At 35.2% G+C, this 141,883-nt stretch overlaps 15 protein-coding genes, 1 non-coding gene and 2 pseudogenes across 23 annotated transcripts; 7 read left to right on the forward strand and 11 right to left on the reverse strand.

The window, feature by feature from the left end:
- Window positions 4,002-6,641, reverse strand: LOC18609586 (alpha-L-fucosidase 3). Its single transcript, XM_018114560.1, has 5 exons — window positions 6,292-6,641; window positions 5,293-5,502; window positions 5,003-5,172; window positions 4,562-4,832; window positions 4,002-4,438 (listed from the first exon to the last, which is right to left on the reverse strand). Exons 1-5 carry the CDS (start codon window positions 6,542-6,544, stop codon window positions 4,173-4,175), a joined length of 1,170 nt encoding a protein of 389 aa, XP_017970049.1. The 5' UTR covers window positions 6,545-6,641; the 3' UTR covers window positions 4,002-4,172.
- TRNAR-ACG lies at window positions 7,640-7,712 on the forward strand. Its single transcript has one exon. It is a non-coding gene; the product is annotated as a tRNA-Arg (tRNA).
- LOC18609588 (GDSL esterase/lipase At5g14450) lies at window positions 15,333-19,045 on the reverse strand. Of its 2 annotated transcripts, none has more exons than XM_018115458.1 (6): window positions 18,986-19,045; window positions 17,870-18,378; window positions 17,362-17,571; window positions 17,096-17,268; window positions 16,017-16,287; window positions 15,333-15,871 (listed from the first exon to the last, which is right to left on the reverse strand). In XM_018115458.1, the coding sequence occupies exons 2-6, from the start codon at window positions 18,192-18,194 to the stop codon at window positions 15,624-15,626; spliced, it is 1,227 nt and encodes a 408-aa protein (XP_017970947.1). In that variant the 5' UTR covers window positions 18,195-18,378; window positions 18,986-19,045; the 3' UTR covers window positions 15,333-15,623. The 2 variants fall into 2 exon arrangements, with proteins under 2 accessions (XP_017970947.1, XP_017970946.1); XM_018115457.1 differs by having other exon boundaries at window positions 17,870-18,394; window positions 18,986-19,042.
- LOC108660933 (GDSL esterase/lipase At5g14450-like) lies at window positions 19,057-22,276 on the reverse strand. 2 transcript variants are annotated; one of them, XM_018115459.1, is made up of 6 exons: window positions 21,814-22,276; window positions 21,143-21,428; window positions 20,601-20,810; window positions 20,298-20,464; window positions 19,820-20,090; window positions 19,057-19,382 (listed from the first exon to the last, which is right to left on the reverse strand). In XM_018115459.1, exons 2-6 carry the CDS (start codon window positions 21,399-21,401, stop codon window positions 19,144-19,146), a joined length of 1,146 nt encoding a protein of 381 aa, XP_017970948.1. In that variant the 5' UTR covers window positions 21,402-21,428; window positions 21,814-22,276; the 3' UTR covers window positions 19,057-19,143. The 2 variants fall into 2 exon arrangements, 1 of the variants encoding a protein (XP_017970948.1); XR_001926665.1 differs by having other exon boundaries at window positions 19,223-19,382; window positions 19,620-20,090.
- On the reverse strand, window positions 22,579-27,237 carry LOC18609589 (eukaryotic translation initiation factor 4B2). Its single transcript, XM_007044772.2, has 3 exons — window positions 25,855-27,237; window positions 23,451-23,861; window positions 22,579-22,996 (listed from the first exon to the last, which is right to left on the reverse strand). The coding sequence occupies exons 1-3, from the start codon at window positions 26,991-26,993 to the stop codon at window positions 22,972-22,974; spliced, it is 1,575 nt and encodes a 524-aa protein (XP_007044834.2). The 5' UTR covers window positions 26,994-27,237; the 3' UTR covers window positions 22,579-22,971.
- Window positions 45,245-46,657, reverse strand: LOC18609590 (sufE-like protein 2, chloroplastic). The gene is made up of 2 exons (XM_007044773.2): window positions 46,374-46,657; window positions 45,245-46,053 (listed from the first exon to the last, which is right to left on the reverse strand). The coding sequence occupies exons 1-2, from the start codon at window positions 46,570-46,572 to the stop codon at window positions 45,545-45,547; spliced, it is 708 nt and encodes a 235-aa protein (XP_007044835.1). The 5' UTR covers window positions 46,573-46,657; the 3' UTR covers window positions 45,245-45,544.
- LOC18609593 (alpha-galactosidase) lies at window positions 54,001-59,859 on the reverse strand. Its single transcript, XM_007044776.2, has 14 exons — window positions 59,533-59,859; window positions 58,362-58,521; window positions 57,967-58,224; window positions 57,599-57,773; window positions 57,127-57,188; window positions 56,880-57,043; window positions 56,676-56,773; window positions 56,114-56,172; window positions 55,885-56,019; window positions 55,556-55,800; window positions 55,304-55,463; window positions 54,804-54,879; window positions 54,639-54,689; window positions 54,001-54,499 (listed from the first exon to the last, which is right to left on the reverse strand). The coding sequence occupies exons 1-14, from the start codon at window positions 59,595-59,597 to the stop codon at window positions 54,282-54,284; spliced, it is 1,926 nt and encodes a 641-aa protein (XP_007044838.2). The 5' UTR covers window positions 59,598-59,859; the 3' UTR covers window positions 54,001-54,281.
- LOC18609594 (uncharacterized protein At1g04910) lies at window positions 59,959-65,652 on the reverse strand. Of its 2 annotated transcripts, XM_007044778.2 has the most exons (12): window positions 65,221-65,652; window positions 64,872-64,922; window positions 64,680-64,770; window positions 64,261-64,337; window positions 63,570-63,658; window positions 62,743-62,862; window positions 61,958-62,074; window positions 61,681-61,824; window positions 61,469-61,592; window positions 61,180-61,371; window positions 60,393-60,758; window positions 59,959-60,295 (listed from the first exon to the last, which is right to left on the reverse strand). In XM_007044778.2, the coding sequence occupies exons 1-11, from the start codon at window positions 65,644-65,646 to the stop codon at window positions 60,399-60,401; spliced, it is 1,791 nt and encodes a 596-aa protein (XP_007044840.1). In that variant the 5' UTR covers window positions 65,647-65,652; the 3' UTR covers window positions 59,959-60,295; window positions 60,393-60,398. The 2 variants fall into 2 exon arrangements, with proteins under 2 accessions (XP_007044840.1, XP_007044839.1); XM_007044777.2 differs by having other exon boundaries at window positions 59,959-60,758.
- On the forward strand, window positions 65,751-67,305 carry LOC18609595. The gene is made up of 2 exons (XM_007044779.2): window positions 65,751-66,138; window positions 66,998-67,305. The coding sequence occupies exons 1-2, from the start codon at window positions 65,816-65,818 to the stop codon at window positions 67,005-67,007; spliced, it is 333 nt and encodes a 110-aa protein (XP_007044841.2). The 5' UTR covers window positions 65,751-65,815; the 3' UTR covers window positions 67,008-67,305.
- Window positions 68,038-73,079, forward strand: LOC18609596 (coilin). Its single transcript, XM_007044781.2, has 13 exons — window positions 68,038-68,351; window positions 68,439-68,503; window positions 68,597-68,878; window positions 69,002-69,223; window positions 69,451-69,520; window positions 69,894-69,971; window positions 70,434-70,602; window positions 70,732-70,772; window positions 71,258-71,455; window positions 71,639-71,710; window positions 71,799-71,951; window positions 72,476-72,653; window positions 72,726-73,079. Exons 1-13 carry the CDS (start codon window positions 68,163-68,165, stop codon window positions 72,929-72,931), a joined length of 1,923 nt encoding a protein of 640 aa, XP_007044843.2. The 5' UTR covers window positions 68,038-68,162; the 3' UTR covers window positions 72,932-73,079.
- Window positions 76,363-81,383, reverse strand: LOC18609597 (protein-tyrosine-phosphatase MKP1). Its single transcript, XM_007044784.2, has 2 exons — window positions 78,171-81,383; window positions 76,363-76,833 (listed from the first exon to the last, which is right to left on the reverse strand). The coding sequence occupies exons 1-2, from the start codon at window positions 80,685-80,687 to the stop codon at window positions 76,762-76,764; spliced, it is 2,589 nt and encodes an 862-aa protein (XP_007044846.2). The 5' UTR covers window positions 80,688-81,383; the 3' UTR covers window positions 76,363-76,761.
- Window positions 95,311-100,261, forward strand: LOC18609599 (pentatricopeptide repeat-containing protein At1g13040, mitochondrial). Of its 5 annotated transcripts, none has more exons than XM_018115634.1 (7): window positions 95,311-97,059; window positions 97,737-97,870; window positions 98,131-98,196; window positions 98,300-98,400; window positions 99,203-99,409; window positions 99,524-99,623; window positions 99,870-100,261. In XM_018115634.1, the coding sequence occupies exon 1, from the start codon at window positions 95,504-95,506 to the stop codon at window positions 97,052-97,054; it is 1,551 nt and encodes a 516-aa protein (XP_017971123.1). In that variant the 5' UTR covers window positions 95,311-95,503; the 3' UTR covers window positions 97,055-97,059; window positions 97,737-97,870; window positions 98,131-98,196; window positions 98,300-98,400; window positions 99,203-99,409; window positions 99,524-99,623; window positions 99,870-100,261. The 5 variants fall into 5 exon arrangements, with proteins under 5 accessions (XP_017971123.1, XP_017971122.1, XP_017971121.1 ...); XM_018115633.1 differs by having other exon boundaries at window positions 99,218-99,409; window positions 99,511-99,623; XM_018115632.1 differs by having other exon boundaries at window positions 99,218-99,409.
- LOC18609600 lies at window positions 100,347-102,621 on the forward strand. The gene has a single exon (XM_018115635.1). It carries the CDS (start codon window positions 101,010-101,012, stop codon window positions 102,102-102,104), a length of 1,095 nt encoding a protein of 364 aa, XP_017971124.1. The 5' UTR covers window positions 100,347-101,009; the 3' UTR covers window positions 102,105-102,621.
- On the reverse strand, window positions 102,264-106,690 carry LOC18609601 (annotated as a pseudogene).
- On the forward strand, window positions 114,772-116,936 carry LOC18609603 (annotated as a pseudogene).
- LOC18609605 (cytochrome P450 71B37) lies at window positions 124,819-127,084 on the forward strand. The gene is made up of 2 exons (XM_018114645.1): window positions 124,819-125,806; window positions 126,079-127,084. The coding sequence occupies exons 1-2, from the start codon at window positions 124,904-124,906 to the stop codon at window positions 126,709-126,711; spliced, it is 1,536 nt and encodes a 511-aa protein (XP_017970134.1). The 5' UTR covers window positions 124,819-124,903; the 3' UTR covers window positions 126,712-127,084.
- LOC108660709 lies at window positions 132,043-132,600 on the reverse strand. Its single transcript, XM_018114976.1, has one exon. The coding sequence runs from the start codon at window positions 132,598-132,600 to the stop codon at window positions 132,043-132,045; it is 558 nt and encodes a 185-aa protein (XP_017970465.1).
- Window positions 133,894-135,432, reverse strand: LOC108660710. The gene is made up of 3 exons (XM_018114977.1): window positions 135,211-135,432; window positions 134,558-134,967; window positions 133,894-134,320 (listed from the first exon to the last, which is right to left on the reverse strand). Exons 1-3 carry the CDS (start codon window positions 135,430-135,432, stop codon window positions 133,894-133,896), a joined length of 1,059 nt encoding a protein of 352 aa, XP_017970466.1.

Genomic DNA, 141,883 nt, shown 5'->3' on the forward strand with positions numbered 1-141,883 from the left:
CACATTATATTTAAAGATAAGAAATATTTTTCCTATTTGACAAAAAAAAGCCAATGTCAATTCAATATCTAGTAGTCTAAGATTAACTGAAAGCTCCAAAAGAGCTAATATTTTACTACCTTGAGGAATAAAGTAATAGAGGATGTATTATTTTCAATTAAGTCTCAAAGAAGTTTATTAAGTTTTAAAGATATTCGTTTGAATAGATATCATATTGAGACAACAAATGAAAGAGATACTTCATACCTCTATATTACATCTATTATCTCAAGTAAAAAATGTGTGTTGAAAAAAAATTACTCGCTCCGTTCTCAGAATTAAACTATACAAATATTAGAATAATTAAAACCTATAGTAAACCAGAAGTTTACTAATGATTTTAATATTTGACATGACCGATTGGACCATCCCGGATCAATAACGATGCAAAAAATGATTGAAAATTTATCATTTATTAAAAAACTAGAAGATTTTTCAATCTAATGAATTTTATGTGTTACTTGTTCTAAAGGTAAATAAATTATAAGGCTATCACCAGCTAAAGTAGGAATTGAATTCCCTACGTTTTTGAATAATATTCAAGATCATATGTGGATTCATAGATCTACCTAGTGAACCATTTAAATATTTTATGGTTTTAATCGACGCATGACTAGATGGTCACATGTGTGCTTATTATCAACTTGCAATTTGACATTTGCAACCATTCATTTGCAAACATATTTTCCTAATTATGTAATTAAGATTATTTGTCTTGATAATGCTAGTGGATTTACATCTCAAGCCTCTAATATTACATATTAGTTGGAATAACTATTGAACAGCCTGTTGCTTATGTTTATACACAAAATAGTCTAGCAGAATTATTTATTAAACACTTCCAACTGATTACAAGCTTATGAAATTCAAACCCCCAATGTCTACTTGGGGGAATGCCATTTTGGATGCAACAGCATTTGTATGCATCAAGTCAAATGAGTTATTATAAATTCTCCCTATACAATTGGTTTATGATCATGAATCAAATATTTCTCATCTAAGAATTTTTGGATGTGCGGTATATGTTTCAATTGCTCCACCACAACGCACAAAGATGGGTCCTCAAAAGAGGTTAGGAATATATGTTGGATACGAATCTCCATTTGTAATTCAATATTTAGAATTATCAATAGGAGATTTATTCATGACAAAGTTTGTCAATTGTCATATTGATGAAACAATTTTTCCAACAATAAGGGGAGAAAAAATAAGCAACTGAAAAAGAAAAATTCTTATAATGAATTATCATTATCTAGTTTTGATCATCGCACAAAGCAATATGAACTTGAAGTCCAAAAGATAATTATTTTATAAAATATAGTAAATCAGTTGCCAGATATATTTACTAACCTAAAGGGAATAACTAAATCTTATATACCAATTGCAAATGCTTCTATTAGCATTGATGTCCCTATATGACAAGGCATGCTAGAAGCATGAAAACCAATTGGTTCCAAGGATAAAATCCTCGAAAAAGAAAAAGAGCAAATATTTAAGATGGTCAGAAAGAGGAAGTAGAAACTTTAGAAAAGACCCTAGCATAATTGATAAACATTATAGAAGAAATTCAGGTACCTGAAATCAGTTAAAATAAAGAGATCTCAATCAATTATGTCATAATAAGAAAAGATGGAACCGGTAAATAAATGTCGATAATATTTTATATATAATATAGAGCTCAATATTATGAAAGAAAAGCGAGGATCTTGAATTTATATTTATTGAAGAATATAGACATAGAAATGGTTGGCCAATGTGGAAAGACGCAATTAAGGAGGAAATGTATTTAATTGCAAAATGTGAAGTTTTTAGACATATAGTCCGTACACTAAATGGTGTAAAACCAGTGAGATATATACATGAGTATTTGTGTGAATACGAAATAAGAAAAATGAGATTATGAGATATAAAGTACGGCTTGTCGCATAAGGTTTTCTCTAAAGATTTAGTATTGAAGATGAAGAGATATTCTTTATGGAGGATACAACTACAATTCTATATTAACTAGTTTTACAATAAATAAGAAAATTAAAATGCGTCTAATGAGTGTAGCTACAACCTATTTATATGGCTTATTTGATATCGATATCTATATGAAAATGCCTGAAGGATTTAAGTTGCTTGAAGCACAAAATTTGAATTTTTAAAAAATTTATTCGATCAAATTAAATAAATTTTTATATAGATTAAAGCAATCCAGACACATGTGGTATAATCACCTTAATGCATATTTGTAGAAAGAAAGCTATAGAAATAATCCTATATGCCCATGTATTTTATAAAAAGGTTTAGATATGAATTTATTATAATTGTTGTTTATGTTAATGACTTGAACATTATTAGAACTCCTGAAGAGTTATTAAAAGCCGTGGATTACTTAAAGAGAGAATTTGATACGAAAGACCTTGGAAAAAAATAAAGTTTTGTTTAGGTCTGTAGATTGAACACTTGGCAAATAAAATTTTTGTCCATCAATCAAATTATATAACAAAAATGATAAAACGATTTTATATGGAGAAATCATATCCATTGAGTTCACCAATGGTTGTAAGGTCATTAGATGTGGAAAAAGACCATTTCTGACCTCGTGAGGATAATAAAGAACTTCTTGGTCCTGAAGTACCGTATCTTATTGAAATTGGAGCACTAATGTATCTTGCTCGCAATACATGACTTGATCTATCAATTGCTGTGAAGATATAGTTTTTTTCCAACTTGAAGACATTTGAATGGAATTAAACATATACTTCGATATCTCTGAGGAACAATGGATATAGGCTTATATTATTCAAATGTATCAAAATAAAATTTAATTAATTGTGTAGATGCAGGATATTTATCTGATCCACACCAAGCTTGATCCTAGATAGGTTAGTTGTTCACATATGGAGGTATGGCTATTTCATGACATTTTATAAAGTAAACTATAATTGCTACTTCTTCTAGTCATGTAGACATTTTAGCAACTCATGAGCAAGTCGTGAATGTATCTGATTAAGATCTGTAACTTAACACTTTGAGAAACGTGTGGCATGTCAACCAAGAAAGAAATTTTAATAACGTTATATGAGGATAATATTGCTTGCATAGCACAACTAAAGGAAAGATATATTAAAGGCGATTGAATGAAACACATAATTCGTCAAAATTCTTCTTCACTCATGATCTCTAAGAAAAGGGTAAAATAAGTGTTCAACAAATTCAGCCAAGTGACAATCTAGTAAATTTATTCACTAAAGTCCTTCTTACTGTAACATTTGAAAAGTTGAAATGCATCATTTTAAAGATCTCTATAATGCAAGTTGGAATGCATCATTTTAAAGATCTCTATAATGCAATCATCAGGGGAGTAGAATATGCACTGTACTCTTTTCCTTCATCAAGAGTTTTCTTACTAGGTTTTTCTTGATAAGGTTTTTAATGAGACAGTATTTCAAAATCGTATTCTTGAAAAGATTATATACTCTTTTTTCTTCACTCAGATTTTTTTTTCATAAGTTTTAACGAGGTATATTCTTAAGGAGGAGTGTTATGAATATTTTTGTAAATATCCATTTATATTATTTATATCTAGATTTGATGTAAATTAGATTGGATTAAGATTTAATCTGTCTAATCCATAAGTATTATCTTTCTTGTAAATTCAATTTAAATAAGGGATTATTAGCTTATAAATAGATCATTCACTTCATTTGTAAATATATACTTGAATAAAATATTCTTACTCCCTCTAAATACTTTCTTTCTCTCCATATACTTTCTCTTATATTTCTCTTATAGTTGTTCTTTCTAATTTATTTCATAACAATAAAATGATTTTATCTTTTTGTCATAAAAAAATCCCAAAAGCACTACTTGTAAATTTTAAAGAGTCAATTTGATAGTAAAACGTTCAAAATAGAACAAAAGTATAGACTCCCACAACACTATTTTACTTAATATTATACACAAATTAAAATTTTAATCAAATAAGATCTTAAATTCTAATAGAACTAAGACCGAAGACATGGTATTAATAATACCATGTAGATCATTCTACAAGGCATTACAGAAATAATGTAAAAAATCCAACTTAAGGATAGCATTGAAGGTGCTGAATACAGAAAAAACAAAGTTAGAAATGCAAAAGGAGTTTAGTTCCCCTTCCTCTGACAGGCCATATTTAATGGAATTGGAGGGTCCGAGAATGAACCATTGAGAATATGTTCAAATATGTACTGATTAGCTGCTTGAGTAAAGTGTACTCCGTCCCAATTAACGTAAGTCGAAGGATCTTTGCAAGGTGCCCCAACTAACACTTCCTTCCCGTGTTTAGAAATCTTTCCTCCACAACCCAAGTTCTTGTTGTAATTGTACTTTCCACCATGACCGCAGCATGTTCTGAGAGGTTGCATGAACCCTGCATTTTCATATAATCCTTGTCAATATAAGCCTACTGATTACATTGAATGGGTTGCTTGAACCATGCATCAGTTATGGAGAATTGAAGTAAATTCTGCAGAGAAATTTAGAATGGACTCACCATGCTTTCTTCCTTGGCTAATTAGGGAGTATTTCACAGAGTAAACATCAACGTATGTGATTGCAGCAAGCGGCAAATCTTTGCGCAACTGTTCCACCGTCTTTTTCAATCCAAGATTGAAAAATTGGGCCACTTCATTGAATGGGGAGGCGCATCCGTTTTCATCAATCTGGCCTGCTAAGACTGGGATACGTTCCATGACGTACGGCAGACACCCTACAGGACCTGTATTGTGTATCCAAAAGTATCTACCTCCTTGGCCATATATATACTACACATTTGCAAATTAAAGTAATAAATAATCAATAGTTAATTATAGTTTTTAATTCAAAGATTGCTTGTTGTTTTACTAGCCTCAAGCATAGACTAAACTGATTAAGCAAATTGCAAATTAGGAAGTAGGCAGAGTCTAAATCAAATTGTGAGAGTTGGTTGACTAGCCTGAATTATAGTCTGGAACTGATTAAGCACATCGGGAACATAGGCTTTAACTTCTTCGGTTGACATGTTTGAGAAGTAACCAGCAGTGAGATCATTTTGGCCAATATCGAAGGTGTACAAGGCATTTGAGAAGTCTTCTTCCTTTGGCAATAACGTTTCATACACTCCACCTGCATAGCATACATAGATAAACATAAGTCACATGCTTAGCCAACAACAACAGGGGAATTTACAATTTATGTTTTAGGCATAAATTAAGAAAAAAAGGGTAAGTGTATGTAAACTATTACCTCTTTTACGCACAACTTGTGACCTTACAAGAAAATCATGGAACTCGTAATATTGAACGTTCAAGGAGATGGGGCTGAAACCGCTTTGCTGCAAGGTTGTGTTCTGAGGTCTAATGGTGGATCCGGCAGTGGCAAAGTTAGCTCCATGAGTAAAGTTGGTCCCCACGGAGTCAAGAAATGCACTTAGATATGGTAATCCAAGGCTCTGGGCTGAAAAAACGAATGTTAATATAATATAATTCAAGCAGAACATCAAACAAACCAGGTATGCAAATCTTTTCAGATCTTTGCGATGTTTTAAGATGTTTCTTGGTTGTTTTCCCCTTCTCTGTTATCAGTCATAATCAAAGATAAGGTACCAAATGACTTTAAAATTTCGCAAAAGTGCTTGATTTCCCCCCGCGCGTTTCAATAATTGAATTCGGAGCTAGAAGAGACAAGCAAGACCCCATTTTCTCCTTTTGAGCAGAAAACAAGACCCAATATTCACGCCTACGTCTCTTTTTCTGCTTGCAGTTTGCTAAAATCCAATTTGCACGTGCCATACTTTTTTTTAGTCTTTTATGTGGAATGGAGTCTGCAAAATGGGACCCGGACGGCAGACTGGGACATGAATGATATTTTATTATATATATATAGATGGTTTTATTTGTCATGTCCGAAACTAGTCCTACTTTCGCTAAGCGTCGGTGGATGTTGTTGTTCTTGTTGTTAAGCTACTGTGATCAGCAAAAAAGGACGATTACGCTTACTAATCACTGATTACTTAAGGCCGACTGCTTTGTTTGTCTTGTTAATGGCAGTTTACTGACCAATGAATGAGAAAGCAAATATATGTAAAAGAAAAATGAAAAGACGAATGCTCTAATTAATTAAGATCATTTTGGGATAACCGTTAATTAATATTATAATCCTCGCACTGCATTCAATCCCTTCTTGCTTGATCTTTGTTATAGGGAAAACGAGAAACTATTTAGGTGAGATATGTAAGAAGTGTACCTATGAAGTCGATGACAAGGCGGCCGTCGGAGTAGCGGCCAGCGGGGCCGCCAAAGAAAGACTCTCCATTCGGAGGACCCGCCTGGCCAAATGCTGCTGACAAGCCTCCAGTGTCAGAGTTTGAGTCACCAAAGTTGAATATTGCTGGGAAGTGGCATGGCTTACGAGCAAGCACCAAGGATGGAGTGAGGCTAAATAAGGAGATGGCAAAGATAGTGGTAACTAAAATGGGGAAGAGAGATGCCATTAGCATAGGGAGAGGAGAAGCTAAAGATTATTTGGAGAGGAAGAGTATGCAACTCATTGATGAGAAGTGCCCTTTTATAAATAGCCGAGGATAACGCATATCATTGGATTTTTTTTTTTTTTGAATTTATCCAAATCAAACAAGATTTTGTTCCTTTTTTGTTTTCTAAGTCTAAAAGGGCAATGCTTTTTAGTGAAAAACCAGGCACTTTTTAGTGATTTCACTATTTTAGGATTCTCAACTTGCGAAGTAATAGCCTCCTCTGGGTCATGCTCCTCATTCCTCAAGGATGAGCTTTTTGGGTGTAATTAAGATTTGTGTGTCCTTTGGTTTGGCCTATTTTGTTTGACGAATCACCACTCGTCAGTGATAATTTTCTTAACGCAGTGTTTTGATAAAGGCATGATAGCAAGGCGTTGGTTACCTTTCCTTGTAGCAATAGGGTGCTCAAAACTCGCAGATTAATGAAAGACGAAAGGGAGATTATGCCTGGCACGATAGTTGAGTTCAAGCATCGAAGTTTGAGATAATATTTATCTTAAGCTAAGGTTGCTGCTTTATCTGTTTGTCTTCGTCAGCAATTACTATCAGACAAATTGCACAACACCAACAAGCACTTTTATATTGGAATCAGAATGGGACAAGGGCATGAAACCAATAAACGATGCATATGGTCTTTATGTTAAGCCGCAAACTGGTTCATTCTGGCTAAGATACTGTAACAAATATTCTGCAACTGATATCAGGACCATGTTTATGCGTTTTTGCTATACCCAACCGCTGCTTGCTTCAATAGATGTTTTTCTGACAGAAATTGGACCTAGTATCTTATTTTGTTAACTAATTCTACTTCTTGGGTGGCTCTTAATTAGCAAATGGAAGTTCTTTTGGTTTCAACATTTTGCCTTTAAGGCTTTTCCGTTACTTTGCTCAAACAAAAGAAAACTAAGATGGACTATGATAAAGAGTTGTTAATTTTATCCATTATTTTCTATAGTCATGATTGCGAGGAACTGGTTTGGCTCAGTTCATAGCCAAATGTAGACAAAAGCATGATAGAAAATTGAATTCTATTAGATCTAAAAAAGCCCACTGTACCAGGACTCCATGGCCCAATGGATAAGGCGCTGGTCTACGGAACCAGAGATTCTGGGTTCGATCCCCAGTGGAGTCGTCATGTACAATGTTTCATATTTTTAGTATAGTCTGGGATATTCCTGTATGAGAATAGATATCCGATTCAGAGCGAAGGTTGTTAAGTGTAAAATGTATACACTGGGACAAATGCGCATTTGCTCAATTTCTACCTCAAATAAGCAAACATGAAGCCATACGAATGAGCTACTAATAGAGATTACTATAAAAAAAATCAGTATAAAATGAAATCCAAAATTTCGAATATTACAAAACAAATTTCAATGGTTGCATGACAGACAGGGATTTAAAGAGCATTATTTACCTAGATTACAAATTATTCTATACAACGATGTCTCCCTCTGCTTCCAGTTTATCCTAATCCTTAATGCTCACACTTTTAACTAAAAAGAGTTGATTTTAAGTGCATCGATGTTTTAGACTGTAACACAATTAAATCAGCCAGCCTTAATCATTTTACCTATAACATGGACATCCAAAATTGTTTAATAATCCTTCTAAATACAAGATGGAAAGCCTCATATCTCATTTTTGGAGGATCGTGATCGGCGCAAGAATCTACATAAATATATATAGCCTATTAAGCCCAAACAAACCTTTTCCATATATCTCATAATATCATCAATCTTCATGACAATACTCATCATGAAGTATATCAACAATTCCTCATTTAGTTTATATTACAATTTATACGCAATTCATGTAGATATATAGTTTGCACTCTCTCTAGTGCTCAAAATTTATCTATGGCCTTAGCCCATAGTTATCTCAAACATCATGCACTCATTCTCAATTATTTACATCATCATCTAACTCATAATAAGTATACTCAATTATTTACATCATCATCTCAACATTTATAGTACATAAGTTCAAGACTTGACTTGTGGAGTGTACGACGCAAGAAGGCTTCAAAGGAAGGCATTAGCACACCTACCAATCACAAGTTGAGTTACTCTCCACAAGGCGATAAGCCAAGCGAGCTACTAATCCAAAAAACAACAACAGATGAGGGGTGAACTATAAAACTCAATGGGCAAACACGGGAAGGGGACAAACCATAAGGGAGAGTGTTTGCATTAAACCGTATCTTTGTAAACCACATGCATCTCATGAATAAATCAACCCATTACGTTCAAATGTCTTAGATGTTGTTATTCACGTACCTTTCTCATGAATCTTACTAGTATTCATGTCATCTAGTCATTGAAACTAATTGGAAGCTTAAAACTAAGTAAGCAACCATTAAATAGCATATTTATACTGTTTTGTCTCCTAAGTCTTGATACTTTCTCCGAGGTATCAAGACTTTCCTCTGAGGTCTGGTTACATTCACCAAAAGTATCGAGACTTTCATCATAGAATACTCTTCTAGCATTCTATTTCCAATGTATCAGACTTATGTTCAAAGTCTCAATACTTCATTCATATAAATTCAGAATTTGAGCATTTTCCAGCATCCAACTTCCTCTATCTATATTTATCATTCCCCTATCAAGGTCAATCAATGTACAATCACATAAGGTCAAACATGCATATCTGTAATGCATTCCAACACATGACAATATCATTACAACATGTGTTTTTCATATGAACGCGCACATTTTGCATTCATGAGATAATCATGCCAATGAATACAATTATAAAGAGTGGTACATCCACCCTAACTCATGGCTATATACTTGTGTGATACAACACCTCACATTATGACCTCCAATATACATATGATATGACACCGCATATCATGGCCCTTACCCATGTGTGGTATAACGCTCCACATCATGACTTCCGTGTGTGTGGAATAATGCTCATTTACATATTCATATTTATATAAATCATAACGTAGACTCATAAGTTGTCTATAACCATCAATTGTTTTCATCATACTAAACATCACAAGTTCTCATATAATGTGGTATAACACCCCACATCAAGGCTAATACATTTACATAGAATTATTCATACCAATACATGCATTTTCATACTCTTAATCATAGTCCATTAGCATCACTTAACCATGTTCTTACTTCATGGTCCTCCCATGCTCGTGTGTGGGCATAACAATCCACACTTACATACTCATAAGTGTAGGCATCAACATATCCACGTCTACATACTCATTGTATGTTGTTAAAATAAAGGAATGTAAATAAGTAATGGTGGAAGAACAAGCAGAAATGAAGAACACTTCAATTCAAGGAAGAAAAACTACTGAAGACCATTGAACAGGGGATAAGAACACCATATGCGTCGTTTTTAAGCAAGGCAATAAGGGAAAGTTGAAGTGCACTGTTTCACTTATGACTTGGGTCCCAAAGTTATCGTTAAAAGTTTTTACCTTTCTACTTTACCCTTTTTAAATGTTGGTTAGTTAGTTATTAATATTTAGTTAATTAACATTCCCTCTTTCATCAGCTGGTTAGTCAGAAACCCTTGTATATATATATATATTTTGTAAGCTGACCATTCCCTGAATGAGAAAAACTTGACATTCTCACATCTTTTCTTTGACCCACTACGCCGCTTCTTCAGTAGTTTTGTCATGGTATCAGAGCGGGTTTAGGGTTTCAGCAAAGGTTAGTCATAACAGACTCTCAAAGCTGTTGCTACTTGGTCATAATTTTTTTTTTGGGTCATCTGTAAGTCACCTTCCTTTGAGATTTTACTCTTTACTCTCTCTGACATTGTCTCAAGTAGTTTTAGTGCTATTCATTAGTGTCTTTGCATCAATATGGCTAAGTCTATTGAATCAACTCAAACGAGGTAGCAAGCCTCCCCTGTTACTGAATCAAGGCAACAAATCTCACCAACTGCAGACCCCCAATCTGCATATTACCTACACCATACAGACCACCCAGGTTCAGTGACAATCAATCATAAGCTTACCACCACAAATTATGTGGCATGGAGTAGGTCTTTTCTGTTACCTTTGTCAATTAGAAGCAAACTGGATTTCATCAATGGTACCTTACCAAAACCAAGCATAACAGACCCTTTATACCTGCCTTGGACCAGATGCAACAATTTGATAGTAGCATGGCTACTAGATTCAATCACTTAACCTATAGTATCAACCATTTTTTATATGGAATCAGCTGCTGAGATATGGAACACCCTAAAGCAGAACTTTGCACAACTTGATGACACAAAAGTGTGCAATTTACAATACACTCTAGGAAATGTATCCCAAGGAACTAGGTCTGTTGATACTTATTTTATAGAGTTGAAAGGGATTTGGGAAGAGTTAAGAAGCTTTAGGCCTCTCCTACACTGTGAATGTGGGCACTACAATGCAAGCTGTTTTAAAAGGTACTCAGATTAATACCAAAAAGATATGGTATTCAGGTTTTTGAACAGATTAAATGAATATTTTTCAGCAATCAAATCACAGATAATACTCATGGACCCAATTCCAACACTAGATAAGGTCTACAGCTTGGTCTTTGGAGAGGAAACACAGAAAATTCTTCTTTTTCAATCACAACTAGTACTTGAGTCCACTGCTATGCTTAGTATAGCAGATAGAAAAAGGAAAACAAGAAAAGATCTAGTTTGTAGTCACTATGGAAAGAAGGGACATGTGAAAGAAAAATGCTACAGAATTGTTGGTTTCCCTGAGGACTTTAAATTTACAAGCGGGAAAAACAACTTCAGAAAAGGAAAGGCAGTAGCCAATAATGTAACAGTAGCAAGTGATCGGTACACTAGTGATCATCAACCTGATCAAGAAGAAGAATCAGTTGAGGGTAACTCAATGTCTCAATTGTCTATTATCAAGCAACAAGTCAACAGATTAATGGAGCTTTTGAATGAGAATGGGATCACAAATTCTGATGGTAAGAACTCTGGAACAAGTGTTCAACAGACAAAGCATTCACTTGTCAATTCAGCCTTTGCAAGTATTGTTTTAAACCATTCTTGTTTTAGCACCATAAGTAGCATACCACCTAGATATAAATGTGAATGTTCTCATGGTAAAACAGAATTCCTGGATTATAGACTCAGGTGCAACAGACTATATCTCTTACTCATTGAGCAATTTCATTTCAGTTAGACTAGTAGAAAATTGATTTGTTAAGTTACCAAACAATGGAAAAGCCATTGTTTCTCACATAGGAACAGTAAGATTAACTACCTTATTAGTATTGAAAAATGTCCTCTGTGTGTCTAGTTTTAAATTCAACCTAGTGTCAGTAGGTGAACTCATAAAATCTAAGGAAACATGTGTATTCTTCACTAACACGTATTGTATTATTTAGGACATAGCCTCACAGAGAGTGATTGGGGTTGCTAGGGAGTCTGCTGGACTATATCTGATGCAGGACAAAGATGAGCAAGATTTACAACATTTTAGCTTTGAAAAACTTGTTAAATTCCCTTTTGTTTCTTTTGTAAATTCCTTTAAGTCAGGTGCAAAGACTTTGATCTCTAGCATTTTAGGTTAAGGCATGCACCTTTAGAAAGGATTAATGTATTGAATCAAGATTTTCCAAATATTAAATGTTCAAAGGAATTATTGTGTGAAATCTGTCCTCTTGCAAAGCAAAAAAGGCTCTCTTTTCCAATTCATGTACAGAGTACAAAAATGCCTTTTGAACTAATCCATACTGATATTTAGGGACCTTATGAAACCCCAACTCTCTCAAGTCAACGATTCTTTCTCACAATTGTGGATGATTTCACAAGGTTCACCTGGATTTTCTTAATGAAAAGTAAATCTGATATTAGTTTAATCATTCCCTCTTTTAACTGTTTTGTTCAAAGGCAATTTAACTCTAAAATCAAAAGCTTGAGATCAAATAATGGTCGAGAGTTTAAACTTGCTGAATTTTATGCAAAAATAGGTATAACTCATCATTTGTCCTGTGTAGATACTCCAGAACAAAATGGAGTTGTCGAAAGGAAGCACTAGCATATCTTGGTAGTAGCAAGGTCTCTTATGATTCAGTTTAAACTTCCAATGTACTTTTGGGGTGATGCAATACTCACTGCCATCCATATTATAAATAGAGTACCAACTAGAATCCTCCAAAACAAATCTCCTTACCAATTGTTGTACCAAGAACCACCTACCTTTGATTATTTTAGAGTTTTTGGATGCCTTTGCTTCATTTCCACACTAGCACATAACAGAAAAAAATTTGATAGCAGGGCAAGTAAATGTGTATTTCTAGGATACCCAAATTATGTCAAAGGGTACAGAGTTTATGATTTGCATGCACAAAAGGTCATAATATCAAGGAATGTTGTCTTCCATGAGAATGTATTCCCATATAGAACCTTGTAGCATGACTCACAAGATTCTGCATTTCATCAAATACCTAATGTGCATGCTGCCGCCATGAATATTTTTGACTTTGACTCAACAAATTCTGCCTTTCATGATCATACATCGACTGAATTACCTACAAATGAACCTTCAACAAGTTCAAAACCTATCTCCACATCGATAAATGATATTCAAACTCATAGTTCATCACCAATGCATACTCTGCAAGTTTCAGAATCTGAAACAGAAGCCACCTAGGAAACTATTGAGCCTGTTCAACCACTTAGGAAGAGTTTTAGACATAGACAAGCTCCTAAATACCTAGATGCTTATTATACTGAACTGCCATCTCATACAAATTCAGTCACAATGCACCCTATAACCAGTTTCCTATCATATAAAAAACTCACACCAGCACATAAGGCCTTCACAATTTCTTTGTCAAATATTCATGAACCAAGTTCTTATCAAGATGCTGTGAACCACTCACATTGGAGAGATGCCATGAATGTTGAGCTTAAGGCTTTGGAAGATAACAAGACATGGAATGTAGTCCCATTGCCCTTGAATTCCCATGCAATTGGATGCAAATGGGTGTATAAACTCAAGTTGAAAGCTGATGGAAGTATAGAGAGATTCAAGGCTCGATTGGTAGCCAAGGGATATAATCAAGTTGAGGGTTTTGATTACCAAGAGACCTTTAGTCTTGTGGCAAAACAAACCACAGTCAGAACTTTCTTTGCATTAGCAGCAGCATACAAATGGACACTTTCACATCTTGATATAAATAATGCCTTCTTGAATGGAGACTTGGAGGAAGAAGTTTATATGCAGCTTTCAGAAGGATACTCATTCAAAGGAAAACATCCTATTGGTTCAAAAATGAAGAACACTTCAATTCAAGGAAGAAAAACTGCTGGAGACCATTGAACAGGGGATAGGAAAACCATATGCGTCATTTTTAAGCAAGGCAATAAGGGAAAGTTGAAGTGCATCGTTTCACTTATGACTTGGGTCCCAAAGTTATCGTTAGAAGTTTTTACTTTTCTACTTTACCCTTTTTAAATGTTGGTTAGTTAGTTGTTAATATTTAGTTAATTAGCATTTCCTCTTTCATCAGCTGGTTAGTCAGAAACCCTTGTATATATATATTTTGTAAGCTGACCATTCCCTGAATGAGAAAAACCTACATTCTCACATCATTTCCTTGACCCTCTGCGCCACTTCTTCAATAATTTTGTCATATGTGGGCATCAACACATCCACTAGTATTCATTTTGAGAGGTGGGCAATAATCCTCCACATTCATATCACAAGAAGTGACAATCATATATTCACATAAGCAATGAACTAGTTATGCATCATTCAACTCATCCATTCAATCAAAGATTCTTCAAGTAAAAACATTTTTAAAGGACTTGTTCCCCTTTATTCAAAACTACTATATATTAGTCATATTTACATCTCGTATATATACTTTTTGAAATCCATTTTCAAAGTCTTTCAATAAGACATCGATAATCATAGCATTATCATTTAATGCATTTCAACCAAGGATTTCATAAAACATGCTTCACTTTACATATCACAAAATACATTAAATAGGAGGTGTCTACCCACTTTGATCAAGTTGTTGACGAACACGCGCTCGAAGTGTAGCGTCCTTACTTCCGCTAACTGTTGAAGTTTCGAATGATCTTAAAGTAGTAATCACTAACACATTAACTTCCGTTTAATCCAACAATCCTATAGCTCAATGTTAGGTCAGCTTAAATCCTAACTTAACCTCTCTTAATCTATTTTCCAGTATGTAAATCTACTGTCACATGTTAAACTAACATCACAACTACTAAAATCTAGGTCTTCATTTACCTTAGTGAGCTTGTAATGAGAGGAACCCACTTAGGATTTCAACTCCTTTTCTGAAAACAAGAAATCTAATGAGAGAAATAATTCTCAATGCTGGAAAACAAAGATTCAAGAGCTTTTAAGATTGAAACTCACCTTTTTTAAAGTTTTCAAAACCCATAAATCTGAAAATACTCTTCAAAAATGAGACCTTGTAGCAAGAGGGTTGAGGAAAGGCTGAGACTTGAGAAGCGAGCTACAAAATGCTGCGGGGGGCTAAAGCTTTTGAAAAATGTGTTCTATTTATAGTGTTAAGTGTGAAAATCCGTTTTTGCCCCCACAACAAGTCTCCATACTTTTTCAAAAAGTATCAATACTTTTCCATTGGGTTTGAAGGTTTTGAGACTATGACTCCGTATCTCAATAGTTCATTCCTTTAGCCTTGCAAGAAAGTCTTCTGGATAGGAAGTATTAAGACTTATCTTTTCATGTATCGATGCTTCAGTTCCAGAATGTTAAAAATAACCTTAAAACTTGTCCACATGGACTCCAAAAATCCATATACTCATCAAATCATCTTGGTTTTCAATTTGTCCAAGATATAAACACTAAGAATGAGATCAAAACAAAAATTCTTACAAGCTCAACAAAGGATTTTTTACATTCTATCCTCTATAAAAGGTCGGGGTCTCACAGAAAGTGGGAAAAAAGAAAAGATAACGGCACATCTATGAACACTTATAAAGTAGGACCTAGTTACATTTTTGTTGCAGAATAGTGTCTGTGACCTAAAGCGGTGATTTGGGCCTAGAATTACAAACGAAGAGGCATGTGGCATGCTTCAGTAATGGGGGTTGAAGGGTCTGAAAACAATCCATCAAGAGCCTTATTAGCTACCCACAAATTTGCAGCATGGGAATAATGAATGCCATCCCAACTTATATAAGCTGAAGGGTTGCCGCATGAAGTCCCCAAAATTTCCGTCCCATTCACTATTTTCTTCCTCCAGCACAGTATATCCCGATAATGCCCACAGCAATATGTAAGTGGATTTGCAAATCCTGCTAGAAGGGTCGGTATTAAATATAGAACATAATGAAATGTGAAGCTCATAATTGAGAGTTTCCACATTGCAGTTTCTTATAGAAGTTCATCTTTTATTAATTTTGGCTGTGGAAACAAAGATAAGTAGACAACTGAGCTTACCATGCTTCTTTGCTTCAGAGATTAAAGAATATTTAGCTGAGTAAATGTCAACATAAGTCAGTACTGCATCTGGGAGTTGCATCCTGAGTTGGGAAACTCTCTCTTTAAGCTGCCTGTTAAATTCTTGAGCGACCTCATTATGAGACCTTATGCAACCATTTTGATCCATATTTTCAGTTTGTGGAGGATAATCTAGAACCTGGTAGGGCAAACAGCCTATTGGACTGGTGTTATGTATCCAGAATGTTCTTGCTCCTTGATGGTGTAGTCGCTGAAACAGAAGAAATGAGGTTAAATCTTTTTCTTTTTTTTTTTATATTATAGTTATTATGAGTGTATGCTGAATCTTCTGCAATACATCGAGGCCAATCTTATGTGCATGAGTAACTAGAAGCTGTAAATCTAGCAGACTAATATTAAGAGCATCGTCCAACAGATATATAAGGACAATCATCAAAGTTGGTTCTGTCTTTCTCTTTATGAAGTTTCAAATTAACAGAATTTATGAACTGCATGACTCTTTGGGCCAGCATGATGGAGATGTTTTCTTACTTATCTTTCAAGTTTCTATAATTTGTATGAGCTTTCTAAGAAATTATGATTGTTCTTACAAGGGAAGGACTACGCTTGTCCTTGGTTTTGGCTAATAAGATCTTCAAGTTGCAGTAATATCAATTCCCAAGCACTATTTTCCATGTTATTCTCTACCTAGGGCAATACAACATCAGCAAATGAACAAGGCCCTTTCCAGATCTGCCTAGAGCAATAATAAATGAAAAAGAACATCTGGTGCCATTATATTTGCTTGCCACTTAGAAGTTTATATCTCAGAGCATCAAAGTGTTAGCCACACTTGTACCAGTTATTCATTTGAGCTATTTACCGAAACCTAACAAAAGAAAATGCATATAGAAAGTTATAATTAGACTATTTACTGTGCTTTAGAGTAAGCTTCGTGCATGGTGTAAGCATGCAGAAGTATTGTAGATACAGAGTTTTCCGGAACCACATCAATCTCCTCATTTATTATAAGGAAATCAAGACTCTGATAAAATTGTGTAAGCATAACTTCTATTTACCTTTACAGCCTGCGCCAACTGGTTAATTATTCCCGGAACAGATTGCACAGCCTGTTTCTCTGTCATTGACTTAAATGCAGCACTAAGATCATTCTGTCCAATATCAAATGTGTATAATGCGCGTGAGAAGTCCTCTGGTCTTGCAAGCTTGCTTTTGATGTTTGAGTTCAAACCTGAAAAGAAAATTATCAGCAAATTTCATTCCATGAAAAATGAAAAGTCCAATTATGTCACTTTTTCCCTTACTTTCTGCAATTGTTTCTAACCTTCTTTGTATAGCTCATTTATTCTTTCTTTGAACTGTTCAAATTGCAAAAGTTGTACATCAAGAGAAATAGGGCTAAACCCTTGCTTAAACATTCTGGCATCCAGTGACTGAATTGTAGACCCTGCTGTAGCAAAATTAGCTCCATGCTGAAAGTTTGCAATTATTGAGTCCAGATACGCACCCAAATATGGCAGTCCCAGTTTCTCAGCTGCAAAGAGTGACCACAGATTTAATACTTGGATTCAAAGCTTGGAATTTTGTCAAGTGACCACCTAGCAGATACAGGCTTTGCACAGATTTTAAACTACTTGACAGATCATATACAAAAGAAATTACCACAATCAAAAACCCAAGGATGTGAAAAGTCCCAAGGTTGAGCTTTGAACTAGAAGGATTGAAAAACTATAATATGCGCAAATGGATAAGTCTTTCTTATGGGTGCATCTAAATGAACAGCCTTTTTCATTAATACTGAAGAAATGAAAAAGAAATGCGCACTCGCTGACCTATAAAATCAATGATCAGTTTCCCATCGCAATATCTCCCAGCTGGCTTATGGAAGAAGGTATTGCCATTAGGCAAAGGAATCCGGCCGAATGCAGCAGACTTTCCGCCGGTGTCTGAATTCGAATCTCCAAAGTTGAATATGGCCGGAAAATCACAACCATTGAATTGACCAACACTCCTTTGCTTTGCACTGAGCAAGAAAAGAGAGAAGGCAACAGCAAAGAAGGCTGCTATTGCAAACGTTTTTACATTCTTTCTTGAAGCCCAAGCAGAAGCAGTCTTCCATCTCCTACTGATACGAATACCGGGTCTTGCCCCGTCCATGCTGATGCTCTCAGACCGTTTAGCAAACAGCTGACAGTGCTAAAGTCTCGTACTACTAGTTGACACGTGATTCAATATTTGGAGGGAAAAAACACCGTCTGGACTAAAATCAGTGTCCTTCCAGGGAGCTGAAGGAGCCTCTTTCTTGCAAAGAATGCCAGCAAGTTTGAAGTAGAAGTGTGCTCTGTGAGGCAGCATAACTAAAAAAATCTTCGACTTGGGTAAATAAATTCGGATTCATAAACCATAAGTTTAAGGTCAGATCTAGATGAATAATATTATAATAATGGATTACCAAATCATAAACTATGCATTTGGCCTTAATTTTTTTATTGCTAATATAGCTTTAATGTTCATAAGATAAACTTATTTATTGTCAGGTGTCTTGTCGCAGTCTTCCCCAACCTACCTCGAAATGCTGCTTTTCCTTAAACTTATGTACTATTGTATTGTCAATTACTTGAAGATTACTCCTATGGTCCACCACTAGTACTACGCAATGCCACTGCTATTTAGCTCTACCCCACCAGCCACCACCCATTTTGCCTTCCTATCCTTTTTACTTTCTGATCACCAAACTACAGGAGAAGGCGATAATTTGGTAAAAGCAGTTCCTTGTTTCTCCTTTTTCTCTGATTTTTACCACATTTATTTACAGGAATTGGAACAAATGGGCGAAATGTCAAGTGGGCGTTTAACAAAGTTAATGCTGAGAGAGTGGTGGCGTTCAGAACAATAATATCGGATGTGCAGTTAAGGATGGATGTAACATGGAAGTGACTGATTCCTACCAGAATGAGTTTATTCTTTGGAAGCTGGCAACTTGGATCTGGTTGAGATTCTTTAGGCTGCAATGTTCATCTCTCTGAATCGAAATCTTTTCATTTACCAGGGATAAAGAAATAGTACATAACAGTATATTTGGGCTTATAAGTGAATAAGAAAGAGGCTAGAGACATGCTCTGGTTATGGGAACTGGGGGATCTGAGAGGGAGCCATCCAAAATCTTGTTGGCCACCCACTGGTTTGCAGCTTCAGTATAATGAATGCCATCCCAGCTGATGTGTTTGGAAGGATCACTGCAAGAAGCCCCAAAAATTTCAGTACCGTTCACCACAGATGCCTTCCCACATTCGACGTGATAATAACCGTACTGCCCGCAACAGTTCATAAAAGGACCAACAAAGCCTGCAATTACCAAATCAAAGATGGGCGTTAGAATGTTCCAATGAAATTTCTAATCTTCTATTGCATTTTGCGTGGACAAATAAAAACATAATCAACAATATGGCATCACAATAAGCATCATAGCAAGATAAAATCTTAATTATTGCTAAAGATACAGATATAATTTTTTTTTTTTTTTGAAAAGCTACAGACATAATTGTTGCGATACTGTGGAACTTATGACAAAGGGCAGCTCACTAGAAGAAGCTCCAACATTCTGGGTTCTAGGAGAGGTCAAATTACAGAGTCTTTCCCCTCCTTTGCAGATTCAACCTGGGACCACCAGGTCACAGTGGAACAACTTACAACAGCACCAAGGCTAACCCACTACGGAACTTCTGACAGCAAAAAGAAAGATGTCACATAACTGAAAAGGTCAATTATAGGGTAAAACCTACCATGTTTATTCGCTTCACTAATTAGAGAGTATTTAGCTGAGTAGATATCAACATATATAAGCCTTGCATCGAGGAGCTTGGCCCTAAGTTGAGAAACCCTGTCTTTAAGCTGCTTGTTGAATTCTTGAGCCACTTCATTGTAAGACTTAATGCAGCCCGCTTGGTCAGCATTTCCAGGCTTTGGAGGGGAATTTATAACAAAAATAGGCAAGCAGCCAATGGGACCGGTATTATGCATCCAGAATATTCTTGCACCATTTTGATAGAGCTTCTGAAAAGACAGAAAAAGAAATAGCAAAACAGAAGTCATTCAATTGTGATTTTTGAACATGAGATGTCTTAAAAGCTTGTCATCTAAATAAAGGCAAGGCATTCAATTATATATTCATGACACTAGTTACAATAATCTACAGCATCTAAGGGTGAAAAATCCAAGTGCAACTATGCTGGAAAACTGTTAAAGTAACATCAATATTACCTTTATTGCCACAGTAAGCTGACTGATTATGTTGGGAACGGATGCCTTCACCTGTTCCTCTGTAGTTGTTACAAGGCCATAATGGAGATCATTCTGTCCACAATCTAACATGTAAAGGGCCTTTGAGAACTCCTCTGGCCTGGAGAGCCTGTCCGTAATACTAATATCTGAATTCTTGTCCGAAAAACAAGCAAGCACAACATTAATCATCATGATAAATGAAAAAAATATAAACATTTTATCAAAAATTGCATAGCACTACTTGCAGAATATTTCTGAAGCCACAAAGTATGCATAACTAACCTTGGCCATAAAGCTCGTTGGTGCGTTCTTTAAGTTGCTCAAACTGCAAGAGCTGTATATCCAGGGATAAGGGATTAAAACCTGCCCCAACTAACTTGCTATCAGCTGGTTGAATTGTTGATCCGCTTGCTGCAAAATTTGCTCCATGGCTGTAAATTGACTCTATTGCATCAAGATATGCATTCAAGAAAGGCAATTTCAACTCATCAGCTGCACAGATTGTTAACAAACTTAATAAATCTCACAGGTTGTCTTGTTTAGAAAAGGTCAGTCGAAGAGATCATCTCATCTATGGAGGTACAAAAAGAACCAAAAGAGTTCCATGACATGGTGAGATGGCTTTAACCAAAAGTTGACATTGTAAATATCAAAGCAGGTTCCTTCCTGAATGAACATACAGTAGGAATGGTCATAATATGAGCTTAGTTCCCTACCATCTATCAACGTGTGGGCAGTTTTCCTCCTATTATAGCTGCAATCAAACTGTCACAAAACTTCAAACTTGAATCAGAGAAATGTCAACTGAATAAAGCCACGGTTACCTATAAAATCGATGATCAGACGCCCATCAGAATACCGACCAGAAGGCCTACCAAAAAAGGTCTCGCCATAAGGAGGAGGAACCCGACCAAATGTTGCTGAGACACTTCCTGTGTCAGAGTTTGAATCGCCCAAGGCGTAAATTGCTGAAAAATGACAACCACAAGTTGAACCGACTAACGAAGCCACAAGTGACAAGCCGATTGCCATAGCCATTACAGTCTCCCTTTTGCTAATACTGGTAAGGCTTCCACAGTCCATGTAAGGCTTTCCCAAAATCTATCAGATCTTTAACAAAAAAAGGAGCAATATCAGATAAACCAGGTATAGTAAACTTTTAACAGCTAATACGGAAAACTGTGGCACAGTGAGAAGGAGGCTCAACCTATAACTTAATAATCAGAAGTAATACCAGTTGGAAAAGATCATTGATTTGTGGATTTTTATATTCAGTTACAGAGAAGAATATGATTAGAAACAGTGAAAAGAGGAAAAGCCTATATTGATGCCGCCACATTGACAGCTTTAGTTCTTAGGATGAAGATGGTAGTCAGAGGCACAAAATGACTCGAGGTTCCTCGGAACAGAAGATGAGAAAGAATACACACCGCATTCACTGGCTCAGAGAGGAATCAAAGGATTAGAAGATTACAAGGGAAATTAGAAACTGTACCTTTGGTAAGGGCAAGATCCTTTGAGGGGAAACAACTCTGGTAGTTGCTCATTGAGATGCAGGGGGCCGCTCCATACTTAAAAGAAGTTGACCATCTTCATTTTTGGAACCGGGGACGGCAAATGCATCAGACAAATTCTGTGTTACGATTACATATTGTACCATACAATACCAAAGACAATAGACAAGATAAAGTAGTTTGTCAGGTAAAGAATACAAGTTGGCGTTAAAGCAAATGAAGGAGGCCTGATAAGGTCGCCAATTGGGCGTTGAGTTGTTGCTTCTTTTGAACGCAAAAACGACACGGGGTCTCAAAAGGAGCACACTCATTCAGATTCCGTTCTCAATCCATCGTTGGCCAGTATCAAACGTTGTAGCTCTACGCGAATTGAATTCCTAAAGCCTTTGTGTCCATGCTTTGCTTTGATTGTAAACCCAATGAATTATGCATTTCGTTATTTATAGGTGTATCTCCAGCATGAATTAACAATGCAAATAATTAAATAAATAATAAATAGTAAAACATAAAACAAACTGTAGTACAAATGAAAACAAATTCATTTCTAAGGGGCTCCTTTTCATCATTTCAAGAGCATATACTTTGTCCACCCCCGCAGCTTCATAAACAGAGTCCCAACGCCAACCTCTAATCGAACTGTAGTGTGAGCAAGTTGGGAATTTTGTTTTAAAACTAATTTCTTCTCTCTTTTCTTTTAAGGGAAACCATGGTCCGCAGTTTCCACCTCCATCATGTCACTCACACCAAAAACAAAACAGTCGGAATAACAATTCACTAACAACCTCAACCTCATGAACAATACACCAGATTATCTATCTAACATTCCAAAGGAACCTCAAAAATAAACTGGTGAATCCCACAATGTTTGTTAAATCAAATTTGAGTCCTAGGGGGAGAAAAAAAAACAAAACAAAAAAGCCAAAAAGAGGAAGAGTGGTGGAAAGGCCATTTTACATAGCTTCAAGATGTAACAATAGATTAACGCTGAGGTCCGTGTTCCAATACCCAAGAATCCTTGCCCCACTTTACCAGAGCAAAACGACGAGAACAATTAAAAAGAAGTGAGAAGACAAAATATTATTGGTCCAGGTGGTCAAAAGTAGACGATAGAATTTAACAAATCAATTGCCAATTACACTTCACCATCTCTCCCTTGACCTTGACCTGCCATTTAAAACAACATAATGTTATTAGCCATTTGACTAGTCTAATTTTTATGAGCACATATGCACACTCTTAACACGTCATAGTGGGCAAAACAGCATCACAAATGAAATGAAAGAGCAACACAAGCCAATATTTAGTTAAACATTTCAAAATATGACATACAGATAATGGAATTGGATAGAATGAAAACAATGGTAAATACTCCATTTCTTTTTTTCCTCAAAAAAAAAAAAAAAAAGAATCAATCTGCCAGAAAAGGCCACCTTAGTATACCATGCACTCTCGTAAAACTCACAAATTCTCCTATTCATTATATCTACAAAGTGAGAAAAAAGTAGGGCGCCAGAAAAACAAATTACTCAGCTAAGGACGCAAAGTTTTCCATGAAGACTGGAGAAAGGAGAAGCAGAAAGGCATGAGAGAATAAACTGGTAACATGCTATATCCTTACCTGTCCAAATCTCTGTTTCCCAGGAAACCTCTATCCTTGCCACCCTGAAATCCTCTTCGCTCATCACCAGGCCTTGTCCATGCATCAGCAGTACCACGAGATCTAGGCCTATTATTCATGAAGTCCACACCTCTAGACCCATCAATTGACCCAGACTGAGAAGATGGTCTATCAGGTAAGCTGCCAATCCTGCCAGCTCCAGAACCAGGCCTTTCAACAGCTTTCTGCCCAAATCTAACTTTGTTATCCAAATCTCGGATAAGTATTTCTAATTCCCTTTCTTTGCGAAGCAGTGTGTCACGTAAAGTAGGTTGGTCTCCAGCAGATTCCACTTTTGATATTGATTCTTTCTCAATCTCCTTCTTTAGATTATCTATTTCTTCTTTCAATATCTTTTCCTCTGTTTCTGGCCTGAAACATTTTTCTCATCAGAAATTGAGAACACAATGGTGGGCCATATATTCAAAAGTTGCTTGCGAGCAAGAGATGAACAAAAGGGAATTGAGAAACAACTGTGTGCAAGTACAAAAAATGATTGGGGCATCTGAAATCATCTAGATGACAACCTTACAAAGGAAACCAGAAAGAATGTGCAGTCACCCCAATTAAACAAAGCATTCTCTTACTACAGAACAATAGAAAATCACAAAGAAAATTGATGAAGTAACACCTTATAACTATGATGCATTAATAATCTGGCAGAAGAATTAAAGATGATGTTCGATTAAAAGTAACTCCAAGATAAATAAGGCTAAATAAAGGAAGCACACAAGTTTACATATCACACAAAAATTTGAAACAAGCACATATACACATAAAAACATGGTTTCAGCTGGAGTGACAGAAAAAAAGGTCTAAAACCTAAACTAAATAAGCACTTCAAGAACTTTAAAGAAGCAAAGACGTGTGGAAGAGTGATTGAACAAAGTGTTACAATGGGAGGAAAGGGTAGTACTCATCCTGCCTTAGTCTTGGACTAAAAAACAACAAAATGTAATGTTTATAGGTAAAGTTTCCTATGCTACCTACATGTGCACCACATTAATCTCAGGGTAATCTCATTTACAAACGACTTGTGAAGAGTGTTAAGGATTGTGTACATGTGTTCACTTCCTGCAGCAGAGGGCAAGCAAATGGAAAAGATATTAGACCAAAAGCATGCCCATCCACATCAAAATAATAACATTTCCGATTTGGTAAATGTATGTAAATTTGGGAACATGGCTAAACATAGCTGTCAAGAAGAAGAAAATAAAAGAGGAATCCCCTGGCCAACCAGAAAGGAAAGAAAAAAGTAACTATACTCCCCTAACCCACCAAAAAGGAAAAAAAAAACTTAATTGGCTGTAGTTTTTTATTCAACAAGCCCCAATATTTGTGGTACCATAACCAAGAAAATATTTCAAATTCATAACTGAAAAACTCTTTTTAAAATTCAACAGCAAATTCGGTTTTAATGCATGAAAAAGCTGCTCAAGCTTGATTCAGAACCCTAACAGCTGTCGGGAACTCATACATAATCCAATAATAGTTTCTAAGATGGAACCCTAGACTCCATCATCAAGCGCTTCAGCAACTATACTCACTTTAAAAAAAAATCTGCTCAATCAGTAAATCATCTGTTAAGTAAATTCAGTTGTTTGCAGCTAGACCAGCTTCATCATACTAAACTTATCAGTTCTGTGTTGTCTAACAAAGATGTAAGCACAAACAACTCCAAAAGTCTCCTCGAACTCCCCCCACCCCACAGGAAAAAAAAAAAAGAACGACTCTAAAACAACTCAATTCCCAGCAGGGTAGAGAGGCACGCAATGCACGAACTATTGATCTTACACAATACAAAAACACCCCCTTAAGAACAACTCAACACTCTACAGAGAACAGATATAAAGGAATTGTTTAATATTTTATATGATACTGGAAAAATTCACATGCTACACAAAATTCACGGCAGCAATCAGACAATGAACAATGATTTAGTGGTTCCAAAGAAATATCAAAAAGAACAAAACTATTTTAAGAAAAAAAAAACAATAGGCAGCAATTACATTTTCTAGGTTTAAAGCAACATGATTCAATAAATCTAGGCTCATCCTTAAATAATATTCTTCATATGATATTTGAACTGTTCCACATTAATTTCAAAGTCATAGATCATCGGATTGCTTAATAGACAACATAATATACGCACTAATTATGGAGAATAAAAGAATCTGCAATAACAGCAATGTAGTAACAGATAAGGTAATTTACTGCAGCAAATATGCTGATCACTTAAGCATCTTCAAAACCATCATTAATAATAACACTGAAGGAAACAGAACAAAAGCAATTCTAAAAGATTCCACCAAAACCATTTGGCAATAAATTATAAACATAACGAATACAGAAATGAAATGGAAACCTTTCGATCCTACGACGTTCCAATTCACGATCAATCTTACGCCAATCCTGACCTCGTTCTTCCAGCAAAACTTCTCTAGGCTTAGCATCCCCAAATGGATTCACCTTTGGCCTCGGCTTCACTACATTTTCAATCGCTTGCTGCTGGGGACCCTCGGACCTGCTGGATTGTGCGCTCGATGGCCTGCTAGAGTGTGCGCTGGTAGGCCTACTAGTTACCTTCTTTGCCTCAATCTCAGAATCCAGCGTCTTCCAATCCAATCCTTTCTCTGCCAACACCTCTTCCCTGGGCCTCGCTGCCCCAAAAGGATTCGGCTTATTCGTCTTAACTACTGGCTCATTCACTTCCCCTCTCGGTGGATCCAAAACTAATCTAGGCCTTTCCTCTCGGAATCCACCCCCACCACCACCACCTCGGGTCCATCTATCAGGCTCGGGTCCAGAGTCACGAAAACCCGAACCAAACGTTGAAGATCGAACTGGAATTGGCCGTTTCCCAGCTGTCCAATTATCAACCTCATCCGCCCTAGACATTCCACCACCACCTCCAGTTCCAAGCCCACCGTATCTATTTTGCCTGCCTGAATCAAACGAAGAAGTTGCTTTCTTAGCCATTGCCCAGTTGTCCACCTCATCGGCACGCGACGGCGGATCGTAATCAGAAACCCTAGAAGGCGGACCCCGTCGTTCTTCATCAAAACCTCCGTACGCCCTCCTTCCCGAGCCCCATGACCCGTCGCTGTCCTCACGGTCACGCATAACCCGACCCGCAGGCGGACCGGACCTCCCATAAGACGAAAACCCACCCCCGAGACGCCCATACTGCATTTCCTCGGCGGACCGTTCCTTGGGTCGGGTTGGCAGGAGCATCATCTCTTCGGGTGTCAGCCTGTTGTATTCCGTTACCCTAGCGCCGCCGCCGGACGACGAATAAGTCCCCATGGTGAACTCTGAGAGAGTCATTTTCTTCTTCTTAGCCTTCGTGCTAACAGCTTCCCTTAGGCTAGGAAAACTCTGCGACTCAGCAGTGGGGGCAGCAGCTGCCGCAGCGGCTGCGGCTTTCGCAGCTTCACGCTCCTCAGCTTCTTCTCGCTCGGCCTCGGCGGCCCACGCGCCGATGCCACCCCAGGGTTTCGACATTTTTGAAAAATTTTATATTATTTCGTCTTTTTTGTTTTCCTTTTTTTGGTTGTTTGGTTCAGTTGAGATCTGGGGAAAAAAACAAGAGAGGAAATGGGACAGAGATCTAAAAGAGAGGGAAAATGAGATAATTGAGCTGGGGCTCCGTTAAGGGAGCCGGAGCTCCGATTGCATGCGAAGAAGTTAAGAGCGGGTTACAGTTGTTTTTCTTCTTTTATTTTTTTTCTTTTTTGTGTGTGTGAAAAATTGTAGTTGAAGAAAATAAATTAAAACATCTGAGCCCAATGCGTTTTGTGTAGAGAGAGAGAGAGAGGGAGTGGGGTAAAATATAATGGTACTAACGTGCAGGAAGGGAAGTGGAATGCACGGTCCAATGAGAGAGAGTGAAGGAGTTCTTGGAGTATGTGATGTTGTGGGTGTAGAGTGTAGCCCATTTAAGGTGGAGCCCATGTAGTATTTGACTTGTAGGTTTTGGACGGTAGGGATGGATGGATGGTCTGGAGAATCTTGCCTTTTCTCTGATTTTCTGTGCTTCAAGGAAGCTCTTTCCTCTATGGAGGCAAAGGGTCCAAAATATGATGTCAATTAGCCAATCTAAATTATATTTATTCAACTGATTAATATTATTATAAGCCAATAAAGATAAGGGATTTCTTTCTTTTATGAAAGAAAAAGTAAGATAAGTGTATTTACTTACACATTTCTTAGGTTGACAAAATACAATCATTTCGTGATTGAGAAAAATTAAAAGAAATACTCATTCTCATTTTATTCACGTTTACATCTTTTTTTTTTTTGTATATTTTTCCTCTATTTTCAACCTCTGTTACCACAAATGAAAATAAACCAATATTAATAAGTTTCTTCCATTCCCACCATTTTCTTTCCTATTTATCAATTTTAAATTCTTATAAAAACAAAAGACTGGATCAAGATCACCACGTGCAGGTCGTTTAAACCGCCTCTGAAGATCATGCTATGGGTTACTTAACAACTGCTTTGTTGTTATGTTAAGTCAATAGATTGGATTGAATTTCTGGGCAAAATCATTTATGGGCAGGGCCTCATATTGAGGTTGGGTTCACATTTAAATCCAGAAAAACTGGACCTAAGAATCTACCAAAAGTGCATTGCGAAAACGACTCCAGCCATTTTAGTCTTCCAAATGATCACAGAGTCCGACTGTCAATGGGAAGTCAAATAATATGAACGTTTTATAGGCAGCAAAGCATTACTCCAAAGTCAGAAATTTTATGCCCCAATGCCTCTGCCTCTTGGCCATGTTTGTGCGCCAGCATAAGAGAAAATTGTTGGCCATCTCTTCCAAGTAATTGGAGCCTTTTTCTTTGGCTGGGAATTTTGGAGGTTTTGACTTTCGGCTGGAATCCAACTGTGACATGACACCCACTTTGGTCAAATACCATTACTACTTGTTAGCCAATAGCCATCCTCTTCTGCTATGACCCTATGAAGCTTCTGAGAGGAGCCAGAGCCTCGAGTGGAAAGTTATGAACGATGTGCCACAGCTACGTACTTTGTTGGAGTCTTATTATTACAACTCTACTTGTGAGGAGGTAGCTTTTGGTCACAGCATTGAATGCAAAGAAAACTGCAGCCTGTTTCATGTATGTCGAGAGGTTCTTGTAATAGAGAGAAAGTATTGGAAATACATAAAAGGTTGAGAAGACGGATAGGAAGATTAGAGCAATTTTAAAGTATTGTGGTAAGCGAGAGAGAATAGGTAAGTGGCAAAAAATCAGAGAGAATTTGAAAGAGGATATCAGAGAGAGAGCGCACTAATACTGAAAGTCAAAAAATCTTATTTTGTCTTAAAATGAATTGTCGAAACGAGAATTAATGTATATAATGAATGATAGTTAATGACAAATTTTATTATACACTATGAATAACAATCGTTGAAACCCCTACATAAAGGCAAGGTGTTGTGCGAAAGAAACAACTTGAGATTGTTGGGTTCTTTTACTTAAACTGCTTGATGTGATTGAAAGAATTCCATGTTGGATATACCACAAGTTTCCACTTCTAAGAGAGAAAGAATAAGCATGTTCTCACAAACCAAGAGCAGAGCACTTAAATTTTAGATCGAAGTACCTTCAGCAACGGAATATGCATATCCTGTTGGTGAAAAGTGAAAATAGATATTAGATAGCATAGGATTGAATAAGCTTGAAACTATGATGAAGAGCACAGTAATGCCTTAAAGAAGACTCGAGCAGAAAAAGGAGAAGGGAATGTGGGCATAAAAGAGCACTAGTAATACGCACCGTTTTGAAGAAAGCAAGAGGAAGACTTTCAAATAAATTGAAACATTGCGTTTCAATTAAATACGTTTAAAATTCCGTTTTGTTAGTTAATAATTGTAATTATTACTTCTTTTGTTCTTGTTTCTAACTGTTTAGACATTGTATATAAGCAACCTCTTTAGGCATTTTTTTTATGAGAAAACCCTGGGGATATTTTTTCTACCCAAACACAGCGTCGTCTCTCTCTTTCGTTCTCTATGCTATTTTCTTGACATGGTATCAGAGCGAGTTAGGATCTAGCTGGAAATTCATGCTCTTCTACAGTAACATTGGGCTTCACATCATCGGTTGGCTGTTCTATTTCCCTTTGTGACTATTTTATTTCCTTTCCAGCAATTTATTCCTTGTCTTTTATTGATTTAGTATTCATCAGAGTCATTTAATCTTCACATCAGTATTGTTTATCATCTAATTATCTAATCCTTAAGATACCTTTGTTTAACTGATTAATCATGACCGAATCAACTCAACCTATAACTCAAGCTAGTACACAAAACAGCACTCAAACCACTTAATAACATATCGTCAATCTCTTTTTTATTTGCATCAAATTGATAGCCTAGACTCCGTGGTTGTTGATCCCAAACTCAACAGTAGTAATTATATAGCATGAAGTAGGTCTTTTTTGCTTGCAATGTCCATTAGGAACAAAATAGAATTTCTCAATGGCACAATACCTAAGCCTCTAATCACAGACCCTCTTTTCTTATCATGGACCCGATGCAATAATTTATTAGTAACCTGGTTGCTTGACTCAATCACTCAGCTAATAGCCTCAACCATATTTTTCAGGGATACAACATCTAAAATATGGGCCACTCTGAAACAAAACTTTGTTCAACCAAATGATACCCAGGTATGTAATCTCCAATATACCCTAGGAAATGTCAATCAAGGGACTAGGATAGTTGACTCATTCTTCATTGAACTTAAGGAAATTTGGGAGGATTTGAGGAGTTATAGGCCACTACCACATTGCAAATGTGGGAACTGCAATCCTGATTGCTTCAAAGCATACTCAGACCAATATCAAAAGGATATGGTCTTTAGATTTTTGAATGGATTAAATGAATCCTTCTCTGCAATTAGATCACAGATTATAATGATGGACTCGATTCCAACCTTGGGTAAAGTTTATAGTCTGGTACAAAGAAAAGAAACACAGAGGAGTCTGCACATTCAAGGTCAAACAGTTTTTAAGTCCTCTACAATGATGACCACTGTTGACACTAGGAACAAGACAAGAGAAGATATCAGTTGCAACCACTGTGGGAAAAAGAGACACACTAAAGACAAATGTTACAGACTCATTGGGTTCTTAGAAGACTTCAAATTTACTAAGTCAAACTCAAACTTCAAGAAGGGAAAAACAATGACTAATAATGTGACTGCGACATATGATAGACTAGGATTTGATGATTGCAAGGTTGAACAGGAGAATGAAGGAACTAGAACTAGCTCTATGTTTTAGATATCAGCTATAAATCAACAAGTCAATAGATTGATGGAGCTCTTAAATGAGAATAACATAAGCAGCAATGATGGTAAGGCCAATACACAGATCACTCAATAAGGTAGCCTTGCACTTGTTAACTTAGCTTTTGCAAGTATAACTTCAGGCCATCTTTGTTTCCACACTTCAAACAATTTGCCTTCTAACCTTAAAAATGTGGATGTTCAAATGATAAGACAAAATCATTGGATTATTGATTCTGGTGCTATTGATCTTATTTGCTATAATCTTGATAGTTTGAATGTGCTAAAGCAGTCAAAAATTGCTTTGTTGAGTTACTTAATTATAGAAAAGCCATTGTTTCCCACATAGGAACAGTAAGATTGACCCCCACATTGACCTTAGAAAATGCCCTACATGTACCAAGTTTCAAGTTCAATCTTATTTCAATAGGTAAGCTTACCCAAAATAAGAAAGCTTATGTTCTATTTACTGATATGCATTGTATTGTCCAGGACATACTCTCTCGGATAGTGATTAGGGTTGCTAGGGCATACACAGGGCCATACTTGATGCAAGAAAAGTATGTTGATAAAGATCTTTTAATGTCATGTTTTGACAAACTCATCAAATTTTCTTTTATTTCTTATGTTAATGGTTATAATCCAACAGCAAATGTTTTGATCTCTAGCATTTTAGGCTTGGACGCACTCCTTTAGAAAGGATAGCTGTCATTCAAAAACAATTTCTTGTTGTCAAATGTTCAAGTAATTTGCTTTGTGAAATTTTTCCACTGTCTAAGCAGAAAAAGCTACCATTCCCAATTCATATCCAAAGCACAAAAGTTGCATTTGAAACTCCCACCTAACCAATCAAAGATATTTTTTAACTATAATTGATGACTATACAGGTTTTACTTGGATTTTTCTTTTGAGGTGTAAGTCAGATGTTTTATCAATAATACCAGCATTTGACAATTATGTTGAAAAACGATTTGAAAAATCAATAAAATGCATCAGGTCAGATAATGGACTAGAGTTTAGACTAAAGGATTTCTTTAACAAAACTAGCATAGTTCATTAACTCTCTTGTGTTGAAACTCCCCAATAAAATGGCGTTGGTGACCATAAGCATCAACATATTTTGGTTGTAGAAAAGCTCTGTTGTTTCAATCTAGTTTGCCAACTCATTTCTAGGGAGATGCTACCATGACAGTAGTGCATATCATTAACAGTGTACCAACAAAGTTACTCAAGAACAAATCCCCATTTGAAATGTTATACAATAAACCACCTACATATGAACATTTGAGAGTGTTGGGCAGCCTATGCTTTGTCTTTACTTTGTCACACCATAGAAAGAAATTAGACCAAAGAGCCATAAAATCCATATTTCTAAGCTATTCAAATAACACAAAAAGTTATAGGTATATGATCTCAATGCAAACAGAATAATAATTTCAAGGAATATTGTCTTTCATGAAGGAACTTTTTCCTTTCAATCTAAACAAAACATTGCAAGACCTGATCCATTTTGTCAAACACCTAGTGTACATACCAAATATTCACATGAATTTGACTCAAGCTTTCTGAATTTTCCTCACCAAGAACATGTACCTGTTGAAACACATAGCATTGAACCTATTACAAGTACTAAAATACCATCAACCTCAAATTCAAATGACTTTGTGCCAAATTCAATTGACGCAGTTAGTATGCCTACTACAACAAACAATGAAAATGAAACCTGCAACAATGAAGACATTTAAATATCACATGATCCAAATAAGAACTTACCAGTTAGAAAAAAACATTAAACCTAAACATGCTCTTAGATATTTGGATGCTTATTATGTTGATATGGCTTCACAGAGTAATAATGTCACTACTCACCCAATTACCAAACTTCAATCCATTAAGAGCCTATCACCTGCACACAAGACATTCACCACATCATTATCACATACATTTGAACCCTAGACTTATCAACAAGCTGTTAGTTATTCTCATTAGAGAGATGCCATGAATGCTTAATTAAAAGCTTTACAAGATACTGGAACATGGAGCACAGTGCCTAGACCTCCAAATTCTCATGTAATTGGGTGCAAATGGGTGCACAAAGTAAAGTTAAATGTAGATGGACAAGTTGAGAGGTATAAGGCCTGCTTGGTTGCAAAAGGCTATAACCAGATTGTAGGATTTGACTACCAGGAAACTTTTAACCTTGTAGCCAAACAAACAATAGTAAGGGTATTCTTTGCCTTAGTAGCAGCTCTCAACTGGAACTTGATACAATTAGACGTGAATAATGCATTTTTAAATGAAAATTTTAAAAAAGAAGTGTACATGGACATCCCAACAGGTTATGAGGTCCAAAGGGAGAATCCAGAGAATGCAAAATTGGTTTGTAAACTTCATAAGTGATAAATCTATGATATAGAGCTATTTGGTGTCACAACCCAAATCTTAGACTATGACCGGCGCATGGACCAAATAGGCACAACCCATCAGACCCAAGCAAGCCTTTTTGTGAAAACTTATTCATTAAACCGCTTGTCTCTCATTTACCTCTAAGGTTCTCAATTCATAATTTTCAAAAATAATTCCTTCTCACGAGTTAAATCATGGAAACCAAGCATATAGTATTCACAAAATAATATTATCACTTGCCGACGTGTGGCGGCACTATTATTCAAACCAAACACACAATGTTTATAATAACTTTCATGAATTACACTTAAACAATTATACACACATACAAAAGACGTTGACTATCAGTGGAGTGACTCTAGTGGGGTTACTATCATTGGGAGTCCTAGTGAAACCTACCAAAAGATGAATAAGAGGGAATGCCTCGACCTAGGATCTAACTACCTTCGATCCTGAAAACTAAAACATGAAGTTGAAAAAAAAAAGATGAGTATAAACCCAGTAAGTGAACATAAGAAAAGAACAAGCATCAATACGGGAAGTTTTACAAAACATGATGCACTTATGTTGAAAGTAATGCAATTTAGTTTAATTTCTTGTAAAGCTCTTAATTCAACCCTTGATTATTTAATCCCTTAAGGTGAAGGATTTATAATCCACAATGGAGTTGAAAAGAGTGAAAACTACAAAAAAATCCAATCAAGATAAGCAAAACAGAGGGTTTCTCGCTGCAGCAGAAAGACATTCTATAGCATATACTACAATCACATTTTTTATTTTCATAACTTGTCTATAGCATATATATATATATACACGCACACACACACACACACACACACATGTACACCACCGCCGCCTTACTCAGCTCATGTGCACTCCCTACACGCACATTTCAATATCATCACACGCATTCCCGCTCACATCATTATCGGCATGTGCACTCCCACACAGCACACCATTGACACCGTCACATGCACTCCCACACAGCACACCATTGACACCGTCACATGCACTCCCACACCACATGTGCACGGTTATAGCTATTATACAGTATTATCACTCAAAGCATAACACACATATCCACATAATATAGGAACACATGGTTTCATTATATCACATATTTTACCACATAAAAACATTTCATCAAGAGCTTATTCCCATGCACGTTTTAAAGAAAAGTTTGATAAAACATTTCAGGTGATTCAATTAAATACATATGCATTTATCCCAAAACATTTTAATGCAAGTTCACTCACAACGTCTTTGTTGATGCTTTGATCGACTCTAACAGCGTCTAATGCTCTAAATGGAGATGTGGAGTCTCGTTGGAACTTATCACACACAATAGCATCATACCAACTCAATTTACATAAATACTATTCCAAAAGTTGTTTCCTAAATCAAGTTTTACTAGTTATTCCTAACTAGCTTCCAATTATCATTTAAGTAGTCATTGTTCACACTAGACATGATTAAATAACCTCCAACAATAAATCAACCAACAAACCTAATTATTGACCATCATCAACAACTCAAAAATCAAATCTAACTCATTACTCACCTTAGTGGCTTTATAGTGGAATTCTTTTCAAGAGTTCTTCAAGCTATCAAGAAAAGTCTATCTCTCTATAGTACCCCGTATTTTGATACGATGGCTAATAAAGTTTACGAATGTCAATTTAGAGATTAATTACCGAGTTAAAAAGGGTAATTCAAAAGTGAACCTGTGAAATCTTGATCTCTATAGACACATAACTAGAAGTAGATGCGATAATGCGGATCAGAGATAATTTCGTAATTTCTCTTGGTGAGCTCCTACGAGTGGTTTTTTTTTAAGCTATTAAGGTCTAAATAGGCCTAAGGAATGAATAATTGATGTTTATGATGGTAAATAAATGAAAAAGGTAAAAATAATGATAATTTTCACGGTATGGGCAAAATGGTCATTTTACATCTCGAGTATAAATTTTTATGTTTTCATGAACCCAAGTATTTTTAGATTATTATGGACCTTGCCCTAGTGTCAAAAGAGTAAAAAGTTGCACAAAAGATGAGAGGAAGACAAAGTCACCATGTTAAGGGTATTTTGGTAATTTATGTGAGAAATGGATAAACTTTAGATATAAATATCTAAAGCTCCAACAATTTTCAGCAGCTTCTAGCCATTTCTTCTTCCCTTCCCATCTCACGTTTCTTCATATCCATGGGAGCCTCCTATAAAGCTTCCATAACTTTCTCTCTCTAGCTTCAATTTTCATGCTTTTGAACATTTCTTCATAGAACCTTTTGTTCTCTTTCACTCTCTCACCTTAAAACCCTTAAAAAGTCTTTGTTCAACACTTTCTCTCACTAGTTGAAAATTTTAGAGAGAGAGACTTTCAATGATAGCTTGAGTATTCTTGAGAAAAAATTCAACTACAAATCCACCAAGGTGAGTAATGAATGAGGATTGATTTTAGGTTTGTTGATAATGGCTAGTAATTGGAGTTGTGAGTTGTTTTATTATTAAGGTTTGTTTATTTATTTCTAGAGTTACTAGAGTAGAGAGAATAGATGGCCATTTAATGGCAATTGGAAGCTAGTTAGGAATAACTAGTGGAACTTGATTTAGGAAAGAGCTTTTGGAATTATTAATGCCAATTTGGGTTGGTTGTGATGTTGTGTGTGACAATAGGTTCCAACGAGGCCTCACATGTTCGTTTGAAGCAATAATCGAAGTTAGAGTCAATTAAAGAATCAACAAGACCGGTGAGTGAACTTGCATTTCAAAATTTCTTTGGGAAATGTGATGTATTTGAATGAACATTTGAATGATTTTATCCAACTTTTCTTTAAAAATGTGTGCTAGGGAACAATCCCTTGATAAAATGTTTTGATGTTGTGAAAAATGTGAAATGTGTAAAAGGATAAATCCATGTGCTTATATATTATGTTGGTAGGTATATATATATATGAATATATATTTTGTATTGATGAATAATGTTCCATGTGCTTCTATATTATGTTAGTAGGTGTATATATATATATATATATATATATATATATATATATATATNGTTAGTTAGGTAGTATATATATATATATATATATATATATATATATGAATATATGTTTTGTATTGATGAATAATGTTGTGTGATGATGTTGAACTGTGCGAGTAGGGAGTGCACACATGATGATGATAGAGTGTGCAAGTAGGGAGTGCACACATGATGATGTTGAAGTGTGCGAGTAGGGAGTGCATAAATGATGATGATATTGCATTGAGTTGAGTGTGGTGGAATGGTATACATGATGATGTATGTATATACAAATATATATGTTATAGAAAGTTTATGAAAATAATCGTGATTTTGTTGTGTGTTGGCATTGTTAATTGCTCTCAAATTGCTTTTCATTTCAACAAGAAAAGGGCTTTTGATGTAACAAGACCCATTTCACTCAAAATGCTCTGTTTCTCGCTGCAACGAGAAACTCTCAGGTTTTAAGGGTCACACTGGCTTGATTCTCCGATTCTAGTGTAGTGCTTTCACTTCAATGAAGATTTTGACCACCTTCCCATCCGTACTGGGAAAAGTGGTAAACATAAAAGTTGTAGCCCTACTTCTTAGCTTTCTAATGGTTCAAAAATCAGATCAATTGGATTTTTGTAGTGGGAGATATGCTACACAAATTGAAATACATGCAAACTAACACTATTTCTCGCTGCAACGAGAAACTTGCTGCCATGCTTGCTACCTTGCTTGATTTTGACATATTTTTCAACCATTTAACTTCATGGATTGATCATGGGTTTTTGCAACACTATGAGTTTATTAATCAAAGTTTGAAAGGAGGGGTTTTTAGTAAGAAATTAAATCAATTGCATTGTTTTCGAAACAAGTGCATCATGATTTCTAAATTCTTCCTATCGATTGCTTGTTCCCTTCTTATGTTCACTCACTGAGTTTTATATTTAAGTTTTTAAACTTCATGTTTTCATATTCAAAGACAGTTGAGACCTAGATTGAGTGTTCATATATGCTCGTCCTCTTAGTAAGTACTATGGCATCTCAATAGCTGTACCTTCACCCACGGTCACTCCGCTGACGGTTAAGGGTCTGTTACCTGTGAACGCGTATATGTAATGTAATCCGCTAGAATCCATATTATAAGTCAATTATGTATATTTGATTACCGATGCCACTATGAGTTGGCAAACGGATGACATTATTTTGACATAATAAAATTGTGAGTTTTTGGTCACTATAGAATATTACTGAAATATTTTAGTTCAGAATTTTAATATGTGGTTTTAGAAATGATGGTTGGGAATAATGATCGGGTTTGCATAAAAATGTTTGCTTGGGCTTGTGGGCTATGCCCATTGGGCCCATGCGCCGGTCATGACCCAGTATTTGGGTTGTGACACTCTCTCTCTATCAAAATGTTCAGCTAGTGAGAGAAAGTGTAGAGGAAGAGCTTTTGAAGGTTCTTGAGGTGTAAAAGTGAAAGAGTATGAAAAAACCTATGCAAAAGTGTAGAAAAGCATGAGAATCGGAGTTAATTTGAGAAAGTTATGAAGGCTTTAAGGTTTCTTTTCCATGGAAGGAGGAAAACGTTTAGTGAGGAAAAAGGATGGGAATTAGAAGAAGAAGTTGTTAGAAGTGAGGAGAAGGTGCTGAAAGAAATGAGATATTTATCCTAAAGTCAATCAAAGTTTCACAGAATTTACAAAAATGCCCATTTTTTATTCTTCTAGTATAGTGCCTTCACTTTGACAAAGATTTTGACCACTTTCTGGTCAGAACTGGGCAAAGTTTTAAACATCAAAGTTGTAGCCCTACCTCTTAGCTTTCTAATGGTCTAAAAATCATATCATTTGGACTTCTTTAGTGGGAGATATGCTTGAAAAAACAAAGCATATGCAAATCAAGCAACAGTTAATTATGCACATTTCTTCACCAATTAAAATTATTTTTGATCCTACTCTTATAAAAACATAAAATAATTATAAATAACATAAAACTAGCATCATTAATTAAAAATAAACATTTAAACATAAATTAAACTAAACTAATAAAATAAATAAAAATACCTAAATTCAATCCTAAATCTAGTCCAACTTAGACTAATTAGGTATTTAATCTCCCATTAAATATGTGAATTTGATGCACTCAACAGTCTACCTCTAGTCACGCATCTATGGAGGTCGAGGTTTCATAATTAGCCACCATATTAAAGTACAGGGTATTATATTTGGGCTTAATTTTGGTAATAATTTATCTTAGTTCTTATAGTAATGCATAGAAATTAGTAGATTTTATTTAATTATTTTAAATTAGTTAATTTAGGTGAGTCAATCTAATCTTAGTTAATTTTATACTTAATTTGGTGTTAATATGGTTAAGATAGGCTGTTATTGATTTATTTGTACTTTTGTAGGTGTTTGATGAAAGAAGAATTTTAATGAAAGAATAAGAGCAGTTTTGAGGTGCAGACTTTTACTGCACATGTTTCGGTATTTTAGCCATAACTTTCTATACAAAGCTTCAAATGAAGAAATTTTAGACCATTGGAAAGACGAGAAAAATCTACAACTTTCATGCTTACCACTTTGCTCAGTTCGGCTTATAATGTGGTCAAAACTCTTATCAAAATTGATGCACTGCAGTAGTCATAGAGCAATTACGATTTATGTTAATTAATTGGGCAAGGCCGCGACCCATATAGTCTGATAAGGAAATCCTTATTGGAATTGACTTCTTTCTTTACCCAACTTGGCCTAACTTCAAAGCCTATAAAAACAACCTTTTAAAGGACTTTGAGAAAAGAAGAGAACTAAACACTAGACTAACAATTGAGAATCAAGCCACAAAGTCATTGAAGTTGAGAAGAATGTGAAGGATTCAAGAAGACTTGGAAGATCAAGATTATAATTCTTGAGTTTTATTTTTTTTATTATTCTTTTATTTTCTTAGTTTGTTTTTATTGTTTAAATTTTATTTGATGATGATGTGTGACTTGATGGGGAACTAATTCATTAATCTAAGATTATGATTAAACTCAATATGTAGTCTGAATTATTTATCTCTCTTTTGTTTATGTTTTACGGATTTAAGTCATTTATTTTATTCTGTTCGTAATGCTTCTAATTGCCTAATTACCAATTAGATTGAATTGGAAACTTAGGTTAAACCTTAACGAAGAAGATTTAGGTATACCTTGAATAGAATAGTGTATGATCAAATGCGTTTAATTGATTAGGTGGTTTGATTTGCATACAAGGTAGACATACACTTATAAGCCATACGTAGCTAGGATTAGAGTACAAACTTAATGAATCTTTTTCAATTTAATTTGCATAGACATATAGTAAATTAATTAAGAGAGGTATTTTTATGAGAAACTCTACAAAGACTTGTAAATAATTTAGAACTCTAGGTTAGCAACTTAATCCATTAAACTAAGTTAAAAGATAGAGAAACAATAATCAGATGAAATATTGATGGATATTATAATTTTAAGTCTGGTAGTTACGTGAGTTTTATAAAATAAATTTACTATTTAATTTTAGTTTCAATTTATTAGTTTTAATTTTTTTATTTTAATTGTTTAGAAAAAATTATGGTGTTATAATTTTAGTAGTTAGCAATAGGAATTAAATAATTTTCTGTGGGAACGATACTCTACTTCATTACTATATTACTTGTTAATGATACGTGCACTTGTATGGTTTGAAGCAGGCCCCTAGAGAATGAAATATGGTTATACAATATGGTTTTCTTCAATCCAATGCAGATCACTCATTGTTCACTATGAAGACAAGCAATGGTGAATTCATTGCTCTCTTGCTATATGTAGATGACATACTAATAGGGAGCACTTTAAAACTAGTTGCAAATGGTGTGAAATTGTTCCTAAGTTCACACTTTAAGCTCAAGGATTTAGGAACAGTCAAATACTTTCTAGGACTAGAAATAGCAAGATCTCTTGAAGGCATCTCCATATCACAAAGAAAATACACTTTGGATCTATTGTAAGAGAATGGTCTGTTAGGTGTAAAACCATTCTTCACTCCTATTGACTATAATAAAAAATTAATCAAAGCTCAAGATGAAGAGAAACTTGCCAATTTGATAAACAACATACAATTGGTTGGCACATTACGTTTTCTCACATTCAATAGACCAGACGTAGCATATGCAGTCTAGGTACTATCATAGTTCATGAGCAAGCCTAACCTTGAACATTTGGCTACAACTCACAGGGTGTTGAAACTATTTGAAAGGGTCACACAACCAAGGCATCCTAATGAAGTCAGAATCAAATTTGAAGATTGTGGCATACTGTGATAGTGATTGGGCAAGTTGCCTTGATTCTAAGAGGTCAAGCACAGGATATAATGTGTTCATTGGGAATTCCTTAGTGACATGGAAGTCTAAGAAACAATTAGAAATATCTCACAGTTTTGCAAAAGTTGAATGTAGGGTCATGGCATCAACCAGCTGTGCAATTATCTAGTTAAAACATCTTTTAGCAGATTTTGGAATTAATCATAAAGATGCAATGATACTCTACTTAAATAGCCAATCAGCCATTCACATTAACAAGAACCCAATCTTCCATGAGAAGACTAAACATATGGAGATGGACTACCACTTTGTTAGAGAGAAAGTGATTGAAGGTACAATCAAATCAGTAGATATCTCAACTAATTTGCAACTAGTTGATTTATTCACTAAAGCCTTATAACCGAGGCAGTTCCACAGTCTTTTGAACAAGATGAATGTTCATAACATTCACATATCATCTTGAGGAAGAGTATTAGATATCATAGGATTGAATAAGCTCGAAATTGTGATGAAGAGCACAATAATGCCTTGAAGAAGACTCAAGTAGAAAAAGCACAAGGAAATGTGCCATTTTGAAAAAAGCAAAAGGAAGACTTTAAAATAAATTGAAACGTTGCGTTTCAATTAAATAAGTTTAAAATTCCATTTTGTTAGTTAATCATTGTAATTATTAGTTCTTTTGTTCTTGTTTCTAGCTGTTTAGACACTACATATAAGTAGCCTCTTTAGGCATTTTTTAATGAGAAAACCGTTGAGATATTTTTCCTTCCCAAACACAGCGTCATCTCTCTCTTCCTTTTTTTATGCTATTTTCCTGACAATAGAAAAGGTGGCTTTGGGGTTAGAGCATGAATGCGAAGAAAAGCAGCAGCTCGATTGAAGTCCAAGACAATCACTAAACTAAACATCATTTGTCATATTCTCTGTTTGCTTCTCTGCTTTTTCTTTTACTAAATCTTTTGTTTGAATTTTTCTTGGCGAAAAAGGGTAATTCAAGAGAAACTGAGAGCGAGGAGTGAAAAAAAACAGATTATGGTATTGTACATGCAAAGTAAAACGTGAAAATTGTGGTTAAACCCATCACCATTAGCTTCCTAAAGTGATTGAATTAAGTCCACCAAACCCAAAATCATGTGCAGCTGAAGTAGGTAGTGTTGCAACAGCCTAATAACAATGGTGGCTACCTAACTAAATTGCACATCAACTTTCCTTTCCATGAAATCTTGTACGATTATTGTTGAATTCAAGTCAAGGTTTTCAATACCAGGCTACTATTTGTTTCTTAGTACAGAAATTTGACTTGGTTGTATGGCTTCGAGGAAAATGGCAAAAAGTTTCCAAATTTAGCGTGCAAACCACACAAACAGTTCATGTCTAACTCAGCTTCAACAGTACATGCTTAATTTCAATAATCAAATTGAATCATTTCATAAAAAAGATTAAAACAGTGGAAAGTAAATGATATTCTCATAAGCATGAAAATTTTAGATCGAAGGGGGCAGACCTACATTAATAAAAGTGTAATAAAATGTCAAAAATTTATATTTGTTATACTACTTATGCTAGAGTTTTTATGTAGTTAATAATGCTAATGAACCCACTAATGTTTTGTATAATTTTGTAGAGAGTGAGGTCAAACATTCTAAGTCAAAGTAGATTTATTAAAAAGTAATTTATATACTAATATTTAAATACTACCTGGAATGATAAAAAAAATTCTTTTATAATTTAAGATTTTATTTTAAAAAAAATCAAAACCTAACTACTCTTCCTTCCATTTCAAAAATTCAAGTCCTACTCTTGAGACAAGCAGTAAGGCTTTTTTTGTGGGTCTTTGGTTGCATTTCTCCATCCTTTCCAAACCACTCATCTAGGCTTCAATTGTAAGTAATTTTCAATCCAAATTAAGTTTTTAAATACTTCATGTTTAAATATTTTTTGATTAATTTGATAGTTTGGGTTCATAAGTATAATCTAGCTAATAAAAAATAATATTACATGTCAAATAATATTTTGATGTATTAAATAAATATGCTGAATTTATATTTTCTTTAATTTAATGTTAAAATTTCTAATTTATGGATTTTAACATGTTTATATTTTTTGAATTATTATTATCATTTCAGTTATGATACCACTAAGAGAAATTCTTCATTATTAAACCACAATGGAAATGCATATGCAAAAGATGAATGAAAATTAAGAGGTACAAAATTTGTGTTTGAATGTCAATAAAATAGTATTGTAGCTTCAGTTTCTCAACTTATTTATTAGAGGGAATACTATTCAAATGAAAGCACAGAAAACTGTGCTAGTCTATGAAGTATGAAGTAGAAAGTGTTTTGGATTTCTATAGGCTACTCCAAGCACTAGCAGTAAAAACCAGTAGCATTCATTGTTAACCAAAAAAAGCTCAGGTGGTAGAAGAATCTTTAACCCAGAACATTGAATTAAAATTTATATCACACCATTTAAAATTCTGCACAAAATGGTGCCAACTTTGCTTAGAATTGGGACATATGACTGGTACTACTTCTTTCCTGATTGAACACGACCTTTTTATATCATTTCAATGATATAACATATTTTTGGCTGTGTTGTAGAACGCATATCAGTGTTTAGCTATATATGCTACAAACTTTTGCCTCTAAACTAACTTGGAAAGGATGAATTCATGAAGTTCAAGAAGATTTGACAAAATTTAACAGGGACAAGGTGAATGCAAACTTGCAATTGAAGTTGTAGCAGCAGCTCTAATGGAGAAACATTAGACTTTAGGATATAAAATTAACTTTTACATGTCTTTTTATTAGTCTTAGTAGTGATGGTGACTATCAATAAAATTTATATATATTTTTTAAAAAATTAAAATAAAATATATAATATAGAAAATTACATTAAAAAAATAAAAATAAAACATATAAGATTATAATAAAAAATAAAATAGATGACATAAAATATAAATTTAAGAGATGATATTATATAAAAATTAATAATATAAAATACAAATATATTAAACTTACATTTTATAAATAAAGGTAATTTTGAAAAATGACATTACATTCCCAACAAAATACTTATAAATCAAATACTGCAATGTTATCTTTTTTATAGTTTAATAATATTATTTTTTCTGTAATCATATTATTTATAATTATATTATATTGTAAAATATATCAAATGTCACCCATATATTAAAATCTTTAAAAAAGAAAGGAAAAAGAGGGTGAAGTTGGTCAAAGTTGAGCAGGCAAACGTGAGAGACTTTACATCGTCAATAACTACTTTATCTCATTAAAAGTTGAGATAATTTACGAGGAAATAACATCTTATTTGCTTTCTGTTAATTTCTGTTTTGTCAACCATCGCTTCTTGGACTTAAGAAATCCGAGTTGGTGAGAATTGAATTTGCTTTTGCATCAGTGGCTACAAGTTCAGACACAAGTATGACTTTGGGAATTCGGATAAACAAGGGCTTGGGTTGGGTCGGTGTCCCAACTCTCAATAAAACCTTGCATCGACATGCCACAATTATTCTTTACCAATCAAAAGAAATTATTAAATAAACCCTTGTTACCTACCATAGCAGCCATAGGTCAAGAATTTTAATTCATCCACTCTGGAAACTTTCGTTAGAAACTATGACTGTATCATAGTAATTGGCCACCACCCAATTCTGAATTTTTTTAATTTAAATTTCTCGCAACACGAAAGAGACATATTAACACTAAAAATGTAGTATTATACTTGTTACATTGGACGTGTTAGTTTTACCTTTCAAAAATCATACCATATATATAATAGAGTCATATTGCTTATCTCATCATCCTATATATCTCAAATATTTGTACTTCGTCCTAATATGACATGAACCTATTGAATAAATTCATAAATTGGATTTATTAATTTATGAATGGATCAATTCATCTATAATTACAATCAAATTAATAGATTATTGTCTCATAAAATAGTTCAAATATTTGCATTGAACAACTGTGATTCGTCAAATGCTGATTAGCATGTGTTTACTGTAGACAACTCTATGAGATTCTTCATTAGGTTGTTGGCATGCTAATCGCACTCTTGGGATGAAGCAGTCGTGATAGACAACTCTATAATGCTTGGTAAAAAACACAATTTGCTAAAAACGTCTTCTTTTTCTTGGAATGAATAGCATGTAGCATAGACTGCAATAATCCAATGTCAAACTGTTACGTGCATAGGTGGGTTGCTGAGTGTTGTTACCTCAATTACAGTAATCAAGCCACTACGATGAAGTCAGCAGCTATTTGTTAGCTCTTTTGATATATTTCAAAAGCTTGTAAACCCAATCTGATCAAAGTTTTTTTTCATTTTTTAACTGCCCTCAACAACCATAGGGCTCAAGAAGAACCCCATTGCACAAACATTTATGGCTAAACGTCAATTTGTATTTCGACTATTATTTCCATTTTTTCGTAATTTTACAACTACTTAGATGCCTAGTCACTATCTCATCACATCGCTAACCAATGGCAATGGAGTGCCCTCTAATATATATCGTTGCTTGTACATCATCTCTTCATGTAATCCCTACACCAATATCCATATCGCGAGTCCAAATTTCTGCTAACGAGTTACAATAGCGTATAACGAAAGGGAATTAAAATTTTCTGGTCAAAAACCAAAAAAGCAATTAAATTCTGGAAAGATATATAGAAGATGCTGAGAATAAGGCAAAAGAGATTCTTTTTCCCATATTTGATCCAAACGCCCCCTTTCTAGCAGACGTGTCCAATATATTGGTTGGTCGTTTGGTTATTGACCCACCATTTCTTTTTGCATAATATATCCTTTTATTGGGATTTCCAAACGACTCCACCGTAATTCATAATCCTAACCCAACTAACATTCATCTGCATACAAATCATAGTATTAAATAACCTACTTTAATTTCATCTACACATCCTGGAATTACCAAAAACAAAGACACAGAAACCAAACACAACCCAAATGCTTGTCTAACTTTCCATCAGAGCTTTATAATGTAGGAAACGGAGGCGGAGGCCAGAGGCAGCTCCCTTTGTCTCTCCAACATCAAACCCTCCGTTCTATCCCGCATGCTGATCAAGACGTTCTGCCACGTGTTCACTCTCGACTGGGCCTTCCCATGGACACCGACGTTTAACTCCACCAAATCCTCCGCCCTCACTTCCACAACTTCTTCGGGATCCGCACCGTCCATCATCCATATGAGGCACGAGCAGAACCCTTTCGTAATCTCCGAATCACTGTCGGCTCGAAACCTTACCTTTCCATTTTGGTCTATTCTGGCGTCGAGCCACACCTGAGTGGCGCAACCCTTGACCCGATTCTCCGGCACCCGTGCCGACTCGTCGAAAGGAGCAAGCATCGCTGCGTAATGTAAGAGCCGTTTCACGCGATCGACAGGCTCTGTTAAAGACTTGAATTCTGAAACCAAAAGTTGAATCTTGTCCGAAACTCCTTCATAGGTGGTTTCTGACCGAGTTTCAATCGTCGCTGAACACGAAGAAACAGCGAATATCTTATCAGAACCAGATTTACATAAAAATTTTGATTTATTTACTCTGGGAAACTTAACTTGAATCTTTTCATTGTTAGAATAAGGGTTTCTATCACTGAAGCAATAACACGAGGAAATATAAGGGACCGTTCTTATGGATGAGGAGGTCATGTTTGGATAGAACGAAAATGAAGGAAAAGAGGAAAGGGCAAATGAAGGAAAAGGAAAAGAAATACTCAAAGAAGAAAAACGGGGAACGAGCGAGAAGTTCGTTTTGTTGAACAAGTCAAAGGGAAAAGATCCTTAAATAACGCACCCCATCGGTTGTCTTGTCTGTGTTTGAGATTTTGCGTGGAAATTGAAGAGGCGGAGCTGACGATCCAATTGAAAATGTGAAAGAAGATGAAGAAAAAGAAGTCTTTTTTATAAAAAGGCTTGCTCGCCATTAAGATAACGCGCCAAAATTTTGTATAATTTGGATTTTGGCCCCACATTAGGAGCTTAATTAGCGACATGATTCCCCAAATCTGTTGGTAGTATTAAACTATACTAGTTAAATCATGTTTGAAATCCTCTATCCATAAAATAATGAGTTTTAATGCAGACAAACTTATGATAATCCAAGATATATTTTAATTATTTAATGATTTTATGACTTAGGTTTTGTTAGTTTACATATGATTGCTGCCCCATGTTACTTTTATATTGTAGCTTTGGTTTCTTATGTGAGCGATGACGTTAACTATATCAAAAGTTATTGCTTCCAAAATCTGGGCCCCTAAACTTAGTTTAAGTATGTTAATGGTATAATATTTTAAAAGAATTTTTAAATTATTGAGGAAAATTTAAATAAATTTTTATTTTTTTATTATGTTCAATCAAATTTTTATATTTTTATTTTGAATTAAATAAGCTTTATTATTTGTTACTAATTAAAATACCATTTGTCATTTTATATCACGTGATACTAACGTAGCATGTTGACATGTTATAATAGATATTAATATGACACGATGATATAATCATATGATATTTTTGACACGTGGACATAAAACAACACTTATTATTATACTACTTACATTTAGTATTTGCATTTTACAAAAAAAAAATGTTATAAAGTATGTTGAATATGGTAGTTACACATGTTTCAATCTACATGTGTTTAGTTTGTAAATAAGCAAGTATTTATTTTGTTGTAATAAGCTTTCTTTTAATTTGTCCTTTCTTGATAGTTAGCTGAAGCCTTACATAAATACGGGTAATTGCTTCTTAAACAATATAAGAATTCAGTTCAGTTTGCTTTGTTTTTTGGGATTCTCTTCATTCTTCAATAGAGTTCTTCTTTTCTAGGTCACTGGTACAAAACGAACATGGTATTAGAGCCAGATCAAAGCTAGAATTGAGGTTCACATCATCGAATACTTCAGCTTCTTGATTAGCTCATCTATCGTTCTTTCATTTCTTTCATTTTATCTTACAATTTTGACTTCATCTACCAGTTTTTTTCTTCTTTAATCAAACCCTAAAATGGCAGATTCATATGCAAAATCTCATATTTCACCTGCAGAAAATCTACTTTCATCATATTACATCCATAATAAATCCTAAACTTGCTGTTGCCAATTACATGTCATGGAGTCGAGCTTTCTTGCTTGCACTCTCAATTTGCAAGAAGAGGGGATTTATCGATGGAACAATAAAAAAACCAAGTGAAGCAAATTCATTGTTTGAAGATTGGTCTAGATGCAACATTTTAATAGTTACCTGGTTGCTTGAGTCATTGACACCTAAGATTGCATCAAATGTACTTGACATGGACTCAGCTAAAGAAATCTTGGAGACATTGAAGAATCGGTTTTCTCAACCATACGAGACCATAATCTGTAACCTTCAGTTTCAATTGAGAAATATTTTGCAAGGAACAAGGTCAGTGAATACTTATTTTACAGAATTGAATTCAGTTTGGCAAGAGTTAAAGAACTTCAGGCCTTTGCCTCAATGTGATTATGAGGGTAGAAAAAATAATTGCTATAAAAAATATGCAGATCAACAGAATAAAGATGCGGTATTTTGTTTCTTGAATGGTTTAAATGAATCATTCTCATGTCTAAGATCACATATTTTGATGCTTAAACCATTCCTTAGTATTGATCAAGCGTATAGTTTAGTGATTAAGAAAATGTTACAAAGATCTTTGATTTTACAATCCCCTGTTGAAAACTCAACTATGGCAACTGTTATAACTGAGGAAAAAAGGAAAAATACTAATCTAGTATGCTCACATTGTGGTAAGAAAGGACATTCCAAAGAAAAATACTATTGCATTATAGGATTCCCAGAGAACTTTAAGTTCACAAAGTTAAAAAGGAATATGAGGAAAGGAGGTTCATCAGTTAATAGTGCTATTAGTGGTTCTGAGCAAGATGAATATGATGAAACAGTAACCAATTCAATTTCACAATTGTCCTTGACTAAAGCACAGATTCAAAAGCTTATGACATTGATCTCTTAACAAAGTGATATAGCAGGTGTTAAGGAAAATCATTCAAATAAGCCTTCTTTTGTAAACTCTGCACTAGCAGGTATAATTTCATCACCTGATCTTTTAGTAAATTCTGCTATACATATATTGCCTACATTGAATCATAACACCTAGATTTTAGACACTGGGGCTACAGATCGCATTGCATGTTCTTTACATCATTTCAGTTTTTCTAGATCTGTTCATAATATGTTTGTTGAACTACCAAATAAAGCTAAAGCTATTGTGACACATTTAGGATCAATTAAACTTTCTCAAAACTCAACACTAGAAAATGTTCTCCTGGTTCCTTCATTCAGATTCAATTTAGTTTCAGTTAGTAAACTTACCACAAATAAAACCAAATGCTTATTTTTTGCTAACAATCATTGTCTCATTCAAGATCTTCTTACATGGACAGTGATTGGGCATGCTAGAGTCATTGTTGGACTTTATATCATACAAAGACAGTTGAATGCACAATTCCTAGAATTGATTTCTGTTCATAATGGTTCTGTTTCTGTTTCTTTTAAATCTAGGATTCATAATGTTCAGTCTGCTAATACAGAGTCTATAAAGTCAGATTTGGTACATGGTGATTGTTCAAGGTTTGTTTGTAGTTCTTTGAGTCAAGATTTTGATATATGGCACTATAGATTAGGTCATGTGTTACTATAGAGAATAAAATAGATTCATAAGTGATGCTCAGATGTGATTTACAAAGATGATTTTTAATGCAATATTTGTCCTTTAGCTAAGCAACACAAATGGCCCTTTCCTTTGCATACTCAATCTACTACAAAACCCTTTGAACTAATTTATGCAGATATATGGGGGCTTTATCGTACACTATCTTTGTCAGGACATCATTACTTTTTAACAATTGTTGATGACTATTCTTGATTTACTTGGTTGTACTTATTAAGAGTCAAGTCTTATGTCACTATCATAATTCCTACATTTTGTCAAATGATAAACACTCAATTTCATACATCAGTCCAAGTTTTAAGAACAGATAATGCACCAAAGTTTGGATCAGTGGAATTTTATTCAAAAACTAGAATTGTGCATCATATGTCTTGTGTGGAAACTCCACAGCAAAATGGCATTGTTGAAAGGAAACATTAGTATTTATTGAATGTTGCTAGGGCTCTTCTTTTCCAAGCTTTTCTTCCGATTAAATTTTGGGGGGACTCTGTTCTTATAGCCACACATATTATCAATCATATCCCTTTTCCACTACTTCACAACAAAACTCCTTTTGAAATGTTATATCACAAATCTCCATTATATTCTCATTTCAGGGTTTTTGGTTCTTTATGTTTTGCTAGTACTCTACAAAGAAATGGAACTAAATTCGATCCTAGAGCTCAACCATGCATCTTCATTGGTTATTCATTCGGTGTCAAAGGTTACAAGCTATATGATCTAGAAACTCATGAGTGTTTAATTTTCAAGAATGTTGTGTTTCATGAGTCTATTTTTCCTTTCAAACATTCAGGTAACAAGGGTTCATCATCCTCAACTCCTTTGCCTTCATCATATATTTTTGATGATCCAACTTTTCCTTCTACATCTATTCATTCTAATGCTCAACCAAATTCTCTTGTTTCACTTTCAAATATTACTTTACCATCAGATTTTTCTTCTCCTATTCCTTCAGATTCTTCATCTCTATTTTATGTTTAGCCAAATTCTATTCCATCACAAACAGAAACTTCTTTCATTCCTAGGAAAAGCATTCGCATCCGATCATTACCTAAATACCTAGAGTCTTATCATTGTGATTGACCCCTATTAACATCTAATGTTACAGCATATCCTATTAATAATTACTTGTCCACTAGTCAACTTTCTCTTATACACAAGGCTTTCACTGCCAGTTTATCTTCTGTTTTTTGGCCTACTACATATACACAAGCTGTACATCATGTTCAGTGGAGAAATGCTATGCAAGATGAATTGAATGCTTTAGTTGAGAACAAAACTTGGGAAGTGGTTGTTGTTCCTTCTGATTTTCCAATCATTGCTTACCAGTGGGTGTACAAAACTAAATTCCTTGCTGATGACAATATAGACAAATTCAAGGCTAGGTTGGTAGCCAAAGGCTACAACCAACATGAAGGTTTTGATTATCAAGACACTTTTAGCCATGTTGCTAAGCAAACAACTGTAAGGGTTTTTCTTGCATTAGCTGCTATTCATAATTGATCTTTATTCCAATTAGATATCAATAATGCCTTTCTTAATGGTGATCTTGTTGAGGATGTGTATATGGAGCTGCCTCAGGGATTTGTCATTCAAGGGGAGTGTCCACCATGGACTAAATTTGTTTGTAAACTCCAAAAATCATTATATGGTCTTAAACAAGCATCAAGATAGTGGAATGCCAAATTTACAGGGACTTTAATTCAGTATGGATTTACGCAATCGAAAGCTGATTATTCTTTGTTTACAAAGAAGTATGATTCTGGTGAATTTGTAGCTTTGCTTGTATATGTAGATGATATTTTAGTAGCTAGTTCTACAGCACAAGTTGAAACTGAAGTGAAACAATATTTGAAGTCAAAATTCAAGTTGAAGGTTCTTGGTTCACTAAGTATTTCTTAGGTATTGAGATAGCTAGATCTCTTAAAGGAATTCTATTGTGTTAGAGAAAATATGCACTGGATCTTATTAATGAGCATGGTGTTAGGTTCTAAACCAGCTTCAACCCCAATTGAATATAATCATAAGATAACTGCTGCTGATAAAGATGATTTGTTGGCTGATGGTACTGTGTATAGGCAACTCATTGGTAAATTAATATATTTGACCTTTACTAGGCCAGATATTGTATATAGGGTACAAGTTCTAGAACAGTTTATGGATAAACCAGGAAATGTGCACTTACAGGCTGCTTTCAAAATTCTTAGATACTTGAAAGGTTCTCCTGGTTAGGGAATTCTGATATCTGCTTCTTCACAACTAAAATTAAGGACCTATTGTGATAATAATTGGGTTGGTTGTTTACTTACAAGAAAATCAATGACTGGTTATGCTATCTTCATTGGTAATTTTTTGATTAGTTGGAAGTCAAAGAAACAGAATGTTGCAGCTAAAAGCTCTACTGAAGCAGAGTATAGATCAATGTCTGTAACATGCAGTGAAATTATTTGGCTGTTGTTCTTGTTGACGGATTTTGGAGTTGTTCATTTAGAAGCAGTGGAATTATACTGTGATAATCAGTTTGCTTTGAGTATATGCAAAAATCTTGTTTTTCATGGGAGAACAAAGCATATAGAAGTTGCTTGCCATTTTGTAAGGGAAAAAGGTGATTTTAGGGCTTATCAAACCAAGCTATATACAAACTTCTCATTAGCTGGCAAACTTGTTTACTAAATCGCTCTTACTAGGACAATTTCAAATCTTACTTAGCAAGATGAGTATTTTGAACATTCATGCTCATAATTCTCATCTTGAGGGGGAGTGTTGAATGTGGTACTTACACGTGTATCAATCTACATGTGTTCAGTTTGTAAATAGGCAAGTATTTATTCTGTTGTAATAAGCTTTCTTTTAATTTTTCCTTTCTTGACAGTTAGCTGAAGCCTTGTTTAAATACATGTAATTGCTTCTTAAACAATATAAGAATTCAGTTGTCACTTTGCTTCCTTTTCTTGAATTCTCTTCATTCTTCAATAGAGTTCTTCCTTTCTAGCTCATTGGTACAAAACGAACAAAGTAAAAGTAAGTAATAAAACACTACCCCCATATTTGATTAAAATGAATATTACATGATAAAATTAAATGATGCCATATAGAAATAAGTTTATGATTTTCATTATCAATAAACGTTATGGAACTCGTTGAACGGGGAACAAGTTAGTGACACAGAGTCATTTTCTTGAATTTTTTTTAGGAGATTTTTTGCCGTTTCTTGTTGAGTGAAGGTAGTAATGTCGAATGGAGTCTTAATGTCTATTTAGAGTATGATAATAAACTCGATTTAGCATCTTCTATAATCTCACCTTCTATTAATATGCAAAACTATACTTTTTTAAAAATATATAAAAAATTTTAACTTTTAATCACTTGAAAGCATTTTTTTTTACTGTCAAAAATAAAAACGAAAATTACGGATTTTGTAAAGAAAACAAAAAACAAAAAACAAAATGGCGAAAAGCCCGGAATGAATCAAATATTCAAACTCTTTGGGGGTGGGTCTTTTCTCTTTCTTTTGCAAAGGTGATCACTCATCCCACCAGGAGTGAATTATAGTAACATAGATTAATATAAGGCATGAAATCAGATATCATGACCCTTGCAGCTTATTGGCAAACGGAGCTTTAAGCTTTGGCCTTGGCCGCCTCTCGAGGATCCAGATGCAATTTCTGAAAGTGTGAGGGTCAAATACATGCGCTTAATTTGAATAGTTTTACGCAGTTGGTGATAAATCCGATGGAGGAAATAGAATCTTTAATTGTTTTGTTGGATCTCTCTCTACTGTTGCTTCGTGGACTAAGAAATGATCTTCAGTTGAATTTTCCATCAATTATTGGCCAAGAGTTGAAGCATGAGGCAAGACTTTCAGGTTCGGACAAAGCGGAAAGAGATAACGTACGTCTCAACATATCTAATTCTATACTATACATTTTATGACCCTACTAACATTGAGTCACCAAAACAAAAATTTGTCTTGCAAGCGAGGCCAACGCATTTCCCCTCTTGTTCACTTTGCTCCTTACGAAAGGTGACTTGTTCGTGCAAAGCTCACAAACATCACTTACCATCAAGAGATAGAGAGCGTATACAGAGCCCTTTCCATGACCAATGAAACTCTTGTTCCATACATGAAAGATGCACAAACCTATCAGCTTAAGTTTTTTAGTTTAGTTCAAATGGTGTCCGGCATGTACATATACGCTTATCTGGTGCGCTAATTTTATGGACTCAAGGTATAGTTTTATCTTCTCGACCAATTGATACCAGAGTCAAAGATTCCATTAAGTTTGACGAGTACGCTCATGCCGTATTTTTGGGAAAATGAAAGAGGACCAAGCGTTATTAGTTCAGTGCTACAGAGTCAACCTGGAGGAGTGTCGACAACTAAGAGAAGTTGGCATATATATTATGACAATGCTAGTCTAAAAGTGCATCAGATCACAACCCACAAGTGAAAGGATGGGGTTTATTGACATTTACATGAGAAGATACAACTGTGACACAAAACCCATTAATTTAGGCTTTTGAATTAAAGTGATATTCAACATACACTAAGGGGCCCCTTCGATGTACAAAATTTGACAAAGTGCAGGGCAGCAATCCCTAACTTGTTGGCATCAAGATACATCTTACCTGATACTAGACATTAATCTTAAAGATTATGAAATATCTGCGTAGCCCCAGGAATCTCGGTTCTTTGCAATGATTATGAAACCCATAAACAAAATTATATCGGTCTTAAAGATTATTTTAGCAGTACGCTAGTAGCTACTAATTGTTCATTGTAGAGTTATGCTTTCTATTGTTTGGCATATGAAAATAATTTAGTACTCCTAGTTATCATTGTCACTCTGTTTAAACGCACAAGGCCATCATCTCCATTTGCCACAACATGCGCCACTCCAATTTTATTATACAAACAACAACAACAGCATTGCTATCATAAGAATGAAAATGGAGACATGCAAATGAGAGTAATGGGACCAAAACTTTCCTGCACTACTCACAAAGCAGAACAAACAAAGCAGAACCGTGCATCTCCACCGCTATTGATATCAACTGCTTTGTCGCTCCATACTTTCCACTCCAAATTTCTCGGTACTTACACGATGCTCCATTCAAGTTTTTCCGCATAACTACTTTAGCAAGGTCTGCTATGTTAGCAGATATCATGGTCTTCTCTGGGTTCAAATTGAAAAATGCAAGATATATTTCTCCTGGAAAAAGTGTATGAGAAAGATCATTAAAACGGGAAATGAGCTTTCAAATAGGACAATATTATGCTTTACAGTGCTCAAATCTGCCATACAAATTGAAAATTCAAATTGTACCAACAGTTTCATATACATATCAAACCTCTTCTTCCAGTCGCGATCCAAGAACGAATTCCAATGGAATCAACATCAGCTGCATGAACAATCAAGAAGCATTTCGAAATTAAGAAAATATAAATTATAACAAAAATGTAACAAAATCTTGAAGATTTTTTTGTGACAGTTCACTTAACACCAAATGTATCACCTTCCAATGAGTTCACTGTCACACATAGCCCAGAATAACTATTTACGAGGGCTCCATTAGCATTCAACTCCCACATCTGTAAATTTCAGAAAGGAAGCATCAGACTTGAAGACTTATTCCTATGAACCTAGCCTAGAAAACCATGGTCATCATTGAAAAGATACGAAAATTTACTGGATAATGTTTGTGTTTAAATGCTGGTTGTCCGACAAGGATCAGATTTGTTTCATGCTGGCAAGCATGAGTTGATAACAACTCAGTCCTAGGATTGAGCATTTATGATAGAACTCTTAACGATTCTTCTTATTTGGGATTAAGGAACTACTTGAATGAAGTTGTATAGAACACAGTTTTGACAGCCAATTGTTTTAGATTCTATTTTCATTGATCATCTTTGGCTAAAATTTCAGCTTAATTAGTATTTCAACTATGGTTTCTTCCTGTAGTTTTAATTGAGAGTCCAACTTCTCTACTTTTGTAAATTTAGAAACAGACAATACCTGATTAGCATCCCACTTGCAAGGTGAGAAAGAACCTCCCCCAAATTCTTTTGAAGTAAGCCTCCTTCTTGGAGAAGCATCCAAGCATAATTCCCTTTCATCACTTGCTAATAAATGAAGTGTTCCCTGATATTGCTGCCTGTAAATCATCTCTTCACCCCTGCATTATTTATCCAAGATTGAATAAGAAAATTGCGCAAGTTACAAATATTGACAGGAAACAAGCTAACTAAAGAAGATAAAACTAATTACGAAGCCAGAAGAGGTTTTCTTTTGTAAAGGCATGGAGGTTCCTCAAATTTGCTCCCCAATTTCTCTTTCCAGCAGATTTGTTCAAGATCTTGGTCAAGAGGTTTAATTGACCAACCATTTGCTTTAGGATCCTTGCAGGTAGTAAGATCTAAAGCTAGTATATTATACATGCCCCCTTCTGTCAAATGTTGAGAAAGAACCTTAGTCTTACTTCTAGATCCCTTTATGCCAGTAATATAAGGAAACTGTAAAAACAGCAAAATATCATGTTACTATTTACCCTAATGAGGTTCAATTTTCCAAAACTATGTCCATTGAAGTTTACATGCCTCCATATTGTTTGAGCTAAAAGAGTTTATCTCAAGCAGTGTAGGGTTTGTGATCAGATTGTATGTGGTTTCGTCCAGCTTTCTTACATCTCCTCCAAACATGAGAGGTGACTTGGCCATAGCCCATAAAGTCATCTGTGAAAAAAAAAAATGCTAAGGTCAACATAAATGTCTATTTTTAGTGCTTATGTAATAAAAAACCAAATCACAGGTATATACAGAAACATACCTGAGTTCTTTGCTCATCTAGAATCAGATTACACGTTCTGTGTGGACCTTCGTTTGAACCTAGAGAGCAGGAAAGTATCCAATTATTTATGGTTCTTCACTAATTCTAGCTAAGTCCTCACATATAAATGCCCAGACCAGTGCAGATGCTTAGCAACTTATGATGTCAAGTCTTTAATGCATTAACAACTTGGCTGGGATTTTCTCAAACATGATCTATGTTTCAGAATTTGATTCTAGAGACAACGTGATAAGAACAAATACATTTTATAAGTAGCTCTGCAGGAATGAATATGTCTCAATTCCTCATGAAATGATGTAAGGTTGAGTGCATGGGAACAAACAAGTACTGTTAACCTAACTGAGAGTTAACAGCAAGCATCTCATTGACACTTTTTAATTAAATGATACATGTAAGCCTTTTAGAAAAAAAAAAAATTGATACATGTACTGTGTTACTAAATTGTGATTTTGCTTCAATGAATATTGTCATCTTCTTGGAGTGAACGGGGTAAGGTTGATAAGAGCATGAAAGGGAATAGCAATTTTCCAGGGCTTATAACCTGGATCCGTGAGCCATCCCAATGGTAACATATCCAAATCAGGCCACGACCTTCCCAGCAAGCCCTTGGCACCTATCATTTTTGAGGTAGAGAAATCTCTAAAACAAAATCCAAAAATATCAGCTTATGTAAAAGATAAAGAAGCAAAAGTTGAAATTTCATTTGAAATAAATATCTCTTAATTATATGGAATGCTTGATCCACCTGGTAACGTTAAAATGGGACACAACATCTCTCCATGTATCCCAATCATCTCCAGTAATCCTGTACATGTTGACTAGTTCACTAACATCTTTAGCCATAGCTGGTGTCACACTGGTACCAGGGGACAATGAATATAAAACAGGGTGATCAAGCTTTCTCAGAACCTGCAGAAGTACACTTTGGATAATATCTCTCTACAGAAATTTTAACATAAATATCACTAGTTTTACCATAAACCACTGCATACCTCTGATACAAAGCTTATCTCATCTATATCCAAGTCATCACCAAATACACAGTCATGTTTTACTGCAAACAGAAAAGCAAAGGATATGAAAGACATAACATCAGAAGGATTCCAATTATGCCACCACAAAAAGGAAATTTGTCTGATCAAGATATCCATTACTGATTGAAACATATAACAAGGATTTAAGTGCCTCATATGAGATGAATTTGGATATAGTCTTCTCAGGCTTTCCCATTTTTACCCCCTAGCCCCAATCAGTAATTCAATCTTTCTAGGAAGGGAATATATTTTAGCAAGCTGACAAGCTGAAAAAAGAATGCAAACAATGAATTTACCATTTTTAATGCTATTCAAAACACACTATAAAACTATATTTCCTAGGGCATTCAGTCAATTTTGTTTTTTTTCAAAATTCAAAGTATAGTTATGACACTGAGCAGGAAGACTTTAACATAATAGTCAACATTACCAAAATCAACACCCCACTCAGCATATTGGAGATAAAGTGACCTCAAGAAAGCTCTTCCAGCTTCCAGCTTGGTATTTACACTCATGAAACCATGCGACATCCAAGCACAAGCCCTCTCCTTGAGCCCAATATCTTTTGCCCTCCATTGTCTACCAGAATCTTCATAGGCAGATCCCTAATAAAAAGATAATAGAAAGAAAATAAAAGTTGAAACATAAGTGTCAATGCTAATGCTTCAAATTGCGTGAGTTTCTTGAAATGCACCTTTAACAATGCCATTTTACATTTTGATGTCCAATGTAGGTTTGAAGCCACCATGCAGAGAATTAAAAAACGGAGTAACGTGTAGTGGGAATAAGGATCAGTACCTTGGCAGTGTCTAAGATGGGGGTGTTTGCATTAAAAGCTTGCAGGCTTATCCCTCTCATAACATGAATTCCAAACTTCAAACCCATGCTATGTACTTTCTTGGCTACTTCTAAAAACCCTTTTCCACCTTTGGATGAAGGCCATCTTTCTGGGTCAGGGATCGGCCTCCCCCATTCATCAATTACGTCGAATCCAAGAGAATCAGTGTAAGCACCTTCCACCTTCCTTCTATACCAAAGGTAATCCACCACAACATACTGCATACAAGCGCAGGGACAAAATGAAGAAAAATAAATTTTTTTCATTTTTGCATAAAAAATTTCCACTTCCATAATGCTACGATATCAATAAAAAATCCAAGGAAATTAATATGTAGCCATAAGCCGTGTCATACCTCATATCCATGTGGCTTAAGACGGCTAGAAATAATTTCAGCACTCTGCAAGAACTCTTCCTCGGATATGGTCCAGCAAAAGGAATCGTAAGAGTTCCAACCTCTTGGTGGGGTGCTAGCATGCTCTGGTTGAGTCACTAATTCTGTTTCAGATGGTAACCTGAAATTAGCAATCATCATGATCATCACTTTAGCACTAAACAGAAATGGAAAATCATTGTCAGACATCACATAATTTAATGAGAAGGTCAGTTATGTTGCAATAATATGCATCAATGTGGACATTGAAAAAAAAAAATATCACTTGAATAGGAAAGAAGGAAAACAAGGTGAGTTATGTTGCAATAATATGCATCAATGTGGACATTGAAAAAAAAAAATCACTTGAATAGGAAAGAAGGAAAACAAGGCAGATATTTGGCCTATCCAGTTGAACAAACTTCAAATTTACCTTACAAGGAATCCATAAACTACGGATGAAAGGATGCTAATTAAGCTAATATTAAATATTTTCCCAAGTTGGTAGGGGCTTGTCCGGTTAAAAGAACATATCTCTTAAACTGAACACCGGCAAAAAAAAATTGAAGATAGCGGTTTGACAATATCATCAGCTAATGCTATACATGTTTGATTCACACCCTCCACTCATCTCAAAACAGCCATTCCCTCCCTGGCGGGACCCCAGCTAAAGGACGGCTTTGGATGGATATGAGTGTTAGGAGGAAGAAATTCAGCATCAGTCATTTGTGTTCAGCATTCTCTGAATTGTTTCTCATCAGTTTCATGAACAAGGAATTTTGGAACTACTTTGCTGCTAAAAGGCAAAAGCAGCAACATATAAACAACGCATAATAAAGATGCAAAATATTCTCTTCTTTATAAAATAATAATAATAATAATAATGATAATAAACGAAGCGATGCAGTAGGAACTTCTTAGTGCTCCTTTATCCTTGTTTGGTATTACTGATATTTTCAGTTTTTCATTTTTCAGGTTTCACTCCATTTGAACCTCAACTGAAAAAGCGGTTAAGTCGGTAGTCATTTAAGTAACGAGAAATGAAGGAAATGATCAATCAAAGTCTTTAAATAAAAATCATCCGTACAATTTGTGCAGCAAAAAATAATTCAGTGGGCAATGGAATGAAAAGCAAGAGAGACAGAGAGAGAACCTGCAGAAGGAAGGAGTGAAGAAGAAGAAGAAGAAACAGAAAAAGCTCGAGAGCAAGATCTTCATGGTGATTTCGGCTATATCTGAAAGTGTTCCTTGCCGTGTCACGCGGAAGTGTTGGGCATTTAACTGGTCTTACGAAGGGTGGTTAAATAATCATCATCATCGACATCGTCCTCCACTTTTTCAGACGTGTCGATATTGCTCAGCTGACGTCAACATCAGACATTAGTGGGCTCCTCTTCATCGTGTCTGGAGCGTTTTATCACTTACCAACTTAACCAGACAAGGACAAACAATGCTTTCACGTGAGGCATGGGGTCTGCCCATTTGTCTAGTCGGCCCAAACTCCATTGAGTGTTTGAACTTTGAAGCAAGACTTTTAGGGCCTAACCAAGAAGCCCTTCCATAAGAAAATGATTTCTCCTTCAAAAGGATAATAAAATTCTTGTAAATTTCACTAATATTTTACACCCACGTCCTGATGCTGGAAGATACAAAGTCATCTACTGTTTTGTGACAAATATGAAATATGCTAAAATCGATAGATAAAGAAAGGGACATATATGTTAAAATTTTTAATATGTTGTTTATGGAGACAAAACTGCTAGTGCCGGGTGTCCCTGCAGGGGCAGCCCTCACGAGATCAACTTCCAACCCGGTCTGAAAGGCCACTACCTTTCTGCACCCGATCCCATGTCTCTTACTCTTCCAGGCTAACAACTTTATTGGATGCTCTCCGTGCTTAGTTTCCCTCCTTATAGCTTGTGGATAAAAGAATTTTCATTTGTCAAATGCCGATATGCAGTTTCCTTTCAGCGAAGCTCCTCAAAAATAAATATAAGTAATGAAAAGACATACGTGCTATCAGGCTTTACACATGCAAGGAGTCAGGGGGTTCTCCCAAAGGTCATAGTTAGGGAAGGTCTCTTCTGGCAATCCCGTTCGGGTCTGGTGGGTCACGACTACATCCTCAACAAAAGTTGCCCACCCCATGTAAGGATCCCCGAAAGATCTAGACATAAGCCCCTTGTCTGGTTTTATGGATTTTTGACGGTGACCCATGTACCTTCTTGCCCCGATAATCAGTTTAGCAAAGTTGCCTCCATGGGTCATCACAAACACATCAGACTTTAGGCAGACCAAAAAATCAAGTGCTGCCAAGCTTGTTACATGCTTCCTGAAAACAGCTAACTCCTCCTTACTGGCCAACTCCTCCTTGGTAACCTGTTTAAAGCCTTGAGAATCTTAACTTTGCGAAAAAAAAAAAAAAGACTCATTTTCACAAAAACAATAGAAAAGGAAAAAACATGACAGTCAGTTTCCCATGCATCAATTCCTGTCAAATCTAACTACATGCATTGCAGCATCTTGGATATATTTCCTGTTTGTTAACTAACAGATCAGAACAGGTATACAGCTTTATCACTCCCACATATATATATATAAAATATGGTACAGGGACAGTAGCACAGCACGAGAAACTCCCCAGATAGATAAAATGCTATAAACTTGAACAAAAAAAATAAAAAATGTGACAAATACTTTAAAAGATGTCAAGTAATATTGTATTTGGATATGGAAAAATTATTCCAGACAAGAAGATTTTCTAGCATTCACAGATAATAAAGATTAAAAAAGCACATACCAGATTTGGAAACATATTCCTTAAGGGTGCCATCCGATTCTGACCACCATAAACCTGGCCAGAAGCAACATAAATCTGTGTTTCCTTCGGATAACCCATTGCCCGAAGAATCACTGCCACTTCCCCAGGTTCAAGAGGACACCGTCCCTCCTTCCGCTTCTGTAGTGCCAGCTGCCAGAGATGAGATCCATTCTGCATTCCCAGGCACTACAGAGATGAGACATAATCCAGGCCAAATTTTGGCTCTTACTAAACAAACAAGCAGAAAAAGCAAGTTGTTCTAAGTCACCTTGTACCGTCGAGGCCATTCTTTTTTTCTGTATTCTGCCATTCTAGCTTTCTCTTCCCTAGTCCCAACAAAATCGCAGAATGATAGGCCCACCATTCCTTTCTCAAACCTAAGATGTAGAGCCCTGAATGAAATGAACTGATAGTTAATTTGGAGTTGAAATAGCAGCAATTCAGCATATTAGCAGAGTCTTAACTGAAAACATTACATACATGTAAGGATTTGGACTCCCTGTGCGGTTCCTCATCCTTGAGACCAATAAATCTGCCATTTCCTCTATCTCTGGAAGAAATTTAAGAGCATGATAATTGACCCTGCATCTTAGCCTGTTGATTTCTGGAGGTACATTATCATACCTGAACCAATACCCAAGAGAAATAAGGAAAGAAATACAAAGGAGAATAAAAGAGTTAACAACCCGAGCCCAAGTTTCTTATCTAAAAAAGAAACCTTTTGTCATAACACAGATCTACAACATCCATGACTTACCCAAGTCTATCAACAAAAGGTTTTAGGGCCATTATCTTCTTCTCTTTGATCCGAGGTAGCACATTGTCAATGTAAAATTGAGCTGGTGCATATTTTGGAATGTTCTTCACTGTCCGTCTATTACACATCACAAAATCTCTCAATGAGAACAATTCCAGTTACAAAAAGCTTGAATAAATGTCTATGAAAAATGCTTTATTAATTCTCAATTTCTCATGTCATGTAATACTTTATTAATTCTCGAATTCTCATGTCATGTTTGAAGTCCAGAGACATTATTACCAAATAAAGCCTATGATCGAATGGCTACAAGCTCCAAGCAGAATATGACACACATGCAGCAAGATGAAGGTCTAAGATGAATAAACATGAACTGAGGCATAAGCAACATACTATTCTAACATTTCCTTTTTCAAGACAATTGGCAACAAGGTCCTATTGTTCTAAACTTAAATAAAATAATATTAAATAACTCTGTCAATTAGTCTAAAATAACGAAATAAAAAAAAAATCTGGTACACTGTCTGTTAAAAGTCATTACGACATATGTCCCAATCATTCAAAGTCCCATAGAGAACCCGCATCTCCCCCACCTCTAGCTTGTGTCTCCGAGGCCTTCATGCCAATAATAAGGTCATACTCACAATATTGAGGAATATCAGGATGCCATCATGATTGAAGCAAATCAACAGAAGCAAGACAGCTTCTAAATTGGCAGTTGAAATCTGGCTAATTATATTGCATATATCCAGCAGAGACAACATAGAGAAACATGAAAAAATCACCTTATACTTGTAAATAATTCTGATTTATCAGTGAACCACTCAGGTATGTCACGAACAATTCGCACATCATCCTTCAAGTAGTCAATGAAATGATCAACATCAAAAATGTCTTCAAATTTCCTGCAGACAATTTTACAAATATATTAAAAACAAAAGCAGGAATTAGAGTTGCCAAGTTAGATGGTAAGTAATGCAACAAAGTGATTTACTAAGGTCCATGAAGTGATTAATTAGCAGCAAAAGAAACTCAGAATTTTCACCAACCTATTGTTTGCTTCGAGCTTGAAATTTCAGTTCAATGCATGAACATATTTAACCTAGAGGTACTGCTTATATATATATATATATATATATATATATATATATATATTAAACTAGGCAGCTTCACAATGTTGTAAGCCAACCTCAGTTAACTTGATTGAGAAAACAATAATAATACACCTAGATATTTCAATTGTTAATTAATGACTAAGAATTTGATGTTAATACATACTACATTAATCCATGTAGGTTTTAGGCATTATTGGAGCTTTAAAAACATTGGATATGAGAGACACAAAGGCACTATAGCCAGACTAAAATATAATTCCAACCACCTTAGTTATAAGAAAAATACTCTTTTCTATATGATTTATCTGTATTAAGGTCGGGAAGCTCTAGTATAATAATTACATGTCTTTTTGCTACAGTAATAATCTCAGTCACTTCTTTTCACTGTATTTATTTAATTTTTACCTATCCATAAACGGACTAATGTTACAATGGCTATAACAATCATGTGCACAAGACCAACAGCATGCATGAGGTTATTGGACAAGAAATCTCACGTTTGGTCTTTCCAAATCTGGTCCTGCTTCAGCACTGGCAATATAAGAGTTGCATTGATAATTTTGGCCACAGCAACTGCATTACAAATCTGCATGGAATATGTAATAAGTTCACAAGTTTGTTGCTGGCCATTAAAGATACCAAATCAGTAGAATTTTCAGAAATCATTCAGCGAAAGTTCCACTTTTAGGACGATTCAAAGGTGTTTGGTAATGATAAAATAAGAATAGAACAATGACTAGATCAACAAATCATGACAGAACCAAGCACGAAAAGTACTTTCAGAAGCACTTTATTTACAGATTCTGATCTTAGGCACTGATGTGCTTATAACCATCATTGTTTTCTGTTCATATCAATTACTTGTATCAAAAGAATTTGAATGTACTCCAAAGGAAGTCCCCAGGACACAATAGGTCAAGAAAAAGTCAAAAATATAATGTAATTGTAGACTCTCTATTACATAATTAGTTACAGTCATTAAGTTGCCAATATAATTGATTATGACACTTGCCTTTCAAAAAAAGAATTGATTATGACAATTTCAAATTTCAAGGTGAGGCTTCAAGTCAGTTAGGCCAAACATAAATATTAGTAATTTTATAACTTAATCAGTTAAAAAAGACTTGTGGCCTCTTTCAACTCCATAAAATACACTTGATACATGAAAACTGGAAACAGGATCCATACCGCAATTCTTTGCTGATTTAGACCACCCTCAGCATGAATAAAAATATAACCACTTGTTTCATTCTCAGGAGGAAGGTCTGCAAAATGGTTAAAATAGTCACTATCCTAAGCTGTCATTAAATGCACATGAAAATGAAACAACTTGATAACACATATCAGGAATGTAATTGTTAACATGTCTGAAAACGTTTAGAGTGAACTAGTCCTTTATAACCATAAACTTCAGCATTTCTCTATCTTGAGAAAATATACAAATTGTAGAAGCAAGCCATATGATAATATAATCTTCTGCTAAACTGCTTTCTCCAACCCATAACACAAGGTAGGACACATTCAGCAGTAACAAACAATTTCATAAATGCATTTCACCAAATGTGGGTGATAGCAAACACATAGTACTAAAAAGGAACTACAGATACCTGATATTCCACCATCGCGGCGCTCGGCACATGGCTTCCAAGAAGTAGTTGCAGAAAAAGGATTCTCCCAAAGTGAAGGATTCTCCTTCACCTAGAAAGCATAAAAAACAACTTACAAATGGCGCAAGCCACCAATGCAACAGGAAGTAAGAAAAATAATAACAATCAGAACAAGATCCAACAGAAGCTTACACGCGGACAGTGAAGAACAATGCCATCTTTTTTACACAAATACGGGGAATTCTACAACAAATTAACATAGGCATTAGTATTAGTAACAAATTAAAATCCAAGAAGAAATTTGACCTTCCCTCACAATTTCTATTAAAAAAAAAACTTCAATAAGCTAATCTTTAATTACACTTCACCACCTAGCTCACTCCAATTGAAAAATAAAATCTCATAAATTAATAATATTATTATTGCAAAAAAATAAAAATCTTTTAAAATCTGAAAATCCTAAGCAACATAAAGAAGAAAAAAATCTAGAAAAATACTCAGAAATTCGACTATTTAATAACAAAGTAAATTGCTTTCTTACTAATCGATGTAAGATCGAGAAAAGGGAGATCAATCCGGCAATGGCGACGAAAAGGAGCAAGAGAAGCGAGATCCTGGAGCCATGTTGAGAAACCCTAGGATCATCGTTAAAGAAAGGGAAGAAGGAGTGAAGTTGCGACCAAAACGAGCGGTCACGATCTCGTACAGAATGGCGAGGGTGATCGTCGTCGTCATCTTGAGGGATGTGATCGTGGATTAGAGGAGAGGCGTCCTCGTCACGTTTCATTGGAGAAGAAGAGGCTCGGCTCCCGAGCGAGCTGCTCGAGTGCCTTAGCTCGGCCATGGCTCGCTTCGGACTGTAAGCCAGCTTTCGAAAGCTCTGCTTCCGCTTCCTCGAGTAGGATTTTGGTGACCGGTGAAGGTAAGACACTCGAGGGACAAAACCAAGTTCTTGCAGAGGCCACATGGTGTACAGATCAACTTGCCAATATCGAAAAACGTGGGTGAAATTACCTTCATTAATTAAGGGCATTTTAGTCATTTCATTTGAAAATTTAACAATAAATCAATATAAGCCCTAATAATTCACACAGGGGAAGGGGAAATCCCAAATCGTACCAAAAAGTATTGCAGAAATGAACGCTATAGCCAGGCGAGTTAGTGCTACTATCTTTGCTCCGGCGAGTCAGGGGGTTAACTCTCTGGGTCGTGATCCTAGTCAGATTCAGCAATGGAGAGGGATACGGGTGAAGGTAAGGAACGGGAACTTGGAGCGCGCGTTGGTGTTGATGCAGAGGAAGATGCAATCGAGCGGAATCGAGCGGCTGATAAAGCAGGAACAGACTCATCACGTTAAGAACTCGGAGAAGCGAGTTTTGGCACGCAAGAATCTGGAGCGTAAGATTCGATCGCAGGAGCTTGCTCGCAAGCTCCAAACTATCCTCATCAAGAAAGTCAGGTACCTTCTTTCAGTTCCTAAAATTTTTTAATTCTCTTTCATTGATAGTACAAGGCTTAGATAGCTATACTTAAAAGAAGCTAAAGAAAAAGATAGACTATGGATGACCTAAGTGACTATCTTTTACCACTATGTTCTTGGTTTCCTGTCAATATTTTCAATGTTTCAAACTCTGTGCTTCTTTGATTTGGGGAGATGTGAATGCTATTTTTTTCCTTTTAGGCTAGTATTTGTTGTAATGCACATGAACGCTTGTATTTTTTTAAAAATAATAATTATAGATAAATGCTACAATTTAGAAATATATTGAACACAGAATTCTAAACCAACCAAATCATTTTCTAATGGAAGTGATTCAATGGAATTAGAAATTTTATCATATATAAGATAAATCTTATCACTATCAATTTATAAATAAAATTGGAAATGTAATAAAAAATTATTCAAATGGCAACTTAGAAGTTAAATGAAGAAAAAATCTTCTTTTTTTTTTTTTTTGTCAATAAAAAATTTTACACGCAATTATCTTATATTATACATATAGATTATAGGTCATAAATGAATGTAGATAAAGATATAGGTAATAGATTATAGATAGATGGAGAGGTTATAGATTGATGAGATTTGCTGCGGGTTTCTCTGCAGCTAGAGTTTTGCACTATCAAAATTTGTACAAAGGATTGGTTTTTAAGAATTTGTAGTCTTTTCTCAAAATTAAGTTTTGGCTTTCATTCCTGATGAGCAGTGACTCTTATGTCTTGTTCATAGACTTTGATCACGTCCAACTGAAAGATCTTTCCTTTGGTTCTTGCTTTGCATTTCATGTCTAAGGTACTGATAACTTTATTTAAATATGCAGGGGTCTATGAGGACAGCTTTGGTGTAGTTGCTGGTGATTTTGCAGAAAAATTTTCATTTTCTTATGGAATTAAGGATCATGCAAACTTTATTTTTTATTTTTTATTTTTGCTAAACCTCATCAGTTGGCGAATAGCGGTGGCGTTGTACTGATTTCAATTTAATGTAGTCTTTCAGGAATTTACCTGGTTGAGAAATTGATGAGACCTTTCTGTGCGATGAAACAATTACTACATGAAATACACTTTTCTTCAGCCGTGATCTCCTGTTATGTTATTGGCTCAACATGAACTATAAGATTGTTGACCATGGTGATGATTAGATGCTTTTATTCATTCACATCTGTGTACTGGTAAAACATGTGTAAGCAGCTGTCAATATGCAACTGAGCAAACTATGCAATCCCATCTTCACTATAATTTTCATCTGGGAGTGATGGCTTTGAAATGCTTAATTTCAAATGTTCAACTATGCTGTTGAAAGTGAATTGAAAGCGAATGCAAATTGTGGCGGATTTCCTCAGCAATGATGGATGGGTTTTAATTCAGTTTTTCCTATATAATGTATTTGTTTGGTGTCTAAAATGTCTCTGTGTTCTGGTGCTAGATTGCCCATCCCTTCATTCAGTTTCCCATAAGTTGGAGATGGTGAAACACACCAGTAAAGATCACAAGGTGTAATGACAGTAACCGGCCCATTTCGTGTTGTGGTAATCCTGCCCTACAAATGGAGAGCATTCGAAGAATCTTTGATACAACATGTCTTTATATAGTTAAAAATGATCATATGGTATTTTTTATATATTTTGATTAATAATAATTAATTAATTTGTAATTATTAAAATTTAATTATACATAATAAAAATAATAATTTATTTAAATTTTCTTAACTGATTCAAGAAATAAATAAGTGAAATTGATGGGTTAGATTTTGGCAACTGTCATTTCTGGGTCTTAGTTACGAATATCGGGTACTAATTAAATTAATCCACGACCCAACCCACTGCCCGACCCGCTGTAGTAAAATTTGAGCTGACTCGGACCAGTCTGACAGTTGCTAACTCACATTAGAAAAACCACGAAACCCCCATAGCAGAGGGTTTAAGAAGCGAAGGCCAAATAGCATGAACATTTGACTTTGCAGCAAAAATCCTCAGTCCTCACAAAATGGAGACGACAAGGCTCCGTTTGCTGTTCGAGGATCGCAACATTCTGAACAAGTCACAGAAGAAACAAGGACTAAAGCGAAGCTGGATTCTCCTTAAACCCCAACACCAAACCATCTTGGATCTTTCCTCTCATCTTCTCTACGTTTTCCACCTCCACAGATCTTGCCCGCACGGCCTCATCCTTTCCGTAAGCCTCTCCCTGTTTCTCTCTTGCTTCTTCATGCCCTAATTTATAATTTTTGTGCTTTGTTATAGCATTAATTTTTCATCGCAGATGGACGGCTTTGTTTTGCCACCTTTCGAGTCAACTTGTATTTTCAAAGATAAAGATATTATCAGGTTAGTTTATTTATAAATATGTTTTTTTTTTGTGTGTATGTTGGTGTATGCCTGTGCTCTTTTTGTAATTATTTTTGTTTAATTTGCAAATAGTGTGAAGAAAAAAGGAGGTAAGCGGACTGAGATTATTAAGGTAGGTGACGGTTTGAATTCTTTGGAAGAATTAGAAATAGTAGAGCAACCGCCTGTGAATACAGGCGTGAAGCTTCTAGCCAGTAAGGAGTTTGACAAGCAAACTGGGGGATATGAAAGTGAACCGGAAGAAGATGAACAAGAACTCGAGCCATTGGAGAATGAGGAACATGTGGAAAGCACTCCAATTCAAAACATTGTTTCAAAGAAAAGAAAGGCATCGGAGAAGCTTCCCAGACCTAAGTAAGTTACTTTACCCAGTCTCATGAAAACTGTATTTTTATTGATTTATTAAATTACTAGATATCTGCACTGGTAATTGCTTATTATCTTTAATTTCCATTGTTAATTACATTTATATTACAGGAGGAAGAAAAGTAAACTGTCTAGGGCCAGAAAATCTCCTGTTTCTGTAGATAATGGAAATGATGTCCATCACAAGAAAAGCAAAAGCTCTCATCAGCGAACTGTTCTCCCCGAAGAAAAGGTTATTGGGAAGGATAATCCAGTTGATATACAGGGAGAACCAGATAAGTTAAGCAACCCTGAAACTGATGAAAGTAGTGATGATGATACCAATGTGGGAAGGTAATTTCTATCCTGGTAATGTGGGTAGTTACAACATATTATAAGAGAGATAGATTGAAAATTTTGAGTACTTAAATATTTTGGAATTTTCTGTCCCTCATTTGCAATGATTTGGTTCATCTTTTCTGCAAACTGCTTGTGTGTGGATTAACTTAAATAGCTTGTCTTTGCCTCCCTTATTGGCTTGTGGAAGAATATTTCTTCATTTGCATGTTTCTGTTTTGCAGGTTCCCCCAGCTTCAAGAAACTGGCAAAGGGAGTGTGGTTGTATCTCAGACAACCAGTGAAGCTAAAAAGGTTTTGATTGATGTTATTGTTTTGAATGGACTTGATTAGTAGTTTCTAATGAGGAATCGGTCATGTCTGAGATGGTGTCATATCTCTTAGAGAATTGGTTTATAAAGTTGTGTTATCTACATGAAGAGTTGGTGTCATCGTTAGCAGGACCAATAGACCCAAGCCCGTGCAGCTACCTAATGCACTCAACCATCTCATATATGGTGGTTCAATGTAGATGACTAATGTTCCCGGCATTGAATTTAGAATTTTACTTTCTTAATTGCTTAATAATATCATAGTTTTTAGGTTTGTCAACTGTGCTTGCTTACTGCTTTATCTGTATTGAAATTCTAACTCCACTGTAGTTTTTGTTTAAATTTTTACTTTCCAGCCCCCTAGCAGAAGCGCACGACGTAAAAAAGCCAAAAGGCGATGGTTGAGGGAGCAGGCCATAATTGAAAAGGAAAAGGTATTTCAGACTTTATAAATATTGTCTAGTTCTTTTGGGCTTTTAAGGTCAAGATTTTGGTCTACACACAATCAGGTCTAATAATGAATAATGCTTGCACATTCGTTATTAAAGTTGACAATTCAGATGTTTTCTAGTTTACTATGGATGACTGTAATATATGCACTTTTTCTGTGTTGTTGTTCTTATCTGCTTAGTATGCAGATGAAACATGGATGTAATTAAGAGTTGGAATGATATGTTCCTGTTTATAGTAAGCTGAAGGTTACAGCTTACATGTTCTAATGCATGAACGTGTGCAGCTGTTTGTGTGCATTATTTCTTACTCTGCTTTCTAAGCCATAAATTGTCAAACTAATAAATCAGTTGCATGGTTTGTTTGTCCTTAGCTATATGCTTTTAGAAAAAAGAAACTCATACATTATTGACTTAGATGATAATTCTGTTTCATTTGACTTGCAGCTGCCTTCCAAACAGCTGCTTGGGAAAGATAATCAGCAATCACCCGCAAAAGAGAATCTCGAAGTTTCTGAAGAACATCTTCAACCAGTTGGCAATAGCAGTGTCAAGGATTACATGGTTCCAGTAGTAATTAGGCCTGGACATATTCGCTTTGAGCCCCTGGAAACAGGTTTTGGTTCTATCTCTTTCTGGTTCTTGAGGCTTAGCTGGGTGATATTAGAGTTTCATAATCTGGAATTGCAACATAGAGGTTGAGATACCTTTGACAGTGTGTTTGACATGCGTTATTGTTTTCCAGAAGATGCAGAGCGAGCTGTCCAACAAAGTCAAATTTCAGTGGTATGTTTTATGGATAATTTTATGAACTTTGTGACCTTCATTGTGGCTCCCTCTTTTTGAAATATTGGTCGGGAGAGGTGGTCCAGCCAGCGGCAAATAGGGTTAAAGAGTGAGGGTGGACAAAGAGATTTTTCTCCACAAAGTGATCTTATCTTGGAAGGAGGGGGATTTTAGTGTTTTAGCTTATTTGTTTATATCATATTATTTTTCCTGCAATATTTCATTTACAAATATCTACATAGCTTATTTTCATTTCTTTCCAGGCTGTTGCATGCTTGTTCACTGTTTACTTGAAACAGAGGAAAGTAGAGCTAAATCAGCTATTTCGGCACATCCCGCTAACAGTGCATTATTGTTATTATCATCATCATATTGGATGTTGCTCAATCCAGTTCATCAGTGCATTATTTTTCTAACATAGTTGCTTATTCAGATGGCGGCTATGGTTTTGTTGATGTCAAATTTCTGTTGTTTGGTCGTGTCAGGAAACCTTTCAATGGAATGGAATAACCAGCAAGAAGAAGGGTCAAAAATGGGGCAAGGAGAAAACTCCATTTCTGAAAAGGAATGATGATAAAAGTTTTAGCCAAGTGAGTACCGAAATGGTGGCTATTGAGGAAAAGGCAACCATAACTGATGACATGGACTTTGACAAGCTTATGCCCTATTCTAGCTTGCCTAAGGTTCCTTGCCGTCTCTCTCTCTCTCTCTCTCTCTCTCTCTCTCTCCATGAGTATAATTTTGTTTTGAGTGAAACAAGGTGGCATATTCTTCTATATGTACTGTGTTTATTATGCCATATATCGGTTTCAAATTAATATTCGTCAGGGATAGAAGCATTAATTTTTTTTTTTAATATATTGCAGGAGGGAGATTTTGTTGCATATCGCTTAGTTGAGCTATCATCATCTTGGACCCCTGAGCTTTGCTCCTTCCGAGTACTGCTCTTTCTGAATTGTAGTTGCTTTATAGTTCCTAATTTTAATGACATGGACTTTTGTATTTACCCAATTTTTCTGCCTATAGGTTGGGAAAATATCAGACTATGATGCTGAATCCAACAGGATCATTCTGACACCAGTGCCGGAATATCCAAATGCTTCTGAGAAAAAGATAGATGAGGATGAATCTGAACTACAATCAGATACATCCCTTTATGGAGAAGATGGCTCATTAGAGGTATATAAACTCGAATTATAAACTCTTCATATGATCAGGAATTCCTTTGTTTTTAATGCCCTCCTTGTGTTGTATCTACAACATTGGAATTCAAGCCTGTAAAGTAGGTATACAGTATTAAGGTTAGCCTTGCCCAATCCTTGGACATGTTGTTGTGCTATATGTTCTCTCAGACATTATAGTTGTGCTTGTGAAAATTTGTCATGCATGTTGAATGAACATTTTGATAGTTCAAACTCTCATGGTAGATTAAACTATTTTCTGAATCATGTTATCTGGAAATATAAGATAGTGATGCCTGCCCCATAAGTTATTCAAGGTTACAGGATCAGAAATGGCTTTAATTATGATTGAGTATATAAATAGAATCACGGCTTCTTGGGACCCACATTTTTGGAATTCATGTCCATTGTAAATTTACATGCCAGAGGCTAAGCTCCGATTGCTGTTTTGTTCTTTTTTTTTTTTGTGCTTGCTTCAGGAGTGCAGAAAGCTAACAAACGAAGTGTTTTTTTCTTTTCCAGATAGATTATACCTCTCTAATTGATGTCCGTCTCATCAAGCATGGCAACTCAAATACCATAATATCAGTTGCTGGTGGCATCAGTGAAAATTGTGCAGAAGATCCAAATGTTTTAAAAAATAGACAACCAAATGGCAGCAAGGAAGCGGCCCTTGTCTCAGCCCCTCCTCTTGCTCAAGGTATTAATAATGCTCAGTGTGTTCAACATCAGGTTATGTGATTGAGTGCTCACTTGTCGTGTTTTTTGGTAGCTAATGGTGTCGTAAATGGGTGGGAAGAAATTAGCCAGGCTTTGAGTGCAAAGAAGGTGGAGCTCTCTAAAGAGGATGGTTGGAGTCAAACAGATAGTTCAGGTAGGAGCTCGTGGTCCTATAGGGCCCTAAGACGCAGTGCCCTGGGCCCAACTATGGCTTTCTTAAGAGCACAAAATGGGATCATGGGAGCATCACCAACATAATTTAAGTGTAGTTCCTTAATGTTTTTGAACCTTTAAAAGATGAGAGCAAGGCAGTTTTGTTTTGGCTTTTGCTTTTAATGTACTTGAATGTCTCTGGTGCCATCAAACGCTAATGTCTTTGTATGGAATGCAAATGTTTTATTTTTCACTTGTTTTACTGTAGAGGAGCTTTAATCTTTTTCTTTTTCCAATTTTAATTCAATGGGGAAATTTTTGGTGGACTTAGCCAGTTTGTTTTATCCAAAGTTATCAAGTGCAGACTGGCTGGTTCAACCAGTTGAATAGCAACCTGCCATCCTTACCGATCCAGCATGATAGGTAGAACTGTTTGTTGTAAAAAATGGGGGATCGAACTGTTACGAAGGGGCAAACTGTTGGACCAGCTTTTTGCTTTGGGCTATAAAAATGAGCTGAAACTTTGACTTTTTCAGCAGGGCACCAAAATATACAAGAAGGTAAAGTGTGCTACACTGCCAATGCCGAGAGCTCGAGCTACAGTCTTCTTGCTTTCTTTTTAAGTTTTTACTTTCTCATTTCTCTTCATTCTTCTGGTCTTCACTCTTCAAGGCTTTGTTTAACGTTTTCTTTCTCTACCAGCTGCCTCATTTTACATTTTTCTTCCTGCTGCATCTCACTTCAAGAAGGTTAGCTTATTTCTCCTCCTCATTTTTTGTGTCATATTTGTTTGTAATTGGTCTGTGAAGATATTTGTCTATGAAGCTACCATTTTTATTTTTGTTTGATTTACTCTTTAAGGCCCAAAAATGAAAAGCTATGTACTCTGTTTAAGATAATTCATGATAGTGTCCAAGATACTCTTTTGAAGATCAAAGGTTGGTAATTTAATTTGTTTAGCCCTAACTTCTAAGTTTAAACTTTAAATTTGTACCTTGATTAAGTTTAATTTAAGATAACTATGTCTATTTTGTTGATTAAAATTTTTTGATAGGTCTAAAATTTCAGAAAGTTCTGTCTAATTTTTCCTCGGCTATGTAGTATATTTATATATTTGCTATGTTTTCTTTTTTTTTTTTTAACAGATAATGGACACTCCTAGCTCCACACGGTCATCTACTCAAACATTAATCAGAGTCTGCACGATCTGTTCATACCAAGTCTGATCCAGCCTAGGCTTACATCTTTGAACAAGAGCTAGTGATGGGAAGAAAATGAACATGTATTCTTTTTGTGAGAAAGTTGTGAAAGGTGGAGGTATTAATAGAATGAAAATGCATCTTGCTGGACAAAAGGGTGATGTTTGACCATGTAAAAAAGGCTCCTGGGAATGTCCATTTCAGAATACCAGAAAATTTGAAGGAAATTCAAGATCAGGAAAAGGAGAATGAATTAACTGGAAGCTCTAAATCCCTTTGGGTGTAGTGTGCATGAGTTTGAAGGTGACATTCCCAAGGATCATGGTGATGACTCCACTTCTTCCTCCCAAGCCGGTTGATGTAGTAAAAGTAGTGGTGCGTCAAACAAAAGGCTAAGGGCTGTTTAAGGGGTCGGAGCTTATTATCCTAGTGGCACTAAACAGGGTTCTCAGCCCACTATTAAGGCCAAACTCCAGAGCAAGAAGAAATGGCGTCAAGCAGACTTAGCTGTTGCTCACTTTTTCTATGATGCTTGTATCCCGATGAATGCTGCAAATTCCTCCTACTTTCAGCCAATGATAGATGCTATAGCATCCATGGGTTTAGGATATGAAAATCCTGGTTATCATGCTTTATGAGTCGACTTACTGGAGGCTGCAAAAAAAGAATTGCAGCTGCTTATTAACTCCTACAGAACCACTTGGACACTGACACTAGATGTACTATATGGGAGGTTTGAAGGATATTAGTCAATGATCAATTTGCTTGTCCATTGTCCAAAAGGAATATTTTTAAGGAATCGTTTAAACTTAAGAAAGAGACTATATGATCCTTATACCAGCATCATAAAGGAGAGATAGGATCGGCAGCTTCTCTATGATCTCCATGGTGCTGCATATTGAGTGAATCTGGCTTTTCTGTATGATCAAAAAAAGTTGTCAGAAGCCAAGGTTATGGAAGGGCTTGTAAATGTTGTTAGCAACGAAGTTATTGGGGTTAGCAAAACCAAGTTGTTGGATGAGACAACTCTGTTTTGAGAGCTTATGCATGATTTTGGACTAGAGGTAGCCTATGCTTCTGCAAAATTTCAAGACTGGGTAACAATGGTCAAAAGAAATTATTTTAATTACGTAATGTGAATTTCTGTTATTATGTTTTTTTAGTTTTGGATGCTTACATATTAAATGTCACTTTTTATCTTCTAGATGAATGGCGGAGGTTGTTTGGGCACGACACTCCAAATTTGCACAATTCAGGTATACGACTTCTTGTCAAACTGTTTCTTCCTCTGGTTGTGAAAAAAATAGGAGCGTGTTGGAAAGGGTCCATTCAAAGAGGAGGAATAGGTAATGATGTTGTTTATGTACTTCTCAATATCCGTTTGAAAAATGGGTATGTAGCTTTTATCTTGTTAATTTGTTATGTCACTCTGTTTACTTAGTTCATTATGGAGACGACTCTGGAATATGATAGTCAAATTCATTTATTTTGTTTAAGTTTGTAGGGTTTACAGCAAGAAGACAACATTCGATCCTATTGAGTGTGAGTGTATTGAGAAGATTGACTATTAGATTATCGAGGAAAATCCTTCATCCCAACTGGGTGTGTAGAGTTGGACTCACCCTAGAGGAGCAAAATGCTCATACACTTGGAGGTTAGTAAATGAAGATGCAATATTAAACAATCACCTCATTTTTATATGTTTGATTTTGGGGGATGATGCAAAGATGGAGAGGAGGTTGATGATTTGTTAGAGGTTAAAGAAGGGATGGATCTTTCATCCTTTGATGTTGGACCTAGTGGTGCAAATGACAATAGTCAAAGATTAAAACATCTGCGTAAGATGTTGAACCAAACCGAACTGATCGATTAAATTGATTCAACTGAAAATTGCCTCCACCAGTTATCTCTTCAGAAAAATTGAATTTATGGTGTAGTTGCGTCTTGGTCGCCTGTTTTAATTAGACTGCTTGGCTTTATGTTTGAACTTCATCGGCTTAAGTAAATGCTATAATTGTAAGTATTCTAGGGTCGGATTGAATACGTCCTTATTCAAAGCGTGCAAATTTGACTAGTTTACGTTTATTGGCAATGTATTTCCTCTTCCCAAGCACTGCTTTTCATACCTTGTCTTGGGAATTTGCTACATTGAACGTCGACTGAAGTTGATAGACACCAATTTGACTTTTCCGATGATTTTCTAGTGATTCATGGTTTAGCCTGTGTCTGGTCTGGTCTAAATCACACCTCGCTTCATACTTAAACACGTTGAAACCAACCATTTTGTTAGACTCGTGATAACCACAGAGAAGATGCACCGGGAAAAGGGGGAAACACTTTAATAATGAAAGTCACTTTGATTCTCTTTTCAAACCCAAAGAGCAACACCTTTCGTTGTTGGATGTAGCCAGTCGGAAAACTGAAGAACAGGGTGGTGACAAATAAATTTCACAACTGCTTATTTCAACCGAGTATTTACTTGGATTTCCTATTAGTGTGTACAGCAGGCTTAATTTCTGTACATGGTTAAAACAATACCTCGGATCTGGTCAAATGATACATCTCACAAGCATATAGTTATGACCTGTACTGCTTGGGATGCCCAACTCCCTTTTTTTCACTAGGCTGCAATTGCTCCATTCTGACATTCGATGAGGGTGCTAAGAAAGATCATTACCAGCCTCTTGAAGAAACCCTACGTCATGGTTTAGCCACTCTCAATCATGGCTGCCCTGTTCAGCCTTCTGGAACGATAAAACAGTTGAAAAGGTTCAGGAACTGCTCTGGCTCCTTGCCTTCTGTAACTATCTACATGTTGCAAATAAATTTTCCACATTAGAGAAATAGCTCATAATATCAAACCAAAACGAAAAACCAGAGGGATAAGAAGAGACCCGTGTCTGTGTAGTAGTCTGGTTTTCTTCCTACGGTTTCAGCAGTCTAGACTGCTTTAAACTATAACAATAATGCAATAAAACACACAACCTATTGAATAAGTTCAGGTTTAGGCCAAAAAAAAGGCCCAAGGAGATTGTCAAAAGACACTTGAGACTACCGAAGAGGAAAACAAATTTTGTTCAAAGAAGCCAAATTCTTATGCTAACAATATACAAGTTAGCAAGCACAAATGCCTCTACTTTACACCCCTCTTTTTCTGTATCCAACTTCGTTTGAGAGAGTGCCTGTGGGACTTACATGCCTGTCTAGACTCCGCCTGTCAACTTCTGAGCAGCTATAGTTTAACCACGCCCCTCCCATTTTCCATATCCTTTTTTCTTTTAGCAAAAAATAAAAAAGTTGTAACATATTTGATCAATGACCTATTCAACAATAACTGCAATTATACAGGTTCTCTAACATCAGGAAGCTTGATCAGCTCCTAACCAGACCTAACCAGCACCATTTTTGGTAATTGACCAAAAATACGCATAGATCTCTTGCTTAACCAGCCTAACCTCTAAAACTTTATCAAATAAACCAACTTCAATTAATGCATCTCACTACAAGAAACCCTTTCCTTGTTTCTTCACTCTTCAGTAGTTAACTTCACTAGAAAAGAATCATGTGCCCCTTGATTTCAACACTATCAACTCTAAAGTTTGTAGCAGTCTGGAATTAGAGCTTGTATGTTTGATGGAGAGGATCAACAACCAAGTTTACACATGTAACCTGATTCCTTTTCAATCCTCCACTACTTTTATAGGAGTGGGTGGCGATTCTCCCTCTACTGTTCTCCCTTCTTCCAAGCTAAGAGGAAAAAAATGTATATTGAAGTGGAAGTCTCACAACAATACCTCTCTAAGCTCTAAGCATGGTATTATTCACATCATTTACATGAGGATGTACATCGACAAGAATCCAACAAAAATATATTGTTATACTTAAATCTGGCCTCTTGAACTAGAAGATATATATATATAGAAATTCACAGAAATTGCAGCTAATGGATTACAGATCACTAATACAACTACCCTCAATGTTATTCTCAATCTTCTTTCTGACCTAGAGAAAAGTGATTCCACTTAATGGCTCATGCAGAATTCTAAATCACTAATAAGCTATTGAACAGAGACTTAAAAAACCACAAATTTTAAAGGAAAATAAGATTTCTTATGTAATTTTCAGAATAGAAGTGCGGAGGTTACCTGTATAGAGGCATTTAGGGGCAAATCCATTTTATTAAGAAAGTCACGGCCAACAGATTCCCAGTGAGGATGGCTATCCTTGTATGTCTCCTCACAGCCTACAAATTGGCTCTGTCCTTTTTCACACACAACTTCACGCCCTAGCCAGACATATAAAACACCAGAATCACTTGTACCCAAGCTTGCATCTGGAGCCAACAACATATATGTTGCTCCAGACTCAAGGATGTGAGATCCATTCATCTCCACTTTATTGAGTGTAGGCCAATGGTACAGGGCCGAGGTGGTTACTCCTGAACCCTTCTCAAAGATTCCACCGAATTGAGGATGACATTCACCATATTCCCTTTTATCTTCAGTCCCACTATGTGACTCAAGACTAGCAGCAACAGCTTCAGAATCTAACATTAACTCTTCTCTATTGTTTTCAGGCTCATATTGATTACAATCTAATTGATTCATTACATCATCATCCAAGTCGGGCAGAGAAAAGGACCAAGACCTTACAAGATTCCTGGGGCCTGCTTCATCAACTGATGGTAGAAGCATACGTGGTGGAGGATGACTGCCCCTGCGCTCAGCAATTGAGGGAGAAGTACCTTTACAAGGCAAACAAGTATTTGCCGCCCTCGAAGTGAGGTCAGAAGAAAATGTCTGGGTCGGTGAAGGGAAAGTTTCTTTACATGGCAAACAAGAATTATCTGGCGAGGAAACATTCTTGACTGAAAACAGATCAGTAGCTTCCAGGCCAGAGGGTGATGGCTGCCGAGAAGACAAATATGACAAGTCAGACCAATTAGAGGATGAGGGTGAAAACGTAAATGAACTGGCATAGTCAGATGTTGAAGGTGAAAGTGTAGGAGACTTGGAACTGAATTTTGGGCTGCTAGCCACAAAAGAGGAAAAAGAATTTGGTGAACTGCAATGAGACCTTGGTGGCAATGGAGAATCAAAAAGAGTAACTGACGGTTCTACTTCCTCACAAGGACCTGGACTCCGAATTGGGCTACTATCTGGGAAACAGTCGAAGGAGTCTGGTGAACCACATGGAAAGATTGACGGCGATGATGGTGACGAGAGTGAAACGTTATCTTCTGAATCTCTATGAATGTCAATAACCATGTCAGATCGATCACTGACTGGAGTCAACTTACAACCCAGTTTGGATGAATTCACAAATTCTTTCATGACGCCATTAGCAAACTTCTGTCTTAGCCTACCCCAACCATTTTCTCTGGAAGGAAGACAAGTTTCTGATTCAGCGGTTGACACTGAAAAAGGTGGAACAACTCCACCAGCCAGTGCCTTATGGAACAGTTCAAAATCCAAATCATAATCATCTACCTTCCTTTCACCGACCCAAATTTTATTTGACGAAGCCATCTTATCGTTATTAGAAGTCAAATTATCTACGTTCCTGACCTCTGCTCTGTCACAACCATCTGCTGAGAGCTGTCCAGTAGCAAGGGCATCCCAGAATTCCGAAGGCTCTTCCCCTTCTCTAATCGATACAATAGGACCCTGAGCCCTTTCATACCGAACAACCTGATTGGCAGCCAATCCAGCACTACTCGACATTACCTGGTTGCATTTCTTTCCAATCCAAATATATATAGCAGAAGGAACATGCACAATAAACGCCCCACGTGAATCAAGTCCTTGTTTACCAGGATGATTTAACATTTTTGGTACAAGATGAAGAGGATCATAGGATGAGTGCGGAGCCATTCTATAGACCCTAAGCACAGAATTCGGGCTTGCGGGCACAGCATGCACCCTCTTTTGGCACTGCAGAAGTTGGAAAGCAAATCCTGTATTCGGATTAGTCACCCCTCGTGCTGCCTTCACATATTGAAACGCATCCTCAAAGCTCTGGCCTTCCCTCCACATGAGATAGGCAATAACCAAAGAGGTTGATCTTGACACTCCCTGGCAGCAGTGCACCAGAACCCTCCCGCCTTGTTCTCGAACATCTTCAAAGTAATCAAACACATCATACAGAATACTGGTAATATCCTCAGAAGGGCTATCTTGTAACCAAAGTGTCTTGTAAACAAGATCATTCTTGAAATACTCGGGACTAACAAAACCAACACAGTTCAATACATGAGTAATCCCATTTTTTCTCAAAATTTCCCTGTTCTTTGCCACGGCATCACTCCCTAAAAAAATATGATCAGCAATCCTGGAACACTCTTTATCATAGAAAGCTAGCTTATCTCTCCTCAACTGAAACTCCATATTGGAACCCGGACTCTCAGGGGGCTTAACAGAGCCTCTAGGCGTCTGGGGATTAGGCCAAACACCGAGATCATCAGAACCAGCTTTTGGCCACTCTTCCACGGGCCTTCTAGTTATTGAAAGGGGAGGCAAACAAGACCTCCCCTTCGTGTTCTGTGGCGGTTTCGGATTAGGCTTAGTTGGCGAACGGTCAGTCCAAGAAACTGACCGTAGATATGGTTTCCGGGCAGTAGCAGCAGCCCCGGCATGCCGGTCTTTTTCTTCTTGGCCTAACATCTCAAATTAAAAAAAAAAAAAAAGAACTCTAACCAAAATTCCAACAAATTAATTGATACCCATTAAAGGATACTTCCGGGAAAGGCCATTCAAAATGGGAAATTTATGGTCTTTTTGACAATAAAGAGCCCTGTTTTTCTACCTAAACCCCTTGACTCTTTCTCTCCCTATCTTTCTTTGTTTATTTTCTGTATGTACAAAGTTTAGACAGAGAAAGAAGAAGAAAATTCATAAACGAATATGACCCAGTAAAACTTGTAGCTGGTATGGTTATGGGACCAATAAAAATCCAACTATGATAGACAAAAGAGGAAGAAGAAAACAATAAACTTTGTTTATTTATTTTAATAAAGCTGAGATTTTTGAAGAGAGACTTACTTGGAGTCTACCTTCAAATGGACAAACAAAACCAAGAGAAAAAAAGAAAGAAAAAATTACGAGTCATTGGAAAACTCAAACTTTTGGCAGCGGAATTTTCTTATGAATTGTCAAGGAGGTTACTGCAAAAAGCAAAAACCATTCAACCAAAGAGAGAGAGAGAGAGAGAGAGGAAGAAAACAGCGACAGAAAGGGGCGAATGAGTTGGAGGGAACGAGTTGTGGCGGGCTCAGTTGCAGTAGCCCATGGGAAGGCGTTTGTTGGATTTTTGGAAATGAAAGGAAAGGTGAGAATGGGTCAACGTGACATGTCATCATGGTTTGTGGCGTATTAATCATGCATGTCAAGTCTTGTGATGTCATTTACACTATTGCTTCGAAGAAAGAATTTTCTTTTTTCTTTTAGTTGCAGAGTGAAGAATGAAAGATAAAAGATAATTTATTTTTAAAATTTTTTTCTTCTTTATTTTTTTATAATATAATCGTGGATGATGAACTAAAAACGCACTCTATTAAACTTACTCACTATTTTTCTTTAATAACCGTCACTTATTTTTTTAATTTAATTTTTTTAAAATTAAAAAAAAAATTAATTTTATTTTTAAATAAAAAGATCATGCACAAACAACGAACTCAATTCTTGAATGTAATTTAATTTTTAATATTTTTTTAATTCATTTATTTCAATTAAAAAAAATTATTATGAAATTTATTACACCGTTTAAATTTAGCTATGTAGGTAAAAGATAATACATATTTTCAGTAATGACTTATGTAAACTATTCCTTGTAGTGGAATCTTTTTCCTTTTCTTGTATTTTTTATTTTTATTATTTTTCTCCCTTGCTTTTTTTTTTTCATAAAAATATACTAAGCTATTTGAACCGACTAAATGAATAATTAAATTTGATGCGTTTTGTAATATTTAGCTTCGATTAGCTCCCGAATTTTATCAAGTTTTTTGAATTTTTTTAATATTATATATAAATAAAATATAATATTTATTTACATATTTTTTTGTTTAAATTTATATTTTGAGTTGAAGCTTGATTTGAGTATCAAACTCATTATATAGGTTAATGATAATTAGATCTACTCAATTCGTAAATGGATTGCCTTTTTAGCCAAACTAGAGTACAAAAAATAAAAAGTTGGAGCCATGAGTTTTTTCAATCGATCCAAGTATTTTATCAACTCGATTACACCCCTTACCAATACGAGCTCATATTTTTTATGATCTAATGTTAATCAGTACTTTTCTAAAAAAAATACTAATCAGTCCATTTTTGCTCTTTCTTTCTTTTCAAGATTTAGAAAAAAAAAAGTTGAATTCAACTCTTTAAATAAGAAATTTATTCTGCTATTATTAAGTTAAAGCCCATCCACTTGGACATTTTGGGGACCTTGCATCCAAACTCAAGTTGGTTGCTTTATTACCAACTTGAGCTTGAGGGAGGAGGTTGACCATCCTTGATTTCATCCCGTTAATGGAATTTCGTGACTTAATTTCATGCTTATTTTGTGAATAGCCTAAACCAGGGGTATTATTCAGAGTTCTCTCTCTCTATGTATAAATACTCCAAGCTTTGTATAATTCTAGTATCTCAAAAAATACAATATTCTTTAGTATTACAACTCATAAAATTAAATTTATTTTGTACATATATATATATATTTTAAAAAAAATTACTTTAAACAAGCTAGTACTAGGTTGCATCCTTTGTTAAATGTTCAACCAAAGTTCATAACTTGATATTCTAATTCCAGTTTTTTAGCTTTCTTTTTACTATTGACTGATAGCAATATTAAGCTATGGATCTCAACAGTTAAGAAATTTATTAATTGAAGCAACTCCAAATAATTTTTAAGTAGCACTTCAAAATAAAAAAACCAAGCACAAGTGTTGTTATTTTCCTGTGTCTTGTATTTGCGAAATTTATAAAATAAAAACCATCGCACGTCCATTGAAGTCAAAACGAAAGGCCCGCCACAGTTCCAAAGCCGGAGCGATGACTTTCCGTGAAGTGCAATGTGAGATGCCAAAAAGGAGTTAGGAAAGCAATCTTGTCCTAAATTTACGACTAATAAAATGCTAGTACTAATATTATATCTAACCAGAAACAAGCAAGAAAAGGACAAGGCCCCAGTTGGGTGAATGAGACAAAACCAGGCTGATAGGCTATTGCTTTGAAACTTCCAACCCAACCTAATTGGGCAGATCGACCGTAGTAGAAATTTGACCCAAAGATGACAAGCTCACTCTCCTCAACCACGGGCCAATGAAACGAAACTGCAAATCCCTAGAGGACGGACACTTGACCGTCTCCGTTAGAAACCCCCCATTAGGAGTAGAAGTGTAGGACTGCTGTTTTGTTGTACTAGTTTCAAATTGAAGAGATCACGCCGGAAACTTACCCGAGGGGAGGGGGACAAACGCAAGTGGGTGTTCAACTTTCAACTTTCCTGTGGATTGAAAGAGATTGTCAGATGTGTGAATGGAAGACTAGTGTTCGACTCCTCCCAACTTGCTCATCATATACAGTAGAGGCCACTCAAGCCATTTACAGTTTAACATTAATACATGCATGCGGTAACAGTTGCACCTTTCTTTTTGTTTACGAGCACTTAAACAACACACCCCAAATTCCCAATGCTGTTTTTTAAAAAAAAAAAAAAGAATAGAATTCATTAATGAAAAGAAACAAAGAAGAGCAAGTTAATGTCTTCCTACTCGTAACAGTAAAATCTACAAGAAAGAAAGACTCTATATCTCCTATCACAACATGTACATCCCCCAAAACAACCCAGGAGGTTAGCATGATCTCCACAAATCCACTCTAGAGTAGGAAAAAGCGATAAGATCAAAAAAGTCCCTATACAACTCAAGCCACCAGCAACCAAAAATAAACCAGGCAGCATCACACCCAGATAATCAAAAAACAAGGTAGCAGCAATATATATTAAACTTAAACCAACCTAAAAAAAAACCCAACGCTGTTACTTGGATGGTGGATCCACAGGTTGGTGTCTTACATTTGGTTTCGATTCTCTGTTTTTGGCTTTTCAATGGTTTGGTTGTGTCAGGTGAATGGTTTGCTTTGAAGTAACAGTGTATCATTTAGATATTAGCTAGTCATTCAAGAAGCAATTATTTTTTTGAGTAATATTATTTTCTTCCATTTTTAACTACTTAATCAACTATTCACAAATTATATAAATGTAATGAGAGTCATTCTACTTTGTCATTACTTTTACTCCAAATATTTGTATTCTTGACTAATAGTTAGCTATTAAATAAATTTAGAGATGGGGTCTATCAATTTATAAGTCAGTCAAATCATGTATCAATGAAATATTATAATCATACTAACTAACAGAATATTGTCACATCAAGTAAGATAAAATTTTTGGGCAGATATGAAATGCTAGGACGAATAGTATTTTTCATGCATTAAACAATGTTTATGAATATTTATATTATGTTCAACTTTCAAATAGTACTCAACCAATTGGACGCTAACACACAGTAGAGAGGGTTTTTAGCAACTTAAACAATCCAGATTTTTTGGAGGGATGTTGCGCAATGATAAAGGAAAACCGATGATTCTCTTTGCAAAATCAATTGGCATTGGGGATGCAAACTTGGCAGTGGTTAGAGCAGTGAAGGAAGCGATGATGATATTCGCGGTTTCAAGGTGGAATGATGGTCACAAACTTGTTATTAAAAGTGATTCGAATAACGTGGTTAAATGGATTCAGTAATCGAAAGAAGCGCTTTGGAGGATGCGTAAATGGTTGATACAGAGTGAAAGGATGAAAGAGAAGCTAGGAGATTGGGAGATTCATCACATCAAACGTGAGGCAAACCAGAGGGTTGACAGTCTTGCAAAAGAGGGAGTTCAACTCTAATCAGACATGCTGCGAGTTTTCAATTAAGTTGTGCTGTTTGATTTCCTTGCTGCGCTTTGGTCAGAAATGTTTGGATCTTCCTCTGGTTCCTTGTGGAATGTAGGACAATAGGATGCTGTTGGATTTGTTTTGAGGAATTGGATGTTCTGCATAGGGAGAAATGATTTGTTTTATGGATGTAACGTTTTTCGGTCGGGGTCAGCTTTTGTAAATAGGTAGGAATCACCGTTTCTTTTGGTCTCTCTTTCTTGTATCTGTTCAGGATGAAATCAGAGGGCGAGATATTGGGAAAGTATACTGATCTGGATGTGAGTATACCAACCAATATTTCGGTGTTACGTAGATAAGGATGACTTTTGTCTTTGGGTGGAGGGAAAACGTCTTCTTCCCTCCTCGTTTAATGACATTCCTCTATAACTTTAAAAAAAAAAAACAAGTCAGATTTTTGAGTTTGGTAGAAATGGCTCAACCAACGCATTCTCTGCACGTGGCAGAAAGATCATCATCACGAAGGGTTTGGGTTGCCTAAAGAGTCTAACTAGCAAGACATTTTCATCCAATAAATACCTGACAAGTGGCATACATGTTTTTCACCTGAGGGAGACGCCTGATAGATATAATATTTTGACTGGATTGGCAAATGTATGCCCAACTTCCAGAAAATTTGGTCAAAAATGAATCTAATATTTCTCGTATTTTAAATTTTTGATATTACTAAATTCGTCAAGATTTCGTTGGAGAAAGTTGAAAATTTGTGGAGAAAAGTCATAAATATGTAAGAAACGTTTAAAGTCCATTAAGAGAAGTCGAAAATTCTTCTTAAATCTATTGAAAATATAGCAAAAAAATTATCAATTTGTCAAAAATCTATCAAAAGAGTCAAAATCTCTTGAGAGAAATCATAAATCTATTTTAAAAAATTAGAAATTCGTTGAAAATTTTGTGTTTTAGTAATAGACTTTCATCGATAACATATTATAATTTCAACTTGATAGATTAATTTTATGACAATCTGTTAATAATAATGTTAAATTCTAACTACACATCTAATAAATCACAACTAAACAAATAATTATGTCTTAAACAAGATATTAATGATCAAAATTTAAATTTTATTAAAATACAACAAGCATAAAAAGTATGAAATATTTGAAATCTCAAGTCATAACAATCCAAATCTTAATAAAAAATTAAAAGAAATTACGAACATTTTGAAATGCAAGCGCATGTAAACAAAGAAAAGGAGCTCAAGATTCAATGCATATATGGTTATCCCAAGTCGTCAAGTTTGCCATTAATATGTCATCCATTACAGAAAAACAGAATATTATTGACGAAAAATTTTGTCAATAATAGTTAATATTTCATTAGCATGTTATATTACCGACAAAAATTTTCATTGGTATTCAATTGAAAAAACTGTGGTCAGAAATGACAAATCCGTCAGTGATGAAATATTGCATCGGTAAATTATTGACTGAATATTCCATTGGCAAAAGCTCGGATCCGTCAACCGATATGTTGTTGGTAATGGGGGAATTCTGTCAGTAATTTATGTTAGTAACATTACAGATGAATTAAGATCCATTGGTAATTTTCATCAATGATTATCGACAGAAAGATAACATCACCATTTTCGTCGGTCTTTACTGAAAGGTTTGCTGACGGATAGCAGATAGAGCTAGCCTTGAAGCGCACTAGTAGTATCCATCGACAATGGCTTCAAATCCGTTGGTATTGTGAATGAACTCCGTTGGTAATTTCGTTGATAATTGATGAATTTTTTTGGTAATTTACGAATTCCGTCGGTAATAACTATAGGATCGATTTTCTTTTAGGAAATTAAATTTTGTCCGGTTTGTAATAAAATTATTATATGATGTTGTTATTGATAAAGTAAACATATAGAAAACATATATGCATATAAAAATATATGAAAATGTAATACAAATCATAATTAATAAAAAAAATCAATGTAAACATATGATAAGAATCCAAATAAGTATCTGATAAAAACCTCATGTAGGGGATGGGGGTGGTTGCTGTTGTGGTGGATGCAGCAGACCCAAATGTTGTGATGAGGAAGACTCGAAGGGTGTCTGAAGGCGATAACCTTACTACAATGACCTTCAATAAGTTATTAATTCTACCCATCAACATCATCAAGTACTAACATTATTAATCCATTGTCGATATCTTTTGGGCTTAAGTGCAAAAGAAGGAGGAGGTTGTGCACTTTCAGGATCGCTAGCAAACTCAAATGTCGCAATTAGATCTAAAAATATCAAAACAGGGACTCTAATGCCAAATTCGTAGATGTGGGTGTGAGTACTAATGGGCTTTCCAATGGCCTCGATCCATGCCTCAAGATAAAATTTCAGTTGGGTCGACGGCTCCTCACCGTACTTGTGCAAGAAAGCTAAAGTGTATGATTCCTACAAATAGAAAAACAATTAAAATTATTAAGTTATTTAATCAGTAAGCAACATATATGTCGAATATATATAAACACACGTATTACTTTGCACAGATAGTTTTGAACTTGTTGTCCACAAATTCTCCACTACTTTTCTGCCATTTGTGAGTGCGTTCGGAGAATTTGGAAAACGTCACCTGGAGTTACTTTGCCTCAGACTGTAATCATTAAAAGAGAATAAGAATATAAAAATACATCATTACATAGTATCGTAATCGTTAATAACAGAAAGAATTGTATTATTTAAGTGAATGATTTTTATAGTATTAAAATAAAACCACATACCATCCTTTTTTGGTGTAAGGCGAAAGGCAAAGAACCACCTATATGTTTTGCAACGTTGCTGTCTTTCTCTATCAGATAGTTCTGCTTGGTCTGACGTGAACGTGACTGCCACTCGGTCTTGGACCATACGTTATCAACTAGTTGGTTCCATACTTTAACAATGATCCAAGGTCGTGTTGTACCCTTTGTCAATAGAAGATCAACATCGAGGCCACCTGTCTCCATCTTGGCCTTGTTGTGCTCATCCGCTAATAGATCCTTGAGGTAGTCTTTGCAAATTTTCTCTCATATGGATCGAACCTTCGTTGCATCTATAGCAACCCATTTAAAATATTCCTACATTGAAGAAAAATATATATTAGTACGGGAAATTATTATAGATATACTCTAATACTATATCCTTTTGTTACCTCGAATTTACGCCCCATGTTCTCTTTATGCTCTTGAAGAACCTGCCTCCATATCGATTAAGGTCCACTAAAGTTACTCTGATAATTCGTGTAATCATTGTAGTAACGCTAGTCTCCTCAAAAGTTCTACAAAATAAACTTATTGTTAGTAAAACACAATGATTAATTAACTAAATTGACTACATATAATTAATTATATAAATTGGAGTAGAGGAAATTACCTTCCTTTGAGAAGATGCGGAAGTATCCATCGATATGGATGAGTTTGAGTCAATAAGCCGACACTCAACTCTCGACCCCTAGCCTGCGACATGTTGTTGGACGCAATAGCGTTGTCCGAACACTTATAACACACCTCCAAATCACGACAACCCTTGATATTGCTTTTTATCTTCACTAGAACATCCATCATTGTGTTGATATATTTTCAAATACGTTATACTCAATATGCATCAACTCCAAATTGTGACAAATGAGATTCGTCTGCCAATATAGTAATTTTCAAAATATCCTTTTCTTAGTCCAATTATGGGTTTATTCAAAACCTGGTAACTTTTGGTTGCCCATTTTTGTCCCACACGTGATATTTGCAATTGAGTCCAATCGTTCCAAGATCTCTGCATTGGATAATCGAAGAATTGAAAGGTCTCATTTAACACATTTCTTAAATTTATCTCTTTGGCGACAAAAAGGATGATCCATCAGCAAAAATTGTTAATGACAATAAAAATAAACCTTCATCCCATACTCCAAAAAGAAACTCTTTTCATTTTCCATGCAATATGGACACGATTAACGTCCATGAGTACTCCACCCGGACAATATACTATATGCAAGGAAGTCATTAATGGTCCATAGGCATGCTGCTCTTAAAACAAAATTTTGGCAAGTAAAGGTATCGTACAAGACAGTCCTTTCATCCCACAGAACTTTTAACTCATCTATCAACAGTCGAAAAAACACATCAATGTTTTATTTAAGACTTGTAACCTCCTTAAGATGATCATATTAAAAAAGATGTACAGTTGCTTCGTGCATATCCATAGAGGTAAGTTATAGACAATGGCCATTACAGGCCAAACATAATATGAATTTTTTGTCGGCCTAAATGGACTAAAACTATTTGAACATAAATACAGTCTGACGTTGCTAGGCTCAAAGGCAAAAGATTGATGGGTACGATTAAAATGTTGCCATACCTCACCATCAACAGAATGCCTTATCACTTCATCATAATATTGGTGTGTGGCATGCCATGTCATGTGTTTTGCAGTTTTCACTAACATATATAACTTTTGCAATCTCGGTGTTAGTGGAAAGCATTGTAAAATCTTCAAAAGAATTTTTTCTCCTTTCCTTCCCTTGATTTATCTGTTTTATACTAAGGATGACCACAAGATGAACAATAAGACAACTCAGAATATTCGTTATAAAACAACACACAATAATTCTTACATGCATGAATTTTCTGAGAGCTGAGCTCAAGTGCCTTTAATTGTGTCTTCATTTTATAAAAATTTGTCGATAATGCTTCATCAGATGGCAACAACTCCTTCATTAGCTACATCAGATGATTAAAGCATGCTCACTCATGTTAAATTCTAACTTCACATTCAATAATTGTGACATAGCTAATAGTTTTGTGTGCTTTTCACATCCAACCCACAAAGCTGCATCAGCATCATTTAACAATGAAAGGAAGGTTGCAGCATTCGAATTTGGATATTTAGGAAAGCCCAGTTCATCTCAAGTCTCATCATTTAATTGAAACTCTTATTGTAAAGCATCCATAATCATTTCAGCATAAGGATTTTCTACTTTGAGTTCATTAACAACTTAATTCTGTTCACCAATAAAATGTTCCTATCATTAGCCAGCATGGAACAATTCACCATGTGCATCCCATATTGTGTACGCATTGGTAAACCTTTTACGAAATAAGTGTTCCTAAACGTTATTAGCAACCAATAAATTGCTATTTTTACACCAAAAGCAAGGACATTTGATCTTATTCTTAGTCATGTATCTTGGTTGACTAAACACAAATGAAATAAATTCATCTACACCATTCACAAATTATGTCTTAAAAAATTCACTTGAATTGACTTGGGAATACATCCAACTCCTATCTCGTTCCATGCTGAGAAAAATATTATAATAAACATATGATGTTGTCCGTTATCAAGTATTAACACAAACATCAATCGAAAATAAAATCCAACTACATACTAGAATTATTTAATTGCTTAACTACTAAAACTTTTTTTCATTTGATTAGTTAAATTATTTAATTAATTTAAGAAAACTTTAATTAATGTAAATATTTTTAAATTTTACTCAATTTACTAATATATTTTGAATTGATTAATTACTAATACATGATTTTTCAGAATTAGTTATATTTTGTAATTAATTCCCTAAACCCTTAATTAATTTAAATAAAAATAATATTATTTAATATTACTAATTTAATTAATTCCTTAATTACTTATAACACCCTAACACTTAATTAAGTAAATTATTTAGTTACCTCACTAAACACCTTAATTTATTTAAATATTTTTAAAATTAAATAATATTACTAACTTAGTTTATTGCTTAACTACTAAAACTTTTTTCATTTGATTAGTTAAATTATTTAATTAATTTAATAAAATTTTAATTAATGTAAATACTTTTAAATTTTACTAAATTTACTAATACATTTTGAATTGATTAATTACTATCATTTTATTTTTTTTTATAATTGAGAGAGGGAGGATTCGAATCCAGCTCTTAAAACAGGAGGATTATGCACCAACCAATGAGCTAAATGCTCAAGTGCTAATTACTATCATTTGATTTGTTAAATTATTCATTCAATTAATTGATTAATTGATTTGTGTTAATGACAAGGTTTTTAATTGATTTGGTAGCAAAAATATGCATTCACATTAACTTCTGAATAGGTGTATGTAATAAAAGAATTTTGCATGATTTAGCATAAATTAACTTTAAACCACACAACCAAATATCAAACCAACCACCTCTTTCCCCTCAATGAAGAAAGAGTTCTATCACATTGGTCCTAAATTCAATTTTAACTCCATTTCCCTTTAAAATTTTTCAATTGTTTAAAGCGCAAATTAGTAGTGGCCCTTCGCAGTTGGGAACCACCATCCAATTGCTCCAATGCTCATACAATAGCAGCATAGGTAGCCACAATCCAACAAACACAAAAACCTTACAAAGCTACATTTTCCTTTTACACACACACACACACAAAGGTGTCAAATCTTAACATTGTCCAATTTCAACTCTAACCCTAAATAATAAGCTACATTTTTAGTGACAAAGAGCAAAGCATAGTCAATGAATATTTTTTATGACAACCTCTAGCTTTCCCAAGCTGACTATGCCTTGTTGGGGTTAAGGAAAAATTTCCCCCGTGGGTGTACAGTTGTTGGGTGAGAGAAAATGTAGCATGACAGAGCGATGTGTAGACGGAGAAAGGGGGAGAGGTGAAAACAGATGAGGGTGGAAAGAAGAAAAGTAGAGAAAAACAAGATGGAAAATAAGAAGTCGAAGGAATAAGGGGAAAGATCCATGGTGGCAAGAGATAAGGTGGAGTCGCCAACGTCGAGAGGGAAAACGAAAAGAAAAGGGGACGTAGGAAGGGATGAGTGGAGTGGAGTGGAGCGGAGGGAGTAGGGAGCGACTTGGATTTTAGGGTTGTAGGGCTAATATGAAACGTGAAAGAGAAATAAGTTATGTATTTTAACCCTAAACTATTTTTTATAAATTTTCTATTGAAAACCATTTTTTTTTATTTTTTCTTAGAATTGTTGACGGAATATTTCATCAAATCATCAACATTGGTACATGTAGAGTATTATTGACAAGTTTTTGTCGATAATCCTAGTTCATACGTTAGAAAATTTTATTGGGAATTCATTAATCATATATTTGCAAAGCAAAAATTCATTTGATTGAAAATCTATTGACAAAGATATATTATTATCAATGGATATGTTTCGACGAAATTGATTCTGTCGAAATATGTTTTTTTTCTTGTTGTGATCATTATTAGTGGAATATTTGGTTGAAAATTTATCGATAAATATTGATGAGTACCCATTATATCAATGGAAATTTTTATTAAAAATGTTGACACCAATTTATTTAATTTGAAGTTATATCCTTATCGACAATTTTTTGACAGAGGTTTTTTTTTTGTCAAAAACATTACTAGAAAATACCTCTAAAAAATGTAAAATTATTTTATTGAAAGTGTGTTGCTATTCCGTTGGTAAGTGGAGAGCATCATCGACGGAAGTTTTCCACCAGACTTAATTATTTTCTTGTAGTGCAAGACGAAAATCGTTGAATCTAATCTAGCCTAAGATACGCTTTATTCGGTCACTTTGCCAACCCTCTCGCTTTGAAGGTGGAGTAGGTCGAGCTCACACTTTGCTATTTTCTTTATAAAAAACAAAAAACTGACACGTCAAACAAAATTAACGTGACAAAAAAAAATCAACCAAAAAACTTTTAACATTTTTTATTTTACTTAAACGTACATAACATACAAGCTATTGGGAATTGGCTACCTAGGCTTATTAATTTGCCAGGGTGGGGCTATTTTCCATCTGAAATATAACACGAGAAAGAAAAAAAGGAAAGAAGTTGAAGGTGGTGGTTAGGGGGAAGTAGGTTCATTTGCTATACAATGATAGGCGAAAAACGAGATGGACATATAATTCAAATAGTACACAATTCAAACTCATTTGAGCATGTGGTACATGGTCTAAATTATAAAAACGTGGTCGTTTATTTAGCTCGGTCAAGGTAAGCTACACCAGAAATTTAATTATATAAAAAATATAAACAAATGGATAAGAACTAGAAGGTCAAAGAAGTACTGCCAAACCAATAAAATATTGGTTTATCGTTGCTTCGCTGATGCCCACACGTTCGAAAATAACTAAAGGACTTTGGAATAATGTTTCCAAATAAAACAAGAAAGAGTGAGTTTGGTATGTTGCCAATTGTTTCAAAGGTGTGCTTAATTTCGCAGCATAGGCTTTTGTTCAAACCACGCACTAGAAAGTAAAAGTTTAAAAGAGAAAATCATTTTGAAACAATTTGTTGAAAACCCAAATACCTTTGAAGTTTGAACAAGTTCTCAAAGTTTGGTTCATAAAATTATTACCTACCAGATAAAGGTTTTCGAACTTGAGACAAGAGAAAATTATATATTAACAACTGATTAATCAGGTTACACTTTAAGTCAATACTGTTTATATGATTAATTAATAACACAATAATTAAAATTCAAGCAACAAAAACTGCTGTTGTCATTCTATAGAAAGAGATTTTTAACAAAATAAAATATATTAATATATTTATGCAAAAGGATTTGTCGACTGCCAGCACAAGACGAATATTCCCTACTCTAATTAGTACCATTAAGCACAATTGTGCCATTTAGTCTTAATTTTTTCCCAAAACTTTATTTTTATTTTTAATTTGGAAGAGATCAATTTTGAAAGGAAAGGACGGGATTGAGACAATACGGGTAAGGGCTTAAGGGAAAGAGATATATAGCATCAGCTCTTAAATTATGGCTTGAACACTTCTGTCGGTTAATTGACTAAATAATTGGGGAAACACGTGTAGGTGACTTTCATCTTAGTACCCATCATATAAGAAATTTTCTTTTGTAAGCATTCCAGCAAGTGGGTGAAGCTTTCATGCCGACATCTTTGAGTAACTTTTAATTTTGTGGTAAATTTAAAGTTTTGTACGAAAGCTGATTAAAAGGTAATTATATAATGTTATGTATAAATATATTTTAAATTATATATAATAAAAAAATAAAAATTAAAAATTTGAGGGGTAACTACTGTTATTACCTTACTCCGCCACTGTTTTTATTGTTTTTAAAATTACGAAAATTGACATATTTACCTTACTATTTATACCTATTTCCTGGCTTATTTATGCAAATTTTAATCAAAATGCAAAGTGAACATTTTATATAATTGGATATTAAACTTTATGGTTACTCTTTTTAGAAATGATTAATGCTCTCTTTTTCTAATATTCAAGGTGTGAATGAGTCAAACCTATTCATGAGTTTCTTAAGTTCAACACTTCAACTTGTGATTTATGAATACTTGGGCTCAATCAGTTTATTCAAATAAACTAGTCAAACAAATTGATTTCTTGTTTTATGCTCCAATCAAGTTGCCCGCGAGCTTTTCATGAGCTTCACAAATTTTAAATTTTATACTTTATTTTATGAACAAAATACGAATATATATAATTGAATAAGTCATCAATTGCAAGTTCCTTTTTTATTAAATTGTAGATACTAAAAAAAATTCAAATTCAATTCTTTCAATTAATAGCTACCGCAAGAATTATCGGATTAAACAGTTAAATGCTTATATCTAATTTGATTATAATTATAATTAAAATTGATTGAGTTAAATTGGAGTAAATCAATAATTTCTTTAAAAGAAAAATGAATTTTATTCAAGTTCAAGCAGAAGTGTTCCTGGTTGAGCCATATCATGTACGAACCAAATTTATTGAGACGTCTTTTTTAACCAAATTTGAGCTTGTTTTGTCTGATTTGTTTAATTATTAAAATAATATTATTATTTCAATATTTTTAAATATAGTTTAAAATTAAAATTAATAAAAATATAATATTTATTAACAAAATAAATGAATTGAGCTGGTCCAAGACCAAGTTTGAGTCTAAATACTATACCAAACTCGACTTATGAACACCTCTAACTTCAAGTTAAAATTATTATTATTATTATGAAATTCAAGTTAAGGTCCCTAATGGACCTAGTTTGACATTTTCAACTCAATTATTCTTTTTTTTTTAATTTTTTTTGATATAGAGAATTAAGAATTTAAATTTAATTTTTTGAATAAAAAATACATGCACCAAGTGCAAGTCGATTATACTTTTAAATCTTAATTAAAATAACTCAAGATCTAGTTTATCTTCACCCTTATATATATAAAAAAAAAAAATTTGAAAACTTAGTTTGGAAATCAGAAGCCCAGTAACAAGCAGCAATAGGTTAAATCTAAAAATCCCTTCTATCAATCAATCCAAAAAACAATAACAAGCCCAATAGGTATAATCTTTGGGCCTCCCACACCTGAACCAGCAGCACTCTCCTCCCTAGCCTAGCCGTAGCCGAAAAAACCATAAACACCAACGTTTCCCTCTCCTTCCCTCCAACCCGCCTGCTCTCTCTCTTTCTTTCTTTTTTTTTTTTTTCTAATGCTCCCACATAGATTCTGGTCGGGTCCCAATCCCTCCAAATCCATCTGATATGCCTTTGCCTCTGATATGTATCACGCTCTGGGCGCTCCCCGCCTAATATACCGTGCCCACATCTCAAGACTCGTAAAAAACGGCCTCATTAACCAAGCCATCAGCATGTTCGACCAAATGACCCAATCAGATTGCCGAGTCTTCGGCCTTGACTATAACCGCTTCATCGGCGTCCTGCTTCGCGACTCCCGCTTCGACTTAGCCGAATATTACTACTTCCAAATGTTCCCTCAGGGTTTCTCTCTAACTCCCTTCACTTACTCTCGCTTTATCTCCGCTTTATGCCCTGTCAAAAACTTTAATTTTATTGAGCTTCTTTTGAATGACATGGATAAATTGAATTATGTTCCTGATATTTGGGCTTTTAACATTTATTTGAATCTTTTGTGTAGAGAAAAAAAGATAGAGTTAGCTTTAGAGGTTTTCCATAGCTTGGTTAAGAAAGGGAGAGACCCAGATGTTGTAACGTATACAATAATGATTGATGGGTTGTGTAAAGCTGGGAAGTTTGATAATGCTGTTGGGTTTTGGAGGGAAATGGTAGGGAAAGGTTTTCGTCCTGATAACAAGGCGTGTTGTGCGCTTGTTGTTGGCTTGTGTGATGGTGGGAAGGTTGATTTGGCATATGAACTTGTTGTTGAGGTGATTAAGGGTGGGGATATTGAGTTTAGTACGTTGCTTTATAATGCGCTGATTAGTGGGTTTTGTAGAATTAGGAGGATTGATAAGGCACAGGCAATAAAGTTGTTTATGACGAAAAACGGGTGTGAGCCAGATTTGGTTACATATAATGTGTTGTTGAATTATTGTTGTAATGAGCTTATGTTGGAGGAGGCGGCGAAGTTGGTGAAGAAGATGGAGAGGAGTGGGATAGGACCTGATGTCTATGGTTATAACCAGATGATTAAAGGGTTTTGTAATGCTAATAGGCCAGATAAGGCATTATTGTTGATGGTGAACAAGATGGAGGCAAATGGGTTGGCTGATGCTGTTTCTCATAATACAATTATCAAAGCATTTTGTAAGGGTGGTCATATCGGAAAGGCTTACAAGCTGTTTGAAGAAATGGGTAGGAAGGGGATTGCACCTGATGTGGTGACCTTCACGACCCTTATAAAAGCTTGTCTTACCGAAGGTAGTTCTGATATAGCAAAAGCACTTCTTGATCGAATGTCAGGGATGGGTCTGTTGCCTGATTGTATTTTTTATACTGCAATTATTGACCACCTATGCAAAAATGGTAAAGTTGAGATGGCTCATAGTGTTTTTGATGACATGATAAAGCAGGGAGTTAACCCTGACGTGGTTTCATACAATGCCCTCATAAATGGGTTTTGCAAGTCTAACAGAGCAAGTGAAGCCATACATCTCTACGAGGAAATGCAGACTAGAGGATTCTCTCCAGATGAGGTTACTTTCAAATTGATAATTGGAGGGCTTATACGGGAAAAGAAGCTCTCTAAGGCTTGCAAAGTATGGGATCAGATGATGGAGAAGGGTTTTACTCTTGATGGAGCTGTTTCTGAGACACTGATCAATGCTATCCATTCAGTAGACTCCGGATGAACTCGGTAGTCTTTTGCATTTTTTTTTTGAAAAGTGTATTTTGAGTTTCAAATTCTATTATTTCCTTCCATGTGTGTCTTTTTGACAACTGTCTCTTTTTGTTCCTATGGAAAGTACTTGATGATTTGCTCTAAGAGCGGTGTGCGGTGTAAATGATATATATTTTTTGACAGTACTAGAACTCAATGCCATCATTCATGCAAATCCACCTAGCAGATTCTAATTTTACTATAGCTTTGTTTGCAACACTTCTGTAAGCTTAGAAACTAGATACTGGACACTCTAAAATGCACTTAATATGTAGCTTGAAAACTTTTGATTTTGCATTGCATGTAGCATTTTCATTTGACATCTAGTTACAACTGTTGTAGTGGTATTAGACATACAATAGAAGTTATTACGTGGCATTATTATTACAAGCCACCATGTTGCAAAGTTTTGTTCTATTGCATGGTACTGTGCATCAATTAATCCCATGCTTGCATATTGGCTAGAAAGTTTGCTTAAAGTGATCTGTTTAAGAGCAGCTTAATGATGGTTATTGCATCTGTAGAATGAATTTTGTGTCTGTTGGCAGAGTCTTAATGTGAGGTTGATAATTTTGCAATTTTCATTGCACTTTTATATTTTCTTGAGCAACTGATCTTGCCTCATTTTTAACAATAAAATTGTGTATTTTCAGGTGAACTATTTGGTTTTGTTGTTGAATCACCACAAAAGTAGATGGATTGTTTGGTTAAAGCTCTCTTGTTGGTCCTCTATTCTTGCCTACTGTTTCGCCCTTCCCTGTAGACTTTCGGAAAAAATAAATCTCAGGTTTGAGCTGTTTTCTTTCTTGAATATACTTGTAGATGAATTATAGACCAGCAGGCAACTTTCTACTGGTTATATGGGCAAATAAGAAGATTGCTGTTTGGAAATAATGGATGTCTCAGTAAATTGAAAGTGTAAGAGCATGGTTGTAGCATCAATATAAGTGCCCAATATGGCCATAGTACAAATTTTTCTGTTTGATACTCTCCTCTTTGTGTTACTTTATACCAGTCAATATCCTTCTGTGTGCTTGTGTATTGTAGGTGAAACTCTGGTATGCCATCCTTGAAATTGGACTGGATGCTTTCTAAAGCTGTGAGCTCAGAATTGTATGTTACATCTCTCGGAAGTTAATAAATATTTTCTCCTCATGATTCAGATAATTTATTTGACATAGTTATACTCCCCTGCCCCTTTTTCGCATCTTTTTAGTTTCAGTTGGAATCTGTGTCTCACTGGTGAATCTATCCATTGACCAATTGTTGTTTTGTTTTGGGGGCAATGGATAAGTGGAGCAGGCTTCATGTTTTATGGTAAGTTCTTTAACTTAACTGTTGTTCTTCTGGAAAAGAATGATATCTTGCATCTCATATCTTGTAATTATGTGTATAAATATCCTTTTCATATCAAAGCATATTATAATCCTTTTTCATGGTTTATGGTAAGTTCTTTTCTTGTTCTTCATCAAGCATCCAAAATAAAATTTTCTTGAAACCCTGAGAGAGAGAAATTTCTGAAATCCTATGAAAGAGATTGAGGAATTTGTTTGGGGGATTTCAGGTTTTTGTTGAAAGAATAGGAACTCAAACCAAAACGCCGTATCTTTCTGAGACCCTAAGAGAGAGAGAAATTGTTGAAACTCTAAGAGAGAGATTGAGGAATTTGGTAGGGAGATTTTGGGTTTTTGTTGAAAGAATAGGAATTCATATGTATAGATCACTTAAAAATATATCACTAAGGTCAACAACTAAACATTACCTTGAAATCTTTAGTTATCCTATTGTTGCACAATTTTACCAAAAGAAGAAGAGAAGAAGAAGATGATGGAGCTGGAGAGAGATTGAACGAAGAGAAGAAAAGAATGGTTGTGCAGGAGTAGGAAAGAGAAAAAAAGTTTTTTTTATTATTTATGTATTTTTAAGGAAAATTATTAATATTTAATTTTAAGTCCTTAAATATTTTTAGTTTTACCTCATTAATTAGGTGACAGCATTTGATGCACTGATAGTGTATAGTTTCTATACATTGTCAGTGCATCAAATATAAATCCATAGATTAAAAAAGGTCTTCATACTTCATTTTCCCCTCTCATTGATGACAACTAATATAGAGCAGCATGTCGTAATACAGGAAAAACCAAATGTGATATCTGTAATATCTATAAGTGCAATGGGAGTAAAATGAGGTGTGAAGAGCTGATCAGTGATCAGGTGATGCTGGGATTTCAGATATTTCCCCCTTACCCGAGAAGATTAACCAAACTTTATGAATCACACATACATTGAAATGCGCTTACTTTTGATCATTCCCTTCAGCCCTGGGGTATTATTATGAAGATTTTTCTGTTATTTTCTATTTTATTTTTCATAAGATGCTATTCATCCTGCATTTTTGTTATGAATAATTGTTAATGATGTTTATAGTTTTCTCTTACAGCATGTCAACTGGGCCTTGGACAGTTTTCAGATCCATCCAGGGTGTGCCACTTTTAATAATTGAAATGGGAGGCTAAAATTGAGCCTGAAATCCAAATAAGGTATCTCTTCACATTTAGCTTCCTCCAATTTTTTGTCGGTCTTTCGAGAGGGAAAGGAAGAGGAGGGAGGGTGGAGGAATATCTGACCTGTTTGGGAAGGCTGCCTATTTTTAATTCATTTTTCTGTTCAGTATAATTTTCTGATGGATTGGAAGAGTATATAATAACTGCTAACAAGTTATAAATTCAGCACAAAATTACCAAATGACTTCTGTTGAAGCTAAAGTTGCCACCTTTTTTGTCCAGGTCTCCAAGGAGGACAAATAAAATTAAAGGAATGGACTAAAAATTTCCTCAGATTCCTGAATTTCAGTCAGGTGCTGTGTGACAATCCAAAAGTCAGAAGATAATTATGATCTTGAAAAATTCATAAATCAAAGTTGCATCTTCTAATTTAGTGGGTCATGTAGCTAAAGATATTGGAGAGGTTTGTAAACTTGCAGCCTGTCCTCGTTGTCTTCCAAGTTTTAAGACCAACTGCTAATTACAACACCATGTCATAACAAGAGTACTGTACTCTGAAGGCCAACTGTTCTTTGCTAGAAAAGAAGTTGATTTATTTTGCTATTTCTACCATCTAAATAGGACATTGTATATCACTCTGCTGAGCTTCAAGAAGAATTATAAGAATTCAGCCACATTCAAGAGTGCATGCTATTAGCTCATGCTTTAAATTAATACTTGTTGTCATATTAAAAAACCAGCAAAAAAAAAAAAAATGCAGATGCCTTGAAAAAGAAAGGGATACATGAAAGAATGAGCTGCTGGCGCCAGATGTGGGAAGTGCTAATTGTTGGTCTGTAACTATGAGTTTCGGACGATGGCTTTGTTGTTTTCTCCTTTCTTTGGGAAGAATTAGGAGTTAAAAAAAAGGTTATGCAGGATGATTATATGTTCCAAAAATGGAGCTGTCACCACGAAGATCCAAGATAGCTGACCTGAAAGTGTTGCCATGTTACTAGAGATAAACCAGTTTGGTTTCCTCTTATCTGAATTCATTAGTAACTTTCAAAAAAAAAAAGAAAAGGTGTTGCCATGCCCAAAAACTAATTTATGGCATTGGAATCAGAGCAACATTCTGGCATTTTGGCATAGTTCCAAGGAGCGAGAATCTAATTCGGGTGCTGGATCATTTGATTTTGGGGTACAATCAATAGAAATGAATACTTAGCCGAGGGGACCCTACCTTAACGGAGCATTTAGAAAAGCAATCATCACCAAAGATTACTTGCCTCCCGTACTCGGTTTATGTTTGATTCTTTGCCTCGACATGAATCCTCCTACATGAAGTTCCCTTGAAGTCATCCTCTTTCGCAATTGCCTAGCATCAAATGCTTCTTATTTCCCTTGGCCAACTTCCATTGCCGGTCATAACTTCATTCTAGAATGGCTCAGCAGCATGTTGAAACCAACCCACATTTTATTGGTCCTGATGAAGAGCTCTCACCAGAGCTACGTGATCATCTACCTAATGCTTTGTTGCGATCACGACGGGATCATGACCAACGTCCAGCGCCGCGTGGTCCACGGGAGATGCAACCTCCTCAAGACGAACGTCTGCACCCGAGACATCTTCAGGACCAAGGTCCCCGCCCACTTGGTCCGTCTCCGCCGGCACAACATCATGAAGACCAACGTCCCCAACCGCAACATCGTCAGGGCCAACAGCCCGAGCCACTTGGAATGTGGGCGCCAAGAGCACGGGTTCAAAGTCCAGCCCCAAAAAAACAGAAACGTAGCAGGACGCGTAAGGAAGTGGTGAAGCAACCACAGGTTCAAGACCAACATTCTCGTGCGTCATTGTTACAGCCGCAGGGTGAAAGCACCCAAGGATCAATGACACCGAAACCTGAGGGCCAGCAACCCTATGAACGTCGCCCCCACTCAAGCCTTTTTCTTCCGCGAGTCCGTCGAACCAAACCTGTAACATGGTTTGCAGCAGCTTTCTGTATAATTTTTTGGCTTGCCGTAATAATAGGAGGCTTAATTGTTCTGGTAGTCTATCTCGTCTTTCGACCACGTAGCCCACGTTTTGATGTTACTAGCGTCACCCTGAATGCAGCCTATCTCGACATGGGTTATCTGCTAAATGCTGATCTTACCGTGCTTGCAAACTTCACAAATCCAAACAAGAAGGTGCGCGTGGATTTCAGTTCCATGTACCTTGATCTTTACTTCGAGAATACACGGATTGCTACTCAATACGTCGAACCTTTCTCAGCAGCAAGAGGTCAGTCCATGTTTGCAAATATTCATATGGTAACCAGTCAGGTTAGGCTTTCAGTGAAAGAAACTCTGCTGCTTCAAAAGCAGATTCAGAACAACCGAGTCATCTTTACAATCAAGGGGGAGTTTCGAACGCGATCCAATTTCGGAAGTGTCTGGAGTTACTCGTATTGGTTGCACGGTCGTTGTAGCATCATGGTGTCCAGCCCTCCCACCGGGGTCTTAAGAGACAAAAGATGCAGAACCAAACAGTGAGGATGAATCATTTCCATTGTAATTATTTTCTTCTTTTAGTTTTGCTTCAAAACTTATTAATAATATTAGAAATTGATTTTGCACTTGTTTGAAAACAAAACACTTCAATTTCATATATATCATACTCAATTTTGCAAATTCAAGAAGAAATCAACGCCATTGGTCAACTCTTTTTCTTACTCTCATCCACATTTCTTTTTTAATTCCATTCTCCATCTCCCATACAATTTAAGACAGAACATCTTCTACAAGAATCAGGGGAGAATGCCTTTCCAACAAAAAACTACAGAAACCCAAGAATCCTGGTCGGCCCTTTTCTCTATTAACCAATAAAAAGCTAACAAAAAACTATAGAGACCCAAGAATCCTGGTCCGCCCTTTTCTCTATTAAAGGAGTCACGCAGAATTCATCACCAACCACATAGCCCTCTTGCCTAAGCCTGGACCACATACACACAATTTGAGCAAGCAAAATAGACAAACCAGTGTTGAAGGAAAATACACAAAAAAAAAAAAACCCCTTAGAATCTCAGGCAATGATCTCTGGTGAAGAAGGGATGCCTGAGGGCTTGATGAGCAGTTAATCGACTGCAAGGATCAAATTTAAGAAGACCTTGCAATTGGTCAATCAAATCCCATGCAGAGTGATCTACATGCTGCATCACCAGATTCTGCCAGAAGAAAATATATATTTGAGTCAGAATGACGATAGCATACATACAAGTTCATCACAATCATCATAAGAATTTCTGATTACGGCGTGCAAGTCAACAAGACACCTGAAGACAAGGCAACTTCAAAACAGCTTTAATGCTCTCCCTTGAGGTAGCATCCTCTGGCCAATCCAGTCTACCCCTTTTGACATACTTCTCAGCATGCCGACTTGACAAAAAGAATCAAGAATATAAGAAAAGATTTTGCAACACTGAGAGTATAAATACACAAACTCCAAAAGAGTACATACTCCACTCATTTTAACATGTGCTGAGGCAATGGACCCAAAACCTTCTCCATCATGACAAGGTGCTCCAAGTTCTCATGAGTTTGAAACAAAGCTTCTCCCTGTAAACAAACATATTTCTGCCATTCTTACCATCTAGCATCTGAAATTCGCAATAATATGCTTTATAACATTAAACATACCGAGCACAGTTCCACCAAGATACAACCAACACTCCATATGTCACATGGGTAACTCCATCCTAATCCTGAAAAGAGAAATAAGCTCAGTATGGCTCACAGAAGGATAACAAGAGGACAGGATAAGGAAAATATTAGCATACCGAGAATAACCTCAGGTGCTCGATAGTGCCTTGTGGAGACAATGTAGTTACGATCTTGATGCTCGTATACAGTACTACCAAAATCAATAACCTTGATGGCACTTGATTTTGGCAACCTCTTGTAGCAAGTTCCCTCCATTGGTGAACAGGACATAAACTGTTATAATAGATTAAGAAAAGAATACAAACACAAGAAGATCATTAGTGATAAATATCAACACCAGCCATCCCTGGCAATGGAAATGGGTAGATTGCAAACAAAGAACATTATGTTGGCAACATCTAAAAGATCAACAAAGAAAAAATAATCAAGAATTAATTTAGAAAGATTACAGAATATACCTTGTAGTCAGGTATTTTTGCATATTCTGGGGAAACAAGAAGCATATTCTCAGGCTTCAAGTCAGTATGGATGAGAAGCAAATCATGCATAACTGGATATTGTTATAAATAAGCAAAAGCAAATAACCATCAGATATAAGCAATTATTACTATTTAAAAGTATAGCTTTACCCTATGCACTGTGCATCTTACTAAGACAGAAATGAATGTCTCCATAGAAAGTACTAAATACTAGAGTAAACTCCACTTACACCTCCTATGGTTTCAATTTTTCCAACATAAAACCCTGTATATTTTCCCAATTAACCACATGTGGATAAGTTTTGTTCCCATAAGGGGTTACATCATTAATTTCACCACATAATTTACCAAAATAGGGTCAAAAGTTTGCCAATTTGTTCACACTTAAGGGTATTTTGATAATTTTAACCCCTTCTGAGAACAATACTAATCTAAAGGGAGCTAATTGGGTAAAAAAACACAAGGTGCTATAAGGAAAAAGTTGAATAGGGAGTGTATGTGGAGTTTATCCTAAATACTAATAAAGCTACAAGGGGCAAATTTATATATAAATAAATATAAAAATATATAATACAAAAGTTAAAAATTAAAATAGACAAATAGAAAGAGCCATTAAGTCCCTAGTGGTAAAATAGTGATCCATGCAACTCAAGTAAACTGTTGCCACCAGCTTTAAAAAGAAAGTGAAGAATGGCAGCAGTAATGTCTACACACATGCTACACATTCCAATAGTTGTCTGCCAAGCTCCCGGACAAGGTCAACCGAAAAGAGGCGATAATTATTTTTCCGAAGAAAATCATACAAGCTTGGTCCAAGCATCTCAAATACCTGTTGAGGCCATTTAAATCCACATGCAAGTCTTAACTTTCAAAACATTTATAATGTGGGAAGCATATTGTAAATTAATAGTATACTTACAATGCAGACATGATTGCGATAGTCAAACCAGTTCCGTAATTGAACACAACTGCAAAGATTTAATCCATTTAACCACTGAAATAAAAGTAACATTTAAACCAAGAGGTTATGGGGGATAATTATATGAGAAATCACACTCACTGGCCACCATTTCTGTCATATTTACCAAGCAACTGGAGCACATCAAGTTCCATCATTGCCACTTCCTGGTATTTCTTGATACTTCGAACAACTTTTATAGCAACCATTTCTTGAGTTTCCCTGTCCCAGCACTCCAGAACCTGACCAAAGGTGCCTGTAGAATAAAAAGGATGAATAACCACACAAGATTAACATTAATGGATGTGCTGACAAAACATGAGCCTGTCAGATGATGGAATATGATAGGAAGTTAAAAAACTAACCTTCACCAACTTTTCAGTAGATCTTGTCTGCAAAAACAAGAGCAGAAAACCATAAGCTGTAAAGGAAGGTTGAATTTGGGAAGAAATAAAATAGTAGATGCATCAAGAGTAAAGGGAATACAAGATTCCAGCTCAACTAACATAAATCTTATTAGAACATTGGGAGATAGAAGGGTAACGATAAATTTGGGTTTCTGCAAAAAAAATAGATAGATTGTGCGAGTACTATGATCAAGATGAGAACTTTTTCTGCTTTCTTCTTTTTTGTTAACTTCACTTAGGGAGGTGGAAAGGAGAGAGTTAGTAAAATATATTTCGGCCACCAAGAATAATGAATTATTGGCAGTTGAAAAATTGTTTTTCCCATGATTTCAGCCTATCCAAAACTTTATGAATAAATAAAGTAAAAGAGATTTTAACTTTTGTAAAACTAGGACTGTAAGTCAATGTGAAACTTCATTTATAAGATTGATCTTGAAAATCAATGCAATCTAAAAACTAAATGAACTTTAGGTGGTAAAAATCAAGGAAAGTGGCAAAACAAAAAAGACAAAGATAATGTTACAATATTCTCGGATATCATCTAGCCTGTTATAGTCCTTCACGAAGTAAGCAAATGGGACAAAACAAATGTAGAAAAAAAGCTCTTCAATAAGTGATTAAATGTAATTACAGCGAGAAGTTAAATTCTCTCCAAGTGCAAACATGTAATGTCCATCTTTGTCATCATCTTGCCATGGGGGAGATACTTTTTGAGCCAATCCCTTCTCAAACAAACTAGCATTATCCGGGAGTGCCCTCGAAGGCCCAAAGCTCGTCACATTTCCAACATCTTGCCCATTATGCATTCCTGACTGAGCCTACACGCAGCCATTCCATTCACACTCCACTAAATAAATAGTAACTCCAAAACTTATCATCCCCTTCCATCAAATTTCCCGCTTTGATGTCTCAACATGAGCAACATGTTTTGGCCGCCCAAAATAACGGATTTTCAATACCCAAATGAAAATAAGATTTTAAGCAATCAAAACTAATCATAATTGAGATACAAAAAGATATTAACAATGTATAATTAAGAACATCAAGAAATTAACAACAAAATTCCAACATGCTTCTCTGTCATAGACTTATCGAGGAAAAAATCATAATTCCCCTACGCTAAATGAAAAAGATCATCAATTTACCGAGAAAACCAATTGAAAAGAAAAACAACTTTTACCTCCCCAAAATAAACGATTCACAATTTTTGAGACAATCTCGCATAATTCAGGTAAAGAATCAGAGCAAATTAGCAGGAAACTTAACAGCGCATACAGTAAATTAACCGTCCATAAAATTTGAAAAAAATAAAATAAAAATGCTAACTTTTGCTGAGGTTGGTTGAATTCCCAAGCTAATCTAGGCCTCTTCCTGGGACGGCGATCCATGTGAGTATGAGGAAACTCCGTAAAATAATCCATCTCCATCTCAATCGAGACCCTAACCCTAATTGTTTTTCCGATTTTATCGAATTTGTGAAGAGATCGATTCGTGCGTTTCTTAATTTTGCACAGGAAGATGGAAAAAAAAACAAAAAGGAAAATAGAGCTTAATCTCACGTGGGTGATTGGATTTTGTTCTGAGGGTTAATCTGGACCGTTTACTAGTTTAGTTTATATTGTTCCTCTCTTGACCACGGTCAGTTAACTATGGTTGCGATTCTAACCGCCGTTGAGTTAGTCTTTTGGTTCCTTTTGTGTCTCTGTTGATGGAATTAGGATTTAGGAAATATGCGAATGTACTTTAAAACCGGACATAATTATGTGAGGGCATTCCTCTGTCCAACAAAACCAAGAAGATATTCTTAGAAATACAAACCATGCTTAGCTTAGCAGCTTCATTTCCATGAGGCTTATACTAGCAATCTTGCAGACATGGAATTGTATCACTTTCACCTTTGCTTTCTTAACGTAAATACCAATTGGAGAGAGGTCTGGATTTGTCCATTCCGGCTTCTTTACAACTCCTAATGCATCTCCTTCTAGAATGATATCTGTGTTAGAAGTCATTAAAGGCAGCTGATCGCGTGATCCTCACGTGCTGGCTTCTGTTAATGGCTTAATTGTTATTAAACAATGCTTAGTTAGTTAATTGTTATCTAAACTATATTCATTCTTAGCTACATAGCTGCTCCACATGCAACACTTATTCCGAATTTTATTATGTTTAGAGGGCGTTTTTGGATTTTACCTATGTCTTCTCCTTGATTCCCCTTCCCTTTAGGATCCACAGGTTTTTGGGTTTCCTGTAGTTGATTGTGGCAACTCTCCCATTCTTCAATACATTGGTTTTTTTTGGGATTTTCCTTTTTATTGAAGGGGTCTGCTGTTGGTCTCCTCGTCCCATGTCTCTTTACTTTATTCTTCTCTCTGTTTCTACTTCTTGGGTTCAATCGGTTAGGGTATTTGCATTGTTCCCTTTCAATTGTGTTGCTCTTCGGATTTGGAGTTCTGCATGGCAGAAATAGTTGCTTTAGAGATAGAGATTTGTTTTTCCAATGAAATTGTAGAGGGAGGGAGAGAAGGGGATAAAGGGGGAGGAGCGACTGAGTTTTTATTTATGCGAAAACAAAGGCGTTTCATCAATACAGCAAGAACAAAATTATTAGCTCCAAAAGCTGTGCAACAGAGTTATGCACATTTTTTTTCGCTTTATTTGGTATTTGTCTTTTTCTTTATGGTTAATTATGTATTATTTTATTAGTAATAGGAAAATAGAAATAATGAAATAATAATCTGATTTTAGATTTTATTTTTTAAAATCTTCTTAGGATTAGTTAGTTGTTTCAGAGTAAAAAAAAAAAAATCAAATAGCAAAAGAAGAAGAGGATTAAGTTACAAAAATTGAAAATTCTCTAATCCATTTTTCTATTTTGATTAATGGACTCAAATTGCTACTGAAAACCTAGATAATGGAAATGTGCTTTTATATTATCTACAATTATTGTTATTTCTCCTACAATGTTGTTAAAAAATACTTTGTTACTTTAATTTATTAATGAAATATATTTTTAAATTATTTAATTATTCCAAATGATCTTCTAACAAAATGATGTTCAAATTATATATCAATTAATATCTCCAGCAGCATAACGCGGGTCAATAATTAGTTGTTATTAAAATTAGTTAAGTAGTTAGTGGTAATTTTGTAACAAAATTTTTTTCTATTTTCTTTCCTAGTATGGCCGTTTGGTTCGCGAAATGAAATAGAACAGTTATTTTGTGAAAAATAAGTAAAGAATAGAATAAAATTATTATTATTATTATGTTGTTTGGTTTATAGAATGGAATATGGTTAGAATTAATATTATGACTTATTCTAATGTTTGGTTGGTAGGAATAATTTTAGAATAATTAAGGAATAAATGATAAAATTACAAAACTACCCTTTATTATAATAAAATTTATTTTCATAAAAAAATAAATTATATTTTCATTAAACATTAATAATTTATTATTAAATTATTAATATAAATTTTAAATATTTTAAATTTATTATTAAATTAGTTATATGATTTTTAATTTTAATTATTTGAATAATTTTTCTCTATTTGTATTTTTCATTTCTTAATCTTTTAATTTCTATTTTCATTAAACATTAATAATTTATTAAATAATTTATATTAAATTAGTTATATAATTTTTTATTTCAATTATTTGAATAATTTTTCGCCATTTGTATATTTCATTTTTTAATCTTTTAATTTTTGTTTTTATTAAACATCAATAATTTATTAATTAATATAAATTTTATTTTAATTTGTTTTTTCTTTTTTCCTCATTTTTCTTCTTTTTCTTCCATTTCTCGTCTGTTGCCAACCATCGGAGCAATCGTCGGCAACATTGGGGCGCTAATCTGACGTTGTTCGCAACTAGGTTTGACCATTGGAACATCAATCTAGCATTAACCGTGGCCAGATCTGGCCGTTAAAGGGCCAATTTGGCTAATGGGGTCGCTCGATCTATCGCTTCATACTGCCAGATCGACGCTCCAACAGCCAAATCTGGCCACAACCATCGCCAAAATGACGTTTCAACATTGCTACAATTTCTTCGAGGGTTGGCGACAGATAACTTGGCGATGACGATGATGGAGGACAACGGTAGCTGTGGAAGAGGGGGATTGCAAACTTGCTTAGAGAAAGAAGGGGTGGGAGGTAAACAAGAAAAAAAAACTTTTTAAAGTGTTAGTGTTGTAATTATTTCTATTAAACAGGAATATTTTCATCTAATGATATTTTTGCCCTATTCCATCAGCCATGGAATGGCTAATAATGGGGGGAGAGAGGGGAATGGCTAAGCTCCGTTGTTGGGGAATAGCCATTTTTTGAAATAACTATTCGCAACAGTAAAATGCAACCAAACAAAAGAATAAAAAAGTTAAAGAAACAAGGGGGGAATAAGCTATTGCCTTATACCAAATGTGCCAATAGGGTATAAAAGACCTTTTCACTGATGAGTTCGTTAAGAAATCTATATAGCAATTTTACCGGATTCTTTTCCTTCCAAATCAGTTGTCTTTTTCCTCTTAATTTAACATAGTGTCAGAGCCTTGATTAGGGCCTTCTTACTATGTTTTTTTTTTTGAAATTTTTTGTTATCCTTTCTCAATTAACAAGAATTGAAATCAAGATTAATTTAATTTCATTTTCTTGCAATGTCAATTCCCATGAGCTCACCAACCTTATTATGTCTCCTTAAAGACCCCCATTCACCTTATTTTTTGCACCACTTTGATTACCATGGATTGGTGTCATTATTCCCAAATTGACACCAAACAATTGCATAGCTTGGAACATATCATTCATGCTGGCATTGTTGATTAGAAATAAGATTTGACGGACAATTATAGAATCTAGTGCAACGAATGACTTGTTTGTATTATGAACTTAATGTAACAATCTTATAGTTGCACGGTTGTCAGAATTGATTTCACCTCCGAATGGTTGCATTGTGTTTTATATGAACTCTATTGCACACATTTGGAGAATATTGAAGAAGAGGTTATCATGGTTAGATGATGTAAGGATTAGTAATTGCGATTCTCCCTTTGTAGCATCTTAGAGGGTCCTAAGTCAATGGATGCTTACTCCATAGAATTAAATGGACTTTGGGATGAATTAAGAAATTATAGACCAAAATCGTATTGTCACTATTAAAAAAGCAACTAAAAATGTTTTCAATAATATATAACTCAATCTCAAAATGATAGTGTATTAGGTCTTTGAACACCTAAATTAGTCTCATGTTGCATTAAGAACTTAGATTGTGTTATTGATACCATTTCCTATTTTAAATTAAGCATATAATTTGGTGTTGAGAGGGGAGTTTTAAAGGTGTTTGCATATGCAGTCACAACCTTTCGTAAAGGTGTCTACAATGATTACTTGGAAAAGAAACAAGGGTAATATGTTTGGTCTCCTTGTGGAAAGGTTGGACATCTTAAAATAAATGCTATAAGAATATAGGGTTTTTATTGATTTCAAATTTACAAAGAGAAGGACTAACGTGAAAAGAGGCATGCCATTTGTGAATAATGCAATAATTTCTGTTTAAGTTTATCAGAATATGGAAAGCACAATGAGATTATTATCACAGTTTTCCCTCACAAGGAACTAGGTTCAGAAACTCATGGCATCGATCAAAGAGCTTGAACCAGGTAGCGTTAGTAATGATTCTTCTCAAATCAATATTCAACAATAAAGACCTTTTAAGATAGATTCAACTGTGGCAGATATTATCTTAAACCCATTAGCCCTTGTATTCTTGAATTTCATTATAATGTATCACTAGATGCCAATGCAATTGTGTTTAATCATCATACTTAAGTAATTGACGATAGTGCAGTAAACCGCATATAGCATCTTCTTTAATTGTTTTTGTATCTTCTAAGAGAATGCACAATATATTTGTACAAATGCTAAATAACACTAATAACATACTTGGTTGGGGGGAATGGAATAATTATTCCCCTCTATTCCAATTACCAACAAAAGACTACATTTGGTTGGATGGTCATTCCTCAAAATAGCCATTCGAAGAGGGTCTTGAATAGCCATTACTGAGCCTCCTTCGGTCATGGCTATTCCAAGTTGGTGGGAATAGAAAAAAAAATTGGATTGGAGAAAATACCCCTTTAAAATTTCAAAAATTACTCTTATATAATATAATTTTTTTTTTCATTTCTCAAGTATTCTTTTTCTCTTTACCTATCTTTTTCCATTTGTTCTTTCTCTACATTCCCTTTATCACCAGAGGCTCGTGGAGGCGACATTTGTGCCGACCATGGGAAGTGCTGAAATGGCGTTCCTCGACTAGATCTAACCATAGGAAGTGCCAATCTGGCACTCCTCAACCAAATCAACCATGGGAAGCATCGGATCTGACTCTTCCCGGCTAGATCTCATTGCCAGATTTGGCACTGCACGATTGAAATTCAGCCACATCTCTAGTGGTCGGCCAACGAGAAGAAAGAAAAGAAAATAAAAAAGAAAAAAATTAAAATGAATTTAAAATAAAAAGGTTTAAGTTTTAATTCTAAATTATAAAAATTTCTTAAAAATATTTTAAAGTTAAAAATTAAATTAAAAATTTGTAATATTTTAATAGTTTTAAAACAAAGAAAAAGATAAAATAATGATGTTAATGTTTTAATTATAAATTATTAATAGTTTAAATGAAATATAAATTATTAATATTCTATACATTAAAATAAATAATCATATTAAAATTCAAATAATAATTTATTAATATTTTTAATAAATTATTAAAATAATAAATATTTTAATTTCAAAATTAAATATTATAATAGAAGTATTTTTGTCATTTATCTTTTATTCTTTAACTATTTTAAAAACTATCCCTGTCAATTAAACATTGAAATAATTCAAAATAACAATTCTTATCCTATTCTTTTCTTATGAACCAAATTACATAATAATAATTTTTTTTTATTCTATTCAAAATAACTATTCTATTTACACTCTATTCCATTCCGCGAACTAAACACATACTAAGTTTTGCTTCTTCTCTTTCTTAAGTATTTAATTTTCTATTTTTTAAGTGTTTAATTTTCATTTTCCAATTTTTATAGCACTTTCCTGCAAAACAAACTTGGAAATGCGGTGTAGGGATATTTTTACAATTATGAAGCCTTTACGGTTTAATTGCTTTTTTTTTATACTGACTACACGTGTGCTGAGAGGCAATCTGCTTAAGTAAAAGCAAACAAGGGGGATTATTGTGTGCTTATGTTTCTCTTCGATTTGTGTTTTATTATCAATGTAGTTTTGGAAACAACATAAAGAGACAAGGAGGATAACATTCGAAGAATTACGTAGAATTATTAAATTTAAAATAATGGATCAATTCCTTTTTTTTTTATATGTAAGAGTAAATTATATTCATAATTTAAAAAATTTGAAACACACATATCCTTTTGATCTTTATAATTTAAATAATAATTTATATTCTTTACACTTTTTAACACTATCACGAAATGATTTTTCGTTCAATATTTTTATTAATTATGATGTTAAGTGTCAATTGACGAAATGTGTATGATATACGACAGGGACATGTCAATTGACATGTAAATTAATTATTTATTAGAATTTTTAATTTAATTTAAGTTTTAAAAATCATATTTGATTAAAAAGATTAAAATAAAAAGTTATTTGTTAAAAATTAGAAAAATATAAAAATTATTCATTTTACTATCTCTTATGATTCTGAATAAACCTTCGTTTAACAACAAATATTGTTAGTAGCGTTACCATAACCGCCAGAATGCAAATCTTCTGCCCCGAATTGGTGTCCCATTCCCTGCCCCTCTTATAAAATTATGCCATCTGTGCAATAAGTGGAAGTTTATTAACGGCACGTTAACTCCTTTTTTTTTTTTCTTTCCCCGATATTTTCAATTATTACTTCCCAATCTTGGAACCATCAGCCATCTTAGGGATTTTTGGATTGTTCTTAGCTTTACTATTCTTCATGAACAAGTCGTCAACAGTTAAAAGCTCAAGTGATATTTATCTTCTTTGTCATTCTCTGTTTTAGCAAAATCCAAAATAGACTCCATCGGAGAACTTAGATCCGAAAAGAACACAAAAGCCATCTTTGAGATTCTTTGCTGAAGAAGGGATCCAGTGGACAACTAACTTACCAATGGCCTTTGATTAGCGTGGTTTGTGATATGTTGGTGTGTATTGATGGCATGATATTATATTTTGGCTGCTATGCTGTAACCCGATGTGGTTATGTCTCAAGATAGTGTCATTATTCTGGTTTATGCAGTGTTTTGAGGATGGCAGGGCATGAAGGTGAATCTGATTCTATTTCATGCTAAAGGAATGGAGGATGGTCTTTCTACTCATTGTGTTTCTCTTGTAGATTTTGTGTTTTTGACTCTTGCGCTGTACAGGGATATTATGTCTATGGGATGATTTTTGGGTGGGGTTTAAGCTTATGACTGAAAACGTCGGGCGTCTAGCAGAGTCTTTGTTTTCATCCCAAGTGTAACCAAATTTTTGATTTTGATATTCTATACGCAAATTCAAGTAATGAAATTAAGATAATTGCCTTGTATGGCTTATGTGGCTTGTACTTGCATCAATCTGGTTCTCTCTGTGTCAAATATTGTGACCAATGGAGTTGCTCGAGACCCAGATATGAAGAGGATGATCAAGTGCGGCTTTCTCTTTTCTTTTTCCCCATTTTTAAGCTTTGTGCTATTCCACCATTGCATTAATCACTTCTGTAAAACAACCATCTCATTGATTTTGGCAAATTTAAATCCAATAACATTGTTAGAGCAGAGAACATCCAAAACAATGTGGTCAATCCTGTCAAAACAATGGTACTGTATGTACTTTCTCTCAATAATTGTTTTTCAAAAAAACAAAACTTTGGAATTCTTGGGATTGTTCTTAGCTTTCTTTTTGTCCATGCACAAGTGGTCCAATCCAAAACAATCTTCGGGATTCTTGAGATTGTTTTTAGCTTTACTCTTGTCCATGAACAAGTCATCCTCGGTTAAGAACCCAAGCGAAAACTAAAACTTGCTATTGTCTGAAGCCGTCCACCATGACGGCGGAAGAAGTAAAGAGAAAAAACTGGAGAGTAACGATTGAAAACATTGGAAAAGAAAAAACAGAAGGGAGTTAACGTGCCGTTAATAAACTTCCATTTATTGGACAGATGGCATAATTCTATAAAGGGGGCAGGAAATGGGGCACCAATGCGGGGCAGAAGATTTGCATTCTAACCTCCAGGGGAATGAGAGGAAAGAGACGACCACGGTAATATTTATAGATTATTTGAGAATATTTTTTCCCACTAATTATATTCTAGGAAAAATGACTATCCTGTACAAATATTCATGATGGTGGGGGGAAGTTTTGCGATATTGCTTTTGACCCATGAAAGTGGAGAACCAATTAGAACTGCTTCCGTATGAGAATTAAGCTCTTGAGTCTTGACGAAAGGTAGCATAGTACTTGTTTCCTTTTGCTACAATATTTTGTCAGATGAAAGCGAAGCCCCCTTGTCTCCGACGCTTCCGTGGACAACTCCCAATTGCCAATGACAGCGGAAAAATTGTGGCCCGAGTTCGCCTAGTTGGTCTGAGCTTTCAAACTCCACGTCAGGCTTGATTTTTGTAAAAACAAAAACAATCCACGACCAATTTCTTTTTAAACAATTGTCCGCAGAATCAAGCGTGAAGTGTTCAAAGTTCTCTACAGCAACGTTTAAGCATGTAACTAATTGCTGTAAGGCTAAGGCATTGAAGGAAGTCACCCAACGTGAGTTCCTGTCAAAAAATTGATTGCCTTCGAGTTAGCTGTTTCATATAAATGATTTGAAACTTTGAAGTTATACCAGTGAAATAAGAAAAGCTACTGTTGTTTTGCATTTTCCCCTTAGCCATGTGGCTTCCCCTTCTCTTATTGCTCCCTTTGTTGCTGCTAATTATAAAGAAGATACAGATTAGAAAAAAGGGTAAACTTCCTCCAGGCCCTCCTAAGCTTCCCATTTTGGGTAACTTGCATCAACTTGGTGCATTGCCACATCGCTCTACATGGAAGCTTTCAAAGAAACACGGTCCTATAATGCTTCTTCAACTTGGTGCTATACCGACCATCGCAGTATCCTCGGCTGAGACTGCAAGAGAGGTCTTGAAAACTTATGATCTTGACTGTTGCAGTAGACCTCCCTTAGCTGGCCCCAAAAGACTTTCTTACAATTTTCTAGACATTGGTTTCGTACCGTATGGATATTACTGGAGGGAGATGCGCAAAATCTGTGTTGCTGAGCTTTTCAGCATGAAGAGGGTACAATCTTTTCAATCTGTCAGAGAAGAGAGGTTACTTTCCTAATCAATTCAATCTCGGAATCAGCTAATTCAGGAAGTCTGGTAAATCTTAGCAAAGAGTTCTTTTCGCTCACTGCTAGCATAACCTTTAGGATTGCTTTCGGGAAGATTTTTCAGGGGAGTGAACTTGATAATGATAAGTTACAAAAAGTGGTCAATGAGGCCCAGGCTATGTTGGGAAGCTTCTGTGCATCAGATTTTTTCCCATATTTAATTTGGTTGGATGATTGACTGGCTTACTGGTTTTCACAGAAGGCTTGAGAGTAGCTTTAATGAGCAGGATGTTTTCTTCCAGAAGGTTATCGATGATCATCTCAATTCAGGAAGGACCATGCAGGAGCACGAAGACATAGTCGATGTGCTGCTGAGAATGGAGAGCGATCAAACTGAAAATAGTGCTATTCAAATTACTAAAGATCATATATAGGCAATTCTTATGGTAAATAACCGAACTTTTTTTCATCTATTTAAATAATGCCTTTATCAGGTTACCCTTCACACAATCTCCACCGATAGCAGTAGTAAATTTACCAATATCACTAGCACAACGCAGCACCACTATTAGAAAAGGTTGCCCTTTGACATATTGTGTCAGCCGCAATTTTTTTAAGGGAATATCAGCCTTGTCTCTATGCGTTTGATCTCTAGTTTATTTTTCTTATAACTTGGAGCTAAAGTTTGTTTATATATATATTATATATGTATGTATATTTGTTTCTGAGGATATTTTCCTGGCTGAAATAGACACTGGTGCACTCACCATGATCTGGGCCATGACAGAGCTAGCCAGGAAGCCAACAGTCATGAAGAAAGCCCAATATGAAATTAGACGTTGCTTGGGGAAGAAAGGAAAGGTAACAGATAATGATTTTAATCAGCTTCAATACCTTAAGATGATAATTAAGGAGACTCTAAGATTGCATCCTCCAGCTGTACTTCTACTTCCAAGGGAAACTGTGTCCCAAATTAAGATCGGAAATTATGATGTTTACCCCAAAACTAGAATTGCAGTCAACGTTTGGGCGATAGGACGAGATCCTGATATTTGGAAGAACCCTGAAGAATTCCTTCCAGAGAGGTTTAATAATAATCCGATTGATTTCAAGGGGCAACATTTTGAGTTATTGCCATTTGGTACTGCTCGAAGGATTTGCCCTGGAATGAATATGGGAATGGCTGTAATAGAGTTGGCACTTGCAAATCTCCTTTACCATTTTGACTGGAAATTACCTAGTGGGGTGGAGATTGACATGGAAGAGGAGGTAAGTATAACAGTCGGTAAGAGATCAGCTCTTAAGCTTATGCCAATCAACTATATTTCGGAAGATGACAAGACACAAGGCGTTGCTGAAATACAATTTGGAAACTTTTAAGAACTGTGTATTAGAAGTGTATATGGGAAATTATTATGCAATGAACCATCTATAAGTGTATTTGTATCAAAATAAATGGATAAAAGCAGCATCCATGTATATATATATATATGCACTTTGCATGATAATCATCAATTGGTTCCATTTACCGATGCTCCAAAATTGCCCTATATTTTTCTTGTTCTCCCTGGATAAGTTTTTTTTTTTTTTGCCAATCTATGAAGTATTTTCATTAATAGAAACCAAAATATAGATATACAATATTTACTTAACAGACGAAATGATAAAATCTTCTATCACTATGCCCCCTATGTCCCCTCCCAATTTCAGTAAGAGAGGATGGAGACTGTTCAACCCATTTCGACTGACACATCCTTTTATTTGATTGGGTGGCTCAACCAATCTGCAGCCGTGTTCGCTTTCCTTGAAAATGAGTGTACACACAAATTTTGTGAAAAATAATTTGGACTTGAAAAATTTTGAATACAACTATAAAATTTATTTATATATACCAGACATGGAGTTTACAATCTCTAGTATTCTTTTATAATAAAGAATTTTCTCTGATTAATTTTTTCAATCTTCACTTCAAGGGTCTTGATCATTTGATCTTGAATTTTGTTGTGACTTGGTCTTTGAACTTTGTATTTTGATTCAAGGGTCTACGACTTGGTCTTGAATTCGATTCAAGGGTCTTGTGAACAATTTGGAGGTTTCGCTTTAAGGGTCTTGAGACTTGATCTTGAATGAATAATTTGGAGACTTTGTTTCGAGGGACTTGTGACTTGATCTTGAAAATGAACAATTTGGAGACTTCGCTTTAAAGGTTTTGACTACTTGATCTTGAAAACGAACAATTTGGAGGTTAGGACTTGTAGGTTGGAACTCTGGAGAGGCTTTGATCTTTAGATCTTCCTTCTTGGACTTGGTTGAACTTTAGAGGCTTTAATCTTCATAATTTTCCTTCGAGGCTTTTGATCTTCAGAATCTTCCTTCGAGGCTTTGATGTTCAGAATTTTCTTTCAAGGATTTGGTTGAACTCTAATGTTTTGATCTTTGAATCTTCCTTCTGGAGGCTTTGATCTTTAGAATCTTCGTTCTGGGGGCCTTGGGCTTGTAAATTGAAAATCTAGAAAGGCTTTGTTCTTCAGATCTTCCATCTTGGATATGTGGAACACTAGAGAGGCTTTGATCTTTAGATTTTCCTTCATAGATATGTGGAACTCTAGAGACTTTGGTCTTCATATCTTCCTTCTTGAATTTGTGGAACATAGAGAGGCTTTGGATATTCAAAATCTTCTTTTGAAAAAGGCTTTGGTTGTAAGATATTCTTTCTTAGATATGTGGAACTTTAGAGGCTTTGGTCTTTAGATCTTTCTTCTTGAATTTATGGAAATCAAAAAGGTTTTGGATCTTCAAAATCTTCCTTCTAAAGGTCGTTTTCTGGAGGCCTTAGACCTATGGGAGTTCTGGAGGCTCTGATCTTTACAATCTTCTTTTTTTTCCCTTGTTCTCTTCCTCCGTAGTTCATCACATGGTTTGAAGGAGCACTATATTGATAATGCTGATGAGAGACTTTCATGAGAATTAAGTCTCTTTGAATTATCTTTAAATTATTTAATTTAATTAGAGATAAATCATGATGACTCATAAATGATCTTTTGATTGACCAAATTCTAAGTCTTTGAGTTTTGATTGGTTGAATTTGAGTATTATCTTTAGATTATTTTAATTTATTTAGAATAAATTGGATGACCAAAAATGAATTTATATATAAATTATCTTAATTTATTTAGAGATGAATTGGATTACCAATAAATAAATCTTAATTGGTCTAATCAAGATATTATCTCTAAATTATCTCAAGAAATAAATACATGACACATAGAAAAATTTTTATTGGTCCAATTATATGTCCTCAAGATAATTAACTAATAAATTAATTATTTTATAATTAATTATATGGCTATCTTAAATGATGTCCTCAAATCCACATGGTGGCACATGATTCGTCTCTGAAAATTTTCTTCCATTTACTAATTTGGGACATGTGGCATGTTGTAATTCGATAACAATTTTTCTTCTTCTACAAATGCACCCTCAAGACTTGTTCACTTATGATTTTGAATGTGACAAGTGGACAAATCTTGAAATTTAATCTTCATTATCCAATTACAATGTGACAAGTAGACAAGTCTTTGAAATTTAATTTGTTTTGGTGGCAACACTTGCTTACATTCTTGACTTGAGGAGAATTTTTACACATGTACATGCCATGTTATCAATATGCTTGAAAAGGTTTATGACCAGCTAAAAATCTCTTATAGAAATATGTTAAGATCGTTAGCATATTTTTGTCTCATCTAATCTCAGTAACAATTGAAGTTATAATTCATCCATGAGATAATGCAATATTGGCATATTTTGTCTTGACACACATTGAATTAATTATAATTCATTCTTGAGACAATTTCGTCCCAAGCAATCCTAACATTTTTTTTTGTTTGTCTCACCACCAATTGAAATTAAAGTTCATCCATGAGATAACTTTGAGTCATGCAATCTTGGCATTTTTTATCCTCATCAATTTGATAGCTTCATCATTGTAAAGAATTAGATCATTTGCAATCTAAGAAACTTTTTTTTTTGGTTGACTGAACTTGACAATGAAAACAAGTTGCCTACATACCTCCTAATATAAAAGATCAAGTCATAACGTAGTTTAATTTTTTTTATGCCTTAACTTTTGCCCAAGTCATCTTGTTAAAGATTTTCAACTTAACGGGCTTTTTCTTTTCTTTTCTTTTTGAGTAATATTGGCTCTTGCTAAGGAGCAACTGATCTTTAAGCATAGTAGCACTTCAAGAATTGTTTTCTTAGCATTGTTTGTTGCATTGGCTTCTTGATGAGTAGCTAAGGTCCATCTTTCATCGTCTTGACCCTCATTTGTGTGGTCATAGGTATTGCCTCCATTTTCTTGAAGATCAATTACTTTTTTTTGCTTTTTGGGATTGAAGTCGTGGAGTCGAAAGATCCAAATTTTATAGTTGTACTCAATACATTAAGTTGAGAAATCATTATTGATGTCAAATTTGATGACATAGTTTCTTCTTCAAATTTAATTTTCCCATCATTGTAAAGCCCCATGATTTTGTTTTTGAAAACAAAACATTTTTTTGTGAGTTGGCTAATCAAGCGATGGTACTTGCAATAGTTGGAATCATTCACTTTATCAACTTCTTCAAGCCACTTCATATCTAGCAACTTAATGAGCTTAGCTTTCAAGAGGTTTTCGAACATGTCTAAAACATTTGAATCAAGGAAAATATATTGCTTTTCCTATCTTTCTTTTAAAGAGGTCTTATTTTTACTTTTAGTTTGAGGAGGAGATTTTGATTTTTGCGAATTCTTTGAATTGATCGACATCTTGAGGCCCTTGGTGTTTATAGTCGTAGACTGTTCGTTTCCACACATATCGACAATATTTTGCCCTTTTGATGAATGTCTTCATTTTCCTTGCCTTTATTAGGGAGGTCCTCGATTTCCAGCAATAGACATGCTTAAATCCATGTCATGTGCATGATTAGCTAACTCTTCGAAGGTTTTAGACTTAATGCCTTGAAGAATGTAGCTTAATCCCCGATTCATCCCTTAGATGCACATATTGAGGGCAGATGACTTAGACAATTTCTCTTTACAATTAAGACTTAAATTTCTCCACCTATGGATGTAATCAATCACAACCTCATCTTTCCGTTGGTGTGAAGTTGTGAGTTTAATCATGCTCACAACACGTCGAGTGCTATAGAAGTGATTGAGGAAGTTATGCTCTACTTGTTCCCAAGTGTCAATTGTCCCAGGCTCCAAATTAGTATACTAGTTAAAAGAGTTGCCTTTTATAGAGTGAACAAATTGCTTCACCATAAGATCTCCATAAGTGCCAACATTGTTGCAAGTTTTCATAAAGTGTGGAACATGTTGGTGAGGATTTCCTTTACCATCGAATTGTTAGAACTTTGGTGGTTGATAATTTTCTAGGATCCTCATGTAATCAATCCTTTGGGAGTATGGTTATGCATAAGTGTAAGAGGGCTGGGTGACGCTTTCCACTTGTTCTTTGATGGCTTCCATGATGAATTCCTTCAATGGGTTAGGAGTGACCACTTCATTGGCTTTTGCTGGGGATTATTTTTCACTTTCGTGGTGGAATTCTCATAATTTTCTTGAAGATTTGGCACTAATTTTGATCAAGATCAGTTGGTGCCTTTCTAGTAAGATTGTTAGTTTTTGCCATCATTAAGGTAATATGATTATCATTTTCTCTTATGCTTGTTGTTAGAGATTCCACAATCTTTGCCAAAAGCGCAACTTGTTCTTCAAGAGATGTGCTGGTCGTCGTGACAACCATCACTTAATAATTTGCTTTTGAAAAGGCATTGTGGGGGGGGGGGGATGACGGAACGGAGTTGTTGCTTGAATAGCCATCTTGTTCCTTGAATGATAGAGTTGGCAATTTGTACTTGATTCTTTAAAGGAAGCAAGTTGCCGTATGGAAACTTCTTCTAAATTTGAGGAAGAAGTATCATACAAAGGATTTTGATTGAACATTGAGAAAGTTTGCTCATATAATTTATTATGAGCTTTTGCCTTTCACCTACTACCATATGGTATAGGAATGTCAATGGGCATCCTGTTACAGGATACCCGTAAGTACCTAAATAGGGTTAAGTTACTTTATAATCAGGTTTGAGATAAGTTCGAGTAATTTTACTACCCTATTTGGAGGCCTTAGACTTGTGGGAGTTTTAGAGGCTTTGATGTTCAAAATCTTCTTTTTTCTCCCTTATTCTCTATGGTTCATCAATTGGCTTGGATAGTGCTAGATGAAAGACTTTAATGATAGTTTAGTCTCTTTGAATTATTTCTAAATTATTTAATTTAATTAGAGATAAATCATGATGATTTATAAATAACTGAATTTGAGAATTATCTCTAAATTATTTTAATTTTTTTAGAGATAAATTGGATGATAAAAAATAGTATTTTATCTCTAGATTATTTTGATTTATTTAGAGATAAATTGAGTTACCAATAAAGAAATTTTAATTGGTCAAATTTAAAAATTATGTCTAAATTATCTTAATTTATTTAAAGATAACTTAGATGATCAAAAAATAAATCTTAATTGGTTTAATTAAGATATTATCTCTAAATTATCTCAAAAATTAAATACATGACACATAGAAAAATTTTAATTAATCCAACTATATATCTTCAAGATAATTAATAAATAAATTAATTATATAGTTATCTTAAATGATATTTTTAAATCCATATGACATATGATTTGTTTTAAAAATTTTCTTCAATTTATTAATTTCAGACATATGACACCGTGTAATTAGATAAAAAATTTTCTCATTCTAAAAGCAGCTTAGCTGAGTTTCAATCGTTGGTGAAAGTTCCTTGAAGTGTTACTTGGAGGATTAGTCTGCTGTGTGGCTGTGTCCACACGCTCTGGACAAAGAGCCAACAGTAGACAGTGCTTCTCGACATCACAGACTCAGAAATCGTAGCCAAACGTACGTCAGTCTCTCTTCGTGTCGCCAGATTGTTCATTTCAGCAGCTTCTCTCTTCCACTTACTTCTCTGTTTTTCTGCGCTAAATGACACCGCGTTTCAGCTTTTCTAGATACATTGCACAAATGCCACTACGTTTAGATAACTTTAAGCTGCATTCCCCAATTTTATCTTTAAACTACAGCTCATTCATTTCGATTGATAACTGCGACTTACTGCCTTTGCTGGACAGATTCTGTATTGCCAGATAATACACCAACATCATCATTCCTCGAAACGTGTTATTAACCACAAGTTCACGCTTCACTAGTTTTGTACTACGTCAGCAATTTACTGTTGTTGTGTTTATGACAGTTATGCACCTAATGAATGATTAATGTGATATTTAGCATGTAAGCAAGTGTCTAACTACAGCTCAAAACGTGCTTGTTAAGTCCTGTAATGTATATTTTCTAAGATACTGCGTATCATAAGTGAGCTTTTGTTGTTTCCAGAACTCAACTTCTTCTTTGCTCTGTTTTCTTTCTCATCCTTGACAACTTATTTCTTTGATATGTTGAGTTGAATTCTATTTTAAGAGTTTATTTAGTTTGGTTTTTTTTTTAATTTAAAAATTATTATAAAGTTTTTATGAAAAATAATAATTTTTAAAATTAAGTTAAAATTGTTTAGTAAATTTTTTTTATAATTTTTTATAAGTTATAATTTTGATTAAAATTATTATAAAAAATATTTTTTTTGAGAAAATAATATTGTAATTATATTTAATAGATAAAGATATTTTTTAAATAAAAATAAAAATTTTCTTACATTTTTAAAAGGAGAGAAGAAAAACTCCTCGCACGAGAGTTTTTTTCGAAACTCTTTTTTTCAAAATTTTATTTTTTTTAAAAAAATTATTTTTAAAAATTTTTAAAATTATATTTGATTTAATTTTTATTTTTAAAAAATAAATAAATTGAAAAAAAATCAAGTCAAACAAGCACTAAGTCTAAAAACAACAAGAAGGACCATGGCACTCCCCCTGGTCACAACAAGCGGGAAAGCTCGGGTATAATGTTTGAACAAGTGAACTAATTGTCTTGATTTTCGGTAACATTTTTGTAGAGACTGTGGCTCCATAGTTGAAGTTCTCTTCAATTCTCACCTGGCTCATTTATCTCTATATATGATTAGTACTTGATTGGGTTTCCTAGAAGTTTTATTTTGTTCCCTCTCCTCTTGCTGCTCTTTTCTACCAACACAACTCCCTGTTTACTAATTGGTACTTGATTCCGCAGTGAAATGAAGGCTAATATGAATGCTGCTTTGAGTTTTTCTTTATGGAGAAACATTCAAGTACGTTAAAATGTTTTTACCCTCACTATCTAATCATTTTTTTTTATAAGCCAAATGAATTTTATTTAATAGGAATGTTACCCTCAAATCGTAACCCTTCCACAGCAAGACAAACATTTACAAATCAAGGGCTTTGCTCCTACTAGCAAACGTTTAACAGAGGTCCTTGTGGAAGAATTTTCAGTCGTTCAGCTTATTCTTAGTAGGTAGTATTCCAAGTTTGGATGTCATGAACTTGATTCCAATGCCAAAAGAGTCCTAAGCAATTTGTTTACTTAAAGGATCTAATAATCAATCATTAACAAACACTGCTTTGGAAAGGTTTTTCTGTATTCTGTAAAACCATCAAACTTTTAGAAAAAGAAAAAGATTCTTACGTTGATTAGTTGTCCCCACATAGATTGTGATTAGATTTTTCAATAAACAAGAGGAGAGAAAATGAGATGAAAGGGACGTATTGTCATATTCTTGACCCTAAATAGACTTGAAGGTAAAAGCTTTTGGGCTGACCTAAAGTCTTCTATTCAAAAAACAATCCAAGCCCAAGGACTTTTAGTTTGCATCCATCAATAGCATGTAACTCCCTTTGATGATTATCGTTCCGGATTCTTTACCTATACGTAACAAATTTGATATTTTTGCCTAGAATGCAAAGCATGATTGACATGTAGCCTTTTTGCTTAATCCTGAAAATATATAACGAGTGATAAAAGAAGCAAAGCATATAATTTTAGCTTTTCCAAACGTACTGTAGTTATCTTTTAAACTTATTTAATTTACTAAATCCATCTAAATAGCAACATGTTTTTATGTGTAAGATTCACTTATTTGTGTGTCTATCTACTCACAGCATTCCAAGATTTATGACATTGATTGATAATGACATGATGACTTCGTTGTTGCAAAGCCAAATTGCTCTCAAACGGTGGTGCTACGACAAAAAGGGTAAAGGCAAAAGTAGCCAATTATAGGTGGTAATGGTTAATTATAGGTGGTAATGGTTAAAAATATTATTGGTGCCTTGCACAGTGGTGTTGCTGAATTATAGATAGATTGTAGCCTTATTTTATGACTGACGAGAGCCCTTCAGGAAAGCTCAAACGTTTGCAAAGCTAAAGCAGTGATGGGTTTTCTTACTCCACTAAATTTTTGGCTTCCTTTTCTCCTTCTTCCCCTGTTGCTACTCTTCAAAAAAAAGACTCAAGTTAAGAAAGAACTCAAGCGTCTTCCACCGAGTCCTCCCAAGCTTCCAATTTTAGGCAACTTGCACCAACTTGGTGCACTGCCACACAGCTCTCTGTGCCAGCTTTCTCGGAAATACGGTCCAGTCTTGCTCCTTCAGTTTGGTCGTATACCGGTCGTTATCGTTTCATCGCCTGAGGCAGCAAGTGAAGTTTTAAAAGTTAACGATCTTGCTTGTTGCAGTAGGCCTCCGACAGCAGGTGCTGGGAAGCTTTCATACAACTATTTAGACGTAGCATTTTCCCCATATGGCGAGTATTGGAGAGAAATGCGGAAAATATGTGTTCTTGAGATCTTTAGCGTGAGAAGGGTGAAGTCTTTCCGGTTTGTCAGAGAAGAAGAAGTTGCTTCCTTGATGAATTCGGTCTCTCAATCGTCATCCTCCGCTACTCCAGTGAATGTTACAGAGAAGGTATTTTCTTTAACCGGAAGTATAACGTTTAGAACAGCTTTTGGCAAGTCTTTCCAGGGAAGTGACTTTAATCGAACTAAATTCTACGAATTGGTTCACGATGCTGAGATTGTGGCCGGAAGGTTCTCTGCAGATGAATACTTCCCAGGCGTTGGTTGGATTTGGGACAGGATAAATGGTCATAAGCAAAGAGTTGAGAGAGTTTTCCATGAGTTGGATACGTTATTTCAACAGGTAATTGATGATCACCTTAAACCTGGGAGGACAAAGCTGCAGGAAGACATTGTCGACGTGATGCTCGGAATAGAGAAGGAGCAAATTGAAGATGGCCATGCTTGGCTCACCAAAAATCATATTAAGGCAGTTCTCTTGGTAAGTTGCCAAATAACACCCTTCAATGCATTATTTACACATTTGGTGTCATTTATTTCGAGTTTACACAGTATATCTAAACCAAAATTGAGCACCTTATAAAAAACTTGTAAATTTAAAGCTAATTAATTAATTTTATTTGAAATATTCACTAATATTTCTTTTTGGCTACAAATTGATAGATGTAGTTTCCTTGCCATTGCCTATTTGATTGTTACCATGAAACTAAGGCTCTGTTCTGCTGGCTCTGATGACTGATGCTTGTCTTGCAGAACATGTTTTTGGGCGGAGTGGACACTAGCGCACTTACTGTGAACTGGGCAATGGCAGAGCTGTCTAGAAAGCCAAGATTGATGAAGAAAGCACAAGATGAAGTTCGAAGCATTGTTGGAAAGAAAGGAAGAGTAACAGAAACCGATCTTGATCAGCTTCAGTACCTCAAGATGGTCGTAAAAGAAACTCTGAGATTGCACCCTCCTGCCCCATTGCTGATTGCCAGAGAAACCATGTCACACTTCAAAATCAATGATTACAACATTTATCCTAAAACACTTATCCAAATCAATGCTTGGGCCATTGGAAGGGATCCAAAGTACTGGGAAAACCCAGAAGAATTCTCCCCAGAAAGGTTTATTGATAGCACCGTTGATTTTAAAGGGCAACATTTTGAGTTCTTGCCATTTGGAGCTGGTAGAAGAGGCTGCCCTGGGCTGTACATGGGAACGGTTACATCAGAGATTTTACTCGCAAATCTGTTGTATTGTTTTGATTGGAAATTGCCTGATGGGATGAAGGAGGCAGATATTAACATGGAAGAGTTGGCTGGACATTGCCTTACCCTCTCGAAAAAGACACCTCTTCTCCTCGTGCCAAAACAATACTTTCATGATCAGACATCTGAATAGATTAATGTGAGCTAAAAGTGGATTTCGTGATATCTGTTCAATATGAAGGTATATATGCCAGACAGGCTAATAAAATCAAAGTAGGTGACCCAGGCTTGCCGGGCTGTGGCTGTAGAAGTCCTGGTCACGATGGAAAAATAAAAGTATCGGTGACAAGTGATGTAGATCTGTTTTTGCAGCAGATTGGAAGAATAAAAGAGATTGCAGATTTCATTAGTCTCTGATCATTAAGGCCTGTGGTATAGGTTGAGGTTTATTGATAGCTCAATAAGTGATTGTAAATTGTAATGCATATGTGTGAGATGCAATTATCCTGTAATAACAATTTGAAATTACTTATGCTAGGATATATTTAGATATTTCGACAAACAAATTATTTTGGCATTTTGGTAGATATAGAGTTGTATGCTTGCTAAGACATTGTGTTTAATCATAAAAATCTTTTGAGACTTTAAATTACACTATATTATTTGATTATATATAATTCGCATCAGTTTTTTTTTAAATGTTTCTATACATTGTTAGAATTTTCTGTTATATGGGCATTAATTAATTGGTGATTTTGATTTAATTTAGTCTTATTGTGAGATGAAGTATGAGAGCTCAATTAATATTAAAATGATCAGTTAATAATGGGCTTTGCATATCTAATTGGGTTAGTGTGATTTGACAGTTGTGTAGGCTTTGGCCCAGTACGCTTTTAATGGGAAGCTTGTACAAGGATTTTGTTTATTATATATATCTGTCTAGGTCCCTCTTCCCTTCTAATGATATTTGTTCATTGAGAGCCGTCACAAATAATAGAGAAGTGTGAAAAGGAAGATCTAGCCTTTATTAGGAATTCTTTGTTTTTCTGTTGCGGGCAATGGTTATCTCTATGAATTAAACAGGTACGTAATAAATAGTTGATACTTTTGGTGTTCTAATATTCACACAAGAATTTAGGGATTCAATTTACGTGTGGTATCAGAGCAATTTGTGTGAAATTAGAACCAAACAAAATTTATAAATTTAATGAATTTACTTTGTAAAATTGTATGTTGAGGCAAATTTATTTTTGATCGCCGAAATTCTATTCTTCGGTCGATTTTTGATTGTCGAAATTCTATTTTCGATCATTGTTTCTGATCATAAGGTTAGGGTTTTTATTCCTCATAATGTATAAACCTTTGCTCTTAACTTGTACTGTAGAGATAGGAATTAGATAGTAAGTTTTGGGTTTGAACATAAAACCCAAAATCTAGTTGTATTGGACTTTTAAAATCAACTTACTTATATTATAGAGTTGATATTTAAGTTTAATTACATAAAATATAAAGTCGCTTTTAGTACTTTACAATGTAATGTAATTGCAGGTAATGTGATTGTAAGTATATGGTTCAAGAAATTCACATAGTTTGTCTGTTGGTTTTGAAAGAAAAAATGCTTTTGGTAAAATGATAAAGATGAACCAGAGAAAAAAGAAATATTTTCTAGAGAAAGGGAATATTCATAATTGTTGAAATAGCTGGTTTATATACCAGCACCTTTATAAAGGCATTGGGTCCTACACAAGCATTTAGCAAATGAAAAAGCAAATAAAAGAAAGTCATGTGGCTTTTACAATATCAAGGCTAACAGTCTATTGAGTAACAAACAAAAGAAAATAAGATAAAGGAAAAACAAAGAAGCATTAAGAAGCACATGCATAACACGCATATGAAAACCATTAAAAACCATGTGACTATCATGTGATCACCATTTAGCACCAAGATTGCAAATTTAGACTTCCATTCTAACACACCTCCTAGAAGTTAGAGTTTGCAGATCCCCAACTTTGATCTTAACTGCTCAAATTTGTCTTTGTAGAGTCCTTTTGTAAAGATATCTCTCAATTGGTCATTGGTGCTACAATACTTTACATGAACTTCTTGATTCTTAATAACTTCCCTGATGGCATGAAATTTGACTCATATGTGTTTAGTTCTTCCATGCTTTATAGGATTTTTAGTAATTGCAATTGCAAATTGATTATCAATACATATAGTAGTTGGAGTAGATTCTTTAAACTTTAGGTCTATAAGTACTTTCGTTATCCATAAAGTCTGATTGGTTGTAGCAGCAGCTAAAACATACTCTGCCTCTACTGAAGATTGAGCCACAACATTCTACTTTTTTGAGTTTCAACAAAACACTGCACTTCCAAAAGAGAAACAAAAACCACAGGTACTTTTTGAGTCTTCAAAACTTCCTGCCCAGTCACTGTCAGAGTATCCTACAAGCCCTTTACTTTCAATCTTATTGTACTTAAGATCAAAATCCAAAGTTCCTTTCACATACCTTAGTGTTCTCTTTGCTACAATTCAGTGTATATTTGAAAGAGCTTGCATAAATTGGGAGAGAAGGTTGGTAGCAAACATAATGTCAAGTCTTGATGCTGAAAGATATAGTAAACACCTAATCAATCTTCAATACTGTGTAACATCAGCCTCAATACCTCCATTATCCTTAGTAAATTTACTTCTAGCAATTAAAGGTGTGTACACAACTTTACATTCATCCATTTTGAAATTTTTAAGCAACTCTCCTCTATATTTCTTTTGGTGCAAGAATATGAAATCTGAGTTTTGAATGCTTTGAAGTCCTAAGAACTATGACATTACTCCTAAATCACTCATATCAAACTCATTTTTCATCTTAGTTTTAAATTCATCTAAGTATTCACTACTTGGCTCTGTTATGAGAAGATCATCTACATACAGTGACACAAGCAACTGAATATAATCAATAAAACTTTCAACATATAAGGTAGGCTCACTTACACTTCTGGTAAAGCTTTGACTCTGTAGATAGTTGTCCATTCTTTCATACTAGGCCCTTGAGGCTTGTTTGAGTCCATATAGTGCCTTTGTGAGCTTGCATACCACATCTTCCGTTTTTGGTTCAACAAAGCCTTCTGGTTGTTCAACATAAATGTCTTCACTGATAGTTCCATTTAGGAAAGCTGATTTGATATGAAAATGCCAAATTAGCCATCCTTCCTTTGCTGCAAGTCCTACCAAGTGTCTGTTGGTGTTATGCCTTGCTATAGGAGCAAAGGTTTCGAGATAATCTACACCATTTACTTGGGAACCCTTTTAGCACAAGTCTGGCCTTATACTTGTTAACAAATCCATCTAAGTTGAGTTTTGTTCTGTACACCCATTTAACCCTTACTGTAACGACTACTCCTTGATCGCTACCGACGTTCGAGACTTCCGAGGAATTCTGCCAAGTCCCGATCCAGCCTCATTTGAGATTTCCATTAGATTCATCAAATATACATCCACGTGCGTAAGTGAATATTAATAATTATACTATTGTTTGCTCCATTCAAAATAATAATAATTAAATATCAATTACAAGGTCTTTAATAATTCATGTCATGAGTTAACAACATTTTTCAACATCCAGCAATTTCGTTATGACACAACCTTAAGCAGCGGAGCGATTCGGAGCGGGTTAGGAGATATCTTTACCTAATCTACGGTGGACCGTATGCACAGATGATTACACGTTAGCCTGATCCTTATCTGCAAAAAAGGGAACTAAAAAGGGCGTGAGTCTCACAGACTCAGTGATCACCGATCCAGTGAGCAGGCGAGGAGGGAAAACAAACATAAAGATGGAATGTTTATTAATTCACGAGTAAACGTAGAAAACACACTCTATAAAACTGAGAGATTTGTTTTTATACCTTCAAGTCTTAAAAGTAATAAATCACAAATAAACAAATATGAAAACGGTTGTATTTAAGTAACTAGAAAATCTTTCAACTTTGATATCCAGTCAATAGTAAATCCAATGGCAAGTGTAAAATGAAAAATCTCAAACATAAAAATGCGAAATAACCGATCACTAATGAATATGTAAATTGCACTTGTCATTCAATAGTAAATTTTAAGTGTTAATGCCATGCATTGTGTAATAAAAATCCACAAGTGAGCATCATCCTCGGGTAGGTTTCGTATAGCCCTTAGGCTTACTATCTTAAACATCATCACCTATTTGTGGGAACTGCCCACGCCACCGTATGAATCGGGGCTTCAGGTCCCCCTTTACCTACTCGTGGGAACTACCCAAGTCACTCAATATAAATCGGGGTTTCAAGTTCCTCTTAACTTACTCGTGCCCAATATGAATTGGGGCTTCAGGTTCCCCTTTACTTACTCGTGCCTAATATGAATCGGGGCTTTAGGTCCCTTTTTTTCAATCAAATATCGATAATCAACAATTACTACTTTGTGCACAAAGACCACACTTTACCTGGTGTGGTAACAGGTCCTACCCCAGAATATCTCAATCACATTAAAATGAAAATTGTTGCAATTTAATTCATTTGCAAAACATGATAGATCGAAAAAGCAATATAATCATAATTTGAATGCTATGCATAATTTATTTCAAAGAGTGACATATCCATCAAATCAACATGCTAAATGAAATCAGTAATATTTTTATCAATCCCATGAATCAAGTAATGACCATTGGCCCAAACATCACACAAGCTTGCAAGGTATGATTTTGAAGCGAAAAACCAGTCAAAGGTTTATTTTCCCGTAATTAAAACCTTGTAGATATATACTTAAGTATAATATATAAAAAAAACTGAATTTAAAATCATTGATTGCAATCACAAACAACTTAGGGCTTTCCACCAACTCCTGTTTTCACAATTTCGTCAACCATCAAATGTAATATATATAATATATTTACAGAGATATAGTTTTTGAAATTTAGCACACACTCACCTCACAATAACGGGACGCTACTTCGCTATTGGTTCGTGCTTGTATTTAGCTATTCTTTCTTCCTTTCCCGTTTTTTCTTCTTTTTTTTCTCTATTTTCTCCTCTTGCTGTCGGCCTTTTTTTTCAGTTGGTGTTTCTCTTTCTTCTTCTCTTTCTTTTTCTTTCTTCCTTTCTCCCCTGGCTCCTCTGGCACTGTCGCTCCCTCTCTCTCTTTCTTCTTCCTTTTCTTTCTCTCTTTTTCTTACCTTCCGAAATGCCGCTCCCCCTCTCTTCTTTTCTTTCCTTTCTCCTTTTTCTCACCCAGGTACCCACTCTCTTTCTTCTCCTTTCTTTTTTCTTTCTCTTAACCGACCCCCCATCATTTCTTCTCTTTATTTCTTGTCTTTTCTCTCTTTTTCCTTTTTCCAATGCCGGCTTAACTTTTTCTTCTTCTCTCTCGTTTACTCTTTACTTGCAGGCCCCTACCATCATTCATGAATTAAAATATTTGTTTGACTCTTTAATTGACCACATGGGCGGTTGCCCATGTTGGTCTTCATTCCATTTTTTTTATAAGAGGGGTGTTAAAGTCTCCCCCACTTAAAACAAATTCGTCCTCGAATTACAACAACATAGAGACACTTAACAGTACATTTAACCTTTATATAAATATGGTATTTTGCTCGCATTTCCTCTTCTAGTTCCCAAGTTGCCTCCTCTACCGAGTGGTTTCGCCATAATACTTTCACTAAGGCGATGTTCTTAGAGCGAAGTCTTTTTACTTGATAGTCCAATATGGCTACAGGCTGCTCTTGGTACTTCAACCCATCTTCCAACAGTACTGTATCATGTTGTATCACATGCGAAGGGTCTTGAACATATTTGTGGAGCATGGATACATGAAACACTAGATTTATCCCTTCAAAATCCAGTGGTAATGCCAATCGATAAGCAACAGTTCCTACATGTTCCAGTATTTCAAACGGGCCAATATATCGATGATTGAGTTTGCTTTTCTTGCCAAATATTCGTATTTCTTTACATGGTGACACTTTTAGAAACACATAATCACCTACTTCGAACTCCAAGGGCCTACGTCTGTTGTCGGCATACGACTTTTGTCTACTTTGAGCGGTTAACATTCGTTCTCAAATTATATGTACTCCTTCCACTGCTGCTTGTACCATTTTCGTCCCCAATGATTTCCTTTCTCCAACTTCCAACCACCCAATGGGTGACCTACACTTCCGCCTATACAGTGCCTTAAACGACGCCATCTTGATACTCATTTGGTAACTGTTATTGTACGCAAATTTTGCCAAAGGCAAGTATAAGTTCCAAGAAACTCCAAAATCCAACACGATTGCTCTTAACATATCTTCCAATATTTAGATCGTGCGCTCAGGCTGACCATCTGTCTGAGGGTGATATACTGTACTAAAGTCCAGTTGGGTCCTCAATTCATCTTGTAACCTCTTCCAAAATCAACTAGCAAATTGTGGTCCCCGGTCGAACACAATGATCACCGGTACGCCATGGAGTCTAACAATTTCATTAATGTAAATTCGGGCATATTGTTGGCTCTCGAATGCATTGCATAAGTAGCAACGTGTGCTTCTTCTAGAATTTCTTCCCTTAATCCATCCAAGTTTGGCACATAGATTTGAGATCCATGTCTCAACAATCCATCAGACCCAAAATCAAACTCAGAAACTTGCTCACCCACACTCCCCAAAATCGTCATTACAAATGTATCTCTAGCTTGGGCATCTCGAATTCGATCTATTAGTATTGGTCAAACCCTAAAATGTGCTAATAATGCATCTGACCCACTGACCTCAAATTTAACTCCCATATTACCCAGATCATGTAATTCTTGCACTATCGATCTTCTTTCCACTGCAATGTGTGCCATATTGCCAATTGACTTTTGACTCAATGCATCAATTACGACATTCGCCTTGTCGGGATGATAGTGTCATACAATCATGGTCTTTCAACAATTTGATCCATCTGCATTGCCTTAAATTTAGATCTCGCTGTTGAAATATATACTTCAAACTTTTGTGATCCATATATATTTCACATGTTTCCCCATACAAATAATGCCTCCATATTTTTAAGGCAAACACGATCGCTGCCCTCTCAAGATCATGTGTAGGATAATTTTGTTCATGCCTCTTAAGTTGTCTTGAGGCATAAGCGATGACTCTACCATGCTACATCAATATACATCTTAATCCAACCCTTGAAGCATCACAATAAATAGTGTAGCCCCCGGACCCACATGGTAGACTTAATACTGGTGCGGAAGTCAAACAAGCTTTTAATGTTTGGAAACTGTGTTCACAAGCCTTTGACCATTCAAATTTTACTCCCTTTTGAGTTAACCTCGTTAATGGAGAAGCTATCTTAGAGAAATCTTTCACAAATCGTCAATAATACCCAGCCAATCCTAGAAAACTCCTAATTTCTATAATTGTCGTGGGTCTAGCCCAATTCTTCATTGCCTCAACTTTATTGGGATCAACTTGTACTCTATCCTTAGATACAATATGTCCTAGAAAACCAACACTACTCAACCAAAATGCGCACTTAGGAAATTTCGCATACAGTCTATGCTCCCATAAGGTTTGTAGCACGATCCTTGTATGTTGTTTGTGTTCTTCCCAACTTCTCAAGTATATTAGAATGTCATCAATAAACACAACCACAAATCTATCCAGGTATGCTCGGAACACCCTATTCATCAAGTCCATGAAAGCAACAGGGGCATTCGTTAATCCAAAAGACATCACCAAAAATTCATAATGTCCATACCTCGTACGAAATGCGATTTTGGGTATATCCTCTTCCCTGATCCTTAATTGATGATATCCAAACCTTAAATCAATCTTCGAAAAGCATTGAGCCCCTTGTAGCGGATCAAACAAATCATCAATTCTAGTAAATGGATATTTATTTTTGATCGTAACTTTATTAAACTGCCAATAATCTATACATAGCATGAGACTACCATATTTCTTCTTTACGAACAACACTAGCACTCCCCAAGGTGACACACTCGGGCGAATAAAGCCCTTGTTAATTAAATCTTACAGTTGTTCCCTTAACTCCTTTAACTTTGCCGGTGCCATTTGGTACGAAGGCATCGATATTGGTTGCGTTTCTGATATCAAATCAATACGAAATTTGATTTCCCTTTTGAAAGGTAATCTAGGCAGTTCTTCTTGGAACACATCTACAAATTCATTTACTACAGATGTAGCTACTAAATTTTCTTTTTCATTCTGTACTTCTCTAGTAATTATAGCCATCACACTATCAACCAAATGGCTATTGTGACCATAAATAACAAATGACGGCTCTCCAGGAAATTTAAACTTCACCAACTTGCAATAACAATCTACATTAGCGTAGCAAGACACTAGCCAATCCATTCCCAGTATCACGTCGAATCCTAATGTTGTCATTAACACAAAGTCCACCCAAGTGTCCCTATCTTTAATCTGGACCACACAAAAGCGAAACACATACTTTGCAACATACGATTCTTCCAACGGGGTGGTTACTACTAACGGTTCATCCATATATTCATAGTGCTTGCCTAATTTAGGCATGAAATTTGAAGACACAAAAGAATGGGTGGATCTTGGGTCAAATAAAACTGATGCTTCGTAACCACAAATGAAAAGATTACTTGTTACCACTACATTCGAGACATGAGCATCTTATGGTGTCAGAGCGAATACTCTAGCTTCTCCCTCTCCAGAAGCACCTTGTTGAGTTGACCTTGTCGATCTACCTTGTGACGAGGAAGTTACCCCTTTTCCTTTATCCCTCTTGACATTTCTAGTTGGTGCGGTAGCAAAATAGGATCGTATTGAGCCACGAGCCATCTCCTGGTTATGTCTATAGGTAGGACAATCCCTCTTCACATGACCAATTCCCCCACACTCATAACAGAACGCCATCATCTGGTTACATGGCCCTGTATGAATCTTACCACAAAAAGTGAAAAAATGATCCCACTGACCACTCTGTCTAGGATTTGAATTAGTCATTCCACTACTCATAGCTCGCCTGAAATTAATCCCACTAAAATCACTATTACGTGAGGGACTACGAAACTAAAAATTTCTTCGTTGATTCAGTGGACTAGAGAATGCTGACCCTCTAAGAAGTTACCATCCTTTCGACTTTGTTGTCCAACTATATTAGCATCTTTACCCCTACTAGGGTCTCTATATCTAGAAGATCCCTCACCTCGATTTCTTTTACTCCTCTCTCTTTCCACCCCAACCTCTTTAGGTCCCGCCTCAATTTTTCTAGCAGCATCAACTACTTCGGGATATGATGTAAATCTCTAAGAGACTAGAATTCTGTATATTGGCTCATGTAATCCCTTAATGAACCTTTTCAGTCTGAACTAGATACGGGGCATATCTCAACAACTGAGTAAACTAGATGTCATAATCTGACACTGTCATCCCAAGCGCCTGCATTAAAGTTTCAAACTTCTGTGCCTTATCGTCTCTCATGCTTTCAGGTAGAAATCTGTCCATGAAAACTTGTGTGAATTCTTCCCAAGTGAGTGGAGCAGAACCAGGAGGTCTACAGCACTTGAGCGTAGCGAACCATATCTGTGCTACCTTCATCAATCTAAAGCTTGTCAACTCAATTACCCGGCGACTAGAACAACCCAATGCAGTACAAATTTTGTCCATCTCATCTAAAAATACTTGTGGGTCCTCTGTTGATTTAATACCCAAAAAGGAAGGGGGTTTCAATTTCATAAAATCACCTAGAGTCACCATAACATTTCTCTGATCTATTTCCTCATAAGGTTGATAATCCGAATCTTCAAAACTAGAACCCATTGTTTCATTTGGTTGGTACACTCTCTATCTCCTGAACTTTGCAAACTCTTGTGTTAACCCTCGCAATACAGCCGCTATCTCCTCCAGGGTGGCAGTGGGTACTTCAAGATAATCACCTCCCATATCCCCAAAACTGGTACCGGCTCTCATCTCACTAGAACTTTGACTACTTTGAGGCCCGACGATTCGACCTCTAAGTACATCTCTCCCACTACTCTTAAAGAAAGATGCACATGGTCCCTCCGTAGTGTCATCTGGGGCATTAAACCCTCTAATTCCTCTTAAGGCCGCTCATATCATAGACGACATCTTGGTACCTAGACAAAAACAAACACCCTTCAAATAACTATTAAAAATAATTAATAAAGGTGGCTTACTAAGATTAAGGAGTTTGTGTAGCCTTCTATCCATAATCTATGTTGTAGTCATGAACCATGGATAAGACTCTACACTACCCTTAACACTCCGCTGACAACACAAGAAATCTTAAGACTTTTCTAAACCTAGGGCACTGATACCAATATTGTAACCACCCGTCTTTGATCTCTACCGACGTTCGAGACTTTCGAGGAATTTTGCTAAGTCCCGAACAAGCCTCATTTGAGATTTCCATTAGATTCATTAAATACACATCCACGTGCGTAAGTGAATATTAATAATTGTACTACTGTTTGCTCCATTCAAAATAATAACAATTAAATATCAATTACAAGGTCTTTAATAATTCATGTCATGAGTTAACAATATTTTTCAACATCCAACAATTTCGTTATGACACAACCCTAAGCAATGGAGCGACTTGGAGCGGGTTAGGAGATATCTTTACCTAATCTACGGTGAACCATATGCACCGATGATTACACGTTAGCCTTATCCCTATTTGCAAAAAGGAGAACTAAGAGGGGTGTGAGTCTCACAGACTTAGTGATCATCAACCCCGTGAGCAGGCGAGGAGGGAAAACAAACATAAAGGTGGAATGTTTATAAATCCACGAGTAAGCGTAGAAAACACACTCTATAAAACTGAGAGATTTGTTTTTGTACCTTGCAAGTCTTAAAAGTAATAAATCACAAATAAACAAATATGAAAGCGGTTGTATTTAAGTAACTAGAAAATCTTTTAACTTCGATATCCAGTTAACAGTAAATCCAATGGCAAATGTAAAATGAAAAATCTCAAACATAAAAATATGAAATAACCGATCACTAATGAATATGTAAATTTCACTTGCCATTCAATAGTAAATTTCAAGAGTTAATGTCATGCATTGTGTAATAAAAATCCACAAGTGAGCATCATCCTCGGGTAGGTTTAGTATAGTCCTTAGGCTTACTCTCTAAATCATCATCACCTACTCGTGGGAACTGCCCATGTCACCATATGAATCAGGGCTTCAGGTCCCCCTTTACCTACTCATGGGAACTACCCACGCCATCCAATATAAATCGGGACTTCAGGTCTTCCTTTACTTACTTGTGAGAACTACCCACGCCACCCAAAATAAATCGGGGCTTTAGGTCTCCCTTTTTCAATCAAATATCGATAATCAACAATTACTACTTTGTGCACAAAGACCACACTTTACCTGGTGTGGTAACAAGTCCTACCCCAGAGTATCTTAATCACGTTAAAATGAAAATCGTTGCAATTTAATGCATTTGCAAAATATGATAGATCGAAAGCAATATAATCATAATTTAAATATTATGCATAATTTATTTCAAAGAGTGGCATATCCATCAAATCAGCATGCTAAGTGAAATCAATAGTATTTTTATCAATCCCATGAATCAAGTAATGACCATTGGCCCAAACATCACACAAGCTTGTAAGGTATGATTTTGAAGCGAAAAATCAGTCAAAGGTTTGTTTCCCTGTAATTAAAACCTTGTAGATATATACTTATGTATAGTACATAAAAAAAATCGAATTTAAAATCCTTGATTGCAATCACAAACAACCTAGGATTTTCTACCAACTCATGCTTTTCACAATTTCGTCAACCATCAAATGTAATATATATAATATATTTACAAGAATATAGTTTTTAAAATTTAGCACCCACTCACCTCACAATAGCGAGACGCTACTTCGTTATTAATTCGTGCATGTATTTAGCTATTCTTTCTTCCATTCCCGTTTCTTCTTCTTCTTTTTTCTCTCATTTCTCCCCTTACTGCTAACCTTCCTTCCAACCGATGTTTCTCTTTCTTCTTCTCTTTTTTTTTTCTTTCTTCTTTTCTCCCTTAGCTCCTCCGGCACCATTGTTCCCCCTCTCTTTTTCTTCTTCCTTTTCTTTTTCTCTTTTTCTTCCCTTTCAAGATGTCGCTTCCCTTCTCTTCTTTTTTTTCCTTTCTTCTTTCTCTCACTTGGGTACCCACTCTTTTTCTTCCCTTTCTTCTCATTTCTTTCTTCTTTCTCTTGACCGGCCCCCTCATCATTTTTTCTTCTTTTTTTTTTGTCTTTTCTCTCTTTTTCCTTCTTCCAATGCCTGTTTAACTTTTCTTTTCTTTTTCTTCTTCTCTCTCGTTTACTCCTTACTTGCCAGCCTCTACCATCATTCATGACTAAAAATGTTTGCTTGACTCCTTAATTGACTACATGGGCAGCTGCCCATGTTGGTCTTCATTCCAATTTTTTTTTATAAGAGGGGTGTTACACCTATGACCTTTTATTGGTTTGGTTTCTTAACCAGAATCCAAGTTTGATTCTTTCTTACCATTGACATTTCTACTTCCATAGCCTGTTTCTATTTTTCATCAACAGCTGCTACAACAAAAGAACTTGGTTCTATAACAAAAACATAGCATCTAGAGTCAATATCTTACAAAGATTTTGTACCTCTCACAGGGGGCTCATCAACGTTCTCATATGAATCTACACTAACTTTAGACTCAGAATATTGATATGGAATAATTTCTTTGCTCTCAGTGTTTTCAACAAAGTTTGTATCCTAATTCCATCTCTTATTCTCATCAAAAACCACATTTATGCTAACAAAAACCTTCATTGTTTTGACATCCAGTAATCTATAGCGTTTAAAAACTTCATTATATCCCAAATGTATAGCAATAAATGACTTTTCATCTAGTTTAGCTCTTTTTGCATTAGGTATTTTAGCATAACCTATGCAACCAAAGACTTTTAAGTGTAAAATAAAGGGTTTAGAGTTGTACCAGGCTTCATAGGGAGTTTTGTTTGCTAAGTCTTTAATTTTGGCTATATTGAGCAGATAGTATGCTGTGTTAACAACCTCTGCCCAAAAACTTTTTGGTAAACCTTTTTTAAACAACAGACATCTGGCCATCTCTATTAAAGTTCTGTTCTTCCTCTCTGAAATCTCATTTTGCTGTGGACTATAAGTGGCTGTTAGCTGATGCGCAATACCAAACCTTCTTAGATATTCTTCAAATTCCCTTGAAGTATAATCAATCCCATTGTCTGTTTATAACTACTTTATTATTAAATCTGTCTGATTCTCCACCTGCACTTTAAACTTCACGAAAACAACCAAAACTTCGTATTTAACCTTAAGAAAGAACACCCAACTAAACCTTGTAAAATCATCAATAAGTAGCAGATAATATTTACTCCCATTAAAAGGAGTTTTCATTGGACCTCCAAGATTAGTATGCAATAGTTGCAGCTTTTGAGTTGAATTCCAGTTTCTGTTCTTTGGAAATGGCACACATTTTTGCTTTCCAAGTTGACATATTTTACATATTCTATCAACATTCAAAAACATAGGCAAGCCCTCAACTAGTTTCTTAGAAACCATCAGCTTAAGTGAACTATAGTTCATATGGCCCTATCTTTTATGCCATAGTTCTTCATCTGACACAGAACACTTATATGCAAATGCATAACTTTCATCTAGTTTAAGGGAAAACACTTATTTCTCATCCCTACAGTGAAGAGTTTCTCACTTGTAGGATCAATGACAGTGCATGTGTCACAACCCAATTTTCAAGCCATGACCGATGCATGGGCACAATGGACGTAGCCCATTAATCCCAAGCAAGCCTATTTATATGACCTGTTCATCATTCCATCAAAAATTTGCTAAAGTCACATTTCATAATTCCAATTCAAAATAAGGCTAACCATTGCCAACTAATAGTGGCATTACTAATCAAAATATACATATATTGTCTAAAACATACATCTTAATAATTTACATCGGGTTTGTCTATACACAACAAAAGGAACACTCGACTTCCAGAGGAGAGACTTGGGCGAAAGTTCAGCTATTGAATGCCGAGATACCTACCAAGGAGACGAATCTACGAGGACACCTCAACCTAGTTACCGGCTGCCTCTTGATCTGAAAATATAAAGTTGAAAATGGTGAGTATAAACCCAGTGAGTGAACAAAGGAAGGGAACGAGCACATGATAAGGAAAGTTTAAAGAAATCATGATGCACTTATTTTCAAAAACAATGTAATTTAGTTTAGTTCTTATTAAAACCCTTCATTAAACACTTAATGAGTTAATCACTTGACGATAAAGGATCCATATACAACAAAAGATTTGAAGAGTGAAAACTTTAATAGCATTCAAGCAAGTCAAGTGAAACGAAGCTGCAGCGAGAATGAATTTTCGCTGCAGCGAAATTTGACTCAAATTATCAACTGACTGAGGGTTTCTCAACTGACCAAGGGTTTCTCACTAAACGCCCCCTCATTTCAAACTTAATTAATTAATTCCTTGATGTTAGAAGTCCATGATCAACTATGGTGCTAAAGAAGTGGAAAATAAGGCAGTAACCGAACAAGGTAATCAGTAAGACAAAAAGTTTCTCGCTACAACAAGAGGCTTCACCAAATTTCTCGCTGTAGCGAGAACCAGGCTAGTGTAAACCCTCTAAACCAGAGAGTTTCTCATTACAGATAGAAACAGGACGCCAAGAAAAAGTTTTCATTGTATCATGAAAAGGCCATTTTGCTGCAAATGACAAAATCAACTTGAAAATACTTAGTAATTTCCAAGGTTCAACATGCAAGATTTCACATACATTACAACCATATCTCACATTCATGAACTTTCTATTGCATAAATATATATATACATATATATGTATACATACATAACCACCAATACCACCACCGCCTCACCCAGCTCATGTGCAACCCCCACATCGTGCACATAGCTGGAGTCATCATGTGCATCCCCCACATTGTGCACAACCAATACCGCTGTGTGCATCCCCCACATCGCATATAGGCAATATCATCATCCACACTCCTGCACCCGTCATCACCGGTATGTGCTCCCCCACATCGCGCACATGCTCGGTTGTATTTACAATCAATATTACTATCAATACATATCATATATATTTACAATCAATACACTTTTCAAGGGTTTTAAAGTGAGAGAGTGAAAGAGCACAAAGGTTATATGCAAAAGTGCACAAAAGCGTGAAAATTGAAGCTAACTTGAGAAAAGTTATGGAGGTTTCATAACAAGCTTCCAAGGAGGGTGAAAGAAACGTGAAATGGGAGGAAGAAGAAGAAGAAAAAGCTGCTGGAAAAATGAGAAG

Source organism: Theobroma cacao, chromosome 2, assembly GCF_000208745.1.
Source record: "Theobroma cacao cultivar B97-61/B2 chromosome 2, Criollo_cocoa_genome_V2, whole genome shotgun sequence".
Taxonomy (NCBI): domain Eukaryota; kingdom Viridiplantae; phylum Streptophyta; class Magnoliopsida; order Malvales; family Malvaceae; genus Theobroma; species Theobroma cacao.

What these genes read in the sequence shown, in the direction of transcription:
- LOC18609586 (XM_018114560.1), bottom strand. Translation starts at nt 6,544, where the DNA reads ATGCTAATGGCATCTCTCTTCCCCATTTTAGTTACCACTATCTTTGCC. An exon ending in AGTTCCAGACTATAATTCAG is followed by an intron (nt 4,833 to 5,002) that starts GCTAGTCAACCA and finishes GCAAATGTGTAG; the next exon opens with TATATATATGGCCAAGGAGG. An exon ending in TAGCCAAGGAAGAAAGCATG is followed by an intron (nt 4,439 to 4,561) that starts GTGAGTCCATTC and finishes ATGAAAATGCAG; the next exon opens with GGTTCATGCAACCTCTCAGA.
- LOC18609588 (XM_018115458.1), bottom strand. Translation starts at nt 18,194, where the DNA reads ATGGACGGGGCAAGACCCGGTATTCGTATCAGTAGGAGATGGAAGACT. An exon ending in ACTGATCATTGATTTTATAG is followed by an intron (nt 17,572 to 17,869) that starts GTCAGCGAGTGC and finishes CACTCTTTGCAG; the next exon opens with CTGAGAAACTGGGACTGCCA. An exon ending in CTCTGAAGCAAAGAAGCATG is followed by an intron (nt 15,872 to 16,016) that starts GTAAGCTCAGTT and finishes CCCTTCTAGCAG; the next exon opens with GATTTGCAAATCCACTTACA.
- LOC108660933 (XM_018115459.1), bottom strand. Translation starts at nt 21,401, where the DNA reads ATGGACTGTGGAAGCCTTACCAGTATTAGCAAAAGGGAGACTGTAATG. An exon ending in TCTGATCATCGATTTTATAG is followed by an intron (nt 20,811 to 21,142) that starts GTAACCGTGGCT and finishes CAATCTGTGCAG; the next exon opens with CTGATGAGTTGAAATTGCCT. An exon ending in AGCTTACTGTGGCAATAAAG is followed by an intron (nt 20,091 to 20,297) that starts GTAATATTGATG and finishes CTGTCTTTTCAG; the next exon opens with AAGCTCTATCAAAATGGTGC.
- LOC18609589 (XM_007044772.2), bottom strand. Translation starts at nt 26,993, where the DNA reads ATGTCGAAACCCTGGGGTGGCATCGGCGCGTGGGCCGCCGAGGCCGAG. An exon ending in GAACGTCGTAGGATCGAAAG is followed by an intron (nt 23,862 to 25,854) that starts GTTTCCATTTCA and finishes AAAATGTTTCAG; the next exon opens with GCCAGAAACAGAGGAAAAGA. An exon ending in GGAAACAGAGATTTGGACAG is followed by an intron (nt 22,997 to 23,450) that starts GTAAGGATATAG and finishes TTTAAATGGCAG; the next exon opens with GTCAAGGTCAAGGGAGAGAT.
- LOC18609590 (XM_007044773.2), bottom strand. Translation starts at nt 46,572, where the DNA reads ATGTCGCTAATTAAGCTCCTAATGTGGGGCCAAAATCCAAATTATACA. An exon ending in CAGACAAGACAACCGATGGG is followed by an intron (nt 46,054 to 46,373) that starts GTGCGTTATTTA and finishes CTTCGTGTTCAG; the next exon opens with CGACGATTGAAACTCGGTCA.
- LOC18609593 (XM_007044776.2), bottom strand. Translation starts at nt 59,597, where the DNA reads ATGAAGATCTTGCTCTCGAGCTTTTTCTGTTTCTTCTTCTTCTTCTTC. An exon ending in TCCCATTTTAACGTTACCAG is followed by an intron (nt 56,774 to 56,879) that starts GTGGATCAAGCA and finishes ATTTTGTTTTAG; the next exon opens with AGATTTCTCTACCTCAAAAA. An exon ending in AGAAAACCTCTTCTGGCTTC is followed by an intron (nt 55,464 to 55,555) that starts GTAATTAGTTTT and finishes TAAATAATGCAG; the next exon opens with GGGTGAAGAGATGATTTACA.
- LOC18609594 (XM_007044778.2), bottom strand. Translation starts at nt 65,646, where the DNA reads ATGTGGCCTCTGCAAGAACTTGGTTTTGTCCCTCGAGTGTCTTACCTT. An exon ending in TAAATCAGCAAAGAATTGCG is followed by an intron (nt 63,659 to 64,260) that starts GTATGGATCCTG and finishes TATTCCATGCAG; the next exon opens with ATTTGTAATGCAGTTGCTGT. An exon ending in CCTTTTGTTGATAGACTTGG is followed by an intron (nt 61,825 to 61,957) that starts GTAAGTCATGGA and finishes GTATTGGTTCAG; the next exon opens with GTATGATAATGTACCTCCAG.
- LOC18609595 (XM_007044779.2), top strand. Translation starts at nt 65,816, where the DNA reads ATGAACGCTATAGCCAGGCGAGTTAGTGCTACTATCTTTGCTCCGGCG.
- LOC18609596 (XM_007044781.2), top strand. Translation starts at nt 68,163, where the DNA reads ATGGAGACGACAAGGCTCCGTTTGCTGTTCGAGGATCGCAACATTCTG. An exon ending in GAGAAGCTTCCCAGACCTAA is followed by an intron (nt 68,879 to 69,001) that starts GTAAGTTACTTT and finishes TTTATATTACAG; the next exon opens with GAGGAAGAAAAGTAAACTGT. An exon ending in CTGAGCTTTGCTCCTTCCGA is followed by an intron (nt 71,711 to 71,798) that starts GTACTGCTCTTT and finishes TTCTGCCTATAG; the next exon opens with GTTGGGAAAATATCAGACTA.
- LOC18609597 (XM_007044784.2), bottom strand. Translation starts at nt 80,687, where the DNA reads ATGTTAGGCCAAGAAGAAAAAGACCGGCATGCCGGGGCTGCTGCTACT. An exon ending in CCCTAAATGCCTCTATACAG is followed by an intron (nt 76,834 to 78,170) that starts GTAACCTCCGCA and finishes TGCAACATGTAG; the next exon opens with ATAGTTACAGAAGGCAAGGA.
- LOC18609599 (XM_018115634.1), top strand. Translation starts at nt 95,504, where the DNA reads ATGTATCACGCTCTGGGCGCTCCCCGCCTAATATACCGTGCCCACATC.
- LOC18609600 (XM_018115635.1), top strand. Translation starts at nt 101,010, where the DNA reads ATGGCTCAGCAGCATGTTGAAACCAACCCACATTTTATTGGTCCTGAT.
- LOC18609605 (XM_018114645.1), top strand. Translation starts at nt 124,904, where the DNA reads ATGGGTTTTCTTACTCCACTAAATTTTTGGCTTCCTTTTCTCCTTCTT. An exon ending in ATATTAAGGCAGTTCTCTTG is followed by an intron (nt 125,807 to 126,078) that starts GTAAGTTGCCAA and finishes CTTGTCTTGCAG; the next exon opens with AACATGTTTTTGGGCGGAGT.
- LOC108660709 (XM_018114976.1), bottom strand. Translation starts at nt 132,600, where the DNA reads ATGTTAACCGCTCAAAGTAGACAAAAGTCGTATGCCGACAACAGACGT.
- LOC108660710 (XM_018114977.1), bottom strand. Translation starts at nt 135,432, where the DNA reads ATGGCGTTCTGTTATGAGTGTGGGGGAATTGGTCATGTGAAGAGGGAT. An exon ending in CTGGAGAGGGAGAAGCTAGA is followed by an intron (nt 134,968 to 135,210) that starts GTATTCGCTCTG and finishes TGTGTGGTCCAG; the next exon opens with ATTAAAGATAGGGACACTTG. An exon ending in AAGGAGTTAAGGGAACAACT is followed by an intron (nt 134,321 to 134,557) that starts GTAAGATTTAAT and finishes TCATCAATTAAG; the next exon opens with GATCAGGGAAGAGGATATAC.